Source organism: Excalfactoria chinensis, chromosome 1, assembly GCF_039878825.1.
Source record: "Excalfactoria chinensis isolate bCotChi1 chromosome 1, bCotChi1.hap2, whole genome shotgun sequence".
In the NCBI taxonomy this organism is placed as follows: domain Eukaryota; kingdom Metazoa; phylum Chordata; class Aves; order Galliformes; family Phasianidae; genus Excalfactoria; species Excalfactoria chinensis.
In genome coordinates this window covers 27764443-27901141 of record NC_092825.1, presented here as the reverse complement: position 1 = coordinate 27901141, position 136699 = coordinate 27764443, and the positions used below count along the sequence as shown (strand labels likewise).

At 40.6% G+C, this 136699-nt stretch overlaps 2 protein-coding genes across 4 annotated transcripts; both read left to right on the top strand.

Moving 5' to 3' along the window:
• Positions 1-24700: 24700 nt before the first annotated feature.
• YAF2 (YY1 associated factor 2) lies at positions 24701-58779 on the top strand. Its single transcript, XM_072338935.1, has 4 exons — positions 24701-24902; positions 25026-25151; positions 46781-46933; positions 49599-58779. Exons 1-4 carry the CDS (start codon positions 24877-24879, stop codon positions 49834-49836), a joined length of 543 nt encoding a protein of 180 aa, XP_072195036.1. The 5' UTR covers positions 24701-24876; the 3' UTR covers positions 49837-58779.
• Positions 58780-60462: 1683 nt separating this feature from the next.
• Positions 60463-88574, top strand: GXYLT1 (glucoside xylosyltransferase 1). 3 transcript variants are annotated; one of them, XM_072344947.1, is made up of 8 exons: positions 60463-60505; positions 69187-69279; positions 75417-75591; positions 76416-76541; positions 77338-77589; positions 84666-84789; positions 85086-85258; positions 86726-88574. In XM_072344947.1, exons 2-8 carry the CDS (start codon positions 69227-69229, stop codon positions 86885-86887), a joined length of 1065 nt encoding a protein of 354 aa, XP_072201048.1. In that variant the 5' UTR covers positions 60463-60505; positions 69187-69226; the 3' UTR covers positions 86888-88574. The 3 variants fall into 3 exon arrangements, with proteins under 3 accessions (XP_072201048.1, XP_072201029.1, XP_072201040.1); XM_072344928.1 differs by lacking the exon at positions 60463-60505 and adding an exon at positions 62937-63228; XM_072344939.1 differs by lacking the exons at positions 60463-60505; positions 69187-69279 and adding an exon at positions 62937-63228 and having other exon boundaries at positions 86726-88559.
• Positions 88575-136699: the final 48125 nt, after the last annotated feature.

Below are 136699 nucleotides of genomic sequence, written 5' to 3'. Positions count from 1 at the left end.
TCTAGGCTTACAACTAAAGATTTTATTCATTCAGGTTCTCTCCTCTTCGGTAAGCTGCTAAAAATGAGAGGCTCCATTATCTCAGTTATCTTCTGTTTAGCCCATCTGTTGTTTTGTGTTGTTTTTTTTAACTTTTAATTTAGCAGAACAAGAAGGAAAATGTTCAAAAAGCAGGCAGAGGCCTGGCAGTTGAAGTGAGCAACTAATAATGCAAGTTCATCCTATGTTTTGTTTATAATTACTTGTATTAATAATGAATAAGAAACAAGAAATCCATTCCAAAATTTGCTGCCTGCAAATTTGTCTCCGCCATCTCTGCTTCTCTCTCTCTCCTCTCGCAGTATAATTGTTGCAGTTCCTTTAAATAATATGAATGAGTTAAATTGAATTTGCTAAGATGATTAAAATATATATGGCCGTCATTAGTGCAATTATAGCAAAAAACAAGCAATGAATCACACAGGCTAATGTTTGCTGTCGTGTTTGATGACATACGTAGGCCTCTGCTGTTGAGAGAGGCCAACAAACTATATTTCAAATGTTTAGACATTTTTCTTGCAAGAATAGAATCATAGACTCATAGAATGGCTTGGGTTGGAAGGGACCCCAACGATCATAAAGTCCCAGCTCCCGTACTGCAGGCAGGGCAATACTCCAGTGTCAGTTTCATACTTGCCTCCAGTCTGAGCAATGTGATATTGTTCACTGATAGCTGTTATTAAAAGAGATATTTATACCATAGTGTTATGATAGGCAGTACTTTCTGATGTTGCTCTCTTGAAAGACTGAATAGCTGTTCCATTATTTACTTTGGTCTTTCTTTTCGTTCTCCTACTTATTGGTACAAAAGTTCACCATGGAAATCTGATGACTGACAGAAAATGCTTGTTCTAGAATCAAAGCTTTATTGATTCTATAAAGAAGCAGAAGTTCCCCAGCACACTGTTTCCTACATCATTTATTATATTTTATTTCATTTAGAAATGTACCTTAGCCAATTGTCCCTTTTAATTAGAATAAGCCAACGGGCAGATGGTTATTCCATGTTTTGATTCATATCTCTGGAGTTCCTTACTTGGGTTGTTCCCAAGTGTTCACGTTTCTTACTAGAACTGATATATCTGAACATTGATTTAGGGTAGCTGCTTTTTGACTCAAAGCAAAGAATCTCAGGAGGGAATGGGGAGACTCAGAGGAGCCTCGGTAGACTGCTATCATTTACATGACAGGAATGATTTGTCAGGAAACAGGCAGGTTGTATGAAGTAAACCAGCCACCTAGCTGAGGAGAAATCCCACATGACCGATCATTCACTCCTGCTGGTTTTCCAACCTGTTTTTCTCATCCCGAAACTGTAGGTCAGATTTCGCTTAGTAAAAGTACTATTGATTTTTGAATAGCATCACAACTAAACTGGAGCAGTAGGAGATGAGAACTCACAGCTCATGGCAAGTAGTCAAAAGCAAAAAAAGGCAGTTTCTTCAAGAAGTTGCGATGGAGGCACTGTAACAAACTACCCCAAAGTGGGGAGAAAATAAGAGCCCAAATTAATTGAACCATGAGCTTTTCAACAGTGTTAAAACAGAAAAAGAAAAATGGAATCTGGGTAAGCTTGCTGAGTGTAGTTAGCACACAGAGAGAGAGAGAGAATCATAGAGTCATAGAATGGCCTGGGTTGAAAAGGACCACAATGCTCATCCAGTTTCAACCCTCCTGCTATGTGCAGGGTCGCCAGCTACCAGACCAGGCTGCCCAGAGCCACATCCTTGAATGCCTCCAGGGATGGGGCATCCACAGCCTCCTTGGGCAACCTGTTCCAGGTTTCTCTGTGTGAAAAACTTCCTCCTAATATCTAACCTAAACCTCCCCTGTCTCAGTTTAAAACCATTCCCCCTTTTCCTATCACTGTCCACCCTTGTAAACAGCTGTTCCCCCTCCTGTTTATCTGCTCCCTTCAAATACCGGAAGAAAATCTAAAGATCAGACAATCAGATGAGAAACAGTAATGAGTGCTGTATTAACAACAAGGAAAGGGGAGTATGTTCACAGGAGGTTTAAACCTAGGCTGTGAGTTGAAGCACACAGCAGAGGTGTTCTGCTCCTAATGGAACCCTTCTTCACTATGCAAGCTGCAACTGGGAAAGGAAGTGTTAGGGAACATGGAGGTTGGATTTCTGGTGTTTTTAATGATGTGTATGAAATAGCTGGCCCTCCCAGGGTACAAACAGACTAGGCAATTTTAGGTGCTGTATTTGAGAATTTTCACTTGCAAATCATAGAATCATAGAATTACTCAGGTTGGAAAAGACCTTGAAGATCATCAAGTCCAACAAATGTCTGCTTGAGTTCTGTTCTAAAAAATAATGGGGCTAAGGAATTTTAGAGCTGAGGTTAGAAAAATCCTTGAATAAAATTATTGAGCAAAGGATTGAAAAGTAAAACTACAATATAGACCATAGTCATTGAGTCATAGAATGGCTTGGGTTGGAAGGGTCCTCAAAGATCATCTAGTTCCAATCCACTGCTGGTGAGAGGATTGCCAACCACTAGATCATAGAATCATAGAGCGGTTTGGGTTGGAAGGGACCTTTAGGATCACCTAGTTCCAACCCCCTCTCATGGCCAGGGACACCTCATTCTAGACCAGGTTGCTTAAGGCCCCATCCAACTTGGCCTTGAATACCTCCAGGCACGGGAATAACAACATGGCTGGGCAACCTGATCCAGGGAGATAATGAGTCTGATCTCTTTCTATACAATGGTATAGATTTTAGCATTGCAAGAGAGGTGGCAGATATTGTTTATCCATACTCCATTAAGATGTGTGATATGGTGACACCTTGACAGCATGGTCTAAATGCTATTAATATAACCTGAGTAAAATTTATGTTGGAAAACCATTCTCAGTAGATCAGACAGAAACTGATGAGATGTATGGAGCGGGGCTCTGTAGAGATCTGTCACTAATGCAATAATGTTCAGTATTCTCTTTATAACCAAGGATGGTGGAATGGAGAACCGGTTGTAAAACTTGTGAATAGCGAGCATCATGTAGGACACCAGCTGTCTTGTCTTTTCATCTGATACTGCTGAATATTGAATGGGCATAAGAATAGCTTTTCCTTTCCTGGCTGTGCCTGTGCTAATCAGTTACCTCTGATGACCTCTGCAAGTGCCTTCTGCTCAGCCCTCGCTTCTCCCCATGGCTCTTCCAGCCTGGCATGGGCTCTGCCCTCTGCTTGTCACCTGTGAGTGCAAGAGCTGCACTGACCTGTACTCAAGGCTCACATGTATTTGTCCTGCAGAGACACTGGCTGCATGAGCAGCAACTAAGCATCTCCAAAGCAAAATGCTTTAATAAAAGCTTTACAGGGGAAAAAAGAGAAAGACTAACCCCTCTAAACCTGCTTTCACATACCTGCACATACCTGAGCAATTTTTCCTGGCTGATCTACATTTTTAGTAGATTCTGTATCTTTCCCAGAGATTGGTAGATATGCTGTTTGGCCCAGTATGTTACTTGGATATATTAGGAAGAGATCCTTTAAAGCCGGGTGAGTTGTTTTTGGTTGTGGTTTGGTTTTCTGTTTGTTTGAGGGTGTTGTTTTTCTTGTTGCATGTTTGGGTTCTTCTGGATCTCTAGAGTCCCTGTCTGGCAAAACAAGACTCATTTCCTTGGAGGCAAGTTACAAGATCTTCAAAGCTAATAATCCTCTGTCTTTCAAGGTTATGTTTCAGCCTGGGGCCACAGACTTTTTCCTGCTGGTATTTCCCACAGCTCTCAACAAGCTCCATTACGCCTCAAACTGTTGTGCTCCTCACAGTACCGATAACCTCCCATCACTACCAAGGTCAAATACCACATTTATTAAATACTTCAGTGTTCTGAGAGATACTTCAGTGTTGAGAGAGCTGGCGGAGGTTATTGCTAAGCCGCTCTCTGTAATTTTTCAAAGGTCTTGGAGAACTGGGGAGGTGCCTGAAGACTGGAGGATGGCCAATGTCACCCCAGTCTTCAAAAAGGGCAAGAAGGATGACCCGGGTAATTATAGGCCAGTCAGCCTCACCTCTGTCCCAGGGAAGGTGATGGAACAGCTTGTGCTGGATGCCATCTCGAGACAACTGGGAGAAAAGGAGGTTATCAGGAGTACTCAGCATGGGTTCACCAAGGGGAGGTCGTGCTCGACCAACCTGGTGGCCTTTTATGAAGATGTCACTAGCTGGGTGGACGGGGGGAGAGTGGTAGATGTAGTCTACCTTGATTTCAGTAAGGCTTTTGATACGGTCCCCCATGACATCCTTATAACAAAGCTGAGGAAGTATGGGATAGATGAGTGGACGGTGAAGTGGATCGAGAATTGGCTGACTGGCAGAGTGCAGAGGGTTGTCGTTGGCGCGGTGTCTGGCTGGAGGCCTGTGACTAGCGGTGTCCCCCAGGGGTCTGTGCTGGGTCCAGTCTTGTTCAACATCTTCATCAACGACCTTGATGAGGGGATAGTGGCCACCCTCAGCAAGTTTGCTGATGACACGAAGCTGGGAGGATTGGCTGACACGCCTGAAGGCTGTGCGGCCATTCAGAGAGACCTGGACAGGCTGGAGAGCTGGGCAGTAAGAAACCGGATGAGGTTTAACATAAGCAAGTGTAGAGTCTTGCATCTAGGTAGAAATAATTGCATACACCAGTACAGGTTGGGGGAAGACCTGCTGGAGAGGAGCTCTGCTGAGAGGGACCTGGGCGTCCTGGTGGACAACAGGTTGGCCATGAGCCAGCAGTGTGCCCTTGTAGCCAAAAAGGCCAATGGCATACTGGGGTGCATTAAAAAGAGCGTGGCCAGCAGGTCAAGGGAGGTGATCCTCCCCCTCTACTCTGCCCTGGTGAGGCCTCATCTGGAATACTGTGTCCAGTTCTGGGCTCCCCAGTACAAAAAAGACAGGGATCTCTTGGAAAGAGTCCAGCGGAGGGCCACAAAGATGGTGAAGGTCCTGGAGCATCTCCCCTATGAGGAGAGACTTAGGGAACTGGGTCTGTTTAGCCTTGAGAAAAGAAGGCTGAGAGGGGACTTGATCCAGGTTTATAAATACCTGAGGTGTGGGAGCCATAGTGGCGAGGCTGGTCTCTTTTCAGTAGTGCGTGGGGACAGGACTAGGGGTAATGGGCTGAAACTTCAGCATAGGAAGTTCCGCACGAATGTGCGCAAGAACTTCTTTACAGTGAGGGTGACGGAGCACTGGAACAGGCTGCCCAGGAGGGTGGTGGAGTCTCCTTCTCTGGAGATATTCAAGACCCGCCTGGATGCCTACCTGTGCGACGTGGTGTAGGGAGCCTGCTTTGGCAGGGGGGTTGGACTCGATGATCTCTAGAGGTCCCTTCCAACCCCTATAATTCTGTGATTCTGTGATTCTGTGATTCTGTGATTCTCAGGTTGAGGGCAATCCTGTCTTTTAGCTGGGTTTATAGTCCTTTCCAAGAGCAGCCCACTGCTCTGGCCAAGTGGTGGGGGAATCATCCATTGCCCATGTAGTAAATGCTAAAGCTGAAATAAAAATTCTCAGGGCTTGGCTGAGTCCAGCCCCTCCAGCCTGGAAGCATGTGGAGAGAGGAATGAGAAACGGGCTCTTAAGCACAAGTAACAGAATGGTAAGAAAGGGCTCTTTATATGTATTCTTACACTTTAAGATTTCTCGTTCATTGGAAAAAGAGAGCCTTATAGGGGACCATCATTTCAAGAGGAGGATATGGCAAGCAGTTTCCATTAGACACCAAGAAACAGTAAACCTGGCTGAGGTGTTGAGTCATGTTCACTACATTCATTGTCTAATTTTGTGAGGCTATCAAGCCCTAGTCACTGGAAAACCAGCCACTCGCATTATGTTTAGAATTGCGGTGCTAAATAATAACATGGTTAGATTAGAAGAGTCAACATTTTAACAGTTTTGCAGCCTTCCCCTTATATTTGCAGGGCAGTAAGATGAAAATTTCCAGGTCCTGCTTTGATGGATCACAGCTTATAATTATAGTCACGTTGCATGAGAATGTGGACACGCTGCTGGCTGGATTAGAGAATGAGACAGACAAGATCGAAGCCTCCCTGTAATTTTTTTTCCACTCCTGAGTGAGCTAACATGCCTATTTTAGGAATTTTGATGAGAATGTTGTCATACCTTTTCTTCTTCCCTCACTTTTATAGCTCTGAAGGTTTCAGTTGTTCTGCTTTGTTTCACTTCTAATAAATTTCTCATTCGTTTGACCCTTATCTATTTTCCCTACGTTCATCTGACTGTTCTCTGCTCCTTCCCTCACCTACCAGAGCTCTGTGCCCACTCCTATGCCATCCTCACTTCCCTCCCTGGAGGCAGCCCCTGTCATTATCACCTCTCCCTCATTCCTCCCAACATAGGCAAGAAGCTTGATGACGCACAGTTTCCTGCTGATGAGGAGGTGGTTCAATGCCAACACTTATTTATTTAATACCCCGCATTTAATGTGGAGTTTTACAGTTTATCCTGGAAAATACAGGAATGAGAATCAATTTGTGCTTTCCAGAGGGATGAGGAAGAGCCGTGTGCCCACCTGCCACTCTGAGTCCTGCTCTGAACTACCAGAGTGGGCTAAAGGGCTGTGGCCTGAGTCCAACAAAGCACTGTAGCACACTTTTGAATGCCTTGCACCAGGTCAAAATATCGCAGCCATGTAATCATAGAATCATAGAATCACTCAGTTCGGATAAGACTTTAAAGATCAAGTAAGTCCAACCACAACCCAACCATACTACTCTAACTAACAACCCCCTGCTAAATCATGTCCCTGAGCACCACATCCAAATGGTTTTCAAACACATCCAGGGATGATGACTCAACCACCTCCCTGGGGAGCCTATTCCAGTGTTAGAATACTACCCTTTCTGTTAATAAGTTTTTCTAATATCCAACCTAAGCTTAACCCAACACAGCTTGAGGCCATTTCCCCTCGTCCTGTCACCAGTGAGAAGAGACCAACCCCGCTCTCACTGTAAGCACTTTTCAGATACTGGAAGAGAGCAATAAGTCTCTCCTCAGCCTGCTTTTCCACAGACTAAACAGCCCCAGTTCCTTCAGTCTTCCCTCACAGGGCATGTTCTCCAAGCCCTTCACAAGCCTTGTTTCCCTTCTCTGGACCTGCTCCAGCACCTCAATGTTCCTTCTGTACCGAGGTGCCCAAAACCGAACACAGTACTGGAGGTGAGGCCTCACCAGTGCCGAGTACAGGGGCAGAACGGCTTCCCTAGTCCTGCTCACCACACCATTCCTGATACAAGCCAGGATGTCATTGGCTCTCTTGGCCACCTGGGCACACTGCTGGCTCATATTCTGCCGACTGTCCATCAGCACACCAAGGTCCCTTTCCATCAGGCAGCCTTCCAGCCACTTCTCCCAAAGCCTGTAGGGTTGCCTGGGGTTGTTGTGATCAAACGCGAAGTTCTGATCCAGCATAAAGTCACCCCAAAAGGTTAAGTGTTCCAAACAGGAGTTAGGTTTTTGCTAACAGGACTTAGAAAAGATCACTTATATTCTTTCTACGTGAGTTTAACTGGACATCTTACAGCCATCTTTCTTTGGCCAGTTTTTGTTTGTTTGTTTTTTGCCCTCTTAGAACTGCTTTGCTTCAGAGCAAAGGGATTCCTTGATATGTAGACTTTATCCCTTCCCTTCCTTTCACCGCTAGCACTGCATTTGGGTCTCTGCTGCTTTCCCCTTGGACACTGCCTTACACCAGAGGTCTCCATTGCTGTGACAGCCAGTAGCACCAGCACCACTCACACAGAGCTCTTCCAAGGCCATAGAAATGTCACTTGTGTTCAGTTCTGTCAGCTGGGATCCAAAGCAGATCCAGAAGAGTTCTGCAAGAAAATGCTTTAATAGAGGCTGGACGTGGAGCCAACCCATCTGTCCTTCATTCGCCAGGTCTCAGTGATCACACATATTTGACGTAGGTGATACTGGAAATTAGGTGGCTGTTTTCTGATGCAAACTAGGCCTACTGAAGCACCTTTTGTGAGCAGGGTGCTTTCTTGTGATTCACTTCTAATTACATGTTTAGTGCCACCTGAAACGTGTTCTAGGTACCTAACGTCTGATTATTTACTCGAGATTAACAACTGCACAGCTGATTTTTCCAAAAGCTGCTCAGACATCCTCAGTTCCTTGTAACATCACTTTCTTTTCCTAATATTGACCTCAGCTTCGAATCAGCCAGGCCTTTTCAAGATACTAAGCAAATGTATTTAGGCAGCATAGACAGAGTAACTGCCCACAGCACGACGAACTGAAATGCCGTCTCCCAAATCACGTTGTCCTCATCCCCAACCTCCTAGGAGAGAGAGGTGAAGAGGGACACTACAGTTTCATCCAGGCATCCTGCTCCACACCCGGCATTACCCATGACAACAAAAACTGCAAGGGGAAAAGACGCTGAAGATGCACTTCTAAGAGAAGGATGCCCTGCAGCTAGAGAAACACAAAGCAGCTCCCACAAGAGAAGAGCAGGATTAACAACCTTGATTGTTTTATAATGACCTCTGGTATGTTTCTCCTGTTATGAGGCAAAAAAAAGAAAAGCTATTTGCTACACATAAAAAAATAAGTAGAGCCTACCTGCTGCTAACAGGCAAAGAATGGAGTATAAATAAGTCCGAATTAGGAAGATGAGTAGGGAAGGAGTCCTGCATAGGTTTACCCAGGCATATGTTAGCAATAGACTGAGAAAAAAAACCAAAAACAAAGCATCAACAAAAGCCTGAGTTCAAAGGAATTTTTAAATGTCTATCGTTTCTGAAGCACATAAATGTCTTTAAATATTTAAGAGAACTGAGATTCCAACTCCAAAGAGGGGCAAGCCAATGAAAGCTAACAAAAAAAAAAAAAAACCAAAAAACTTAAAAAGGCCAAAAAGAGTTGGAAAAATGTGTTGTGTAATATGGTGCTTTCCTCTGTGTATAGACTGTGGTCAACATATTCTTCTCCTTGAGCTGCTCATGCTGCACATAGTCTGATAGTGCTGTGGGCTGCCACTGAAGATGACAGCCTTCCTCTCTTCCCTTCCCACGTCTCTTCTTGTTCTCCTTTTCTCCTTGCATTCTGTGCAACTCCGGGGTGAATCAGCTCCACTGATCCTACAGAACATGAGCATGGTTTCGGTGCGACAGTTTTCTTTGGGCTGACTCAAGGGAAGGGAGCTGGAGGTAGATGGGGAGGAAGGGGAAGAAGCTGATGAGCATGAGGGGCAGTGACCTCTTTACTTCTATGAGTGACAGCCAGAGCAACACTTCTGTCCATAGCCTTAGTTTCAAAACTGGAAAAGCACACAAGGAAAGCCATTCTCCATCAATTCTCCATCAATATTCTACCAGACCAACAGCAAAGATCTGGGGGAGGAGGAGGAGGTGACAACAAAATGGAACAGGAGAGGCAGAATTCTGAGAGATTTGAATGCTAAAGCACATGAAAGATGTGGGGAACGGTAAACCACCATCTTAGCTCTTTGTGGAACGCAGGAGGACATGGACTCATGCATCTTCCGTAACCTAATGACCGAGGAGAGTTTTACCAAGGAAATTAAAATCTCACTTAGCCAAGAAACATTAATTGTTTTCTCCTCTGCTGCTGTTCATATATTTGCTGCTGATCACAATCTGGCAGATGATGTGCTATGAAAGGTGGAGGCAATACGAAATGCCTTGCTGAATAATTGATCGCCAGCGCTCCAGGCTATGTCCATGGATGAATGCATATGCCAGTTAGGATGACTGTGTCCCCAGTTAATGCTCTTAATTGACAAACACTTGATCTGAATTACAATTGTATGTTTAAAGACATCTTATTTATGTTAGAGAGGTTTCCGTATTTTACAGTTTATCTTTTTTTTTGTGTGTGTCTTTCTGATTACATGCAGGCAACCCTAAGCACTTTTGTTCTATGGACACCGAGAAATGGATGTATTTTTCATAAACAGTGGTGTAAATCTTGATCACACTAAATCAATGAGAAAGCTCCTGCTCACCTTCCTGCTACACTTTTTCATGCAGTGTGTCTTGCCACCAACATGTCAGAATTCCTCCATTTTCTAAACAGGAATGAGGGGACCAAACAAAAGCCAGCATGTCAGTGCCCTGCATCTTATCCAGAAAGGCAACACAAAAGCAGCAAAGGGAGAGAGGGATGCTGCAATCTGCAGGGAGAAAACAGCAGAGGTTTCCCACCTTTGAGCCCAGCCTGGAGATTTCCTGCCCCTCCATCAGGATCACACAAGTGTTAGAGGTTTTACCCAGAAATAGCTCTAAATCCTAAGCACCCTGAAATTTCAATGTGTGATGCTATGCACGTATTGTATTCTGGAATTTACTTCAGACTCTGAGAGGAAAAAAGAAAAGCTGGAGCAAATAAGACTGAAATAAGTCAGTGTTTGTTGTACCAAATGATGTCATTCTATGTGAGCTCTGCTCTCTACATTCTGCCTCATCCCAGCTGCCCCAGTGCTGCTCCTCCTGAAACGTGCTGGCTCCAGCTCTCAGAGGCCCGAGGCCATTCTCTTGGCTGCTGCCTTGGGGAGGATTAATAGTTATTTGGAGCCAGCTGCCTGGATTTTCTCGCCACGTGACTGTTCACACAGACATCCAAACTCCGTTGTATTTGGTTTACATTTGCTATGATAAGCTGATTTATTATTTCCTATAAGAACTGCTAAACCTGACCTCTCATGTCCAAAAATGAACATGAATCGTAAAAGGGGATAAAATCAAAACTCATCCTCGATAACTTCATTTTTCAGTCCTTTAAGAGGCATTTTAACTTTTCTTTCAGGTCAGAACCTGGTGCAGTGTGTATACAGGTGTGGTCTACACACATCATACCTCCTGCACATACCCTCTCCGTTTCTGGAATATTAATTGGGATATAGGATCCAAGGTGAAGCTTTTAACGTTAGAAAGTGGCAAGTTTAAGATCCCCTTATTGCTCCCTTTTCATCTGTATTCTGTGCTGAGCAAGAGAGAGATCCTGTGGAGGAGCAACGCGTGCTGGTACTGCATAATGCACCTGCATAGGGGACCAAGTCAAGGTCATGTAGGCAGCTGTAGCTCTGGCAATGCCTAACTTTTGAGCAGCTGACTTTGCTGCCTGTGTAATACTCTTCTAATGAAGCTTCCTTACTTCCTTATTTCCTTTAAAAAAAAAAAAAAAAAAGTTTATTTTGAGGAAGAAAACAAGCATTTATGGTGTATCTCTTGTCTGGCTTCAAAGCTGCCCCTGACTACAGACCTCCTCCCTTCCAGACTCAGCAATCCTATGATCCTGTGATTTTTTAAAGTCAAAAATGACCAGGTAGAGGTTTGCTGTCCCTACAGCTATAAGGGCAGTGCAAACCATTTGCACCTCAGGGTGCTGTTGGGAGGGTTCTGGTTCTGGCTGAGACACCCATGGGCCTGGCTGCAGTGAGAGACACCTTCTGCTCTGCCTTTCTGAACCACATCACTGCTCACAAATCACTACAGCCTGTCAGATCCATCAGGACACTGAGTCAGACCATTGGGCCCGCTGGGCTCAGCAGTGGGCACGGTGCTGGAGGCAGTGACATGGGACACTTGGCCAGGTAGTTAACCTTGGGAAAGCAGCCCCTTAGCTCCTCAGGTCAGCCAGCTGTGGGAGCAGCACAGCTTTATTCTTGTCAGTTAATGCAGGTGTGTCGTGTCACTGTGCCAGATCTCCCACTATTACATCTGATGATTTAATATAGGGTGTGATCCTTCCATATGGCAATCCCATGGCACAGACTGGTCTCTGTACCTCCATCTTGCCATGCACAGGGCAAGGACTCAGACTGCTTATGGCAGGGATGAAGTCCTGCAGTTGGAGGTACCTCTTACACCATTTAACACACGACAAATCTACAAAGAGCTGCTTTGCTGCCCAGTATGGTGGCTATCTGCAGGCTTCTCCATCTCCTGTTGCAGCTCAGATTCACGTCCTCTGTGATGATGTTAGGACAAATTTCTTCAGTGATTTTCAGTGCCTTCTCAGCCTGCCTTGTCACATTCCCTTTCCTCAAACAAAAGTGAGTGAAAAGAGTGATTATTTAAAATGCTTTATTTCTCCTGGCATAGAACAAGAACAAGCTGGAGAATATTTTATACTTCACCAGTTAAATATTTACAATAGTGAAGCGAAGCGGTGGTTTTCCCTTTTAGCTTCCAGCAGCACACGCAGGACTGCGTGGTGATTAGCTGTACATGAAATCAGTGTGAAAGAACAACAGTATTTTACGGAGCTGTCAGTGGCTTATCTCACAGCTGGCACCTATTAATACAGTGAGTAATTTCTGCAAACCCAGATAGGCTCCAAAATTAACACTATCCATTAAGGAAGACCATGGAGTGCTATAATTGTGTCAGAATACTTGGGCTGGCAATAAACAAATCATTTTAATGTTGTATTCGCATCCATTAACGAAGGTTTCTAACCAGAAAAAAACAAAAAAACCCAAAAACTGTAAACTTTTTTTATTTATAATACAAGTTAAGCCATAAATGGTTTAACATCACCAAGAAAAATAACATTTTCTCTATTATTTGCACATGGATTTTTTCCCCCTCTTTATTTCTGTGGGAGGAACTCACCCGTTTGACATTACGCTTTTATTTCTAGCAATACCCCCATGTCAGAATGTGCTTTCACCCATCTTTCTCAGGCTGTTCAGCGGTGACACAATTACTTCAGACTCAGCAGTGCAGCAATAAATGACAAATTGTCCTCTATCTTGTTATTGCACACCCACAGAAAACTTCTTCCCTGCAGTTGATCTCAGAAGACTTGAGATTCCATCTGCTTATTTTATTTCCCAGGCGGAAAAGAAAGGGGAAAAAAAACCAACACAACAACCCACAAATAAGATAAAACTGAAAATTCTGCATCCATTTAAACCTCTTCAAAACCCGGAGGGAATGCTTTGATTCAAACAGAGGCACTGAAGATTTACAGTGACAGACAGTCAAGAACTCAAACTCGTAGTCAAAGGCTGAGTTGGGATCACATGCAAACAGCCTGGAAGCAGGGCTCAGCAAGAAGGAGCTTGAGCGCAACACTTATTTCAGTGCAAACATACAATACTATCTTGAAATTAATTCTGTCAGTCAATTCAGGCAGTAAATCTGACCCCGTTAGCTACCGAGTTGGTTCTTCAGCTGGAACACTGGAGGAGTATTGACTCGTAAGCCCCAGCGCTCAGTTAGGTGGGAAGGCAGGCGGGAGAAAAAGGGAACATTGCCGCAGTTCTGGGGATTTGGGTCTTGTAAAAGAGGCCTCGAAAAAATGCCTGGAGAACCTCTCTGATGGCTGAGAGCACCAAGGGGAGATACCCGCAAGTTACTGGACATGTAACGCTTAGCAACAATGACCTCTTCTGAAAACACATTTAATCTTTCTACAGAGACTTTAATGCAAGTGGTGTTCTGGAGTGACATACCTGGGCATCTCAGCTGAAGAAAGCTTTTTTTCCTCAGCACAGCAATGAACAGTTACCCTATCGCTGTCGAAAAGCGCGATGTGTAACTGGCTTTTCTGAATGCTCCGACTCTGATTTCAAACACAGAAAACAAATGAGTGAATGAGCGCTCACACGCGCCTGTGCAATATGAAAAACAGCCAACAGCTGTTACGTGGTTGGCTGCCCCACCTGTAATGTTCGGTTGCTTTCAAAAAGATAAGAAAGAGAGGGAGAATAAAGGGAAAAAAAGGGAAAAAAAGATGTGCATCTAGTAAAGCAAATAAAGAAACTTAATATTGGAGAGTTGTTCAGATCCATATGTGTGACGTTTCTTGACTTCTGGAACGCTCCTGGAATCAGAATACGACCCCTCTTCCTCACCAATTAAAAATGAAATACACCAGCAGACCACAAAAGGAAGATTTCACACAGACCATCTACTGGGACTGACTGTTCTCTTTCTTTTAACTCCCCTGCCTTCCCTTCTGCCCGGTGCAGCTGCAGCACGCTCACATTGCTGCTGATGTTCCCTCTGTTCATCTTTACGTGGTAACATCGGCTCTGCAATACGTCCTGTCTTTGATAGCCCAGGAACCAGGCATTTCAAGGTTACTTCTGAACTCAGAGGTTTTGTGTAGCAGCACCATCCATCAGTGCATGCAGGACAGCCATTGGACCGACCAGAAATAATTCCTCCAGGCTCTTCGCTGCGGACTTCAAACCGCAGTGGTAACACACTGTGAGGGATCGTCCTGCCTATGCCTGCTACGCCAACCCTTCCTACACCTTCTGAACATCAGAGAAAGCTCACATAATCCGTACCATCATCACCATGGGGGACTTTTCTGTCACATTTGCAGACCTTGTCTGCGCTGTGAGGAACACAGAGCAGTGGTGTTTGTGGTGTGTGCCTTCTTACAGAGATCTGTGTGAATGGTTCTGTACTTACAGTTTCCTCGCTTCGTACACATCAAAGGCTCAGGATCCATTTCTATGGGTTGTATTGCATCACCTATGCTTAAGGTACAGCAATCTTTGTGACAACCCGCAGATGCAAGGATTAAATGCGTTTTTATAAGAAATGTAAAACATAGAAAAGAACAAGAAACAGTCACTTCTAGAAAAGTGACAAGAAACAGTCACTTCTGAAATCTGCCTTTTGCCATTCTCATACCCCACATCTCCATGCAATAATTCAGAAACAGAGGAATGTTCGAATTTTCCATGGAGTCAAAGCCCCCAAAATGTCACATTTAGCCTGAAGGACATACACTGACAGTATGTTATTAACGACTGATATAGACTTTTCCATAGGCGAAAGTGGGCGCAGATCTATACCTGGATGTACAGCATCAGAAATAGCAAAGCCAAGTGCTATCCTTCCTCACACCCTGATTTCTGTGATCCAGCTTAACTGGTAAAAGTCAGCTGAGCACACTGGCATTGTCTGGTAATTAATATCTCTACCTGTCAGTGCACACAATTGCCAGCCGGCCACAGTGTTACCCCTCTGATAGACCTCTGACCTCTGTGACTTTCATCCTCTGATGGTCAGTTAACAATCAGGCTTACCAGATCTCTTTGACCAGTGCTAGCTCTCCCAGTAATGCAAAGCAGCTCTAGGCCTGATCTAGCTTATGACTATGTAATATTTGCTTTGCACTGCCATGTAGCAGCATAAAGAAACCAGTGTATGTTGATACACCTGTCTTAAAAGGTCAAATTTTACTTGAATTGAGTCAAGATTCCTCATATGTATCTTTAGCCTGTGGTAGATAATTATGACAGACACACTGCCTTCTGTTTATCTTTATTGGGGTTCATCTCTGGTTTTATTGTTAGATGTTAGTATGTAAAGGCATTTTTATGAAGTTCTCAGACAAAGACCAATGTTAAATAGGGGTTGATACTGAGAACGTGCACCACTGATTTCACTGAAAGTACCCCCAGAGCAGATATTAACTGCACCTAAGCAATGGCTACCAGCACCCAAACCTAGGTTCTTGTCAGAGCTTTTGGTCTTATCTGCCACTGGTTAATTAATTGAATGTCAGGTCTGGAGTGGACACTACCAAAGAGACTAGATGTAAATTTGTATTCTCACATTGAAGTCTGCTAGCTGCTCTATTATTATAAGCTGATAACTCAAAGCCAGGTTGCTTTGCATTATAAATGGGATAGCCTGTTTCATTTCTATACTATCATATGCTCTGATCTATGGATTACAGCACTTCTTAAGAAGTACTGATCTGCTGCATACATAGGCACAGAGAGGAAAATTCTTAGAAGGCCTAACTCTTTTAATACTGTTGATGAAAGTGGGCAGTTTGGTGCCGTTTACAAAACCTCATATTCAGACTACCAATTAGTCACACATACCAAGGTAATCTGATAATTGAAGACTCCTGTATGTCCATCCCTTGTCCCAGACAAGCCAACTAAAAACTCCCAGTGGTTGGTCCATTACCAACCGTGCTGAATTTCAAACTACGCTCTGTTGCTCTTTGAAGGTGTATCTTCCTTTGACTGCTACAGTATCTAAAATGAAAACTGGCAGAATGATACTTACTGTGATACCCAACCAATCTTTAGCTTCAAAGATCGAAGATTAAGTCGATTTTCTTTGCAAAATTAGCCTATGAATGATGCCCATATCATTGAAAATAACATCCTTCTCGCTTTCTTCCAGGACTAGTCTTTTTCCTCCTATCTCAGAAAGAAGTTTCCAAACATCAAGAATTCTATATGTTCCATTGAAATACTTTACGGAACTAGTTTGAATGTTTTTTGAACATTCCTCATTTTCCCTGCCTTGTAAGAATGTTGCCATGTCCCTTATTCTTCCAGGGTAATCCAAAGAGCTCTTTATCCTCAGGCATTGTGGTCTGTCAGAATGATACGATATACAGGCAAACATCCATCTGATATTGCATTTAAATTTAAATGACAGAAACTTTCATGATTTTGAATGTTCTTCTCTCAGTTCTCATCTCACAAACCCAGGTTTGTAACCCAGCTCAAACCTGACCTTCCCTCAGCACTGTTTGATATCAAGGGATAGTTAGCTTTTGGACACGGCATCGAATTATAAACTGCAATCTATCTTAAAGCTACAACTTGAATAAACCTCAGACTGGGGAGATGATGATTCATGCTTTAATTTTATCTGCCAGGTGATATTGCAAAGCTATTCTGGCTAGCATCCCAGGCAAGTTCTTAAGAAGACAGAAGATGGCTCTTCAAATATGTACATTTCTTAGACTTCTAAGCTCTATGACCTCTCTTGTATTTGACCTCCGGAGGTTACTAACTGAACCCACAGTCAATCAATAACTTCCTGTCACTGTCTTGTTGAGGTGCTTTTTTCCTGAGTCTACCAAACCGTTTGTTATCTTCTTCTTCTAAGTCACACGGGGACGGAATCTCATCTGGAATTAATTGTAAGTTCAAACAGCTTGAATAAAGCTACGCTAACCCAAGCAGAGCATCTAGCTCATTTTGGTGCGCTTAATGGCACACATGGATAAGGAGTTTCTGCCACATTTCTTCCTTCCCTCTGTATGAAATAGCCTTTTTTTCAACAAATAAATCCGGTGATAAGATCTGTTTCTTCTTTCGAAGAACTGAGCTACAGATAGAACTCCTGAATTTATGTGAAATCTCCTTACACGTGCAGCTTACAAATATTCTGTTGTTACTACATAAACTAGGAACTCACGTTATTAATTACTTCATCTGCTTAAGTGCTTCCCCAAGGATAAGGGAAATTGTCAGAAGCCTTTACGTTCTACTAGTATCATAAAAAAGATGTCTAACACTTCATTCTTCGCAATATTTATCAATGTTTATACGAAAATTGTAGTAGTTAAACAGACTTACTGATGACAAATTTGGACATTAAAGTCGCCTAGAATACTATAGACGTAATTAATTAAAAACAGAAGCTTCTAGATAGTCTTTTCATAAATCCACTCTTCAGGAAAACGTAATTCTTTGCCAAAACATGTAATTTAAAAGAGAAAGTAGAAGGACTTTGTACTTCTGGGAGAGGTATATTAAGGGACTACGTGTGCTTATGTACTTTGCAAGTGGTAACTAACAAACTGTGGCAGAGATTTATCATTTTTAAAACTTCCTTTTGTGTTACTCCATTTCCTCTTCCTTTCTAGCAGTCAGAGAGCAGAAATTTAGCTGGAGAGCTCTTGCAACAGTGGTGAGCCTCTGCAGTGCCAGCCAGGCAGCTCTACAACATGTCGGAGACCGGGCAGTGCCGCTGCTTTCTATAGAAGCTTGACCTCAATGTTCCACTTCCAGCGGTGGTGATCTGTGATAACTGTCTTCATAATTGCAAATTCATTTTCCAGGATTTTATTTTATTTTTTTAAGGTTTGAATCAGCTTAAAAATAGCAGCACTGCAGGGCTGTATGGTCTTTTATTGAAGAATTACTCTTGAATCACAAAGCATTTGAAGTCTTCTGCTTGTGCATTTACCTAACAGCAGGAATCAGCATCGCTTCATGCTGACTGACAGGTTCCTCTGGGACACATCTCCTCTGTCAGCCCCAGACCACCTGTCAACGCAATGGGCTCACTGCAGTGCTCACACCTACAGGCAAAGCCTGAGGGTATGCTCCATGCTAATTGAAAAGCTTCATTACTCCTCCTGCTCAGTTATATACTTATTCGTTTTGAAAAAGAGCCACCATAAAGAGCTTCCACCAAACACTGAGTTCCTATACAACACGGCCCCACACTTGGCAGCAGCACAAGTCCAGCCAAAAATATGGAGAGATGAAGGAAGGGCTGGTAAGAGGCAGCGTGTGATCATTTAGGGATGCTGGCATTGCAATAACTTTAGCACAGCAACAAGGAATCTTGTCTTCTCCTCAGGGGAGAGATATCCTCACCTGACCTTGGTTATGAACCCATGTGGTGATGTGTTCCAGTAATTGCAACCAATCCCTCTGCTCTTTTTTGTTCCTTTTTCTTGTTTAGATGCTGCATTTTATACTCAATTAAAAGAGTGGAAAGGAAAAACAGAAAGTGTAACACTGGGGCTGGAGGTAGAGGATACTGACACGGATCATGTCAAGAAGGATAAAATCCTTTGCCAAAAGGAGACCAAGTCAGTGATTCCAAGCAATTAAAACAAAGAAAAAAAGCAAAACGAGCAAAGAAAGAAAGAAAACACAACCAAAACCAACCAACCAACTGGATCTCTTGCCATCACTCCTGTGAAGCACAACTTTATTGAACTCATTTATCTCTTCCTTGTCCAGAACAGCGTGGGGTTTGGGAAATGGGGGGAGATGACGGACATCTCCTTCTACAGAGTGTACTGTAAAGAAAAAGCAATGGCCTGAATTCTAATGTGTTCTAAGACAAATTTTCAGTTGGTTTGAATATTTGTTATGTACCCACGTATCCGTCTGTACACACAGCTATGAGCGCTGAAATGCACTTTTTATTACACAGAGAAGGCACTCGTTTTAAGAAGTCATCACCTTTCTGGTTTGGTTGTTTCTTTTTCTGACAGGTTGGTTTGCTCATTCACCACATTCAGCTACACATAAAAAAGCAGTTCCTAGCAGTACATTTGCTACATCCCTTTCTTTTCCCTCCTGGTGCCCCAGTGCTACGCATTCACCCTTTTCCCTTCATTTGTCAGACAAATGCCTGTAAGTCAAATTTTGATCTCAAAGTAAATTGGGAGCAATTTATAAGGGAGATTTACAGGGAGGAGAATTGAAGGGCACTTTTGATCCAAAGGTGCCTCAATGGCACGTCTGAGGGCAGCCAGGAAGGTGTCTGTGTGCTGAGCGATAGTGTGTTGAGTACTGAACTGAAGAAAGAACTTGCTTAGGGGCTTCAGGTCCAGCATTTCCTTTTTGCTCTGACAGCTTTTGAAAACTGTTGTGTAGGATCAGGAAGCTCTGTGACTTTCATCCAGATCCCCTAATCAGATTCAGAACGCTTTAAATATTGCTGTAAAGTGTGAAATCCCCTTTGGGCTGCTGTTCTTCCTTTGGCACTATTTCCACTGGAAGGCTGCCACCCGCACGACACACAAATAGGAAGCTCAACCTCTGGGCAGATTTTAATGCTTTAAAATATCTTGTAGAAGATATCAGTGAAGGTGAAAAGCCAGCAAAAGAAGAGTGGAGCAGATGACAGAAAGGGGAATTGGAGGATGGTGCAGGCAGAATAAGCAGCACAAGACCAGCAAGAAATAAAGAAGGAAGGAGGAAAGGAAAACAGGAAGAAAAACGAAGGAACACATAGAGAACAGGGGGAAAAAGGAGAAAAATAGGAAGACGGCAAGTAACACAGAAGGACAGAGGGAGTGAAGGAGGAGGAATTAAGGCAAATGGTGAGATCAGGGAGCAGACCTGAGCTGACAGCACTGAGTGTGGGCTATTTTCCTCTCTCCCATAGCCCCAAGGCAGGTTGGCTCCCGAACTGAGTATGCATTCACCTCATCACCAGCTAGATCTTATTCTGACATCAGCAAGAACTGGCAGCTAAAGATGGAGATTGCTTTAGCTTAAAGGAGTCTATGTAGTGCACACCCATTCCTCCTCCGCAGGCCCTGTCTTTCCCTGGATGTATCCCCCTTAGTGGAGGTCATGTTGGACACCGCCTCAGTTCATCCAGGTAGCAGCCACCATTGAAGGATTTAGCCTCAAATTTCAGTCATGGGCAATGGCAGCTTCACTCCGGTACCTTTAGCCCCAGTGGCCCAAATTCACAATTTCTCACAGGGTCCAGGGAGACTTGTTTCCCTCTGCTTACAGGTGGCTCAGAGCAAAAACCCACTTGAAGCCATTTGCCCCCAGAGAAGACAATTGCTCACCCTTTGTTACAAGGGAATCTTCTCTAGCTTCTCAAATCCAAATGTAGGCTGTGTGAAAATGTTTCCAATGCCTGCAACACCTTAAATCTAGCATTAACAGGAGTTGTTAGCGTACCTCTCCTGTTAGAGGTGTTGCAGAAGAATTAAATACTATTATTACTTATTAACAATCTTTATTGATCTATCTGAAATGTATTATGATCTTCAGTGCAGGAGACTGTCCCTTGCACCAACATGCCTGGAAACCTCAGCAGAAGGACCAGAAATATTTAATGAGCAGTGAGAATGCTGTTTTATTCCTAGAGGTGATCCCTTACATCACGGATTACCTCTGAGAAAGGCTGAATGGAACAAACCAGGATTACTTCTAATGTAAGCGGTGTCTGTGATGAAGCAGAGGGCTAATAGAGACTACGGAGCTGAAAATTTGTCATCCTTTAAATTCACTACAAAATCTGCGAAGATAAAAGCTGAGCCCAAACCAGTAGTGTAAATGAGGCAGCAATTTATATCGTTATTTAATAATTATCATGTATCTAAATTTAAGTGGTTTGATAGCTTCATTCCAGTCCTAGAGGACAGATATAAAAAATTACTGCTACAGTTGAACTTTTACTGATCTTCAAATCATCACCTACACAGACAACTACATGCCGACGCAGCATAGCCTGCAAGTGTCCAACACGCTTTGGTGTGTTTGCTTGGAGCCAAGTTCTCACAACCATATTATACAGCCCAGCTCTGGCAAAGCTTTCATGCAGATTTACAGAGCAAAAGCCCACTGGTAAATAATCTCACATGTGAACACTTCTCTCAGGAACGACTGTAATTCTCTCTGCAGCAAGGCTTTTCATGCAGAAAGATATTTAGACATAACTGCTCTCCCCTTTCATGCCCTCTTCGTATGAATTCATTTTTAACCAAGATGTCATGCACACCAGAACATTTATACCATAAGACACTGAAAATACTATTAGATCTTTAACATCCACAAAGCTATCAGTGTAATATCATATTCAATATCATAATCGTACCATAAGCGTTCCCCTAATGCAATGCTATAAATAACTCAGTTTTAAGAGCTCTAACTCTAGATGGAGAGAGAGAGAGAGACTGATGTACAAAGGAAACAAACACACTGCCCAAACCTTCTGTCTTACAGATGAATTCACGTCAAGTCAGCTGAACTAAAATAGAGTGCAAATGACTATTCTGTCTGGAGTAAGGTTACTTTTAGACAATATAAAACCTAAAATTAGGGGAACTTAACATGGAGATTCACTCTTATTCCTTCATTCCCTGGAACGTTTCTGGAGACCGCTAGCACTGCCTGTCATCCAAACAACTTACTTATGCAGCGATGTTCTGCACAAATATTTAGCAGAAGACAGATAAGTTTTCTGGTTCATGTGGGTATAATTAGATGACATAATGTCTGGTTAAGGAATTGTCAACTTTGTCAGTCCATAGCAAAGTCCTCCTAGCATTACAGCCTCTATGAAATATTCTCCCGGTTAAGTATTTACATATTACATACACCTTTGCTGTGTTCTCCTGCATTCTAGCTAGAAAATAGACTCGTTGGTTCAAATAAGTCTCTTGGAAATGAAATGTGATTCCACAAAGGGACAAAAAGTCCGTACAGAAAAGAAACATAGTTCTCCAAGGAACCCAGGTACTCCCACCCAGACCTGTCAGTAACATGGCACACTTTTGTCCATCCCAGGGTAATGTTACAGGACTAAGTTCAGGATTTGCTTGGCGCTGTTTAGCCCAGCTTTCTTGTGAACTGAACACTGCATGTAGCAGCTGCCATGCCTCCCCACCTACACCCCCCCCAGGTTGGTCCTATAGGGACCACCGCTGCTCTGGTTGTAGGTATGACTTGGGATACCCTGGTACATTCACAGGGGTTTTCTCGTGCTCCTACTTGTAGACAGAACAGGACGTGAGGAAAATGTCTCTTTCCTCTTTATCACTTTCCAAGAAGAGGACTCTCCCTCCCACAGAGAGGACACCGTGACCCATCCAGTGAACTCCTGAATGCCCCAACCTGAATCACTGTGAAGCTCCTGAAATGGAGATTAGTTGGGAGCTCGGTGAGAAACAGGCCCAGTGCTGCTGGGAAAACATCACAGTATTTAAGCACAGTGGTTTGGGTGATTTCCATGCAGCAGAAGGTCTGGAACGTGACAACTGGAAAGATTACTCGGCTGTTAGGAATAACATTTGTGGCTGCAGTTGTGACTCTCCCTGCTGAGACTGGGAATGCTTCTCTCCAAGAATAGCTCCTGTGGGATTACAACACATCCCAGTCTTTTGTAACCATCAATGGCAGCGTTGTTTTGTTTCTTATAATTGGTATGGAAATAGAGGACAGAGGAAAGGTCAAGAGAAAGAGCTTATTTCAAAATCACTGCCTTCTGAAAGTGGGGAAATAATGTTTACTTGTACAGTAAGAAGAATGCACTGTGTGAGAGGGCACAAGCAGACAGGTTTTCCCACTGCTTCCTGACTAGAAAAATTCTATTTTGAGGGAGATTCGAGCAAGAATAACAGTTATCTGCTTCTATAATGATATAGGGTAGATGTCCAGTTCTGAACTATTAATGCAAAGCGCTCTTCATAGCCAACAGAAAGAAATGGTCCTTATAGGGACAAAACTCTTGTCTTAGCATCAAATAGATCACCTGGAAAAGCTCACGTCTCCCCATGGTGTCTGGGTTCACAAAGAAATCTAACTACATGCAAACAAATCCAGGCCAGCTGCCTGTGTAGGACCTGACCTAACCCCAGATGTGCAATCCATATTTTTATTCATAATTTATGATAGCCTCTGTGAGTAGCATACAAATAGAAGAAAGAAATTGCAATAAAGGAAGAAAAGAGCAAGCAAGGCAGCTACAGGGACAAAAAACAGCTAAGGAGTGGAAAATGACAACACTGGTAACAGGATGCAAGTGCAGGAGGAAATTAGGATTAACAACCAAACACAAGTAGGAAATACTATGCAGCCTTCAAACTGCTTGCATCCAGGATGACAGGAGTGATGCAGAAAACTGTGCAGTCTGTACAAGTGTTAGTACTTAAGTATTAGTACTTTTACATACATGTAGATGTTCCACATAATGGATCTTTCATTGCTTCTGCAGGAAGATGTCAAGCCTTTTACCCACGTTTTCCATTCCTTCATCATTTCCCAATATTTCTAGCTGAAATTCTTTACAAACTTTGCCTTCGGAAATGAGAAGTTTCTCCATTATCCACTTGCTAAATTTCCAGACGCCCCAACAACTCCAGCTGTGCTTGTTCGCACACTTGGGTGAAGCACCCCTGGGGCACGTTTTGTTCTCAAAACCCCGCTGTTCCTACACAAAGGCAATGCAGCAAAACCAGCTGTGGTCACCGAGATGCTGACCACCTCATTGTCTGCTTGCACTCTGCCATCTACCTGTACCTAACCGCCGTCTTTGTTCCACACTCCGGACATGTGCTCTTTGTTCTGTTTGCGCAGCATCCTGCAAAATGGCACCCTGCCCTGTGCCCGGGGCTGCTGCGTGCGGAGATAGCGCAGGTACAACAACCGCTGTGCGCCACGCTGCCGCGCTGCACGCCAGCCGTGCTGGAGCTGCGTGTTTTAAGCGCAGTAGTGCACATGGATACCGGCAGCACCGCTGCCTCCCGGCTCTGCGTGGGGCGGACAGGCCGGGTCGCACCGGAGATTTCTAAGCGGAACCCCACGAAGCGCTCAGATGGTTCCGCACAGCTCGGCCTGCACAGTATCTCTGGGAGCAGAGCGAACCAGAGTTACCACAGGAAAAGCCGCTTCCAAGGGGATAGCTGCACACGGGGTTGCAAACACCTCACCTCTCTCTCGGAGGCCGTGCCCCAGGCTCAGCCGCTCTGCAGGCGGCCACGGCGCCGAGCCCGGGCTGCTCTCCACACCTACTGACGGCGGCCCGGCCCCGCGGCCCGCATAGCCGCGCTCTGCCCGGCAGCGGCCTCCGCCCCACGGCCGGCGCTGGGCCTCTGCGAGCCGAACGCCTCGGCCCCCGTTCCCATCAGCCCGGACAATGGCCGCAGGACACCCCGCCGCTGCCGCCCCCGGGCACGGCCGCGCCCCGCTCCTCCCGCCGCGCCTCCTCTCCTTTCCTCTCCTCTCCTTTCCCCTCCCCTCGGCCGCCCCCAGCAGCCCCCGCGGCGCCCCGGCCCCGCCGCCGCCCGGCCCGCAGCGCCCGAGCTCCGGCGCTCGCCAGCAGCGAACCTGCCGCCGTGCGCGGCCCGCCGGGCGCCGCGGCCTGCGGGCGGCCGCTGGTTGGCGGCGGGGGGACACGTGAGGGAGGAGGGGGCAGCGGCGGCGGCAGGAGTTTCCCCGACAGCTGGAGGTTGCGGCGGTGGCTCCTCCTCCGCGGGTCCCCGTTAGAGGCGAGAGACCCCCGCGCTCCTCCTTATTGACAAATACACAAAGGGCCGCGCCGGGGCCGGGCCGGGGACGCGTCTGGAGGCGGCATGGGAGACAAGAAGAGCCCGACCAGGTAGGGCAGCGCCGCCGCCTTCCCGGGGCCCGCTCGGGTGCGCGGGGCCGGCGGCGATGGCGCCCGGGGGGGCCGGTGGCGGGCGGCGCGCCCCGCGCTGCCCCGCGTGCTGTGTCTCCGCAGGCCGAAGCGGCAGCCGAAACCTTCCTCGGACGAGGGCTACTGGGACTGCAGCGTCTGCACCTTCCGCAACAGCGCCGAGGCCTTCAAGTGCATGATGTGCGACGTGAGAAAGGGCACCTCCACACGGTGAGTCCCCGCCGGCGGCCCCCGGTTCGCGAGGCGGCGGCCCTGACAGTAGCGGGGCCGCGTTCGACGAGGGGAGGCGACCGGGCCGGGCCGGGGGTGTCCCTGTCCCCAGCTATCCGTGCCCCAGGCGGGAGCTGCGGTGTCCCACGAGGAGCTGTTCTCTGCGAACCGTCAGAAGGTGCACGGTGACCTACCTGGTTCCTGCCCCTCCTGACGTGCCACACGGTGTGACACCGGGCCAGTGGGGGATTCATACGGCCGGCGGGAGTGCTGGCCGGGGAGAGCATTATTAAAGAATCCTTTGTTAGGGCATCGAGCTTATGGCTTAATACTGTCAGCCGGAGAAGTTTGAGTGGCAATAAAAGTTGCGATCCTATGATGAGCAGCAATTGCGTTTTAGATAGCATTCATAACAGCGCTGAATATGACTTGCAACAAACGTTACACATTTGTAAGTGCAGATGCGTGGTGAGAATGATGCGTCTCTATTTCTGAAGTTGATTTCCTGGAGTTCTGCAAACTGGAGTGCGTGTCGGAAGTGCTCATAACTTCAGCTTCGAATATGTATATGTATATATCATAAATAAGGCAATCAGTGAGGTAAATGTGCCGAGAGGAATTGCATCTGTCACATACAGCGTGCTTTCCAGCGATGAGTGTGGCGTTCTGTTGTATCGCAGGTAGATGTGCTCCAGCTGGTCACGTTCAGCAAAATAAGGGGATGAATGTAAGCTCGGGAAAGCAGCACGGCTGGAGGCTGCAGCCATCCTCAGCCTCCGGCCAGTTTGATAGACAAAGTGACTTCAAAATTATGTTCCACTGATCCGGAAACTCAGTTGGATGAAAGCACTAAGAGGAAACAAACAAACAAGCAGGTCCTGAGATACCTGTGTCACCATTGCTTTTTTTCCCTTCCTTCTTGAATACTTTATAGGTTTTGGACTATGACATATTTTGAACGTATTTTAGGAACAATGATTTTTTTCTTTCCGCTTTCTCCCTCACAGTGTTCTCATATGCAGAGTTTTAGCTGATACCGGCATTTTTATTTCTCTGCTTAAACACTGAAGCTGATGAGGTTTGTGGATGTCATTTTCCCATTCGGTTTAAATGGGCCATGTTTTCATGTAGGTGCAAAGTCTGGGGTTAGCCCATGGCATCAGATAAATGTGGGGGGGTTTGGGGCTGGGGTGGGCTCGAATAGGCAGTTTTAGGTCCAGCTCTGAGCTGAGATGTGAGCTGGTGAGTAGACCTTTGTATCTATGGAGAGAAGAATCCTTAGGGTGCCAAGGAGACACAAAAGGCTGTTTGGGTGGATTGATTGATTGATTTATTTAAAGGAAGTGAAGTCGAAGGCACCAAATTGGGGCCCTATTAAACCATTTAGTCGTACCACCCTTAGAATTAGACATTTTTGTCAGCGTTGTTCGCAGTCACAGTACCGTGCAGTTCTGATGGCACTGGGAATGTTGGGGGATTTTTTTGTCTTCCATTTTGAATCTTAATGTTTGTATGGATGAAGCCGATGCCTCAGCACAGTTCTTAAGTGTGCATTAGTTCTTACTTCCAAATTTATGCTTTTTTTGTATTTTTAAATGAATGAAATCTATGTCTAGCAGACATAGTAGTGCCTGTGTGATGTAAGCGGTGATGTAAAGCACCTTTTTTTAGTTCAGAGAAATCTGTTTCTTTGTGATGAACTGTTTGATGTCTGCTTGTGAGTGTTAAAATTCTCTAAATGTGAACAGATTTGCAGATGGAAAACCAGGCAATCACAGTTAAGTGAAATGCTTTTGAAGGCCACTGGAAATTAGGTTAAGTTGGTTGAAACTCGTGTGTTTTTATGCTAATTGTGTACAATTAATTTCACAGAATCTTACTCAGGTGCAGATTTATGTGTGTTTTCACTGTTGAACTGTTTTCCTCTCTCCAGAAGAATAACCTTTGATGCTAAGGGCAACGTATGGATTATGATCTTTAAACCTGGTGGCATTGTTAAGAGTAGTGGGAATAATTCTTACGACTCCTCAATCATATTTTATTATACTTCTGGAGGGAAGCTCTCAGTCATGGACTTGAATTAACTTCTTCCATGGTAATGTCACCGTGGATGATTAAACCAGGTTGTTCTTGGACAGGAGACATCCAAGAGAAATCCTGGATGCGGCAGAAGTAACAGACTCCCAAGGTGGCACTGTTTTCTTTGGGTCTGTAATGAACCAGTGCCCAGCATGGAGCCAGTTAGATGTGCTGTGAGTCAGGTGGGAAGTTGACATCCCATCTGCTGGTTGGAAATCCCTGTATGTTTTGCTGTTTGCTCGACTGAAGATCTAAATTTTCCTGTAGACATGGCTTTCTTATTTACTTTCTAGACTAAATTGTTCTGTATCGTTGCTTGGGTACTGATAAATTACTGTGTTCCTCTTGATAGGAGGCTGTGCTGAGTATAGTAATTTTCTATATATGACCTTTAAAAGATTTTGAAGTGTTTCTAGGTGAAAGATGTTGTACAAATGTAAGGAACCTGGAGATGTAATAATCCTTCATTTCTTGGACAAATCTCCCGCTGAAGTTCATTAAAGGTATGAGTAAGGAGAGCTGAATAGAACCCTAACACGCTGTGTTGCAGAGGGAACTGGTAACCGTCTCTATATTTAGGTTGCCTAATAGTTTCCATTAAAAAGAATTTGTATGATCTCTTTGTGAAGCCCTATTGTTTGCAGAAGCCATTGAAGTTTGGCAGGAGGAAGAGTCCTCAGGCTAAATAAGTGGTTTGATTTCTCTGCCCCATGAAATTAAGTTTTCCTGAGACATAAACACTTGAAAATCATCATTTCCCTTCTGTCACTTGCGTTGTACAGAAAAGTAAAGTAATTGCTGGAACACTGAGAAAGCCCAAACCCTCTGCAAAAGCACCAGCGGCAGTGATAGTGTGCTGAAAAGCCAGAAATGAATTATTTGGCTCCCGAGGAGGTTATAGTGGGGTTGCTGAGTTTGGTCCAGCCCTTAAAACTGCTGCTTTCTCAAAAGAAAGCTGCTTTAGTGGGCATGCTACCATCCCATTTCCTTCTGTGCTTCATGGCACCATCTGAAACTGGTGCGCTCCAGTACTGGTTAAGCTTCAAGAACTGGGCCGGGTCCTTGGACAAACCTTATTGCAGAAAGTGTTAGCTCCCGGTTTGTCTGTTCTCCAGTAAGTGGCCTTTGTGTTTGTTTTTCTTGTTAGTTACATGGTTAGTCCTTGTTATTTAGGCATGTTGCAAGCTACCAAAGGTACAGAATTCCCAGTCTTGCTGTGAAGGAGCACTTGAGAGGATTGGCATTCTCTGTAAGGAGATGTACATCTGGTGCCTTCTGGGAGGCTGAAATACCTCTCCATCACATCTCTGTTCCTTCTTTCTCGTATCCTCTGAATGCATTTGTTACCCTCAGTGGCAGCAACCAGATCTAAAATTACCTGTCATATTTCTTTCCTTAGTTTGATTCCTAGGCATGTGTACTGTGGTCTGGTCTCTACTTACATGATCCCATTCTTTCTTCTGTGCCATGATAAACTGCTTGTCCGTTCAGTGTAAAGGACAAGCATTCAGGGGAACGTGAGGAGAGCCACAGGAGGAGCTGCAAATCTGGCTTTTTAACCTTTGAAACGCTCAATGTGATACTCTGCTGCACATGTGAAGGAAAGCAGGGGAGTAGGGAACACCATCGGTTTTCCCTTTCTGAACTAGATAGAATTGTGTGATTTTTTTTTTTCTTTTTAATTAGAAAAAAGAGCAGACTACCAGGGGATATTGTTACTAATTGCATTCCCCATGCTACTAAAAGGAGAAGGATCGCTGTACAAAGATGCAGCTACTTAATCCTTGTTAGGCTTTTATTCCATTTTGTTTTTAAAGCTACTTTTTTTTTTTGCTTGCTTTGGGTTCAGTAAAACTTCACAGCCTTAGCTATGAATCTGTGAGTCTAGCACATGGTTCTTAAGTATTCTTCTTTTGATGAGGGGAAAGAGAGAGAATAAGGAGATAAAAGAGGCACAAGTGACTTCTGTGGAGTGATTTTTTTTCCTGGATATTCTTCTGTGATACACGTGTTGGTCCAGCTGCTACATACATCATTTACATGAAATAACCCCTGAAATTTGCAGCCAGAATGAAGTCATCTCAGGTCAAGGTGAATTTCTGTGGAATCAGGATGCCTGCATTTAACGCCTTGTGCTACTGAAGCGGGGACATATATAACAGCTGAATAGGGCACGGCTTCCATGTCCTGAGCTCTATTGATCTCCCTTACTGAATCGTTTTCTCAGCCTAACCTACAAAAAGCCAGCTTTAAATCATGGCAGACAAAAGAGTTAATCTGAGATAGAAAGAACTCGAATGCCATCTTTGTATGCTTTCTTGATATTTGTTCGTGCTCCTTCATTGTGCCTTAGAGTGTGACCATTCAGTACGTGCATTTTCCGTGTCTGACAGTCTCCTAACTATGAGATACAGGTCTTCACTTGAAGCTGTCATGAGTTTGTTTTACGCCTTGAGAAGCATAAATAAAGTGCTTAATTTTTCAACTTGGATATCAAGGTCGTTTTTCTTCGGAAAATATGTGCAATTTGTTTAGTCATGTACCATCTGGATGTTTATAAGCACAAATCAGTTACATTTAACCAAATCTGCTATTTGTATTTCTGTTGAAATGCCGCGCTGCTGAGGACAGGGAATTGGTACTTATCTGGTGTATCTGGTTTAACATGTCTGTTTTACAACAGCTTGTTAAGGACTCTCTCCTCTGCCTTCCAGCATGCAGCCTCTGTGTGTACGCGCATGCGCGTGTCAGGGGGAAGGTTGTGAAGGAGAAAAAGAGGAAGAAGCGCCTGTCGTGCTGATTTTACAGATACACAACTGAATCGGGCTTAAACTGGAGAGCATTTCATTACTCGTGGTGGTGTGAGAAGAAAACAGTTGCAGGAGTGAAGCGAGTGGACAAGTCCTGTATAATCCATGCTTTACTGAGATCTGTATAACAAGTCCTGTATTTTAGCTTGAATACGAGGAAAAGCATGAATAAATATTTCTCTTTTATTTTGTAGATAGCAATCAAATTATCTGGTCGTTCTGGGTTTCAGTTCTTATTTTTAAGAAGAGTCTTTGAAAGGAACCTTTGGAATTCTTTAGGAATTTATTTAGGAATGATTTTCCTTGAAAAATATGTTTTGTTTCTTCATATGAAGCAATGAAGTAATTTTTATTGATTGGAGTGGCTCTTTTAAATGCACTTTATGGGCATAGCTTGCATGAGGAATAGACAATGTAATGGACAGCCGAAAAAATAATATGTTTTTGACAGAGTACATAAGCTATCACTTCTGTTATACATCAGGCTTTTTTATTTCTTCCTTCCCATTTCTGAAGGAGTCTTCTCAGAACGAAACAAACAGTGTTTCATGTGGTGTGTAATCATGATGATCAGAGGGCTGGAGCCCCTCTCCTATGAAAACAAGCTGAGGGGGCTGGGCTTGTTCTGCCTGGTGAAGAGAAGGCTCTGGAGAGACCTGATAGTTGCCTTCCAGTACTTGAAAGGAGCTTATAAGCAGGAGGGAAGTGAGCTTTTGACATGGGTAGATAGTGACAGGACATGGGTAAACAATTTTAAACTAAAAGAAGGGAGAGTTAGATTAGATGTCAGGGGAAATTTTTTTGCTGAGCGGCGGTGAGGCACTGTCACAGACTGCCCCTGAGAGGCTGTGGATGCCCCATCCCTGGAGGTGTTCAAGGCCAGGTTGGATGGGGCCCTGGGCGACCTGATCTGGTAGGTGGCAACCAGCCCCTGGGAACTGGGTGATCTTTGAGGTCTCTTCAACCCAAGCCATTCTGTGATTCTGTATTAGGCTAAGGCCGAGTAGAGCCTGTTTCATGTAACTTTGACAGTTAATTTAAACCCAATTTAGTTGTTTCTTCTTGCATGATACTGAAAATGATAGTTATATGACAGGTCATCTTTGGTCAGAAATTTAGGTGACTGTTATTGTGTTTCTTTTATGCTTATATACTTTATATAATTAAATGTTTAACAGAAGAAAATCTGTGCCTTTATGTAAACTATCTCTCTCCTATGACAGTTAATTTCAGAGCTCTTGGACAGGAGGAGAAACTTACTAAATATTTTCCAGATCTCAGCTCTCAGAATGGAGTTAGCAGACATGACTTCCAGAAGGCCACCTTGGTTCATGGGCTCAGGATCATAGTTAAGAATGGCTTGTTCAGCTCAATTGCATGAAAGCCAAGAAAAATAGACTAGTGTTTGTCTTACACAGTTACTAAAGTAGTAAAAACTCTGAAAAAGTTTGGGTTCATTTTAAGGATAATTCTAAGAAGGCTTATGTGTCTCTTAGTAATCATTTGGCTTATCCACGTTTCTCTCAGAGTACAGGATGGAAATGATCTGTGAGCTAGACCCTTTCACTGAACTGGAAGAGGATCAGTAAACCTGGGCAACGTGGTTTTTGTTATATTTTTGTCCTAACAGGTCTCCAGTAAAGGAGACTAACCCAGCAGCTTATTTCTAGTGCTTTTTTACCTCTCATGTTTCTCTGGATTCCTGACCTTTCTGTTCAGTAAGATAAGTTGATTTGTACTTCTCCTGTTCCCAATGAATTTCCCAATGTATTTCTAGTTCTTTGCTTATTAAGTTATGGTTTCCCTGTCCACTCATTTGCTTTTGCCAAGTCTTTCTCAGACAAACAAGATTGTGGCAAACCTTTCAGATAAGTAACAGTTTTCTTCTGTTTATATCATGATTTTCTTTCTTCATTCTTCAGTTATCATGCCTATCTCTTACTGTGGCAGCACAGATCGATGACAGACCTTCTAGTTTAAGGCGTAGTTGGATTATTTCTTTCCAAATATCCACTAAGTTATGAAGCTTGGTATTGGTTCTTCCTTATTTTCTTGTATTCAGTATCATGATCTTGGCTTATCTGTGCTTTGTGATCTGTTTGATCTGCTATGTTTTCCTGTCCTGTCCTATTGCATTCTTTCTAGAGTAGTTTACTTCTTATGCAGTTGTGGGTCTTGTGGTGCTTTATGCTGTCTTGCTTGTGATTCCATCATTTTGATTTTTGATTTGTCTTAACTCAGAATGGGTTTGGCAAATGATTCTCAGCACCTTTCAGTGTGATGCTGTTTGCTTCCTCTGTCCCTTATTCCTTTGCCCAAATCGTGGTTAGGTATATTAAATAGTTTACCTATAGAACCTTAGTATAAATGCTGTCTTACGTCTGCAATTGGTGGTTGAGAACTATTAAAAACAAAACTAATTTTGAAGTTCCTTTTGGACAGTCATAGTCAAGCTGGAGTGACAGAATGTATTTTTGATGGCGCTGCAAATCAAGACTCAAGGTTGTATAGTGCTTCTCTTCTTGTCACTCAGACAATTACTCTGTTAAGGAAACTAGAGTGTTTCAAGCCATTTGGCTTTATCCTTTATATGCTCCTAGCTGTTAAATAATTTTCTTCTAGTACCGTTTTGAAATTTGAGTTAGGCTGAGTCATTTGTTATTTCCTGCATTTTTATTTACCGGTCTTGTGACTTCTCTTTCCCTTTTTTTGGCTCAATTTGATTTCAAGAGTTCATTTCATTAGATGTTGTTGACTGCCACATATAACGTTTAGTAGCCTGAGCTGTTTCTTATTCTAATTTGTACTCCTATCCCGTTATTTAATTTGGTTATATGAAATTAATCTTCCCTGTGGAGTCTGAAGTGAAGAAGCCTTTTTGCTTTCTGCTGTTTTCTTTCTTTCCATGTTTGATAATGGATATACTACTTCCTTTCCATTTTCATGAGGAAATACTTTCCTTTTGAGTGTGAGGGATGTGTGCTCTGGTATGTTTGTTTGCTTGGTTGTGGGTTGGTTTTTTTGTTTTTTAATTACTTGTTGAAATGTCGTTTTTGATTTTAGGGCCATCATTGGTATTCTTGCTTAGTGTGTCTTTTCTAGTAAAAATAATTATCCTGGTCTGAAAGATACAGGCATCTGAATAAACACCTTCAGTAAGACTAAATACATGAAAAAAGAAGTCTTGCTGGTAAAAAGGAAGCTCATGAATCACTTGCAAAATGGTCAGAAGTTGCATTTTCTGACCCATTGCTTCTTGTAACCATTTATCCTTTTCTGTTGAGACTGTCTCTATGCTTATTCCTGTTCAATAAAACTCAATTCACATCCCTGTACCTCTCATCTTGAAAGTCGTGTTAGGATAGTGTGCTTCACAGAAGAATTTCTTGTAGCATCAGATGTCTTCTCTTCTGGGCTGGTACAGCCAAGCAAAAAAAAAAAAGAAAATACTTTGAATTTAGGCTAGTGGGATAAAATATTAAGTGTTCATTGTACGTGTTTTCATACAGTAGCTTATAGTGATTTAAGTGGGACAGGAAGATCCTGAAAATGATCTGTTCTCTCTGATGTGCATTCCACTGATACGGGGTATGTTGATGTAGAGCAGGCTTGAACTCAGAGTTCAGCTGCAGAATGTTGTTGGAAGGCTTTTGTCTGGCAAACCTTCCATCAGAAGTCAGACTGAAGGCTACAAGACATAACCTTGAAGCCTGCTACAAGTTTTATCTGCATTTTTTATTTTTTTGGAAGTCAGGGGAAAAAAAAAAGAACATTGGAATCTTCTCCCATCCTTACATGCTGAAACTGGATTGGGACTCATCTTTAAACAATTCTATAATGCTTGAATACGTGATATCTGAATGGCGTAATTCAAATGACAACGCAGACCATAAGTACTGGAATAGGCTCCCCAGGGAGGTGGTTGAGTCGCCATCCCTGGATGTGTTTAAGAGCCGTTTGGATGTGGTGCTCAGGGATATGATTTAGCAGAGGGATGTTAGAGTTAGGGTACGATGGTTAGGCTGCGGTTGGACTTGATGATCTTCAAGGTCTTTTCCAACTTGGGTAATTCTATGATTCTATGCTCTGTAGAAATAAAGTTTCCACTGAAATGAGTGAATGAGCAATGGTTTTGAAATTCATTTCATAAATAAAGTTCCCGAGTCCAAAAGCAGGAAACAGTTAGTTTAACACATTCACTGAAAGTTGTTTTGCACAAATGTCATTGAATTCTGTGGTTAGTATCATGAGCTAGAATTTCTGTAATTAGGTAAGAAAAGAAAAAGGCAAGGACTGATGATTATGGCCTTATTTTCTGTTAATATGCATCTTTCCTGAAGAACATGGCTTGGTTTTAGGGGAAGTGCATAGCATAGTTGCTTCCCCTCCATAAGATGGCTGTCTCTGTGGGGCTGGCTCTGAGTGGAGGAAGTACGTAGAATGCTACAGCCCATTGGAAAGATCAGACACACCCATGGTGTAGAACAAATAAGGTGGGTCAGAAACAAGCTCCTTCCTCCTTGGTCACAGAGTTAGTTGTGCCAAGTACTGACCCTGTTTTGTGCAACATCAGCACGTCCCATGTTTTGAGTGTGGTTTTTTTTGCATGGGTACAGAAGCATCACAGGTTCTGAGGAAAGGGAATGAAAGAGCAGCCTGGCAGATCCAATCCTTTGTGGGATTGGAAAATGTGAGTGAGAGGTCCGTTCCCCACACGTCCCAAGGATCTAGGTGTCTAAAAGACCTTACCTGCCACTTTCTTTGCAGACTCATAGATGCTGCCTCCCCAGGGGATGTTGTTAAGGAAATTGAGCTTCTACATCACACATTGTCATCTAGGAAACACAAATTGGTTGATACCCATATGTTTCTCAAATGGGATATTTTCAGTGTAGCTATCACATGTGCTGAACGTCAGTAAACCACGGTTTGTAACATATGGGAAAGAATTTCTAATGCATGTGAGAGGTTGAAGCCTAAAAACTGCTTTTTTGGAAAAAAAAACCAACAAAACAACACAAACGTTTGATGGCTGACTTAGAAAGTATCCATGAAGACAAATTTGGGCTTTCTAAAGGTCTTGATATGAATATTTCTTCCAAGGGCAGTCGGTTGTACTGTGTACTGGTTGACTTCAGGAGACTTGCTGGCCTCATCTGTTAAATGTCAGCTGGAAAATAGGGCATTCCCTTTAAGGGAATGATTAAATAGGGACACTGCCTCAAGGGGTAGTTTTCTGCACATTTATACAGTGACTGATAAAACCATATGGGTCTTGTAAGTCTATTCTAATTGAATCAGCTTTTATTGAAAGATAGAATTGCTAGAAATGCACTGAATGGATGAATTCCAAGTAAATGATTCACATGGTAAAACAGCTAGGAATTTGAAAGTGCTGGAAATCTGAGCTGCCTGAAAGTTAGAATTCAAATATATATAGTGTGTGTAGAAATTGCACTGTACTCTGCAATACGCAGATGGATCTGCATTATGTTTTCCCATGCAGACCACTAGTTCCATTGTTTACACGGTCATAATTATTCATTTGTCTTATTTGCAGAGGCAGTGTTCTGTACTGCTAACACTGTAGGACATGTCAGAAGCGATGGTAATGAGAAAAAATAATTTTGGGTGACAAAGTGAGTTATCGACATTGAAGATGCATTTAATCACGAACTACTTCAGTGTTGAAATAAACACTGGCTTCTCGCAAGATGACTTGGTGTAGTGATTAGCATGAGCATATTCCTGTGGCACAGCGAGCTAAACATCTTTTAATCTCATGGTTTTTATTCTGCGAATAGCTTCATAGAGTGCTGATGACTGGAGGGTGAGCTGATCTGTATCAATCCAAGGGCTGCTTCTCCTGCTAGTAATGTAGTTTAATTGCTAGCGACTATTGTATCTGCAGTACAGGAAACAGTTATAGGAAATACTTTTTGCTTTTCGTAATGTGATTTTAACTGCTGAAAATGTGAAGTGGCGTCATTACATGCACTGCTAGCTTCTGCATAGACCACAGGTAGTGTTATCTAATTGGCTGTAGTGTTTGCAGTGCTGCTCAGCATACACAGCATTTCTGAATCTTTGCCTTTTGTTTTGAGTAATACCACCAATTCATTTATGCAGCAACGAACCCTCTCCCATCCCCTTCTTGGTAGTAGGTGGTAAGTTGTCATCTGCACATGCTTGATTATGGAAAACTGCCATGGCAGTGGGACACAAATTTGTTCTGGGTATTTAGTGAAGTTGGAAAAGTAGTTTCGTTACTTCTGGAATATTGTGTAGTCAGTATTCTGGGGGGACTTGGAAGCCATTGTGGCCCAAGGTTCTACTCAGAGAGCTTGCAGAGTAGACATGGCGGTCAGTTAAAAGATAAATGTGGTGTATAAAGTAATTTATTTTTGTGTGTGTATTCAACCTAGAAAAAATAAAATATTACTTGGAAAATTGCCTTGTGGAAAAAAATGAAGTCTCAAACCTTTGTAGCTACTAATTTATGAGGATGTGGAAGAATGTATTAAAAGCTGGCCTGTGTTTTGTATATGGAAACGTGCAGCAGTTCTGTTTAGTTGGTTGGGAATGAGTGTTTTGCATTTGACAAAAACAAGTCAGTTCTCCCCTTCTGAAAAACATTTCTGGATATGCTGCTTTAAGTGTTTATTGTCAAACTAGTACCTGAAAAATTAATCATCTTATAGAGGCAGGAGAGATCAATAAAGAACATAAAGTTAATGACCTTTTTTCATCTCATCTGCACTGCCAGACTGTGTGTCCTTACACCTCACTGATTTGGTTTGAGCATAAGCTGGAGTAAATGGCTTAAAATATAAGGCTGAGAACTTCCACCTTCTCACGTGAAGTTTTTGAAGATTCTCCCATTTGGTATGCGTTAAATGCAGTTCAGTTGTTGTTCATTGTCTGCATTATTACGTAAGGACAATTACTGCAATGATGTAATGCATGCTTGTATGTTTTGGTTCAACTGATTTCTCTGTATATTACAGGGAACATAAGTAACAGCAAGTTATGACTCTAAATTTAATTTAGATCCATTTATTCTATGGAAAACTGTCAAAGCTGTTGGAAACTCAAGAGGTGTAGATGCAAGAATCTCTAGCCATATTGTAACATGTTCTGCAGAAACTGTTGTGAAGGAGAGTAAAAACAAACCTGAGGAAGTGCCAAAGTTCATTACCTGATATTTGCAGTGTAGCTGATTATCACTGTACGAGGGTGGATGGAGGAGTGTAACTGAATTACAGAGAATTCAGCAGCTGGTGGGAGGAAAGGTAGTTTATTTCTTAGCACCTTCTGCTTCAGAAAGGTGCTGTATTACTTGCTACAGAAGACCAGATTCTGAAACATGTATATATCTCCTTTTGGAGACATTTAGACTTTCTGGTGCCTGAACCTGCATTGTTGGTCTGTGGTGGAAAAGTCACGTTCTAAAGCTGCCGGTTGTAACCTGTCCTCTGATCTTCAGAGTTAAGGAAAGCTTTCTGAGCCGTATTACAAAGTTACAGTTAGAATGTTGCATAATTAATGTCACTTTGAAAAGGGGCAGTAAATTTGTCATGCTGTAATACTGCTGCAGTATTTAACTAAGGATCTGCACTCTAGACGTTGCTTAAACTGATGCCATAAGAATTGCTCAAGACACTCATACCTAAGTGAAGATATTCTCCTAATAATACACATTACGTGAGCACTTTTTCACCTAGAAAATTTACTTGAAACCACTTTCTCGTATCCTCACTTTTGTCTGCTTGTTTGAGAAGTTGTTTACTGTAAAATCACTCTTCAGGCATCTTGCAGCTGACTCCGGCTATGCATCTGCTTACCCCAGAGGTTAGGAATAACTTCTGATTTTTAAATTAATTACTCTAATTACTATGTTAAGATATATTTGAGAATTTGGACAAGAGTAGTGAGAGAAATGAGGACACGCAGGGAAGGAGATTTGACTAGGGACTAGCAAGAATATGGTGATTAAGTAGGGAGTATGCAAAGATAAGCTTTTCTTGAGATTTCAGTAATGACTGTGAACTAGAAAAATGGAGATTAGAGTATTACAGTGGATATCAGATTTCTATTAGCTTCTTGAGATATTAATATTCAGGATAGATGTGAGTGGAAAATGATCTTCAAATAAATTATAAGATATTTAAAGCCGGTACGTTTGTATTGAGGAATTATTCATTCTAGTAATGAAAGAACGGGGTAGGATTTGAATTGTTTGACTTAGCTCTCAACAAGATTTTAACACACTTGAATGTACTCTGCTTAGACTTTTGAAAGACACGCATGATACAAACATCAGCAGAACAAGATTCTTACTAGGCTGTGGCTAAACACAACCTTGTTGCCAACAGCAGTTTTGTTTAGTTTACAACAGCATCTTATGGACTGTTTCTTAAAACTGAATAGACGCCATAATGGTTTTTTTTCTTGTTCAAGAAGATGAGTTATTTAAGAAAAAAAAACAACCAACAAACAAGCTCTCTAATATTAGCTCTTCTGGAACTTGTCTTTTATGTTTGATGACAGTTCTGGGAAGTGCTGAGAGGGCAATCTGAAGCCTTCTGAAGTGTGCGGCTCTGTGGAATGAAATTACGTGCGGTTCTTGGTGAGCTGAGCCAACGGATCTGGTATTGTCTTGCAGATGCAGTCTAGAAACTCTTGTGGAAATGCTTGGAATTATCTGGCTTTTGTTGTTGTTGTTTTAAGGTATTTTTTGCAGAATCGTAGTTTTGAACTAGCTGGGATGTGAGTCTTGCAACATCTTTGTGAAATCATTTGTACGAGTGGCATTTGGGAAGGGATGTTTGTGAAATGTTTGGTTAGGTGTCTTAACAGCAAGATTTGATACCCCAAATTGAAAAGAGACAGAAGAGACTGAAATAGTCATCACTTGGCTGGCTTTCTCTGTGTTGCCCAGAGATGAGGAAAATATGATACAGGATATAAACCTAAAGATGCTGAGTGATAAAGAATATTGACTACAACAGCTATATGCAGTTCTCTGTACAAATATGTGAAATGTATTTAGGATGCTGTACCAGAAGCAGTATATCATGTGCTTTTAGTATATGAAACTGTACCTTTTCCAAGAATGTACTGAATTATTTGATGTAAAATATGTTTGCTGTTAGCAAATGGATGCTGAAAAAAATGGTTGTTGGAAATGGCCTCACATACCATGCGTGTAAAGCACGCAACCTGGCTATTTCTTCACCCCCTGTCAATGTCTTCATAAAGGGTGAAGCACTGAGGAAGAGATGGCTGAACTTAGTCTATTCTAAGACCTGTTCTCCTTTATCAGGGATTATTCTTTTTTTTTCCAGAGGCAATGTGCTACAAAATGCAGACAAGTAAAGATTTTCAGTCTACATCCTGTCAGAAGAATTAAACTCGTTATTAAATTCTAAGAGATTTGAAGACTGGAAAACCCCAGACATGTTAACAAGGCGCTTCTGAAATCCTCACTAGATGAGGGCAAAGCAAAGCCTAGTGGAGGAGGAGTACCCATAGAATGACTGAAATTAGAATTCCACTTGGGAAAAAAAAAAGTTGAGTATCTTAACTCAGCTTAGTCAGAATCACACAGAAGTCCCACAGTAGCAGATGGAAAGGAGATTATCAGGTCTGCAGGGCACTAGGGAGAGTGGGAGAGAGGAATGGAGTTGTTTTCATAGTGATGTCAATCTAGAGAAACTTCTAGGTGAACAAATAGACAAAAGTCCTGTACTTTGGATAGGAAGTGAGGATGTGGTGCAGAGTGAACCTAGTACAGTTTGAGAGCAAACTCTAAAAGCTTGTGCTTCCAAAAGGGAGGCAGACCCATGGAAGGGGGTAAGTTTTGGGAGGGAGGACAGTGAGATACAATTAAAGTAGGAGTAGTTTCTCTGTGCTTCTGCTAATGAATAGCTGTAGGGTTTAGCAATACCACTCTCCCATGATGGAATATTGTGAGAGCTAATCTATTAAAGACTGAGACCCTCTGATTGCACAGAATGTCAGCTGAGATGGATGGCTGTGATGGTCGGAAGTTCATGCTAAAGGATGATCCATAGGATGCATTTTATATGGAATTCACAGGACAGCAGATCTGTCAAAGGAAGAAACAAGCGGTGTAATTATAGGCAAATGAAAGAAAAGCTTATGTGACAAAAGCAAAGATGAGTGCTTGAACAAACATTACTGGCTATCCGTGTCATCTGAATTAAGGTACGACAAAGGAGAATTTGAATAAGCTTCTAAATGCAGCATAAGATGGAAGGAAAAGTAAAAGGATTATTAATCAAATAGAAAGTGGAGGTATTGTCATGATGATGCTGTTATAGCCATATTTCTTTGTAATTGCCAGAAATGTGTAGCTTGAGGAAGGCTGTTTTTCAAATGGGCTTCCTTCACAAGTAGTAAGCAAATAAGAATGTAGGATACAGGAAAACTGGTGCTGATAAGAGGAACTGTTGGACTTCTATTTCTAGCTAGAAATAGGTCTATTTAGGTTAGGTATTTTTTTCCTAGAAGCTGGCAGAGCTTTTTCCATTATGCTTTGCCTGAAGATATTTCATTGGGAACCCCTGAATTGACTTCTAGAGTTCCTGCTGCCTTTGTCAGAATTATGACAAGCTTTTTGGGCTTAATCCATAGCGCATCAGCATATCTGTGTTTATACTGCATCTTTTAGAACAAACTCCAAGACTTTTCCAAGAAGACGCCATAAAGAGAATGTGTGTGTAGTGTGTGTATTGGCCAAAGCATTTATTTCCTGTGCTGGTCCCATTCTGTTACCAATCAGCATTGCAAGAGTTTGACTGAAGATAACCTGTCTAAGTGGATTAGTTACTGCTTGTAAGGCCTTTTGGCAATAATTTAGTCTTGAAAAACTCTGGAGAATGAAATTCAGGGCATTAATTGACTAAGGTCACTGGTTTCCAAGCCAGTTCTGCTGTGCCTTGCTGGTGAGGCAGAGCAGATTGCAGAACTGTGTGTGAAGGTGATGTCCAGAAACATGCTGGATTCCTGGCTTGAGCCTGTGTGCTAAGAGCCTTCAGGCAGGCTGTGACCAAGAGGCAGATGATCTGGAAATTCTCTTCAGCTTGGAAGCCCTTTCCAGTCCTCCCAAATCACTTGAAAGTGAAGAATATTTTGTACTTAAAGAATAATGTGGGTTTTTCATTTTTTTAGGACAGGATTCTGTAATCAGGGGCTATACAAAATCAGTGAGGGTTCTTGCTCCAGATATTTCTAAGCTCTCTTTCTTAAGGGATGAATCTGCTGTCTTGAACAAAAGGTCAGAGCCTCCCTGCAGGGAAGAGAAGTTCATATAAATGGTACTGCTTAGGGATTAGAGGTATCTTCAAATGCAACCTCTTTAAGTCTCTGAAATGTGTCTTTTTAAAGACTTGTTTATTTATTTTAAGAAGATCTTTTCTAGGGGAGGAACAAAGAGCGAAAGTTATGGAAAGTGTGGAATGCCATGTAGAAATTCTACATAAGAGAACAGGTGAGAGCTTTGAAGAAAAACCACAGGCTTTGTTTTGCTCAGGAGTGAGACATATCCCGGGAATAAAAATATGGTAGTAGATATTACTGATAAATCTGAACACTCAAAGTCTTCTGTTTAATAAATGATTCTTGGTGTATACCAGTTACCTGCTATGTGTGGTGGCATGAACATCTCATCTGTCCATGAACCAAACACCGACCACTACTAAACCGGGCAGCTACAACATAACAACGTGCTGTAGCAATAGCACTTCACAGGCAATTCTTTCCTGATATAGAGGATGGGGTAAGATATGAATGGCTTTATAGGAAAGCAGGGAGTAAGATGAATTTGAAAGCTGAACTGTATTGTCAGGCAAATAAACTGGGCTAGAATATTGCTGTAGTTATTAGAGGAAAAATACAGAGAGTAAACTGACCAAGGCTCAACAGCAGACAAATGTCTGGTTTAATGTGTGGTATTCTAAAAACCTGTAGGTACATTGTGCACATAGCACTTTTGCTTTACACAATAGATAATTTGCCTCTTGGGACGGAATTAAGCTTCCAGCAAGGGCTTTTTGTCTGATTTGGAACCAGGAGGTGGATGGATCTGAGAAGAGGAAAGAGAATGAAAGGACCATATTAGTATGGATCCAGGTCATCTGTTGAAGGCCATCTTTCAGCTTGATTGAAAGCTGAGGTTGGCAGCATTTCCAAAATTCCATTCTGTTAATGGTGAAAATTAAAACTTCTAATACGTTTGTAGTCGTAAAATATGCAAAGCGTAGGAGATACAGCTTCAAGAAAGAGTATGTATTTGCGTATGTCCTAGATGATATATTCTTCAGAATATCCAGACTCTCTAAACTGTACGTTATAGATGTTAGCGCACTTTTTCCACAACAGGATGGAAAGGTATATGAGTTCAACAATGAGATATAATTATACCATCTAACTTTCCACTTGGAATTTTCTGTGCTCTGAGCACTGGGAGAACAGACGTACTAGTTCTGTGTGAACTAGTTCAAGTCCAGCGTGACTCACACTGAATTAAAGCTGCTCCGTAGGACTGTTGATGTCTGCGCTGTTCTGCTTAGCAGTTTAATTTGATGGGCTCTGTTTGTTCAGGTTGTGCAGCACCAAATGGAGGAGTCTTCACCTAGCCCTGTACTGAGGGCTGCGTGGGAACTACTGGAGATGCAGGTAGATATGGGGTTGGTTCATGGAAAAACAGTCACAGTTTGCCCACTCTAGAGCTACTTTGACTGAGAAGTACCTCAGGTCTGTTGGAATTAGTGCCAGAGACTGCTTTATGGATTCATGATGGCTGTAGAAGCAACACTGTGCAAGCATGCTTGTGCTCTGACTGAAATGTTTGTAGAATCAGAGAATAACCTGAGTTGGAAGGACCTACAAGGATCAAGTCCAGCTGCTGGCTCTACTCAGGACCATCCAAAAATCAAACCCTATATCTGAGAGCATTGTCCAAATGCTCAAATTCCAGCAGCTAAGTTCCATCCCCACTGCGCTGGGGAGCCTGTCCAGGGCCTGACAGCTTTCTGGGCAGACCATTTCCCTCACCCCCCTCTGCCCCTCCCCTGGCACAGCTCCATGCCGTTCCCTTGGGCCCTGTCACTGTCACACAGAGCAGAGCTCAGTGCTGCCCCTCCACTCCCTGTGAGGAGCTGCAGCTGCCATCAGGCCTTTGCTCAGCTCCTCTGCTTTGGGTTGAGCAAACCGAGGGACCTCAGCCACATACATTTTGCCCTTTGGAACCTTCAGCATCTCTGTAGCCCTCCTTTGGATGCTCTCTAATAATTTTATATAATTCTTATAGTGTGGTGCCCCAAACTGCACAGAGTGCTTGAGGTGAGATTGCACAGACCCCAAGATACTTAAACCAGCATTGTCCTGTAGCATGTTTGATGTACAACCCAGGTGTCTAGGAATTTACTATACTCTGCTGCAAAAGTTATTATATTGTACAGAGCTATTTTTCAATTAGTTTTCAAAGCTGACCTGCTTTGCTGTACTTAGACCAAGTTGCTTGTCGTTTCCAAAGGGTCAGCATTCTTTTTACACAGATTACTTATGGCTGTCAGGTGAGGGGGATTAAGGAAGATGTCCCAAATGACTTACAAGCAGCGAGGCACTGTGCTGCACCCTGGGAAGGGAAATGACTTGGGGCAAGAGTTTCAGATATGATGTGGGTCTGATGTGCTGCGTATGGTTTTGGATGAACATTTTTCATTTCTAGGCACGTGATCCCTATGGTACAACGTGCTGTGTGGTTTTTTTTCTCCTTGTTTTTTGGTGGTTTTTTTTTGAGTATGCCAGCAGCAGAAACTAACCCATCCTTCATACTGTTAAATGTTTCCTGCCTTTGGGAGAATCTGTGTTGAATAAATTTCTGCACAGAAATCCTAAAGACACTATTCTCTGCAGTGTCTGTAGTATCACCTAAAACAGCAGCAAAATCAAATCCTGTAATATGAAATGTAGCCACCATGAAGTTCACCCCGGTTGGAAAGGACTGTTAGCTCTCAGTGTATGCCTCTGTTGATGAGTGCTCCGCATATAACAGCCGAAGTGAATTATTAAATAAAAATGCACCGTTTTGAGGGGCTGACTGTATATCTAAACAAACAAGGTGGATTGTAGTTATGAAGGCTTTTGCCTGCGGTTTTGGATTGTTCACTTGCGAAGTTGTTCCCAGTGGGAGAGGCAGAAACGTGATAATCTTAATACAGAAGTTTATAGAGCTTCTCTATGAAAGCCAGTTTGCTCAGGTGCTCTTGAACATGCTCAAAAAGCAAATTATCATAAATATATTGATAGTTTAAAAGGCAGACTTAGCACTTAGCTGCAGCAGCCTATTACAAGGAGTCTTAACTGGTTTTGAAATCCAGTAATTGAAATCGTTGTATTTTGGCAAATCATCAAAATCAATTTCCTGTTACAGGAACAGATTTTCATATATTTGACTTCTCTGTTAGAAACCCTTTCTCAGTGTAAGTTCTTTCATGTTTGAATGACATGGTTGAGCTACAGCTAAATCACAAACAGTTCTGTTGGTTAGCAGTTCCATGAGAGGTGAGGTTACTTTCTGGAGCCTGCGTGCCTTGTGGTGCTCAGCTGCAGTTCAGTGGCCCCTCTTTGAGTACCTAAGGAGGGGGAAGGGAGGGCAGGAGCCTTAAAAGACTAAATCATTGTTGGGAGATGTGAATTTGTTTACGTTTTTTTGTCTTAGTTGACTTCTTTGTGGCAAAGATCTTCTTTTTAATTTTTTTTCTCTGTGTCGTTTTATGGTATTAGGCACCAGATAAATGAACTTCTAGACTGAATTTCCCAACTGTACTCTAACAGAAATATTGTATGTGGGTTGCTCTCAAAGTAATGCCTTCTATTTATTTCCATGGAAAGTGCAACAGACTCAAAGTACACAATAGCACTATGTGGTAGAGCAAATTCTCAGCTACAAAACGCTGTTTTTCAACATAGTCCCCATTGTTAGCCATGTGTTTTTGCCATGATGAACAAGTGTCAATGACATACTGTGCTCATAAATATCTACATGGCTATCCAGAACATGGCTTGTCTTTCAGATCACTGTTGCCACTGCTGAAATGTATCACCCACCACCTCACTGAGCTCACATCCACTGGTTGGTCTCCATAAACATTCAGGAACTCAGTGAATTTCATTGTGCCATTTTTTCCACATGAAGGAATTCAGTGACATACCTCTGCTTCATCCACACTTCCACGTCAGTCTCCATTCTGTCAGACTGCCCATCTGCTGCCATCTGTCTCATGGCAACAACATGTAATGGAATAACGGTGGGAAGATTCTACCTCTACTGCCATACCACCAACATCCGCCTCCAATGTTGTAAGTCAACATAATAAAAAGGAGGGATTACTTTTGGAGCAGCCCCCTGGAATTCAAATTACTCCAAATCTCCGTCAAGAAATTCACTACTGTCTTACTTTGGTAACGTGTCAGATTGTTCCTTCAGGTAACTGCAGTAACCTGGCCATCGGGAGAAGTAGGGGTTCACTTAACCATCTCTTGGAGCAGTCTTTCAATCAAGAGAGATGATAATTTTGTATCCATATCACAAGTGCTTGCCACTTGAAATGATGTTTGTGCATCAACTTCACCTCTGTTCTTCCTATTTTCTTATGAATTACTGTGACAGAAGTTATAACAATTCTGAGGCAAATTTTATTGAAAACGTCCTGTATACTCACTTGTTACAGCCCACTGAGTCATTTCTCTGATTTTGACCTCATTACAGTGGGTGTTTTTCAAGGTACTCCTTACAGTACTCACCTGTACTCACCCAAAAAGCATACACTCTTATGTTTGCCAGCTGATGTAAGCTGGGTTTTTGTTAGTAAGTAATCCATTGCTCATCGTTTACTCTCTGTGAGTTAGTGTGGACTTAGTTCATGAGTGGGTATTTACTTGAAAGAAGTAGAAGAACTAGAAGAGTGTTTCACTTTGGGTTAGAATTTCCATGTTCAAGAAACATGTTGTGTGTCCTGTTGGAATGTGGTCAGATGCTTCTGATGCCAGCTTTTAGAGTATGTGTTCTGACAGCTATATTCTGTTAGTACTGCGGTACATTTTTCTTTGATTTCTGTGAAGAACTTGATAAAAAAATACTCAGCAAGATTTGTCATTGCCTTCAGGGAGTTTGTTTGAGTTAAAACACCGGAGTTCTACTCTGCAAGGCCAACAGTGGGTTCAGCTGTGATACCTGAAAGGTCATCTTTTTCCTTTTTGAGATACGGATTGTGTGCTTCAGTACTGCAGTGTGCTTAAAACGTACTCCCTCTTCATTTGAGGAGACTTGCAGTGGGTGATGAAATATTCTTCCAGAGAGCTTTGTGGTTTGGAGCTCATTCCGTGCAAGTCTGGATGTAGCACTTAGGAGAAAAGAACACATTGTAAATTCTTGTCTCCAAAGTCTTAAAAAACAAAACCAAAACAAAGCAAACCTCAACTGCCGTATTTATTGGTAATGCAAACAAATCAAAAGGCCGCAATGGGTTTAATTTTGATATGCTATTTTAATGAAGTACTCCCAGCTATATATGTATTATTTTGTTGGTGGTGGTGTTTTGTTTTTTAATTGAGTGTTAATGTTACTGTCATATAGAACGCTTTAGACTACTGTTGTAAAGCTTAAGCTTTATGTGTATGTACATACGTTGTATATATGTGTGCACACAGGAAACCTCGACCCGTCTCTCAGCTGGTTGCACAGCAGGTTCCTCAGCAATTCGTGCCCCCTACACAGTCAAAGAAAGAGAAAAAAGACAAAGTAGAAAAGGAAAAAAGTGAAAAGGAGACAACGAGCAAAAAGAACAGTCATAAGAAAACCAGGTAAAAACTTTGACAACTTTTGCTGTATTGGGAAAACGTAATTGGGAAAGAAAATAAGAATAAAATAATGTTGTGTGGTTATACTGCATTCTGAGTCCTGTGGCATACTCTTCCAACAATAATGCTAAATATTTGAAGTTCTGTTGTTGTAGGATGCCTATTCTGCACAAGGAAAAGTTGCAGTTTGTTTTTTTAACCAGGAGATGGAGACTGGCTTAATAACTTAGGAAGTGCTGGATATTTTCATTAAGGGATTCAACTGTCTTTGTCACACCACATAAAACTGTAGATATGCAAAACATGATTGCTAGGCTCAGGAAAAGAGAGGGATCTGGAGGGACTAATTATCATGCAGAATATTGCTGGGAGAGGCAGGAAGAGTGGAGAAGAAATGGGGTTAAAAGCAGATGGGGAAGAGAGATGGAGGGACCACATTGCAAGAGAGTGGGAAGGTGACATAGTTACAAAGAGATTTTGAAAGCTTTAAGTGGGGTAGAAATTAATGTGACAGTTTAAAATGGGTATATTACCTAGTGATAAAAATCCCACTGCTACATTTGGGGTGCTGAATGAAAGTCTTGGACTCTTGGAATAGAAATTATTACACATTACAGTACAAGGAAGCCATTGTAAAAGCCCCGTTCTTGACCAGAAGAAAACTACAAACTGGGAAACAAAGGCAGCAAATCCAGCCCCTAAACTGTCACAGCCTAAGCATAACATTATGGCAGCAGAAATGTGGTGCCAGAAAGCTCAGCAGTATACAAGACGTGTAGTCTAATCAAAAGTAGGAGGAACTATTGATTGCTTTTGGAAGCATTCCAGAATAGTCCAGCCAAGGAAGATCCTTTGGGATTAGTTGTGCAGAGAAGTAGCAGATGCTTCTCTTGTGCCTGAAATAGGATCATCAGGATCAGAAGCAGGGAGAGATTTTGAGTCAGTCTTTAAAATAGTTACTGTTAGGATTAAGGAGACTGAGATGTTCTAGCAGGAAGAATGCATTTACATTTTTCTCTAATACTCAGATGAACTGTCTGTCTTACCACATGCAATTGAAGCACTTTAGTTAAGAAATACCAAAAGTTAAAATAGTAAGTATTTATGAAGCTAATTAAATATTATAAATGGAAATAATCATTATTGGATTGCAGTAGTACATTAAAAATGCAAAAGGGAGGCAAGGAAAAAGAGAAAACACTTAAAGAAATAAATAAGTAAAAAATCTTGGATGAAATACTAGTATTGAGAATTGCATTAAGAATGGCTATTGGAAAAAATACTTAAGCACTTCAAACAATTTTTCACAGATTTGATTCACTGGATACAAATGCTTAGTTAGTTTAAATAGATTCCTTCAGTATCCTTTTGGGAAGAAAATATCCTTTTCTCGTTGCCTGAAAACTTGTATATTATTGCTGGAAACAATCATAAAATCTGAATGCACACTGAATATGATTAATAAGCTTCAGGCATACCACTTACGCAGGCTGATAATGGTGAACTTTTCTCTCTGTTCCCATGCTACAGAGCAGCAGCTTTTCAGTTCTTTTAGATTCTTCAAGCACACTACTTTGGCCCCAGGGGAACAAGATGTCAAATCCTTGCTCTGTTCTAGAGGAGGAAAAGCAGGGGTTGTTTCATCTGAAGTTGCTGGGAACCAATTCTACTTCAAACAAAATCATGTGATAGGGTAAAGGTTAGGACTTTGCTGTTAGCACACCTGCTAACGTATGATGTCATATGAATTTATTTTATTGCAGCTTGAGCTGGTGAAAGCTGTGGAGTCAGTTAAGTGCATAAAGCCATGCCATTCAGAATTGCTTGTATAAATTCACCTGTCTCACGACAGTTTGCCATGGTAGTCAATGGAATATTGTGAATTTAAAGTCCTTTATGCTCACCGCTAGCAAAAATGCGATGGCAGAATATCAGTCAGAGTTCTTTTATGATTCTTCATGTTGCGAAAATCAAACAAACGAAAGAATAGATGAAGAGACTTAATTTATCTGTGCCATATGATTACTGAGCTCTTTGCATATCTTAAATCACAGCATGTGTTAGGGATGTCAGAATTATTCTGTGAAGGGCAGTATAAATACTGCACTAGCAATCTCAGTGAGATTTTTAAATGAAATACAACTGCTGCCCTTTTGGAGTGTGGAATTTGTAGCTACAACTGTATTGTTGAATTCAGGAGGCACAAGTGAGCTTTTCAGACACCAACATCCTCATTATTGAACACCATTTCCTACCTAGAATTGTTGCTTAAAGCTGCTGCAGGGACACATCCTTCCCTGGGTCAGATTTTTAACAACTTCTAGCCACAGTAATGAAAACCATAATTAAAGAATAGTTTAAATAAAAATAAATGAATTGCATATGTGAAGGTTTGTTTTGTAACACCATTAAAATATTCACATGCTAAATTTTCATATGATCTTAGTGGAAGGTGGAAAATGTGTTATTGTCACCTATTTTAAACATATGGGAAATATTCCACCAAAAACACTTGTGCTACATTGTCATCTTATGTATTACATGTTCCACAAAGCAGTATTACGCAGATATTGCTTGTATGTTCTCCAGAGCTCCTAGTAAGAGGGAGAAAGACAAGATAATGAGATGGTGTGTGTGTTTCTAATATGATTCATTATGCTTTATTTAGGCCACGATTGAAAAATGTGGATCGAAGTAGTGCTCAGCATTTGGAAGTTACCGTTGGAGATCTGACAGTCATAATTACAGACTTTAAGGAGAAAACTAAGTCACCACCTGCTTCCAGTGCTGCTTCTGCAGATCAACACAGTCAGAGCGGCTCTAGCTCTGATAACACAGAGAGGGGAATGTCCAGGTCATCTTCACCCAGAGGAGAAGCGTCGTCACTGAATGGGGAATCTCATTAAAGTTTATTTCCTCCGGTTTCTTTAGTCTCTTCTCTTTAAAACATGCGAATACATAACTTCTGCCACCCGTTACCACATTTTCATGACAGATTATCCATGCACAATTGGTATGTTTACTGAAACATAATTTATGCAGTTTAGAAAGAAGAAAAAAAGTGCAGTGATAGAAATATTTTAAATGCAATCTAAAAATGCTTACGAAGCATTTTCAGACCAACTGTTTAATCTTTGTGTGTAAAGGTGCCATGAAAATGTGGTTTGAATGTTCATACACAGTGTTACTGGTAAGTCCATTTTCACTTTTAGTTTAGTGAATTCTAACAACTCTTGGAGTCTCTACTATTGGCATGTACTGAATTTAAATTTTTATAACATAGTTCAAGCTGCCTAAATATGTATTATCTGAGAATTGTGAAACATAGTTATATGTATGCAAGTCAAAGATCAACTTAATCAACTATTGCTGCAACAGAATTTTCATAATAATTATCTTAAAAACACCTGCTGGTACTTGGTGTGGTTAAATAGGAAAATGTTATTAAATAAAACATTTGTATGAATTTTTGCCAATGTTTGACACATTTTACTAGATTACTGTTAATGAATTATGTTAATGGTTTTACCAATATTTTTTCACACTTAAAACACTTATTGAAATGTTTACAAGCAAATACAAAAAAAAAACCCATAGTAAATACATTCTGAACATCGATTGGTTGACGCTACGATTCAGGAGAAGTCACTGTCATTATACACTGGTATTCTACGTTGAACCTCAGATGACAGCATTTGGCAAAACTAACATTTGGAAATACAAAAGTTTGGTAAAGCTTTAAAAGTAACCGAAGTACAGTTTTTGTTTCTGCTTAGTGCTCTTCCCTTGCCCCAGATTGACCTAGCGTTATATAATCAGGTACCATCTCATTACAGAAATACCAGATGTTGCACAAGAATAACGAAATAACAATACTATTGCTATTTTTTATTTTTATTTTTTAATTTTGGATCAACTTCTTTTTGTTTTGATTTGGCCTACTTGAAAATATTATGTCGTAAACGATGTATAAAAACCCCACAGTATCCTACTTTATGGCATAAAGTGTCAATATTTTATGCACTTAGCAATATACTGATACAGAGCAGAACTATTTACAGTCCCATCTGGTATTATGTAAAATTACCAATAAAATATTTTTGTGAATACAGATTTTTGCATTTTTGTTTACAGCCAATAAGTGTTTTGATATACACACATCCAATCCATGTATAGATTTAAGTTACAGATTCAGGTTGAGTACAAAAGTCCATTTAGCTCCTTTCAGTGAGACAGTCCACTCACACTCCTGTGATTCTTCTTCTTTTTTAACATTCAAAATATATAAGTTAAATCCCATGTAAAAGTTGAATGGACCTTCTTGGTAGTGAATCCTAAATTATTCCCAACATGTCGTACATCTTCATAACAGCTAAAAGAATGGATTTTTGTAGCCCCTGACAGTTGTGATGTTTGGTGGTTTCTTGTAGTAATGTATTTTTCTGTTTTTAATGCAGTACTTCTACAGGCACAATAGTACTGTTCTATTTTGTAAGATGCTAGTTGTGAAATACAGTTAGTTGCATAAAATGAAAGTCTGATGTGATATCTGAGAACATACATACCTCATTCCTTGGTGTTGCTGTTTAAACTTTTTAGACATCAAATGTTAATTATAGGCTATTTCAGGTAGATAACTACTGACCTGTTTATTATGTATTCTGCTTTATCTTACTAAATAGGATGTCTGTTCATTGCAATTACTTGGCCAAATCTTAGTATCTGTTTAAAAAAATAAGAAAAAAAAAAGAAAAAAAGGGAAAAAAATGAAAAAAAACAAAACATTTCAAGGTTCTTAAATGTTTTTGGGGCTGGGCTGTTGTTCTGAATAACATATACTAGTTTTTAGAAAAAAAAATACATGCTTCTCAAATTTATTTTTTTATGTTTTATTTTTAGGTGGGACTATTTGCAGAATATACTGGTGTAATGGATTACAAGAGAGCTGAAACTGTTTAAAGTAAGCAGTTTAATGGCAGAATCGCATAGCAGGATGTCTCGTGAAATGTGTTTCCAGTTTAAGGTGTAATGAATGCTAACACATTTCAGTATTCCTTGCAAACAAATAATAATCTATTGCCAGTAGTTCACTAAATGGGATATTTATTTTCATTTAACATTATGTGAATAAACCACCCAGCACTACCAACAAGAGGTCTCTTTGTATCTTCAGAAATAAGTAGCCGTTTGGTTTGGAAGGAAGGGAGGATGAAGGGGACTTCACTACGTTTCAACTGTCTCTAGAGAATAACCTCATGAATATGGTGCAAGTGTAGCTATAGTCAAAAAGAATGCAGAAAAGTCTTATGGAAATCACTGTTCCTTGTGGAATAAGAGGTAGAAATACAATTTCTGACTACAGATATAACAGATGAAAGGCAGGACAGCTAGGAGCAAAAAGTTGAGCTGTGGTGGCTCTAACTGAAATACTGCATAGACAGTGTTTACGTTGCAATGATGCCTGTTTTGGCATTGAACGAAGTTAAGATAATTTTTGTCTGTTTGTGATTAAAGGGATGTGACAATACTGACAGCAGAGTAGACAAAATTCTAAGTACAATATGTTCTAATTTAAATGAACTTTGCTTTCATAATTTCGAAGTAATTTTGACTTGTAGTAATCCTAAGATGTTTTTCGAAGTGTAAATATATTTAAAAGCATCTTTACTCCATTTATAAGAAGTGAAAATTTAATGTTGTAATGTATTTTGATTAGCTGTTTTACTCTGTGACTGTTCTCTCCATAAGAATCGTTGTTTGTAAAATTCTGTATATGCACCAGTCTTCAACAGCCATACATTCTGGGTTGCTTGTGAGGTGGTGATGCAACAAAGGCAAGCCTGATAATGTTCCATGTAAGTGAGTTCCTTTATGTGCTGATTATCTGGCTTCGGAAAGGGAAAGGGGAAGGAGAATGGGGGAAAATGGCCTATAATTAACTCACTGATAAAGTGTATAATTGTTTGGTCCTTTATCTTCCTAGCTTTACCCCTAACTGTAGGTAGTGTAAGGAAAAGATACACTGTTAATAGATCTTTTAATTTCTTCTGTAATTATGTTTGCATCTAGGAAAGAAACAAAACTTGTTCTGCACAGTAGCAGGTTCAGGTACGCTGTATAAAGTCTTGATTCTAACAGCAGTTAAAACCAAACAAAGAGAACCCTTCACCTCTCAAAGATTCTCAGTGTTAGTATATAAGTCTCTAAATTAAGGCTGAAGTTTCGGAGCTTCTCTAGATATTTCCTGTTTTGTGGCAGATTGTAAAATCTCAACGTTTGGGCTTTATGATCTGTGCACTGTTATGGACAGGATGTTTTTTGGTAGCCATATAAGACAATACTTTTTATAATTTGTTTCCATGAGGTCTTCACAATGGTCAAGCAAGTCTTCTAGACTAGATGTGTGCATGGCTCTGCATCTTAGGTTCTTCAGGTTTTCTCTCTCCTGTCTCAGAAGCACAGTGGTTTTCCACATGCTGATTGACTATTGCTTTGTTATACAGAAGGAATTTGGCATGGAACTGTCTATTGTGTATTTCAGTGTTCTTTTAGTCTTGCTGTTTCATGCCTTTAGTTGACTCTGCTGCCATTGGGGAGTCTGGGTACGCTTCCCTTCAAATAACAGAAACCATGTGGAAAAGGAAGTGTGACTTAGAGTTTCTCCTCCAGCCAGCAGCAAGCACTATACTTGTAAGTTTGTCCTGTGCTAACTCAGGAGTAAGATAAGACAGAAGGTGAATGCTGTTTTTGGTGGTGGACCACTCAAGCATATTTTGCAAACAGGTTCTTCTATTTTAATGTTAAGGTTTGCATGTGCTGGAAATACCATTTGAGCTTAACTGAATTATACCCCCAACTTATGACAGAGCAGTGTTAGCTTGAAGGAGTATAACCTCATAAATGGGCAAAAGCTGTACCATAACATCCGTCAAACTGATGAGAACTTGGTTGGTTTTCTTTTCTACTGCCAAAATTCTAACCATGAGATGGAGATTTAACAGGTTTTTCTGAGACTGATACTGAGTTTAGTTTGGTGTCAGAGGAAAAAAAATCATGTTTTAATAAGAATTTACAGGATTTAACTATTAAAATAAAAATGTACTTCACAAGTTAATCACATATCAGTACTTCACAGAAATTATTCTAACTTCCTGTCTAGATTGATATGAATGGAGTAAATGGTGCAACAGCAAAGAATGGCTGTACCCCTGCTAGTAAATGGTACTATCCAGCAGAAAGTGATGACTTGTCTTAGACTTTGTGCAGGAAGATTGTGTTGTGTGTGCGTACAAAGCCTAGGTGTCCATGTATACCCCTCTTTGCCATTGGTTTCAAACAGTGAAAGAAAATGCATCCAACAAAATAAATTAGCTGCACATCCTAGAGTCTTACTTATGCAGGAGCTGTGTACAGTTGCTGTTTGACCGTATAGGTGAAAAATACCTCCCTTGTCTAATACTTAATCTCTCAAAAGTTGATTTCCATCCTAATCTTGCCCCTTTTATTATGGGAAATAAATGAATGTCATCCAAAATAACTTGTTCTGTCCACTGACACAAGGAATTGTTAAGAGCAGACAGTTTAATATGCGTAAGAAGTTTTAGCTTTACTTTTAAGGAATTAAATATGAAAGTTGAATATCAAAAACTCCATAGCTCAAATTAGTATTAGTAAGTGTAGTCACGATTGATTGCTGTGTCAATGATAATCTAACCTAATCACTCCTTTTTGCCCTATGTTTGGAAAGAAAATGACCACTGGAAGTGATACTTTTCTGATAACAAAAATTGAAAGAATGTTTCCAAGATCCTTTTTGTTTGTTCTGAGGAGAGTATGGTATATCCTGATGGAGATGGGAATTTCCAAGCAAGAAGTCATTCAGGAATATGTTTTCAGGATCTGACCCAGGTGGGGAAGTTACATCTTTAATTACACCATTGTCTGTGTATAAATATTGATGGTAGTCAAAGTGCTTGCAAAGTGAACAAGCTGCCTTGAAATCTTCATTGTTTCTTGAGACCAGCTGAGCTCTAATTTGCAGTGGACATACTGAGAAGATGACTGAGGAAAACTGCACACTGACCTATTTTTGCATAACCTGCTAACTGTGTGCTCTTAATGTTCTTCGTGTGGAGAAGCAGAAGTGTACTCGAGCAGAATGTATGTAAGCAGCAGTGATAGAATCTGTCTCTCTGCTCCCTGCTCTAGTGTCTACGGGCTGCAAATTCTGGTTGTTCAAAGGTAGTCACGGGCCCTTGGTTGGTCACTTAAGCATCAGTTAGTTAAGCCAAATCAGTGGTCACACCAAGATTCTTCTACTTTCTGAACTTTGGGACTACAGGGGTCTAATTTGTAATTGTTATGCATTCAATACACAACTACACAATACACGATACTGAGCATGAAATAATCTATGTCATGCTGATGCTTCTTTGCAGAGAATAAATCAGAATGTTTCAGTGTGAAGCTCAGTTCTCGATGGCACAGATCTCTTAAGAAAAAATAATAATAAAATTGCCATCTGACCGATGATTTCTTACTGTAACAGCCTTCAGCTGTGAATTAATCTAACCAAGGAAAATCTCTTTAAGATTACACGTGTTTGTTGAGTCTCATTAGTCTCACCTCTGAAGGGAATGCAGAATTCTGATTCCTTCCGTCCTTATTTTCATTGAGGTACATCTACAGGGTCACTGGGTGCAGTGATTTTGAAATAATTTCATGTGCTGACTTTTCTAAATAGGAAATTTGACTGCTATTCACAGTTCTTCAGCTGTATCTTGGTTTCTGTAAGACTGGCAGTGCTACGCGGAGCTTGGAGATCATTAGTCGGTATTGTCAGTCATCCATGTTTCCACATAGTTGACTTAATGGAGATATTCTTGCTGAACAACCTTAGACTAATCCTGTACCATTCAAGCATTCTGGTGGAGGTAGCTGGCTTTCTGGGATGCCAATTACTGGTCTTCACACTTATACTTCTGCAAAGGGTCTGATTCTATTGCAGGGCTTCCAAATGCAGAAGAATAAGCTCAATGCTTTCCCACTGGTGGAGCTGTAATGCTCCTAGGTAACTAGATCTGAAGGTTTTTTTGCAAGGCTCAAGAAGATACTCTCTGTGCTGGCTGGAGATAGAGATCCCTGGAGGAGCACGCGCAGACACCAAGGACTACATTTCCTACAGAAATGGAGCAGGCAGCATCAGTTTCTAAAATGTAAACAACTTCTAAGAAAAAGACTGAGAGTAATAGGAAAAATGAAAAGAGTTCAGAACAATACCTAGAAAAGCTACTACATAATGACTTCTTGAGTACACTGTTTTCTTCTGTGTACAGTATTGGAGGTAGGGGGTATCTTACACTTTGTGTGTTTTCTGTATAGCTCTTAATACATGTTGGTTCAGTGACTTTCAGCCAAAAGACAGATACAGGTCTTTGTGAATTTCATGATCATTTCTCTCTTGGGTGCAGATCACGTATTGAAAGGGCAGCTGTTGTGGTTAAAGAGTATAAAATAGCTTCCGCTTCTACATTTAGATACTGCACAGTTTTAGAGGGTTTGATTCCTGGGCTACTAAAAAAAGGATACCTGTGTTGGAAGGGTAGTAAGGATCCAGGCTAGAATGGATGTGGCTCCTGAAAATAGTTTTGTGGCTGGTGGTTCATATGGCTGTTTTCAGTGATTAATCTACACTTTAGCCAGTTAATCTTGACGTGTTAATAGGGCACCCTCACAGACAGATCAGAACTACCAACAACACTGTCAGATGCTCTTAAAGTTTATTAAGTGCCTTATGCAGAGCATCAAAGAGGCTATGATTCAATTGGAACAAAGTTTGTTAAGAGATTTACTTACTCCTCTGGAGTGGAGTCACAAGTTGTTGGTTGTAACAACGGTGATGTTCCTGGTTATAAACCTAGAATCTTACGTTTTATTGCTCATACAAATACCTAATAAGAAACAGTCCAGAAATTTCAGAGGCTTTTGATTTGTAAAACATATGTTCTTTGGAGGAGATCTTGTTTTTTCCTTGTAGTCAGCTGTGATAGCCTGCTTGGAATATCACAGAAGTGAATAAAACTGGAGTATTTCTGGATGCTTTCACACTTCTCAATTTCCCAGTCAAGAGTAGTACTGCCTTTCTTGGGAAGGGGTACATAAGTTGGTTTTATTCGTAGGATTTATGTTTATCTAATATAATTTTTAAGGGTTTTATTGTCAGAAAAAGGGCTTGTTATTTTGAAAATACAAATCTTACCTGCCAGGTGTCTTCCCCAAAATGAGTAAGTGCCTTTTCTGTTCTGACTCTTAGAAGTATTTACGTTGTCAGATTGAATCTGAATGTCCTGGATAAACCAAGAACTAAGTACCAAGTGTTACCAATGGTTTGAAATCTTTTCACTGAAAGAACAAGAGACAGAATGTAAGCCACTTGAATTATTTTGAGACCTGATGTGATCAGAAGTTTTATAACCGCACATGAATAGTATACTTCTAAGAACAGTGTTACATTTCAGGAACTTGATATTGATTAGGAAATAAATATTTATTAAAGTAAGTATATTAAATAAATATTTATTTACCAATTTAAGTAAGAGAAAATTTTACACCATGGGGGCGACAGTCTTGCTGTGAGAAGTCCTGACTACTTAATGGAAAGTAAAATGAGGCCCTGAACTCCGACTGTGAAAGAATGCATTTGGTGAGATATTGGGACTGTGAATCTTAGGTCTACATTCTAACAAAGCAATTCTTCCCACCTAAGTTTTAGCCAATTCTCAAGCAGGAAAGAAGGCGTGAGCAGATGTCAGTAAGAGGCCCTCCGGTTATTATTGGTGCTGCTTCCTATCTCTAGAGGATCTTTCTTTCTTTTTTTTTTTAATCTTTGCTCAGGACTGGTACAGCTGAAAGTATATTTTCCCTTCATTCTTAAGCCTAGATTTTGAATGGAGTTTCTCTGAGACACTTTTGTAGTGAAATCGTATTCCCTACGAACATTGAAGACAAAAATAAACATCTCTGTGAACAAAAAGATTGTGCGTGGTTGTAGTTTTTTTAAATACAGAATTTTACCATAAAAATTCTAAGGGTACTCTATGCCAAATGTAACCATTGCAAGTGATCTGCACTTGGAAGGTAGCAGTCAGAAAATACAGCGTACATCCTGAGATGCCACTGAATTTCTAACACACATGTTTTGGCAGCCATGGGAGATCACATCATTCTGTTTGTGCCTGGAGATAGCTCAGATCAGCCTCCCAGTTTTACTTCACCCTTTCTTGACCTGAAAGAATGTAAAAGTAGAAGAAATACGTCTTTCTAAAGTTGCAGATAAAAGATGTGCGAAGGCTGAGCAATTTCCTAGTGTCATCATGAGTGAGCAGTGCTTGACAGGCCCTTGGCTGTTTGTGAGTGGGCCATGTGGTACTGCTGCTGCTCACAGGTTCAGCTGGCCCATGTTCTGTGGGGCAGTGTAATTTCAGTTACACTGGAGATACAGCAGGGTAATGTCCATGAACTTTGGTGGAGTGACATATGGCCGTAATGGGCAAGCTGTCTGCTCACCACAACCGCTGCTTTGGGCTTCAGACACAACTATCTACTGACAAAGCATGAGGATACTTGGTACCTAAGCCTGCTATGTAGCTTAGGCATTGGTCTGCCATATAGCTGTACTATGCAGTTTTAGAAGGGGCAGCCAGTACTTTAACTTCTTCCTAGTAGTTCAAGCACTCAGTATTTTAAACAGATAGTACCTCTAGCTGATCTCATCTGGCTTTGAATTACTAATTTTAGCAATAAAGCAACCCCTGGTGAACAAGATGTGAAGAGAGAGGAACATTAGGAATTTATTGGCGTGTCCCTCCATTAGTATCAGTGTTAAACTCTGCTTGCAGAGGAATGGGATGCAGAGCAAAATAAAAAGATAAAATAAGAAGTTGGCTTGGACAGAAATTGACTTGATTTTTGAACAGGGGCAAATGGCTTCCCTACCTGCCTCACTGCTGCACGTTTATCTGGCTTGCAGAGCTGACTGACTTTCAGAGCCCCTAGCAACAATCCTAAGCCTCTTTCCTCTTCCTAGAGCAGCTGGTGGTTGCCACCTAACCCTTCTTTTCATGTTAGCTGTTGCTAGATGCAGTTTTATTCTCCTAGCAATGGCCGTGCAGGCTTTTGTACTTGGGAATTACTATGTCATTAAAATGTATAAACTATACCAAATAAGAAAAAATAAGCTAAATAAAAAAGTGATGTTTTCCTGTCAGTGGTCCAAGGATCTCACAAGTTAATGTGTTCCTTCAATGAAGGAGCCTTCAAAAAAAAAAGAGTAGGATGAGCATGCTCATTATAAGTAGCATTGAATTCACTGTGTAGAGTCTGCACTGTTACTGTAAGGTGGAAGATGTGGAAAATACCTTTCAAGACTAATTTCATGTTAGTTGATGTACTTCATCTTCAAAATTGAGCCATAAAGCCATAATACAAAGTTGCTGTTGCGTGTGATTAGTTAGGAAATATTTATTTCATTGCAAGAAAAATAAAAGATGATGGATTTTAGAAGATGCTGATGGAGGGAAGTGACTCAGAGCGCTTGATGTGGTATCAAACCATAGCAAGACAAGGTAAGGACTTTTAAAATGGAATATTTTGATATGAACAAACAAACACAGCCATAAAGCCAGGCCAACCTGCCTTATTTCTGTATTTTTTGAGAAATTTTATTAACTATATATATGTATATACATCTATATATTTAATTAGGGCTGCTGTCGGGAAATATGAGCAGTAGGAACAGTAGGAGCGGAAAGCAGCTGCACCAAACTAAATCCTTGCCTTAGAAATGAATTTGAAGGAAAGAAAAATGAAGTCTGGCAGCAAAAGACAAGGAATGCTGCACCAAGAAGTCTGCTGATGCCATATGCACAACACGTGGCACAAAGCAGTTCCTCCTTGCTCGCCAGCCTTACAATCCATCATAGCAAAGTGTTGACACTGCAGGTTGTACGAAAGGGCATGTGAACATCAAAGGAAATGTCTTTGCCTTTGAAAAACCCTCAACTGGTCTGCACTCCTGGCAGCACTGACACGGATCTGTCAGCACAAAATCTTATTGCTTTGCCAACTTAACTAACGTTTTAACTTCCTGAAAGTACAAAACCAGAAGGGATGCTACGAGTGCATCTGATTAGGACCGGGCTTTTGAATTAGCAGAAAGTTTATGTGGAAATTGATGTCTTTGTTCTCTCGGTTGCATCAGATAATCCCCTTCCGTAATTCTGAGTTATATCTATGTTTTAGTTGATCTAATTTATCTCTTGACCTGATGCGTAGCTAGGATGGATTCTGGTTTAATTTTATGTCCCTTTTGGCTTCTGAACAAACTAAAGAGAAGCATAAGGTATTAATTCTTTTAAAAATGGATTATCCTACGTACTTAACATCTGTAGTTTGCTAAGCTTTCTGTTTTCTGGATTTCAGTTCTTTTCTGGACATAAATGGAAACCCGAAGAAACACAAGTTCCCGTGGCTGAGTTTGAATTCCATTCAGAAAAAGGATTTAAAGATTTAGAACTGGTAATAAATGGAGAGAACCCTGTATTTAATTGTGCTTTACTTTGTTTTAACTATTAAAGACTAGTAAATGTTACAGCAAAGTGCTTTATATTGTTCGTTAATTATGATGAGTGATAAAGGTATATAAATGTTTATACTTAAAGAATTTTGGAGGCTACATTAGCTAATTGGATAACTATCAGCACTGCTTTTTCTTAGTGACAGAGCCCAGGTATGACATTTCATTCTCTCTGGCTTATCTTTGGTATTCACAAGGCTGAGTGTGTAGCAAGAAGCATTTTGCCTTTTACCAGACCAGCTGATAGTTAGATTAAATGGAGAGATTCTGCAGCGTGAAAAGGGCTTTTGTGTGTGGAAGTTTATCTGTCTTCTTGGGTTTTTTCTTCTACCCAGTTGCATCAGATACCTTAACAAAAGATCCCAACTTTCTCCCTGACCTTGTCTCAACTATATTTTTAGACCACGGAGATACATTCTCACTCACTTATTATTTAGGTATTCCTGAACAGCATGAAATGAAGAGAGTCCTATAAATTCTTATTTGTGAAATGATACGATTGATAATCCAAAAGCACTTTTTTTTTCTCCCTATCTCATCTCTCTCCTCAGCACTCCTTATTTTCTCCTTTCTTGTCTGAAATAACACTTTCTTCTTCCGACACATGAAAGCAGTGCTGCTGCCCAGCTGCTGTGTTCATTCTCAGTCCCTTTGTAACACCCCACAGACCTCATTTTTCCTGACTTGAACACTTCTCAATTCAGAAGGCGAGTGTCACACTGCAGTGGGGACTGACCCGTCTTCTCTTTTGTGCTCACTGCCAGCAAAGGCTCCTTTGTATCTCCCTCTCTGACTCACACATTGCTATGAATTTGCCTTTAAAATTGCCAACCGCCTACCATGTATCTGGGATTTCTGATTATTTTCTTCAACTATCTGTGAAATATAGCATCTTCCCCCCCCCCTTTTTCTTCTTTCTTATGTATACTTTGATCTCTTGTTTTAAACAGCAAAGCTCTCCTCAGCATTAAGGGCAAGAAGTCAGGGCTTTGTTTATCCATGAAAAATGTTCTTTATGACCTGCCATAGGGACTTGTTCGTATGTGCAGGGGGTTGTGAAGTGGGACAGTGGGTGAATTCATGACACCAGTCAGCATGCGGACATGCAGTGAGAACAGTGAGCTAGGTTAAGATCACAAGCACACACAGAGAGAAACGAGCAGAATGGCAGAGTTCATCCCCCATGATGTTAACCCTGGAGGGACAGAAAATGGGAAAGCTCAGCTGTAACTTCAGGTGGCACATTCAGAACTGGATATTTTTCTGTCATGGACATGAACCTCAGTAGTATAAATTTCCCTTAGTTTGTTTAGCAAGCTCTTTTTAGAGAGCCCTTTTTACAGCTTCTTCCTCATTTTTGCCAATGACTTTCTCAACGAGTCCATCCTTCTTGAGGTCCCCACCACCATTCTGCCATTTTGGCCCTGGATTTTGCCTTTGTGCCCTTGCTGCACAGAAAGCCAATGGCATCCTGGGTGTATGATCGCCAGCATCTGGGGAGTTGGATCCAGTTCTGATCCACACACTAATGCAAGGGAGACCAAGCCATACTGGAGAGAGCCCAGTGAAGGGCCATGAGGATGAGGATGGGCCTGGAGCACCTCTTCTGTGAGGAAAGGCTGAGAGAGCTTGTTGCTTAGCCTGGAGGAGGCTCAGGGGAGTCTCAACAATGCCCATAAATACCTGAAGGGAGGTATAAAGGGAGGGAGTAAAGACAGAGCCAGGCTCTTGTCAGTGGTGCTCAGTGCCAGGACAGGATGCAGTGGGCACAAATAGGAATGGAGGAGGTTCCCTCTGGACACCAGGCAGCACTGCTGTGCTGTGCAGAGATGGAGCACTGGCACAGGCTAACCAGGGGCTGCGGGGTGTCCTCCTTGGAGACCTTCAGCAGCCACCTGGATATGGGCCTGGGTATCCTGCTCTGGGTGTCCCTGCTGGGCTGGGCAGACCCGGCAGTGCCTTCAGCCTCAACCACTCTGTGTCCTCGTTAGTTCCCATCATTCCCACCGTTGATTTGCCCTCCCTGGATATTTATTTATCTTAGGTTCTACTTCTGTTTCTCAGTGCCCATTTCTCTCCTCGCATTCCCTAGTAACCTGACTTGCGTACTCAAAACACAGCACAGTATCTACTATTTCACGAGGGCCACCATTTTTCCTCACACCACCTCGGTTTCTGGGGCCGGAGACGGGTAGGACCATTTTGGCACGACAGCTCCCATCGCTGCCATTTGACTTTCTTCTTTCAAACGGATCCATCCCCCCGCCGAGCTCCAGGCTCTATCACAGACAGCGCCTGGGACGCCCGCCACAAGCGCTTCCTCCTCCCGCCTCGTGTCTCGCCCCGCCCCTCGAGCCCCGCCCCCCGCATGCCGGGGCTCGCTCCGCCGCCGCGTCGATCGTGGCTCGCGCTGCCGGTTGGGCCCCGGCTGCCGCCCGGTGCTGCCGCCGGGGCCGAGGCGTCGGAGGATGCGGCGGTTCGCTCGAGTGGCGCTGCTGTTCCTGGGCTGCGGCGTCTGCTCGCTGCTCTACGGCGTCAGCCAGCTCGCGCTCTCCCTGGAGCAGGAGGCCGGCGGCGCCCGGCAGCGGCAGGCCCGAGACTCGGCCGCACCCGACGGCGGGCGGCAGGCGGGGAGCGCGGGCCGAGGCGAGGAGGGGGCCGGCAGGTACGGGCCGGGGCCGCGGGTTACCCGCGCGTTCCTTCCAAGCGGGCGCTGGGCGCGCTGTTCGCCGGCCGCGGGCGGCCCCGACTGGTGGGAGCCCGGGCCGGGAGCGGCCTGCCGAGGGTTGCGAGGAGGGGCGGGCCGTTCCGCGCTACGAGCTCGGGTGCTGCGAGGGGTTATCGAGACTCTGGAGCGGCAGCGGGTAACTCTGTGAATAGTTGTGGCCGGCTTCAAGCTTCAGTACGAGCACTCGTGTCGCAGCGCTGTGCTCGGTGTTAGCGTGAGCGGGATCGCCAAAGTGTACGAAAACTCCTGCTTGCCCTTCCCGTGCTCTCCCAGCCCGCCTGGCCACACGGAGGTCCCTGCGGAGAAAAGCAAGCTATAGCGGTTCTAGGTAACATTCAGTAACTTCATTAAATCAGTTCTAAGTAGAAATAGGAGGGAAGAAGTGTTTGCTGTAACTTGGATTAGTAAACTTAGATGTTGCTTTCAGGTGTGTCATGATCTTGCTTAGCAGAAGAGCCAAATCTATTTTAAAGCAGTACTTATTTCTTTGTTGATATTTGTACTAATTCTGAGATACCGATGGAGGAGAACTTCAGTAAGGTGAAACTTCTGACTTGCTGCATTAGGGTGGAATGAGATAGAAATCTGCTCTGTGTTGCAATGCAGAAAAGCCTCCCAGACTGAAGTAGTTATCTTCCAAAGGTTTAAGTGCCACAGGTAATTCACAGGCATATACTTTCATGAAGATGTACCGTCTTGCAAAATGGGGTGCCTTCTGTGGGTATTCTTTGCCCAGAAACTGATATCAAAGTAAAGGCTGTGGGGGAGCGGCTTCCCATTGCGAACTGTTGGAAGTTTCTGTGCTGTGTGTGCAGAACTCGGGGGCGGGTCGGTGCCATAGCACTTAAACTTATTACAGGCCTTTAGTGGACTAAGAGACTCTCCAAGGAAGAATTCCATCCTGTGGCAGTGAAGGAATGCCCCGCTGAATCTTCCTTTAGATGCCTGTCTTGGTTATTCTCACATATTGGGTCATGTCGTGTTCTTGTGTGTAATCGATGAATGTCTTAGTGGTGGTCAGCTTTCATACCTCAGCTGTTTCTGTAGCAGAGATGGAGCTTGGTAGCCACAGAACAGCTTGATGCCTCTTACTGCTGTCTTGCGGTACTAAGGACTGAAATAGCCTTGTGGAACAGATTACGTTCAGAGAACCTTCTAATCCTTCCTGAAGTTTAACGTTTCTTACTCATTTGTGGGGACTCTCAGCAGTGAGGTGCTTCAGCTGTTTTTACTGGTAGCTGTAAAATGCAGTTTAGCGAAGCAGATATTTCTGTCATCCGAAGGCGGTCATGGACTCAGCGGTGCTTTCTTCTTATGCTGAATAGAGTTTTCTTTTCCCGAGTAATCTGATTTAGCGTATGACATAAAAGCAGAAGGAATTTGGTCATATTTTGTGGTGGAAGGAAGAAATTAAAGATTTCTGGTGGTTTTCAGAAGCATGCGAACGTGAGAAGTGCAAGCTTTGAATTAAGGCTTCAGAGCACCGCACCTGCCAGAATTTCGCAATAGTGCTGATGCTTCTCGGTAGAGCATCTTTAATTAGAAAGGAAGTACTGTGTTGAAACTTGAATGACAAGCTGAGGCAAGATCCTTCAATAAGCATAATAATTCAAGGGAGATCGCTGGGTAATCGCTTCGGTAATGAGGTGTTTGTTTCAAAGGCTGCATTAGCCCTAGGAACCAAATGAGTACAGACTAAAAGCAGTGTCTTGGAACTGGGTATAAAGAGCTGCAAAGCTTTCTATGAGGGAAAAAAAAATACCCAGTGAGATCGTGGATGCCCCTTCCTGGAAGCTCTGAAGGTCAGGATGGATGGGGCTTTGAGCAACCTGGTCTAGTGGGACGGGTCTCTGCCTACAGCAGAGGGGTTGGAACTAAGTGATCTTAAAGGTCCCTTCCAACCCAAACCATTCTGTGATTCTAAAGTGTTTTGAGAGTTTTAGGTGAAGCCTGAAACTCGGTCTTAGCTGTGAAGACAGATAATACTGATGGTAAATTGCCCTCCTGATTCTCTAATACTGTCATATGTAACAGCTACGTGAACAACGGTTCTGAACCTGAAGAAAAAGAGTAATGAAGTGACCTCATTCACAAGATACAAAGTTGGTCAGAAGCCAGTCCATGTAGTCAGCCTTTTTTAATTTGTTGCTACGATTTATGGGTGAGGCTGTGGAAAAAAAAATGGTAAAAACAAAATGAAAACAGCAGTGGCTAAGTGCGCATTTACAACATGGGTCATTTTTAATGTTGGCTGTCTGTGGAATGTTCTTTCAAGTCAGTGTTCTTGATGTTCTTTCACTTCAGTGAAGCACGTAATCTTCATCTTTCCATGTAGGTCCAAAAGGAGTGCTGTTCTGAAGGCAAGTTAGTATAGTTATAGCAAGTTACCCAGAAGAATCATGATGTCTCAGTGTGTTTCAATGTTGAATTGGGAAACCCATTTCCTAACTTTTGCTCCTGTATGTATGAGCAGGAAGGAAATAAGAACGTGGCCTTCCTGTTTTGCTGCAGCAGTCTCTCTGGGTTACTCGATGCTTGCTGTTGATTAGATTTAGCTTGTTAGTGCAGTGCTGACAGCAGTGCGGCAGTCATGACCCACGGTAGGTCTGATGGACGGGTGGCTGCTGCACCTCCCAGCCCTGGTGGCAGCCAGTAGCAGAACTCAGCACTTACTCCTAGTAGGGACACTAGCCCACACTACATGTGTATACATGTGGCTGGCCACAGGCATCAACGTGGAGAAAAGAGCACTTGTGGAAGCACAAACAGCACAGGTGTCCTGATCCTATTCCCTTCTCTGGTTGATGAGCATGAAAGCCTCTTAGTAAAAAGTATATAAGTGATCTCAGTGTAGGTCCTTCCAGTAACTGGCCTTAGATGCTCAGTCTGTGCAGGAGCTGGTCCCGACCCTCTGGTCTCCTCCCTGCTACTGGCCTGGATGTGGGTATCCATAAGGCTTGCATCACTGCTTTGGCTGCTGGTACTCATAGAGCCCTACAATATACATATGCACGCACACGTGGGGCTATGGATCCTTAGGTTGTCTGGCCGCTGGGTTGCCTGATCTCCCAGTTGCTTCATGAAGATGGGTGTATCACTTGGCTGATTCCAGGTGTATGACCATATCATTTGTCAACCTCTAAACCTCCAGACATGAAGACATTTGGAGCTGGCTGGGACCTCCTGGTTCTTTCAGCAGCTGTCTCACACTTTGAGATTTCAGCCTTACAGCCTCTCTATTACCTGGCTGACACGCCTATGACCCTCTTTGTTGGTGAATCCAGCTTGGAACTTGCTAGTGACAATGCCCCAGTGTGCACACCCACAAACTGTGGGCACTCAGGTCAGGGCTCTTCAGTTTCTGGCACTGCAGATAAGTGGGCCCCTTTGATTTCAGGCTGCCTCTTGGACTTCTGTGCATGCAAAATAGAGCACTTGTTCACCCAGGAATGCAGGAGCAGTGTTCATTAAGGAGACTCACAACACAGCCAGTTCTACTAACTGACAGCCTGTTCATGTGTCAATGAACCCTCTTCTTTCTGTGTGTGCATTCTCACTTCTCTCTGTTTCACCTTGATGCTTTGCTTTGTCTTTGGTCATTTCCCTGAAGCTCCCCAGCTCCTTACTGCAGTCTATTTGGCACAGCCCCAGAGTACGCTTCCTCATGGAGCCTGGAGCACTGCCTTTGTGCTGCCTAAGTGGCAGGGTTCCTTGAGCTGTCTGTCTTTTCTCCTTTCATTAGCCTTTAGCCATATAACCTGTAATAGATGGGAGCAAGCTATTCCCTAGTGCTGCAGGTAAGTATTCCTGCCTGACCTGCACTCTGTTGGATAACTTGTTTGATTAACAGGCAGAATGCACCTCCTTAGCTTTGAAAATCACCTGGAGCACCTTATTTGTCATCCGAGCTTTTCTCGTTTATTTACTCTAGCTCTTAATTAAAAAAGAAATAAATCAGGAACAGAACTTGAATATAATTTTTGACTGATCTTCTTGTGAGTAACAGAAAATGTACTCTGTCAATTTCAGCCTCTTAATGCACTGTGTGTGGAAGCTGTAGGAACACGGCAGTATGTGATCAGTTGAGAGAGAGGCTTCTGTTTGTAGGAAACAAGTCTTAATGTTTGGTAAATCATGCATCTCAGTAACGCTTCTGTTTCGAACAAACACAATTTGTGAATGAAATCTGAGCTTGACAACCTTGTCATAATACAAAATGGGATATTGGAAGGGCCTAATGTGGCAGAGAAAGCACTTTGGCATTAATTCTAGTTGTTGGTATGGTAGTCTGTGTAAGAAAGGAGCTCAGGGCAGATAAGAAAAACACAGCGCTTGTGACAGCTGGAAGAAGAATCCTTGTAGTAACAATAATACAGCAATCTTCCAAACCAGAATAGTGTTTTTGAGTCTATTAAGTTGTCCTCAGAATAATGAGAGGCAGTTACTACAAAAAGGTGTGCACTGAAGATCATAAAGATTGTTCTAGAGATATGTGCCGTGAAATTGTTGCCTTCTTTTTCGTTTAAAACTTCAAAAGCCCCAAGGATGAATCTGGGCGGGGAGAATTTATGGCTTTCTACCACTGACTTTCCCCAGTAATATTCAAGAAGAAGCAAGTCGCAGTCTGCGTTACCCTTTTTTGTATTTATATTTGTTTGTGGAAATCATTTCTGTTGTTGTGAGATGGAATGATTCCAATAGTCTTGCCACCACGTTCCCGCAGGATATGAGGATTTCCGCTACCGAAGAACTCAGCTCGCAGTTAGTGAGGCTTTGTGTAATGCTTCTGTGTGTTCATCAGGTCATTTTTCTGTAGCATCAATAACAAAGATGATACAGTTTGCGGTTTTTTGTTATTGCGGTCATCTTTTAAATGCAGTTTTTACAAAGCATGTGTGGCCTGTGTAGATCTCAGATAACCCAGCCAAGGTGGTGCTGATTCATTTCAAACTCATAAAGCAAACTTCCAGTACAGCTTTGAGCTGTAGTGTTTCAGCTTTCCATCATCAGCTTTCTCTATGGTTTTCCTTCTTGCACGTCTTTCCTTCATGAATGCCAGCTCTTAACAGAGATCAGCGCCATTGGCATTATGTTAACAGTGCATAATGGTGAAGCATAGGAAGTCACTCAAGAACGTGCACCTCTTGCTTTGCAGTATTTCATATGCTCCGTAAAGGTTTTAAATCTCATTGATTCCCTCACCAGAACCTTAGAACATGCACTTCTATTGCACTTTAAAAATATTTCCTATAATATTCTTGCATAAACTTCCATAGCAGACTAACACACCTTTTTAGCTGTTAGTGTGACACATGGGAACGAATGACTGCTCTTGGTACTAGTATAGAGAAGGAAATCTTGTCAGATGGGGTGATTGTTTCTGTATTGCAGTAACCTTTTGTAATGAAACAATTTAATTGGTGCTGATGGACTATTTTTGCTCTTTTAAATCAGGTTTGCACTGAATAGTCATGGGTTAATAGGGCTTGTGTTTAAATGAATAATATACGCTTGAAAATGAAGTGTTCCAACTTCTCTGCTTGTGGTAGATAGAGATGCTGCAATGGTGAGGAATCTTTTCAGCTTTAAGTGTTGCTTTTCACTCTGTCACCTATAGATTTGCATACAGTGACCTTCAGAAATCCTACCCCCTTTGTTTCTCTCACTCTGAAAATAAATAGGGAGGAAAGGCTGGTGGGATTGGGGCCATACATCCTGAAAAGAATCCTTCCTGATTGGTACCTGCTCTTTTATATTATCCAAGCTCCATCATGTAGTGAGTCTCCTGCCAGGTAATTAATCGATCAGATTATGTTTCAGCTACAAAATAATCCTATTAACTTTGCCATATAATCAGTAACATTTATATAGGTTATTTTTGTCTTATCCTGTTAGGTGTAAGAATTTGTCTGTATCTTTCTGGAATTCCTATTGGATGCTGCCCTCTGATGTTTGTGGAGTGAACTGCTTTTGGGAAGCTGCTTTTAGGTAGGATCTATTGTTAAATAGTTCTTTATTTTTTGATTGCAGACAAGTGCAGCTAATATAATAGTATTTGTGACTATGTAGCAAGGTGACAAAGCAAAATATGTTGATTGCCTCACATTTCACATGTTTACATTACAGTTGTCTTTGGACTTTGTCCTCCTGTTCTGTTAGATTTTCATGCTATACACTGAGGAAATGTTAGTACAAAGAATTTTCTTTTTTTTTTTTCCAATTATGTTGTTTTCTTAAGTAAAGACTTGTTAACAGTGGTAAAAAGTCTATCTGAAAATAATCTTCAAAAATGATTGGGGATTTATTTTTGACAAAACTTGGTGCACAGCACGACTTGTGATATAACTTGCTGTAAAAACTGGCAGGTATGTTTAGTAAAGTCTGGTCTTTTTTATTAAAATTACATATTAACAAGAATATGAAGAAGGCATTTCATCCAAAACTACTGAAACAGCTACTTTAGAATGTGATTTAAAATACGCTACATGAAAGCATACAGTATATCCTTAAAGTTTTATCTTTACCAAGACATTTAAATGTTTTGATTTTTTGTGGTTGTTCACATGCTTTAAAGCTGTCAGATTTCAATAGTATCTTGCGAAGAAACTGAGGAAGCCTTAAGCTACTTGACATGTATCTTCTCTAACCCACATAGTTTTTTCCTTCATGGAGGAATTCATTGACACACCTTTGCTTTGTATGAACGTCCATGTCAGACTGCCCTTCTGCTGCCATCTGTTGCCTGGCAACAAAATTTAGAGGAGTATTGGTGGGAAGGTTCAGCATCTACTGCTGCACTGCCACCATCTGCCTGTGATGTTGTAGGTCAGTGAAATAAATCAGGAGGCATTACTTTCAGAGCAGCCCTCCTTGATCTGTTCCCATTCTCCATTGCTTGTGTGCTTTTGGTGCTTTTTAAGCTCATCAGTTGCCAAGAATTTAGTTGAAGATATGGCTTAGATTGATTTTTAGGCTGCTGGTGAGGTGCCCACATAATCTGGGATTGCTGAATCTTTCCCTCTGCCCCAGACTGCCAGTGTATCATCTTCCTTTGGCACAAGGATTTGTCTGAGTTTCCTTTGGTTGTCTGGATGAACTCGGTTCATGTATTTTCCTCCTCAGGTTAGCTTTTGGGGAGTTTAGCATTGTGAAGATTAGCACTAGGTGATGTCAGTGCTATTGTGGTGGGATGTAGGGGCTAGGGTTAGGGTTAGCTTGTGCTTTCTGGAGATATAATTGTAAACCTCACTGGTCCAGTCTGTTGTGTACTGCTGAAATAGGAGAGTGCCCCACTGCCTTCTGACCCCTTTGCCCATTGTGATACCTACAAACACTCTACAAGACATAACACATCAAGACAGCAAAAAACCTTCCAGGTTCAAGTTAAGTAGTGGGAACTTGGAACCAGAAATGGAGAAACAGTATGCAGTTCCTTTATGTGTACATTAAGCTATAATGTATATTATTTGATTGATGATGCCGTATGTGGCTGAGAAGGCACATCTGTTGAGGTATGCATTGATTATGGCCTCATGGGGATAGTGCAGTTTCTTTCACAGTGAATCCTAATACATGCAAAGTCTCATGTTGATAGATTTTTTTTATTGAAGCTGAAAGAAAATGAATTGTATAAATGTGGAAAGATTGTGATGTTCAAATTAATCATTTCATATTAATGAAATACGATTATTTAATCAATACATCAAGTGATTCCCCATAGAATCATAGAATTACCCAGGTTGGAAAAGACCTCGAAGATCATCAAGTCCAACCGCAGCCTAACCAGTACCCCATCTCTAAAAAACCTCTGCTAAATCATATCCCTGAGTACCACATCCAAACGGCTCTTAAACACATCCAGGGATGGCGATTCAACCACCTCCCTGGGGAGCCTATTCCAGTACCTAACCACCCTTTCTGTAAAGAAGTTCTTCCTAATATCCAACCTAAACTTGCCCTGGCGCAACTTAAGGCCATTTCCCCTTGTCCTGTCACTATATGACCACTATATAACCCATATGTTGTGCTGATGCTGGTGCTTGTTGAATTCTTTAGTGAATCAGTCCTAACTTCAGAGGAGCCCCTCACTTCCCCAGACTGTTACCACTACTGTGTTTTAGTGAGTTCAGGTTGTTTCAGGGAGCTGCAGTGGGTGCCACAATTTTGGCTTACCTGTGGCATAGGTGGGGAAAATAGCAGAGAGGAGAGGAAAGCGCTCCCTCTTTGGATGGCAGCAAGCTATTACAGTTTTGTACAACAGAAGCATTGGGTACTCATAGGCTTGGAAATAAGGAGAGGTATTCACAGAGAGCTCAGTCTGACACATGAGCTTCAACCTTGCTACCAGAGAGCTCTAAGGAGTTCCTAGGATCACCAAGGTTGGAAAAGACTTCCAAGATCATCCAGTCCAACTGTCCACTTACACCAATATTCCCCCACTAAACCATGTCCCTCAGTACAATATCTAAATGTTTCTTATATACCTGGTGATGGTGACTCCACCACCTCACTGGGCAGCCCATTCCAGCACCTGACCACTCATCATCAGTTGACAATTCTAGTAATGTTTTCATATGGATGTTGTCTCTTTCAGTTAATCTGTTTTAAGATTTGTAACCTCTGCTGCATATTAGAAGGATTGTAGAGCTATTCTGTACCAATGTTTTATATCAGTGTAACTTACAATGCTTATGTAACTTACATTGCTGTTTTCTGGGTGCATTGAGGTCCTGGTGGTGTGGATAAATTAAGCTGAATTGGAACAGTCCTGAAAAACAGGATTTTTTTAACTACTTGGCTCATTGCAGGATGAGGCTTCCAACTCCCGCAGTAGATTTTTGAATGACTAATATAATGTAGCTTCAAACTTAATCTACCAATTGAGTTTGTAATTGAACAGATGACATTTAGACATTACATGCAGTGGTATCATTAGCATACTTAGGCTGTAATCAGAGCTTATTTTGTGTGTTTTTAATTCAGTGCTGTAGTAGAAAATTAAGTTGAGTAAAAACTAGAATTTTCATCACTTCCAAACGCAGGTAATTTTAGTAGTTACCTTGATCCTACTTTTTGTAATTGTGGGAATGATTTCCCAGTTGCATTTTAATCAGTGCAGGCTTCGCTGCCTTCTCACTTTGTGCTTTTTCTTTTTCCCTAGTGAGTAAAGGCTGCTGGATCTGCCTCCTTAATGTTCCATTGATTCAGATCAAGCACAGAGATTTAAAAGAAGAAAAAGTGTGATAAATAAGCCACCCGTATTCTCCTTACATATCTACCATTTCATCTTCTGAGACATGTTAAGATGGCAGATTTGAAATGATACGGGTCACTTATATGAAAATATTTGTCCGGCAGGTCCTAAACAACACAACTTGCTTTCTCATAGAATGATAGTCTCCTTAGGGTTGGAAGGGACCTCTGGAGGCCATCTAGTCCAACTTCTCTGCACTCAACAGGGACACCACAGCTAGATCAGGAGGTTGCCCAGGGCCTGATCCAGCCTCACCTTGAAAGTCTTCAGGAATGGGGCATTAACCACATCACTGGGCAAGCTAGGGAAAATTTTTGCACTGATACTGTTGCTTGCTGACTTTTTATATTGGAAATGAAAACACATTTTCAATAGGCTCTTCTTTGTTCTTTTTCTAAGTGCAGGTGGCTTTTACTTTTTCACACAATTTTTTCAGGGTTGAAAAAGATCATTTTTAAGCAGAGATTTAAGGAAATTGAACTCATGAGCTCATAAAACAGATTAGATGTGGGTGAAGTGACTGTGAAAACATTACAGCAAACCTTTTTTGTTGTGTGGCTTGAAGTGTTCTTTTATTTGCAATGTGACTAGATGCAGAAAACTAGTCTTTGAATCTCAGTGTTGTGTATTAGGGCTGCTTTGGTGTAGTATTCATCATACTTTATTCATGGAAAGCTGTGTTCCATGTGGTTCAGGAACCTGGCTTTCAGCTATGCGGTTTGTATAGGTAGTGCTGTTATTTGTCACATGACCTTGCGATATCAATGTAGGCTCTCATGACTTCAGGGCTTAATTATTGTAATTCCCTTTTCAGTGGATTAGTGATGAGGCTAATCTGGTGCTTGCAGCTTGTTCAGACTGCGGTGGTGTATTTATTTGTGGATTTCAGCTCCCCTCATTGCATTCAGCTTGCTTTGCATCAGCTGCTACTACATGGTGTCATGTTTAGTTTAGCTTTAGGTATAAAGGTCTGAATGTTCGTGCTTCGGTTATATGTAAAGGTTATGCTTTCTTTTTTTCTCTTTTAAACTGAACTAATATTTCAGTTTTTGCTGCAGGACATCTGTAAGGATTTAGTCTGTGGATTGAATCTTCCAAGTGTTTTTGTGCCAAGTGGGTTTGAACTGTCATTAAAATTGAAAGAGAACAGTGTGACCCAGTTGACTAGCCAGTAAGTTGCTAAGAAGTAAATGCCTGATGTTAATAGAGAAGCACTAGGATATCCTTGACATCTACATAGGGCTGACAGATACAACACGATCTTTGAGATACCTCATCCTTTAGGACTGGCATCTGGAGGTCAGAGTGAGCTATTCTGGAACATATTAAGTGACAATGTGTTAAACAATTGAATCAAGCCCTAGGTATTTACTTTGAAGAAAGATGATTTGTTGTCTGGGCTCTGCTGCCCTCCCATCAGGTCTCTCTTAGTTTGAATGGGAGCTTAGACCCAATCTCATATGCTAGCATCTTCATTTAGTTGCCCAGTTTTGGATCTAAATACTACCCATCTTTCATCCATGTGATTTTCTTTGCAGTTCCAAACTTTTAACTTAATATTGGCTGTATGTTCTAATTGAATTTTTAACCCTCTTACATCCCTGGGTTGTTGGATTTTAGTAGTTTCAGGACTTTTAAACCATTTCAAAGCTTGGAATGTTTTGTTTTGTTATAAATGTTCTTTATGGCACCAAACTTGAGCACTTTTACAGCAGTGTTGCTGCTTGTATCTTGCTTCATAGAACTCAAAATAATGTGTATTGATCTTAAACTTAAAAAATACCATTTACGTGTTATATTTTGGTGATTTATAGGAAAAGATGTATCCATTTAAATATGTTTAAGTTGCGTAAATTAGGTAGAGATTGTGCTAAGAATCAGATCTGCTCATTTGTATCTTGGAGTGTCTATCTTTGCCAGGTGTCTGAGAATGGGTGAGCATTTCCATGCTGTTGCTAGTTTGGCAAAGTCTTTTCTGACTTTTGAGAATTCTTTGTTTTCATAACTTGGAAAGCTGTGAGAGCTTTGGGTGCTCTTAGTTTTATTAGTTCTTCTCTTAGTCTGATGTGAATAGCTCAAGCGTAGAATATTGTTACAAAGGTTGGCTTTGAGCTGACACTTTAGCCCCAGAGATCTGAGCATTGCATAGGATTGGGATGTCTGAGGGATTGCTGGCACCACTGGGAGCACCAGGACATCCCAGACAGTTGCTTGAGCTCTCAGCTTCCCCTCCTTCCAAATCATGTTGCATACCTACAGGATGGGAGAAATCTTTCTATGTTTTGCCAGTGCTTGGGAGAAGCTCTGAGGAATGGATTTGACATAAGTATCTGCTGGAGCAGAGAGTGGACAAAATACAAGTGGATCGCTCAAAAACATTTGTTAGTGAAACATTTAAAAATAGTGGTGGTTCAGTTTTGTTATTTACCATATATATTGTATGTACTTTTCTGTACTGAGAGTGCAGGGAAAAGAGAGAAAAATAGTAATATGTGTACAGACCTAAAGTGATGACAGCCTGTTGCATTTTGATGTAACTTAATGCCATCTTTCTTTTAATCTTCCTATTTTGATGGAATTCTTTGCTACTAAAGAACAGTAAAATTATTAAGGAAATTTTTTTGTTTCATTTTGGTTTCTGTGAGTTTCCGTGTAGCTTTTCCATCCTCATTGGTTGGCATGGTGGGAATGGGTAAGAGAGTAATTCAGGTTTAACTTAAGTATGTTTGAAGTATAATGCAGCTGTTTTGTTCTGTTTTATCTGTACTTTATTGGTTAAGTTAATTTGTTAAGTTACACTGTACAGAAAACAGAGCTTTTGTTTAAGCTTGTGAAAGGAATCATGTCAAATGAAAAACCTTCTTTGTGTTAGATACAGTTATATGGAAACTCGGCCTTCTGAGACAATGCATCTTGCAGTGGTTGCCTGCGGTGAAAGACTGGAGGAGACCATCACTATGTTGAGATCAGCCATTATTTTCAGCATCAAACCTCTCCAGTTTCATATTTTTGCTGAGGATCAATTACATGAGAGCTTCAAAGACATAGTAAGTACCCAAAACGTTTATTTAATAAATTTGTAGTACAATTGGAGTAATACTTACCCATGTAGCTGACAGATGTTTGGTAGTTGAATATAGTGGCAGAAATAAAGAAGCCTGAGGTAACATACAAACCTTTCCTAGTGTTGGACGGGGATTTTTAATTTTTTTTCCTTTTAAAAAATGCCAGTTGCTGATATTGAGGCTGTTCATAGGGTGTGTGAGCTTGAATACAGTTGATTATACAAGAAAAAATCCGTCCTTTTTTTTTATCCCTGTGGTTACTTTGAGTCAGCTTTATTTTGTCTGAGTAAAAAGAAACCTCATTCTGTGAAAATGTTGGATGTGGTTATGTCTAATTTTAGCAGCTTCCAGTATATGGATATAACACTGGCTGGAGTGGCAGTATTAGAAGCTGACTGGTAAAAAACCTTTAGAGAGTTTTACTATTTTTGTGCTCAAAATGTCATACTTTAGGTAATTGTGGCAGAGTTAGGCAAGCTTATTTTAGTTTGGAAAAGTCTTTACAGATGGTTTTCCTGTGGAAATTAGCTAAGGGGAAAAATGTCTGATGGCTTTTCTTTCTGTAAATACTGTTGGATTTTACTTGCTCTTATGTATGTGATCGGATATGATGTGTTTTCTTCATTGTGTCCTGCAGGTGCCACTTTTTGCTTAAGTATTTTGAGTAGCTGACAGATCTTTGTAGTTGAGGAAACATTTCCACTTTGGAAAAGAGGTGTTGCAGCTGTGTTCAGTTTTTAATTTAAATGGGATATGATTTCCTTTAACGTTGAACTCACATAATTTTTTGTGATCTTTTCATCCAGCTTGATGACTTCCCATATGAAGGAAAAGTTAATTACACGTTGTATCCAATAACATTTCCATCGGAGGGTGCGAAGGAATGGAAGAAGTTGTTTAAACCATGTGCTTCACAAAGGCTATTCTTGCCAGTAAGTTTATTGTGTTACAAAACAAGGCAGAAGCTAATCTTATTTCTGCTTAGTTTTAAATGAAGAACTGCTACTCCTAGAAGTCACATATGACATCCTAAAAAACCTCTAAGTTACTGGTAATACACCCTGGAATACAATTCCCTTTCTCAGTTGCTGCATAATGTAATGATATCCCTGGTGCTTACTGTAGGTTGCTTATGTCACCCTCTCAGAGATAAGATGGATTTATCATGTGTCTCATTTATTTGGAAAGTTTCCTGCTTGAATGGGTGTAAGAGGAATGAAACAAGAAATAGCCTGTTGTTACCAGAGTGTTTTGTGCAGCCTTTTATTTGCTCATCTAAGACTTCATTAGTCATACTTCATGCCGGATGAATTGTAGCAGTGGCAGCCATCTCCCAGATACTGTTGCTTGTTGGTTTCCTTATACTTGCCTCATAGTTGGATTAGTTGCATATCCAAACAAGGTAAAGGCCATAAGTTATGATGTTCTGTTATTGCAGTGTTTCACCTTGCCCGCAACCTTCTTCCAAGAAGACCTAGGGTATAGCGTACAAATGTTGGCGTTCTGCCGTTGTGTTATTGTTGTACATCAAATCTCTTTTTCAGTCTGCAGAAATTCTCAAAAAGAGAAGAGGAAATAATTTGTTTTATTTTGCTTACGAACTGGCAATCTAAGGTGAATTTATTTGTGTGTGTCAAAAATCTATTAAAAGTACAAATCTACATGGTTTGTTTTATTAAGAGAAGCTCACTTAGTTCAGTTTGGTTTTATACTTCTTTTCCCTCACAGTTAATCCTCAAAGACGTGGATTCGCTGTTGTATGTTGATACTGACATACTGTTTTTGAGACCCGTTGATGATATTTGGTCTTTTCTGAGAAAGTTCAACTCCACACAAATTGCTGCAATGGCACCGGAACATGAAGAGCCTCGTATTGGGTGGTATAATCGCTTTGCTCGGCATCCCTACTATGGAGCGACTGGAATAAACTCTGGAGTCATGTTGATGAATATGACACGTATCAGAAGAAAGTATTTCAAGGTATGCATATGGTGTTTATTGCAGTTTGTTTTCACACATCTTTTAATTCCAGTCCCATTTCAAATTCATCTGGGACAGCATTTTTCATCCCAAATTCATCTGGGACAAATATTTTTCTTGTAACTGGAACAGTGATCTATAAACAAGCTGTGCTTAAAGCTGTATCTAAAGATTTGAAATTCCTGATTTGTAAGTTGGCTTTGATTGTTTGAATTTTTTTTTCTCGAATATCCTGTGACTGGATACAATCTGCTGCTTTAAATTATGTTTGTCAGTAGATAGTTTACTATCTTTCTTCGGTTCAAAGCATTCAGAAAACGGTTTATGTGTACTATAAACTAACTTTAAGAATGTGTGTATGTAGTATTATGACCAGGAGGTGGTGCTAAAACATTTAGTAACTTTAACTGTACTGTTTCTAAATTTTGATCTTTGAAAGTTTAACCGATGATGATAATCAACTTAAGTACCTTTGATTTACTTTGCATTCTCAGTTTCTCTACAGAGATAACTATGTCATGTAAATACTTAATACATGACTTAATACATGACTGGGAAAACAGTCGCGGAGTCAAAAACTAGGGGAAGGTACACCTTAAAAGTAGCTACTAATTTAGAATCATAGAATTGTTAAAGTTGGAGAAGACTTCTAAGATCATCTAGTCAGTGGTTGCCCAACTGTTTGGCTTGTCTGAGCCACGCTGAGTGAAGAGAAACAGTCTTGGGCTGCATCACTCCAAAAGTAATACCTCCCATTTATTTCAATGGGAACTGCGACAGATACAATGACTCTGCTTGATAGAGCAAATTCTCAGCAACAGAACAGTATTTTTCAAGATAGTCACCACCATTAGCTATGCATTTTCACCAGCAATGAGCAAGAGGCTGCATGCTGTGCTCATCAGAACCTATGCCAGTGGAAGAGACTTGCTGGCACTGTCTCTGCTTCTAAAATGCAACACTGTGCTCACATCCGCTATCTGGTCTCCATAAACGTTCAGCAAGTGTTGATGAATGTCAGTGGACACCATTTTTTTTTTCTTTTTTTTTTTTTTTTCATGGAAGAATTAAATGCCACCTTTGTTTCATATGCTTTTCCATGTCAACTCCATTTGGTCAGACTGCCCCTCTGTTGCCATCTGTCTCACAGTAACAAAACACAGTGGGATATTGGCAGGAAGGTTCCACCTTTACTGCTGCACCACCACCATCTGCCTGTGATGTTGTGGGCCGACAGAATAGAATAGGAGGCATTACTTCTGGAGCAACTGTTGTAAAATATATAGGGAGAGCTCCAGAAACATAAAACCACTGTGATAGTTGACCTTGTTTTTGTGAAACCAATGCATCAGCTTCTGATTTGATGGCAGTGGTTGCAGTTCTGAGTTCTTGAAGTGCTCATCATAGATCTTATATGAAGTTTTACTTTTCCTGTACTTCATCCTCGAGAACATTTGTTCATAAGTGTACATACTGACCAAAAATGATGACATGGATAAGGCATGTCTGTGAACAGACAGATATTTTTGTTAAGAGAGGTCTTGTAAAAGTCTAGTAAAGAGCCATGATCAAATTTTTGTCTTGAATATTGATTGTAGCTCTGTACGTTCAGTCTGAACGTTTGCAGATTTATGTTGACTGAAAATGGTGTTGCAAGCTTAAATTGATGGCTTTTTTGTTTTGTAACCTTGAAGCCTATTCTCAAGTTCCTTTGTCAAAACTGAAAGCACAGCTGCGTGGTTTTTTTGCTGTTCACAGGACTGTGTTTAGCCAGTGTATCAAAATGTAGACAATTATTTGCCATAACCTGAGTTAGCACTGCACTGCGCCTCCCCTTTGCTCTGATTTCAGCCCAGACAGTGCTTATATCGCACCAGTGTTTGGGTGTTATGGGGGAATGATGTGATGGGGAAGAGCCACCACAGGGGTCAGGCCACACTACGAGTTGTACCAGGCTGAGGGTGATCCACAGGCTGCAGGTTGGCCTGCTCTACTCCAGCCATTCACCTATCACCAGGGTTGCCTGCTGAATCATTTTCTTTAGTACCACATATAGAAGTTTCTTGAGCATCTCCGGGTATAATGACTCAACGCCCTCCCTGGGCTGCCCACTCCAGTGCCTGTCAACGTTTAGCTTTTCCTCATATCCATTTTGTACCTCCACTGGCACAACTTGAGGCCATTCCCTCTCATTCTATTGCTAGTTAAAAGTGGGGTGAGAAGCAGCTGCTACAGGAAGGCATGGAACGCCTTCAATCTGGCACCTGAGGTCACTCAGACATGCTGATGCTGCACATTTGCTGTGGTTGTTAATTTGTTCCCCATGTTTAGCTTCCATTGTAAAGTGCCTTTAATGCCTTTTTGTTTTGAAAATACAGAGAATATAAGAGAAATAAAGAATAGAACAGTTCAAATATAAGGTTAATATGTAGCTGCAACATAGCTCTAACTTTCCTGTTCTGTAACTGTAGCTGCTATACCTCTTGCTTGATACAGAAGTAAAAGGAAAAAGAAGCATTTTGTATACCTTTCCAGTATTCAGCTTTTAACATGATTGCTGAGAACTTGTTTCTTGCGTTAAATCTTTTTCCTTCCATTTCTTTGTCTTTTTTTTCCCCCTGCTTTTCTCACTTTGAGTCTGATTGTTTTGAGCAAGAAACAGATCTAACGCTTGGATGCATGGTGTAACATACACAGGTTTTATGGCTCAGCAGGAATATTTCGATATGCCTTCCTTGATTTAGAATGTTATCTCTGTATCATTCGGATTCTTGTATAAAAAATGGACATCTGTTGATATTCATTCCAGGTGTTTTACCTCTACTGTACATGCCTGACAAGTGTGCTATTTCCTACTTGTTCAGGCTGTGAATCTGTAGGGATAGATACTCTCTCCAAAGTGGCTGACTTGCTAAGACTTCACTTTAGACCTAATTGCTGATGGCCAGCTTACATATGACTGGATATTGTTTGGTATTGGAAGGCTCAGAATTGTTTCAGGAGGAACACTGCCTCATGTTTTCTAACCTATGCTGCTGACTTACCACCTGTTGAGCACACTGGAGAAGTGTCCTGTGGTGTCAGACTTGGTGTAGTCATGCTCAGCCCAGTAGGAATGGTTTGAAGATATCTAGGGAGAGAGCTACATCTGAAACTTAAGTATGACAGTGCTCAATCATTTTCCTTTCCTGTCAATGGCAATGAAGCCTGGGGAACATCTGAGCAGGAAATGAGCAGATCTGGGACCATTAAGCTTATGCTCCTCTACTGCCTACAGTGTGATCCAGTAAGCTTGTGGAGTATCACAGAGCCTTGAGATGCAGAGGCTTTGTTATGGACACTGCTGTTCTCATTGTCTTATGGAAGATCTGTTTTCATCTTCAGGTACTTTGAACGTCTTACAAGGAGAATTGCTTGGTCTGAAATATTGTAGGTTGTGCAGCAAAACTTTGAGAAGGATTTAGTGGAGTTGAAACTATACACAATAGGCCTGAGTGTATGGCTTCACTTGAAACTTAAGAACTTAAAAGGAGCTTGTGAGTGGAAGGCAGACCAACTTCTTTACATGGTCAGATAACAATAGAATAAGGGGAACAGTTTTAAAGAAGAGATATTTAGGTTAAATGCTAGGGTGAAATTGTTTTTTTCCACAGAGGGTGCTGAGGCACCAGAGCAGATTTCCAGGAGAAGCTGTGAATCTCCCATCCCTGGAGGTATTCAAGGCCTGATTGGATGGGGGCCCTGGTAAGCCTGAGCTGGTGGTTGACAACCCTTCCCAGGACAGGAGGTTAGGAGCAGGTGATTGCAAAGGTCCCTTCCAATCCATGCTGTTCTATGATTCTTTGCTTTTGAACCTTACAAGTACCATGCCATGTTGTGTCTCATTTCTTACCTTCTCTAGTTAGGTAACATCAGAACTAGAAAACGCTTCATTTTCTGATAGGATGGTCATAATTTGTTTATGTTCATCCAGGAGAATCAACAAAGACCTTAAGTATACATAAGAATCTTTTTTCACATTTGAACAGTGGAAGTTCTGGGTCAGAATATTCCTCCAATGTGATAGATTTGAATATGTGGCTTCCTTCTCTATTGTAGTTTCTTCGGACTAAAATTGAAGACTTTGTTGCTTTAAGCATCTTGCTTGATTTGTAAAAGTTATGAAGAACCAGAAAATGAATAATAAAGAAAAGATCTGGACACATTAGCCAGTGGTGCTAGATTTTCTGCTATTCAGTGCTCACCTACATAGCAGACATAGCAGAGAAGATGTAGCTTAATGTCTCAGTCCAGGATTAAGTTGTCTTTTATTCACTTAGTTATCTTAGTTGCTCTAAACTATGTACGATTTGGGTGTGCTTCCTCAACTCTGTGTTCTCCTAGAAGTATTTAGAGGAAGTTTAATACTGGATTGCTGCAGGCCGAGTATGACAGCTTTACTGATGTCAACCTTAGCTAGACAGAAGTATACTGGGAGCCTTTCTAAATCAGCCATGAGCAAGCTGATGAAAGCAAAGCATCTAATTCCAGAATACTCAAAAGAACATCTTAGTGTTCTTAGGTATATTGTGTTCGTAAGTAGCACAGAATCACAGGATGTTCTGAGTTGGAAGGGAATTAGAAGGATCGTGGAGTCCCAGTTTGTGGCTCTGTGCAGGACCACTCAAGATTCATAATTGTTTTATTCCACTCAAAAAAGCTGAGATCTGGAGGGTTTATAGAACCCGTCTTTAACAGCTTGATGGCATTTTAAAATACCACAGAATGTCTTGTTTGCTGCTTCTTAAATCTCTATAATCCCCTTGGCAATTTTTTGGATATTGGAAATACGATCTAGATTTTAGAATCTGTTAATGATAACGATAGTTACTGTTTCATATTCACCTGGGTAACTTTTGAAAAGTAATTCTTCTATCAGTATGGATTGAACTTGAGCATTTTGTTTCTCAGCCTGACCTCACTACAAGTAGAGTTTTGCAGAATGACGTTATAAAATTCAATTCAAGAAATTCAAGCAATTTTTCTTACACAGTGATTCGTACGCTGGCTTCACTGTACATCTGAGCTAATAAATTAATATATAACCTCTTTATTTATGCAAAGGTTATTGAAACATTAGAATTTCCAATTCCTAAATCTAATAGCACTATTTGTCAAGTAGTATTGCTTCTGGACATCTGGCAGTGTGATGTATGCTATTACCTGCTTTTTATCTCCTTGGGATATAGTCTGTGTTTCAGTGTTATTAAATAACTATGCAAACTAAATGAAAATTATATGAATTAATGGTTTTGACAATTTAAAGTAATATATTATGGGTCTCTCTGTATCTTTTAAAAAATATTTTTATTTTTTAGTTCTTCATACTTTTTTGCTATGATTAACATAATAACAGAATGAAATTAACTCACCGTTCCTGATTCTTAGCATCGAGTGCAAGTTTAAACCTTTGATCAATATTTTGTGGATGGCAAAATCCAAGTGAGGCAGTAATCTTTATACATGGTGCTTCGGTCTAATTGATTTGCTTTTTGGAAGGTTTTTAGCCTGCATCTTCTTCTGTTTAATCACATTGCACTGAGCCTAATTATAATTCTTGCTAGAGAAGAATTCTCTTGTGCATTTCTTATGCCTGATCTTGTCAAATACTTGGAAGCAGCCATAGTCATAAATTTTTAAGGCCAGAAGGGACCGTGATACCATTCAGTTTGGCTTCTTACATAATATAAACTATAGATCTTCCTTTTTTATTAATTTCTGTCTGAAAATTGATTGTATTTCGTCTTCTTTTTAATCTTCCATTCCAAAAGCTTTCCATATTTGATGGCTGACTTGATTTGAGGAAAGTCTGAAAACAGAACTGTTGCTATATGTGCTTTCTAGTTTGTTAGAAGAAAGCTTGTAGGGGAAAGCCTTTGATGCTGTAGTTCTAAAACTGAATATTGTACTCCAGGTTCTTTTCTGCTTTGTAACGTGGTGTTTTTGTATACAAATCCCAAACAACACCAAACTTCAATTTTTAAAACTGTTTTTAACATTAATAAGAATGAAGAGGCTAGTCCCATGCTTGCTCTGGAATGTTCTCTTTGGGTTGCCTCGTTACTGCATTCTCTCTCTTTCTCTGAACTAAAATGGAAGGCACAGAGTGAGCAACCTTGTTCCTTTTCTGTTCTAGTTGAGCTTAAATGTGATATAAAGTTAAGAAAATAGCTTTAGAATATGTAAGACTTGTTATGCTGCATGTAATAACCTGTTAATAGCATTGTGGAGTTCAGCACCGGTCAGCTTACTCCAAGTAGCACTTCCTCAGCCAAGCCTTAAAAGAGCTTTTCTTCATTCTCTGAACAGTAATTAATCAACAATTTGGGGAATAAGTCTCTGTTGGTTTAGTCGTGTTGCATTTTGGTAGTGAAAAGCTGTGCCTTTGCTGTGGAAATAAAAAATAGATTCAACTCAAGGAAAATAGATTCAAACTCAATCTCAAATTCTTAGAAAAACATTTGAAGACTGTATGCGTTTTAATGCCTGACTAATCCTTCTGTCTGTCTGTGTGTGTTTGGGAATGTTAAATAATTAATTTTATATCGATCCATTTGGAAATGTTGAAAGTTAACTATAAAACCTATGCACGCTCTCAGTTTTTTGATGTAGAACAAAAAATTGCTTCAAGTGTGGAAGTTTAAGCAGTGCCAATGTACTTGGCGCTCATCAACTGAAATCTGGTTTTGTACTGAATTCTCCTGCTGTACAAAACCCGGTAAGACAAAAAACAACTTGATATTTCTTAGGAGACGTCTGAAAAGGAAATCTTGAACAACACAACATGGCAGGAGCAGGAGATGGATGTAATTTTGCTTATCATAGATAATAAGAAATAAAGCATATTGGATGCACCCATAGCTGTATTTTCCCTCAATGCAGTCACTTTTTCAATAGGAATAAATATATAAATGTGTGCAAACCATTTGAGGTTTGTGGCTTTGAGAAGCAAATGATGCGATTCTGTAGGGCATTTCCTTCTTCATAAGCATAGCTAACCTGAATGGGTGAATCTTCTGCTTTGTTTTGACTAATAGAATGATATGACAACAGTCCGGCTACGGTGGGGAGAACTTCTTATGCCTCTGCTGAAGAAGTACAAGTTGAACATAACGTGGGGTGATCAGGATCTGTTGAACATAATGTTTTTTCACAATCCAGGTAAATCCGCATTGATTTTTAAGTCTAATGTGACAAGGCTGATGTTGAGTATGATGTCCATGATTTAGAAAACTTTTCAGTGGAAGAATTCAGTAGACTTGGTTTTCTTTTCCAAGAAACAGTTTTTGCATTGATAGGCAAAATGGAAGTGTCCTAGAGTTCAATTTATTGTCAGGTTTTAGAAGAACTGTAGAGAATTTCACGAAGCAGTATTAATGTAAAGTGAGAAATACGAATGCATCTCCAGAAACAATTTTGATACTTAATAGAATTGTTTTATTTTTCTTTATGAACAGAAAGTCTGTATATCTTTCCTTGCCAATGGAATTATCGGCCTGACCACTGCATTTATGGAAGCAATTGTAAGGAAGCTGAAGAAGAAGGTATTTTTATTCTTCATGGAAACAGGGGTGTTTACCACGATGATAAACAACCAACTTTTAGGGCCGTGTATGAAGCAATAAAAAATGTAAGTGCATTCAGCGTTTAATTGTGCAAAATTGGTCTTTATTGCAACAAAGTGATTTGTTTCCATTTGAAGTAAATTTTAGGCATTTCACCAATTTTTGGTTTAGTTTGTATAGATTCCCAATTTGTTGATTTTGTGATTAATAGTCTGAAACGTCTGTGTATAGACTGTATGTAGGTTATGATTCTAAAATGTTGCCTGTACCTGCATTGTGTCTATTTGAAAGGCTGCTCCCATCCTCTTAATAAGTACATCTTGTAAACTTTATTTGTATGGACATATGAAGACCACTGGAGCTGAACTTTACTGGAGATCCTAAAATGAAGGAGGAAAAAAATGTTTTTCCTCCCAAACTTAGCATGTGCTTACTGCAACATTTTAATGTTAAGTTCAATGGTAGCTAGATTTGAAGGGTAGAAAATACTTTTTTATGCAGTGTTTTGAACTTTGTTCAAGATTCAGGGTATAGATACGTTGCTGTTCACTTAAATGCAAAGTACTGTGACTTCATTCTGCAAATAAGTCATCTAATAAACTATTTATCACTGCATTGGTACACTCACTGAAGTGCTGTAAAATTTAGCATTGATGCACACTTTAATGTAGCAGGGTATTGTATGCATATAACCTTCAAAAATCAATAGTATATTTTAATGGCGCTTTATTACATGTTGTCATATGGATATAAAAATGAGAAAAAGTACTTTTGGGGGTGTGAGAATACATTGCAGGGAAAGCAAATGTGTTTCCATAGAGGTACAATTTCTTTGTTTCCTTTGAGTATTGTCAAAAGCAGAAGAAAAAATTACTTCTTTTTATTTATGATCCCATTTGCTTTATGTATATGCCAGAGAAAATGTACGAAACACTGCCGATCCACTGGTAATATGGTGAACAAAATTAGGTTACTTTGAAATACTGTTTAGCTTTTCATTTGTTTATAACAATATTGCAGTGCAGTATTAACGACGACTTCATTTCATGTCCACGTTAAACACAGTATGTACTTGACCATCATTCAGTTTGATGAAAGCTTTCTGCTTTCGGTAGTACCGCTTACTCTTCTTACTGTTGTTTTATTGTATAGATTAAAAAGAGTTGTGTTGCTTAAAAGTTGTATGTCATTCGGGAAAGTTACTGGTCAAGAAAGAAATAACCAGAAATCATTTAAAATTGGTATTTTTTTATTTTAATTTAATAATGTTATCTTAAATTTCCCACATGCTGCTTTGGGCATATTCATTTGCTTATGTAAAAACAAGCAAAAATTCATGCTTGGCATACTATTGGAAGTGTCTGAGAATATAATGTAGTTTAGTGATTTATTTTCTTGGAAACATTCACTAGTGTATAAAAACCAAATATGGCGTTCAAAGCCATTTATATAGCATTCTTTAGTAACTCTGTGTAATAATATATGTCAATCCTGTATTATTGACATTAAACCTTTTCCTATGCTCTTTACAGTATTCGTTTGGAGACGATCTGGTTCGTTCACTGTTGCAGCCCCTAGAACTGGAACTACAGAAAACAGTGCATACGTACTGTGGGAGAGTATACGAAGTGTTCGTGAAGCAGCTAAAGAAAAGCATAAGAGACTTGTCTGTCAGAAGATCAAAGGGAAGTTGATTAAAACTGCAAGCTCTTGAATCAAGAGACTGACTTAATGTACTGGTCAAAAAGTGCAACAGCATGGATTGAATTGGCTCTTAATGTGCCCAGATAAAAGTTTACTAGCGTACATAAAAATGAAGAAAATATTCATGTAATGAAGAACAGGAATTTTTTTTTCCTGCAAGGGTGACTTTTTTCCTCTTTTGAAGGTTAATCACAGCTACTGTTGGATCTGATGATTTAGATGCTACTGATTTGTATGGTCAGTGGCTTTAGTCTACATAATTCAGTTATCTCTAATGATGAAGCACACAAGGGAGAAATGAAGATGGCTCTATTTGGAAGTGTACCTCGTCTAAAATTCATTTAAACTGTGAATGTAGCAATAACTGAGTCAGCAGCACTAACCTCACTTTAAAGGTGTGATCACAAAGTTGTTTACAAGTGCAGAAAATACTCTGTTTTCAAAGAAATACAATATAATCATTGACAATCTGTATGTGCCTTTATACATTCATCTCTTATACATATTGGGTTACTGTTTTGACAATCTTGTTGTGCTTGTCTTGACGTAAACTGCACACTATAAATACAGTTTTCTTATAAATGAATAGCTAGTATGATATACTAGTCTTCTGCCTGTAGATGGTGAGAATTTGTTTCAGTGTTGTTGAGCCCACTTGCCCAAATGATACAGCTGAATTGAGAGGTTCTGTACTTTTGCAACATATGAAGATATTTTTTCATAGCATACATAAAAAAAGAAAATGTTTTGCAGCTTTATATGTAGTAGGAAAAAAAATGGTGGATGGTGGAAAGCAGGCTCTGTATTTTCTTACTAAGAATCATTACATGATGATTATTATGGAGTATTTAGTACCTAAAATTGAAGAGCTGTGCTAAAAGTTCTGGTGTTTATCAGACTGTTTATTAGATGTTTTCTTTAGAGAAGATTTCCTGTTACCATGGTTGGTTTTTTGTTTGTTTGTTTTTTACAAATAACATGTGTTTAAAATAGTTTTGGGCCAGACCCTTGACTGCATGATTATGTTAATATTGAATAGGGTGTTAATGAATTACGACAGTTAAGGATTAAGCTTTCTGTAGGTATCTTGATGAGGAAAAAAGATGTTTATGTAAGGCAGATTTTAAAAGAGAAAAGCATAGGAAAAGAAGATTGACTTCTAGTGTTACGGTAAAATACTATTTAAACATGCATGGTATTAAATGTATTTGTAAGCGTACTTGAATTGAACTCATAACCTGAGATGAAGCCTTTATAAAGTGAGTTTTCGGATTCCAGAAAAGCTCGTGTGTGATGAGCTTTGGAGGATCTACTTGCTGGCTTGCGCCTTCATTCTAACTCTATTTTAGAAGCTTAATGTTTGTGGCATTGACAAAGGCAGACTGGTTTGGAATCTCAGACCCACATAAGATTTAGCAGTAACGAAGCGCACTCCATTGTAAGCAGAGTTTGTCTTCTGCACCTAATCGCCCTGCTGGCTCAGGGTGTGAATCTGTGGAATGCTAAATAGAAAGTCTGCCTCACATGTGATTTGTTTGTCTTCCTTGTTACATGTAACCTTTTGAAGTCTGAGAATCTAGACATCTCTGTGAAGGCGGATACTGTTATTGACCGATTTAACAGTATGCAATGCATTATTTTTTTACATAAATACAAATTTTATATCAATTTGTCTTCAGGGTGGTTTTTCTTTTTACTTATACTGTCTGTGTTTATGAATTCTTTCACTTGGCTTATTTCTTTTCTGCTTGCCTTGAGAAACGTGCTGTTTGGAATTGGCTTTAGGATGGTGTGTGCACGTGTGGGCACTACTTGAAACCCAATGAATCGTTCTGGAAAATAAACGTGAACATTAGCAGCAACCCTTCCAATTACATTTCAGTTTGTGGGATTAGAGCAAAAAGGTTAATAATGAAACTAATTGTAGAATAACAATTCTTATTTGCTTATTTCAAGAGAAGTTTATCTAGCATATTCCGAACACCGGAATATACTGCGTTATGCCATAGTCTAATTTAAATGTTTAGAACATAAATTTTCAAGCCTCTCACCATCAACTCTGTTTCCAAATAACACTTGAACACTCTAGAATAAACATAAAAAAAAAACAGAAGTGCTGAGTAGCTTATGTTCAGTAACTCTCCAGATTATTTGCTGGTTTTGAATTTTATTTCAATTCTATCACAACTATTTCTTAAGTTCCAGTGGATGGCCTGCATTGGAAAACCTTTAGAGACAGTTAAGGGGACTGGAAAATGGATTACCGTGGCAGAAACCAGTTATACTCTGAAGCATTTCAGTACTTGCTTTGTAAGGTGTTAGATACACGTAAGTGTAGAAACCTGTAAGTCTTTATTGCTCTCTAGTTTCAGAAACATTGTATTTTTCTGGAGACATAGTAAGTAAACAGTAAAACAGGGCCAGAGAAATTATAGAACTTTAGTAATGCCTTTCTTATTGTTTTACTAGAGGAAGTATTTAAAATTGATACGTTCTGTGGAAAAAATGTAAGCGTGTGTGTTTGGGTTAAATTGGGATAATTTTATCATGCATCATGCATGATTTCTCTTTTTATTCTGGTACCATTATTTCTTTTTAAAGAGATCACAGACTTTTATTTGATGGTATGTTCTCATTTGTATGACACCCTCTCTCTTTTTGTAGGTATTATGAAAGTTGCGTGGTAGGATGGATGGCACTAAGACATCCTTATAGATGGAGCCTTGTACCTGTGCCTGTTAATGAGGCTGTATGAGCCTTACAGAAATCTTTCCAGTTGCTTGTAGCTTTGCCAAAACTCAGACAGAAGGAGACTTCAGTACCCAGCCTGTGTAAGTTGTTGTTAAGGTTTTGCTTTAGATTTAGAAAGGTTAAGAAAAGAGGCGTACAGGAAACTTTGTGTTTTTCCATTTTTTTGATTTTAAATAGATTTTAAGCGATATGAAATTACCTTTTGGTGGTTTTGGCCCAAATTTGTTCAGTATGTAAACTTCTGCCAAACTGCTATTTGGAAAACAGGAGCGTCAGCATTTTAAAACTCGTAACACATTTCTGTCTGTACTAAATATGCTCCAACCACGTGAACTTTCCACACTTCTGTCTGCAATATTTCCATAACAGATGACTGAGAGGTCAGTCTTCTTTCTTTTCCCCAACCCAAGTTAAACTTCCTACCTAGATAGCATGGAAGGAGAAATAACTGCAAGGAGAAAGGAAGGATCTACTTGTATAGAAACAGGGTATGTGAGGCAAAGATAGTGTAACGAAATACCTGTGTGTGATTGGGCTCCTCTGCAATGAAAACAGGACAGAGCTAAAGCTGGTTATACACTGCCATTTACAGATGTGATGGTATTTGTCATGGAATTTGTCATGGCGTGAAACCAAGGGATAAAAATCAATCTTCCATTTTCTATCTTACTTGTAGGAAAACATTAGGCTTATAAAGGGATCTCCAAACACACAGACATATCTAAAACCTCCAGTCTTAAATTATTTCTCATTGTTTAGTTTCTGCTTCAAATTATAAGATTTCAACTATCAAGGAGTTTTAATAATATTTGTCTAACTACGTAAAATATATTTTGACACAGGTGGTGTATTGTATATTACTTAGAGGCCAACTGTCTCCAGTTATTTATTCCAAATGGGTATTTTATGTAAAAAAAAAAAATAGTATGTTCACTTTCTCTGCTGTGGTATCTGAAGTGATGCTCATAGTGGTCTTTCCTGCCCACTTCGCTGCTTTCTAAAAGGATGGAAATTGGAACAAGTCTAGTTATTTTCTGTATTAAAATAAGTTGCTGAGAACTAAAATGTGAGGGTACAGCTTTTTCTTTAGCAGTGTGAAGTACATTCTTTTGTAGCATAGTATAAAGGAAGATATATTTCAACCATGCATCTTGGAACAGAGCTAAGATGTTTGGCCTTCCTGTCCCTATCAACTTTAGCACTTCTTCCTGTGCACAGAAAAACTTAGGTGTTATGTCATAACTCCTTTTCGAAAGGAAACTTATGTGTGTTTCTGATCCCTTTGGATATCACTTTGTTTTTCTGGGTGCTGCTTTAGGGGTGCCACGTTTGTAAGATACAGGCATGTTTTGTCCCAAAGTGTTGGCAGTCCCTGTGACTCGTGACTGCCTGTTGCACCAATAATCTCAAATTCCCCCTTCTTCCCTCTGCGCTGTCTTCCACGGATTATTGATTGACTTGTTTGTCATGTATTTGTGACTGCTTTGTGCTGTAGGCTTTTGTAAGGTCATGGAATACAAACACAGAACGTGCCTGCGTCTCCCTCACCTCTTCTGTCATCAAGCACTAATTTCTAAAAACCTACTTTGTATTAATAAAAACGTTAAACCATCTGAGATGGGCAATTTATTAGAATGGTCTAATGCATTTTCTATTCCTTTCCTCTGATGGAAGGTCACTTTCTCTCCCCATTTTTATTTCAGGTCTTTTAATATCATAGAATTATAATCTGGGTACAACAGGTTCAATTCTTTTTAATGTCCATATCTTATGAATCTTAATGTTCTGCCAGTCATGTGTGGACATATTTTACTAGAGCAGTTCACATTAAATCAATTTCTAATGTTCACTCAAATTGCTTTAAATGCAAAAATAGATGTAGGAGTTATGCTGAAGTGCAAACCTTTGTGGTTGAGTTAATGAGTATTTAGGGTATGTATTTTTTGGGGGCTGCTGAGTAAATGGAAGCAATATAATCAGTTTTACCTCCTGATTTGAAATTAGAAACTTTAAAGCTGATGTCCTAACCTATTAATACTAACCTACTGTATCTCCCTGAGCAGCTGGTGTGTAGAGGATGCTCTGCGTTAATGTTAGGTACCATGAAACTTAAGCATGAGGCAGTGCAGCTTCTGAGTAGTCTCTACTAGTCATATTTGGTCATTTGTAAGTGTTCCCTTATGGGTTTTTATTTCTATTTCTATTTTTACACCATAGTTAATGTTGCCCAAGGTGAGCCAGGATCACAAATGTAAACTGAAGAAATAAAACCTAGTGTCAGGCTTATGTGCTCTGTATTTGTCCTCTAGTTTACTACTCTAGTAAGGGAATCAGATGTTTTGCAGGGTTTGTTGCCTGTCATGAGCAGTCGGCTTTCTTGTTTGCTGCTCTTGGCCTGCCTCCTGCCTCTGTTGCCTGCCTGTTTGGTGGCTCGGTGTCACCCTGTGTGTTCTCATAACTATCTTTCTGGATCTTGGGAACTGGGCATGAGGTTGTGTTAATGACTTGGTCCAGGTGTGTAAATAGTGATGTATATCCCCCAGCTGTATCTGTGAGAATGAGCTTAGTTTTCCCTTTAACGTTACATCAGCTACTACCATATTTGTTTTGTCTTCGTTTTTCTTCATGGATAGAGACTCTTCACTAGAGACATGTTTCAGGAGGAAAGCATGGCCAGTGCTGCTGGTACAATTAAAGTGAATTGATCTGAGCTGTTCTGCTTGCCTGAGGTGGATGGGCTCTGTGTGGCTTTGGAGCACTGCCTGAACAAAAGAGAAGTGCTGGGGAACCAGCCTGCAGTGGAGCGATGGATTCTGTCTTGTTCTTGTGGGTGCTGGACAGCCTCTGAGAGCATGGGGCAAAAGAAGGCCATAGCAGGGCCTTCTACTGGGATACAAGTGCTATGGAGCAATAGGAGATGGCAAAGAAGAAAAATTAGCTTCACCTCTTCCAATGAGGGTTCAAGGCAGAGAGAGAGGCACAGCTCCCTGGGCTACTAACCCTTAAATGAGGGTGAGGAGGGGTGGACAATTTCTGACTGCAATACTGAGAATGCTGCTTTAAACAATTATATAAACACAAAGGAAATGCAGCGGCTTGCAGCCTGTAATGAGAAGGGGAAGTACAGAACTTCTGACCCCCTCCAGAAAACCTCAGAAATACTTGTTTTTCTCCTTAATGTTCCAGAAGCATCCTGAAGTCCACCAGGGATTTTGCTATCGCTATTGATTTAATATGGAAGTGCTCAGATACCGTAGTGGTGGATGGCAGCATAAACCGCTGATACATCGATTAATAGAGCTTAGCTTGGGGGTGTATATTAATTCGTTGAGTCTGATCTCTCGTATCATGAGCCATTAAATTTCACCATTACCTCTGTGCTGAACCCAGTAATTTGTTTGACTGAAACATAACTTGTGTTCAGCTAAATCACACCTTTCAGAAAAACACCCAGTCTTAGTTTCAAGGCATGAAGAGTCAAACTGCTTTTCTTTGCCAGTTTGTTTCAGGGTTTCATCCCTCTCAGGGTCACGAATGTGGCTCGCTTCTCATTTGAATTTCTCTGACAGTGGCTTCCAGCCATTGATTCTTTTTATGTTTCTCTCTCCTGGGTTAAAGAGCTCCTTAATATCCTGCAGTTCCCCCTCATGGAGATACTTAGACATTGTAATCAAATCACTTCCCTGTTTCCTTTTGGATGAGTCAAACAAATTGAGAGCATGAACTCTCACTAAAGCGTGTGTCATTCCAATTCTGTGCTTCTTTTTTCTACCTTTGTCAATTTTCCAGACTTCTCCTTAAAATACGGGCAACAGGATGGGACATGGGATGTCAATATAGTGAAGGTAAACAGAGGTAAAGTCTTCCTGACTTTGAGTGCTCGTGGTAGCTAACTTCTTATTCCTGGGCTGTGATCTCCATCTCTGTATGTGATGGCATTTGTCTTTGTTGAATTGTGCTATGGTGCCGTTTCACCGCGGTAATGCAGATTTGTCTGCGTGACTGATGATGTTATCACAGTTTATCATCTTGCAAGATGTTGTCTTCTGCAGACTTGGTCAGCCGTGAGTTAATATTTAATTCCAAACCAACAGCAAAAGCTTTTAATGGCGTTACGCCCTTTGTAACATCACTGACCACAACTCTCTGATAATGCTTTCCTGTCAGAGCTTATTTGTGAGGAGTGGTCAGATCATCTTGAAAGATCTTGATGGCTTCTGTCTTTTCTCTTCCTGCAGAACTTCAGCTCTGGGGAGTAAAAGAATATCCAGGAATAAAAGTCAGATTTATTTTCCTGAGGACCACGTTGATTGCTTCTCATTTTCGGTTTCCATTCAATTTACTGTTAATTATTTTGCAACTTTTATGATGTTTTTTATGTTGAAACAGTTTCATGATCTGAGTACAAGTAATGCAATCACTACCCATTTTATATAGAAATAAAATTATTTAGTTTATATTCCAGAGTTTTCTGAGAATGTAAAGATTTAATGAAACTATTAACAACAGCATTACTCAGGGTTTTCTATTATATTTTCTTACTATAAAAGGCCCAGATCTGCTGATTTCAAAGTATTTTAGCTGGTCAGTGTTTGTTTAACGTTATTTTGACTTGTGAAGGGACTAGAAAGTAATTTCAACATTCCCATGTGATACAAGTGTATTTTATCTCCGAATACAGAAGATATAATTGAGTGCTTTTGCATTATCAGCAACATTGTCACCGACAATAAAACCATTTTTATTTCTTCTCTTCTTATGCATTCCAAAAGACCCCAACATCGTCTCCTTAATTTGTCCTTAATGTGGTCATTTATAGGTTGAGGTAACTCCTACGTCATTTAGTGAGTTCTTCTTTTTCCTTTTGTTGCTTTTTAGCCGAGTCTTCACTTGGAAGCATCTTCTTTGTGCCAGTCTGTAAGAGGCTTGCCTGTTAAATGGAGTACTGGGCAAAGCTGAATTATATGCAGTCTTTTCACCTCCAGGTCTGGTGGAACTCTCATTAGCCCTTCTTTAGCTTCTGATCTTTGTGTGTTCACACAGAGGATAAGAAGCAGACTAATCCGATTGGTATAGGAGATTTCCTGCAAGAGAATCAATGGATTTTGCATCTGCTACAGTCAGAGCACAGAAAAGAGGGAGATGTGAAAAGAGGGTGCAAGTGTGGCCTTGAAAAGTGGTCAGTTTATGTTGGTAGGTTTTTATTGGTCAGATTATGTTGGTAAGCACAAATGGCATAGTATCATCATAGAGCTAACCACTTGCAAATGTACAGGAATGATGTCTTGTTGAAAACAACAGGATGTACCCCTCCTTTGTTCCCTTTGGGATCATGCTATGAGGTGCAGAAAGGCTGTGATATGGTATTAAATGAGACAAAAAATGAATGCTCCTTCCCCCATCCTCTTAAATTTTGTGGAAAAGAAACAGTTGCACGTACACAAGTGGGATGGTCAATACAAAGATGCATTAGAAGCAGAACGCTGCATCTCAGCGTACCTTTCGACATCCTGATGGAGTACAGGTGTAACAGAAGAAAAAGAAACTTCTGAAGCTCAAATACCCAATGTTACCAAATGCTGCAAGGTGTGAGATAGCCGGTCAGCCGAATAAGAAGAAATATATCCTAAAGCCTAAGCAGCAGAGACTAAATGCAAAGTATTAATACAGCAGCTTTTAGAACTTGTAAAGCATCCCATCCTGATAATAGTACAGTCCGAATTTTGGCATGCTCCTGTTTTTGTCTGCATTGCCATCATGGTCTGGTAGAAGACTATTTCTCACTGAGCAAATCTAAGTTGCCACCTCACATTAATACAGAGGTATGTGATTACTGCTGATGGTGCAGGTATAGTTACATTGCATGATGTGTTCTACAGTTACATATAGCTATCTCTGTCCTTACCATGTAAAACTGAGCTACCACTCAATTCTTGTTTGGCTGTTTTTTTTTCTCCTTTCAGTTACATTAATCTTGCACTCAACATTTTGTACTGGAATGGGACCTTTTTTTTGGCTAATCTTTCTACAATATGTCAGGTACTGCTGTTCAAATATTCCTTGGTGCCACGTAATGGAGTCCATGCACGTATAAATGTTATTGGTCCTTTACTGAAGATGTAGATTGGATTCATATTGCTATGCTTCTCTGAAATGGGATAGATCTGCCATCTAAATGTGGAAAATAGGGATTTCCAGATTTCTGCAACATAATTAATCTTATCCTAAGGTGGGCATTTGAGCTAAATCAAATAAATTGTACTCTAAAAACGCTCCTGTTTTCCTATTAATACCAAGAGGCTGGGAAGCTCACTCGGAAACAAGTGCCATGCTGCAGACTTGTAATGTGAGCAGAGGTGAATCCCAGCCAAAGTTGGATCCATTTAAGGTTTATAACTTGTTATTCCAACTGTTTTGAATATGTCCAGAAATGAAACACATTTCTTTGAAATTATTGCTGGAGTAATTTAATAAGTAATATTGGTCTGTTGTTAGTCTAAGAAAAATCCCCAGATAGTATATGTTTCTGTTTCCTTAGCAGACCAGGAGTAAATGTAGCAGGGTGTCTGATATAAGTGCAAATGTAATTTCATTCTTTTCACCCCCCAGCTAATGTGTCTTACAAGTCTACTCTTTATTGATGACCTCAATGAGGGCATTGAGTGCACCCTCAGTAAGTTCACAGATGACACTAAATTGGCTGGGAGTGTGGATCTGCCTGGGGGTAGCGAGGCCCTACAGAGGGATCTAAGCAGGCTGGAGAGCTGGGCTGAAGCCAATGGGATGAGGTTCAACAAGACCAAATGCCGAGTCCTGCACTTCGGCCACAACAACCCCAGGCAGCGCTATAGGCTTGGGACGGAGTGGCTGGAGGACTGTGTGGAGGAAATGGACCTGGGGGTACTGATTGATGCATGACTGAACATGAGCCGACAGTGTGCCCGGGTGGCCAAGAAGGCCAACGGCATCTTGGCTTGTATCAAGAATGGTGTGGTGAGCAGGACTAAGGAAGTCATCCTGCCCCTGTACTCGGCATTGGTGAGGCCTCACCTTGAGTACTGTGTCCAGTTTTGGGCACCTCAGCACAAGAAGGACACGGAGGTACTGGAGCAGGTCCAGAGAAGGGCAACGAGGCTCATGAAGGGCTTGGAGAATCAGCCCTATGAGGAGAGGCTAAGGAAGCTGGGGCTGTTTAGTCTGAGGAAGAGGAGGCTGAGGGGAGACCTTATTGCTGTCTTCCAGTACCTGAAAGGTTCTTACAGTGAGAGTGGGGCAGGTCTCTTCTCACTAGTGACAAGTGACAGGACAAGGGGAAATGGCCTTAAGTTGCGCCAGGGCAAGTTCAGGTTGGATATTAGGAAGAATTTCTTTACCGAAAGGGTGGTTAGGTACTGGAATAGGTTCCCCAGGGAGGTGGTTGAATCGCCATCCCTGGATGTGTTTAAGAGCCGTTTGGATGTGGTACTCAGGGATATGATTTAGCAGAGGTTTTTTAAAGATGTGGTACTGGTTAGGCTGCGGTTGGACTTGATGATCTTCAAGGTCTTTTCCAACCTGGGTAATTCTATGATTCTATTCTTTTGAATATTCTTGTTAACAAGCTCTAAACTGACCTGAGAACAATCAAATTTACCTCAGCTGAGTGCCTGTTGCAGTATCTACACACTGCACTTAGGAGGATGTTATCAGTTTGAAGTTTTCTGTTGATGTGTGAGTGATGATTACCTCAACTACTGCTGCTCATTGCCATTTCTAATTCTGGCTGTCAGTTTCTATTTGCAAATGTAATTTTTATGAGAAAAGAAGGCCTTTAAGTAGCCCTTGTGTGATTAAATGTAGAAGTTCGAACTTCAAATCTTAGTATATAAACCTTCCGTCTTTCAAATTGGTTAGTAATTTTGTACTACACTGTTTAAGTTGCTTTCCTTTTGCTTGTGCTCTGTGTGTGCTCATAAATACTGGCAGAGAGCAGCTTGAAAAAAAAACAACAAACTGCCAAGTTGTCATATTCAAGATCTGCACTCATTTTCAGCATTGTTGGAAGTAACAACATTCACTGTTTCCCACCTACTTACCATCTTGCTATTGGGGGCTGAAGAGAAGCTTGTATCAGATAAGCTGTAGAAATAAATATCGTATCTCCTTTTCAGCTCATTGAAAGAGAGTAAATGTCAATGCCATTGCAGGGATTTATTGAGTAAGCGGCTCAAAGAACTTTAAATGAAAAACAAAAAGATAACAGTGAGATGAAAAACTTCAAGTCATCCTTATCCCGAAAAATTCTTGTTGATACAAAAAGCAGTCAAGATGGTTCCTACTTGATTTAATAATCACACGCTGCTGGTCAACAGAGCTCCTTAAATTTAGAGCTGGATCTACTGATAAGAGCATTCAAGGGCTTGTCAAAATCAGGACAAAATTCCACAATAAATTTCTGCCGTCTCACAGAAAACCTGTACAGGTTCATCATGGAGCACGTTCACCAGGGATATGGTAGCACTACTGCCTGTTCTCAGTGCTCTTTTCTTTCTGCATTTGATGGCCAGTCAGGAAAAGCAATCTTTCTGTTGTTGTTGAGGTAGCTTTTGATGTCTTTTGCAATCTTTTTCTTGTCCTATCTCAGTCTTCAGAACTGCAAGTCTGGATGTGGTATTGGCCAGAATCAGTCTCCCCAAAGGCTGTTTCAGCCCTCACAAAAATAAGCTTCACATTTCATGGAATCATACAATGGCTTGGGTCCTCAAGGATCATCAAGCTTCAACACCCCTTCTGCAGGCAGGGCCACCAGGCTCCAAACTTAATGCTAAACCAGGCTGCTCAGGACCCTATCCAACCTAGCTTTGAACATCTCCAGGGACAGGGCATACCACAGCCTCTCTGGGCAGCCTGTTCCAGCACCTCACCACTCTCTCTGTAAAGAACTTCCCCCTGATATCCAACCTCAATCTTCCCTCCTTCAACTTAAAACCATTTCCCCTTGTCCTGCTATTATCTACCCTTTCAAAGAGTTGGCTCCCCACTTGTTTATAGGCTCCTTTCAGGTACTTGAAGGCTGCAGTGAGCTCACCCCACAGCCAGGGCCTGACCACACAATCAGAGAAGTATTTTCTAATGTCCAACCTGATGGGTGGTTCTTGCCACCAATTTGTACCATGGGAGAATTACACCTTGTGCAAGGAGGGTGAGGTGCTGAAAAGCCTTTGTGATTAAGCGTGGCCATACTTCTGCCACAATATGAATTCAAACAGAAGCTAAAACAAGTCTGATTTGGAGAATAGCATAAAATGCCTTGTGTTAGTTAGTTTGTTTTCCTGGGAATATGCAACACTTACGTTTTATTCATCAGGATTGCCCATTTGGGTCTCTTTCTATGGGTCTGTCACGTGTCAGACTGGCTCTTTGTCACAGCTTCTGGCTTGGTGTCTTGCTGCTTTTAATAACAGGGTTAGCTTGCTTTGTGTTTGACGGTGACGAAGTAGTCAAAAGTCACCTTTGGTACTTTCCTTAAAAGTAACTAATGTTTGGATGCTCTGGGCCTTTGAATCAATGGTTTCAAATCAATATTCTCCATATAAAGTTATTGTTTCTCCTCACCCTACACATTGTGGACTGGAAATCAATGGATTTATTTGTGTATTTTACACAGCATTGCATAGGCAGAGATTAGGTGTTATGCCCTTTTGGGAAATGCACAAAGGAAATGAAGTGGCACTCTTCTTAATAAAACCTCAAGTAACTATTACCATTTTCATACAGTTTTGTTCTTAAATATCTCTTGGGCGCTAATTGAAAAGGAAACTGCATTTTATTTTTCAGGATGCGGTGAAATCTTGAACACCAATTAAAATACGTAACGTTTTGGTCGTCTTTAATAATGTAATTAATTCTGAGGACAGAAAGAGTTCACAAACTGCTTTGCATTTCTTTCACATTCAGCCTTAATTTTAAGAGACCATTACTGCTTACAGTAATCTAGGAGTCCTAGATTCAACAGAATCTCTGGGGAGAGAGAGCGCAACAGTGCGACTTTAATGGCTTCAGATGTATTTTTCTCCCAGGGATTTTATTTTGCTTCTTAAATTTGTTATATTAAGAGTACTACTACGAGCTGTGTTCTTTGAACTCCATTTCATCTGTACTTTTTAAGAGATGTTTCCTGGCCTGAAACCGAGTTTTCTAAGAAAATACATATTAATTTTACATACCATTAGTTTCTTTTATTTCACGAAATTAGCACATTCCTGTGGCTTGAAGTAAAATAGAAGGAGCCTGAGCAAATCTTTTGTTGCCTAAAGCCTTCATTTCATTAAAAAAAGGTTTTCACAGCGGTGATTTTTGTTTTGTTTCACTGAAAACGTTTAGTAAAATGGTGTACAATATCAGCTCATCAGCCACTCCAGTAAAGTGATGCAGACCAAGAAAAATGGAAACGACAACAATTCAGTGTCTGTGAGAAATAGCGGGTCTGCAGCCCTCTGAATGCAGTTTGCTTTGAGAGAAAGTAGTGAACAAAAACCAATGCAGACATTCATGTTTTTTCAGTGTCTTTTGAAATATAGAATCATAAAACTCAGGTTGGAAAAGTTCTTAAAGATCATCAAGTCCAACTACAATCTAACCAAGTAGACGGTAGATGGTAACTTTACCCATATCTTCTTTTGGAAAGGATATTATTGGGTAAGTGTAATGAGTGGCAAGTAGTTTCTATGCAAAACCTAACAGCAAGAAAACAGCTCCTCTGTTTACATGTCAGTAAATAAAACAATAATGTGTCTTTCACTTTGTGTCAGTAAAATTTAGGCTGAATACCAGGAAAAGAAGTTACATTCCTCTGAATTAAGCAACCCAGGGAAATCTCCCTGTGAAGATGGAGAGACAGAGGAGTGCTGCAATGTTCTGTTTCTGTGTGCTGCTCTTCCCTTTGGTCTCTTCTCAGATGCAGCTGCTCATTCTCCTGTCTCTGCTGATAGCCTTGGGGTGCTGCTGACACCCACACTCAGGGGGGGCTCCTGGTGGATTCCTCCTGGACTTTCAAAGGTCTGCACCCAGTGCTGTCCAACAGCCCTTCTCCACCATATTCCCCCTGATTATCACTCTTCTGTTGTTCCAGCCTCTCCTTGTGCCTTCTGCTGCTGCCCGTCCTTTGTGGCAACAACCAGCATGTAAATAGCATCTTGAGACAGCAGCAGCCGACACAGTCCAAAAGAAATGGTAGTGATGCAAAAGAAGCTGCATCCAAAATAGGCTGGTGCTAGCAAGTACCTCTTGTGCAGGCTTCTCTCCAAACCAGGCTGGGGCTGCTTTTGATTCTGGGGTTTACCCAAACAATTTGTAAACTGGACTGAGCTGTGAGTTGTGGGTCTCCTCGGGCTTGTATTAGTGCTACCTGTTTTGCTGATGGTTGATGTAAAATGAGTTATGCGAGGAACTCTGATTTCTTGTCAGAGACCTGTAGAGGGACACAGGCAGTGATAAAGTACAGCTTTTTCCTCAGAGAGCTGGAGTCAGAAACGCCACGTACTCCCTTTGGCTGGCCAGTGCCATAAACTATCCATACCCATCAAAGACCCAATTTAGTGCTCAGTGAAAACAATCCAGCATATCCACTGCTCTTAAGAGTAGAGAGCTTGAAGCAGCCTCTCTGGGGGGACTGCTGAAACCAGTCTGAATGGGCTGCAGTACAGTGAGCAGAGGGCTGCCAGGGATGTGACAGAGGCAGAGCAGCGATGATATGAACTCGTATATGATATGCACATCAAACCTCCCATGTTCTCTGGCTCAGCAGAATGCTTGCAGTGGGTTTCCCCAGCTTTTCACAGGCAATTCAATTCTTGTTAATAGCAACAGTAAAATGGTAATAATTAAGCAACTTGCCTTGGTGCAGGTTGTTCTTGAGGGGTTTTCTCAATCAGCCAGCAGTGCTGACCCCCAATCCTTGTTTGCACTTTGGGTTGAGGCTTTGAACTCTACAGCCCTCAGAAGTAGCTTTTCCCTGTCTGCTGGGGTGGCGGTCTTCATTTTGACAGCTGCTAATCTGAAAACTGAGTTTTACTTTTTTACTTCTAGGACAGAGACCAATCACTTTCCATCACTCTCATCCTCACCAGCAGCTCATGCTGGACTTGTAAGATGGCAGGTTACCCTCAGGCTTACTGGGCTCCTGTGGAGTCCCTGGCACCACTTTCCCAATTCTCTCTGCCTCTGCAGAATGTGATAGGCAGGCCCAAGCCTTTGAGACCCTCAACAAAGAAGAATTTTCCCAAACAAAATCCTCCCCAGCAGAGTCATATTCGAATGACTACCTGTCCCTTATAAAACACAAGGAATTAATTATGCAAAGATATCTACAGTGGCCTCTCAGCAGAATCGTTTGCCTTTTCCCTGTGGTCTAGGCATCCAAACACAATTTCTAGGGACTTTTTTCTTGACACTGCTTCAGCCTGGACCAGTAAGTCTGCGAGATGGGATATCAGTTCTGTGGCATAATGTACTATTACTGACAGATAGTGTACTCCCTGTCCTATAGTTTCTGGTACAATTGCCCATGTGGAGAAAGACTTACAGGCTCTCTTAGTAGAAATAAAATAGATAGAGGCAACATTCCCTTAGTGGCTTGATTTTGCCTGTAAGGTTGAGGCAGTCAGATTCCATAGTTCTGAGAATCACAGCCATGCTTACCACTCCAAAGAACGTGCTTTGCTCTATTTCCTCCCTTTTGATGACTACCTGAAGTTTGGCCCTTCACACCTCTCTCTAATTTTAGCCCGTGTCCATCTCCAGCTCACGGCACTGTATGACAGCAGCCTTCCATATGTCCTGTTTGGGAACCTTGGGATTTGCTCTGCAGTTTCCATTCCTGCTGTGTTCTGAAACGCCTGCACGGCTGTACAGCAGATGGTGCTCTGCTTCCCTTCCTTCTCACACAAACTCCCATCATTAGCTAAACTTTTCAAAAGCAGACAGGGGATTATTAATAATCTTCTCTGCACTGGCTGAGCAATTGGAGTTGCATATTTTCAGAGATGCTTTACTTTGCAGTAAACTGATTTTGTTTTAGGGAGCATGAAAGCAGAAACTCTGTTTGTGGGCTAATATACAGCACTAATTTATTTTCCCCGTGCAGTTAGAGCAGAACACTGACTTATTAAGGGCTACTATCCACGTATGCAAAAACAGTATCTGTTTCAAATGGGTGATTCTTTACTAAAATGAATGAATGAATGATAAAAGAAAACGTAGGATGAATTAAAGTAATGCACTCAGTGAAACCAGCAGAACCAGCGAGGAGTTTCACAGCTTAATTAACCAAAATGTTTACCCAGCTACCTCAAGGTGGATGAAGTAAAAAACACGTTTGCCAGCTTAATGCTGAATTGTTGGACTCCTGCGTTAGCTCTTTTGGCAAACGGAACGCTATTTTCTGACACTTCCACAGTTAGGCCAGGCTTTCAGCAGGTTGTTTCACAAGTGATAGCTCTCAGACAAGCAGAAGGGGTGTTGCAGAAGTCAAATCCATTTCAAGGATTTGGTGAGAAACACTGCCGTAAGCTTTGAAATATTGCAGACTGTAGTAATACCATAGTAATCTTCAACAGTATTAACAGCTTAAACAGACAAGCCTATATAAATTGGCTTAAAACCAATCAGGGAGCAGAACTTCACTAATTCAAACTAAGAACTCTGTGAGCTGCATTGTGGATTATTGGATGTTGCAAATTAGGAAGTAAAAGCATGATGCAAAGCTTATAGAAATCAAAGTAAAATTTCCATTGACATTACTGTGCTGGCATTATCCCCTTATGTGAATTTCCATAACAAAGATCCCAAGGATACAGAAGCACAATAGGTAACTTATTTATTTTGACAATTTAGCTTCATTTTCTGTTATTTATAATACTACCTATTTCACTGTGGGGTATTGAGCTTGATAAAAATGTGTTGCTCTTTATGTGATAGTAGATCTAAGAACACCAGGCACTGATCTGAGCCCATGGCTGATGCTGTACAAAGGCATACCAAAAGGACAGTCCCTGACCTTAGTGCTCGGCATCTTGCCAGTGGGAGGCTGTCATATGAGCAGTCCGCTGCTATCAATTCTTTTCTGATGTGATGTGAGGTTTGCTCTTCAGTATGATGTTTCTGATAGGAGTCTCCATATTTCTAATTCAAAATGAAAAATAAAAATATATGTATCTGTGCCCTTATTAAGATAATTAATTGTTTTATTCATTCAGACTCATGGAGTGGGTTAGCAGTGAAAAGGTGAAGGAAAACTCTAGTTCTGTGACAATTCTTGATTTGTACCCTTCAGCGTGCCACTGTTTTAAATATATCCACAATAAATATCTCCCAAAGGAGATTTCATTTTTAAACACAAATGTATCCTTTTATCTTTCATTTGAGGTGGGGGTAAAATCAGTATGGAGACCATCAGTAGGAGAGTGAATGAAGTTCAATTTTGTCTCTTCAAGACTCTGAAACAAATTAGAATTTCTGGCTTGGAAAGTGTTTTTTTCCCAGGTTGTTATCTATGAAGTGAATCTTCTGATTGTTGAAAGTGAGAAAGATACACCTATTGGGCCATGCATTTTACTCCTGTGTTAGAGCCAGAACTGTAAGAAGTAAGAAAAAAAGGGAGAGAGACTTTTCTTCCCCATTTTCACGTGTTTTTCATCTGTGGACTGCTAATAATATTACATCTGTGTATAATATCCACAGCTGACTTGGGCAGCTCTACTTAAGGTGGGGTCAATCTGGATCAGTAGCAGAGGGAACATGGGGAAATAAATGAGGCATTTCAGAAGGAGGGAGGTGGCAGGAACGAACTGGTCATCAGGTTCACTGAAAGGTGTTCTGAACTGGAAGTGAAAGAGCCCTACCCCCTGCCTTGTCTTCACTGAAACTGACTGAAATACAGAACAATGTTACTATACGCATATCACATCTACGAGCTGTACCATTGCAGCGCTCAAAGAATGAAGAGAGCGGCTTCTCTGCCTCCCACTAAAGACATTTCTGTGGATATAGAGAACAAAAATCTGACTTCCTTTGAGACCCCACCAAATCCAATGTGAATTGGTTTCAATCCAACGCAAAGTGCTGATCACTCTATCCCTCCCTCCTTCATTGATCTGATGGAAATTAACTTTCAGCATTCACATCTTATCAAATCATGAGCTGGAGTTATATGCAAGCATGAAACCAGTGACACCTTATTGTATAAATACACACTTGGTAGTAACTTCCAGATTATGCTAGCTGAGTTCACACAGTGTTAGTCAAATCCCTGTCATTAAGGAACAGTATCACATGAGAAAGCTGATAATAGAATACAAAGATCCTAATACGATTAGGTGATGACTTGTTAATGGGAATTTTTTTTTTTGTCACAACCAGTGCCTTTCAGTTTACTCTAATAGAGATGATCTCACTGCTGGGGGATGATAATGTAATGAAAATTTAGGAATGGCATAAATAAATTAACAGAAGATACAGCAGCACAATCAATGACTTTGTAGATCCAGGTTGATTCCATTTTGAATATGTCATTTGGAAGGAAAAAAGAAGGCAATTGTGAGGCAGAGCCCACAGACCTGCCATGACAACAAAATCACCATGCACTGCCTCCCTATCAAAGTCCCACTTGGCACCTGTGGGCTTACAATGGCTTTCTTCCAAAGCACTGCTAAAATCAAAGCAGGGCTTTACACTGGAAGCTTTGTGCCCTTCGGAACAAGAGCAGGGCTGGCAGCCTGACCGCACTCCTGGCAGTGCCAAAGTGTCAGAGACTGAACTGGAGAGTTTTGTAGATGATGAGAAAAACATGGAAGTGTTAAGAATTTTTATTTATTTATTTTTTTTCTGGTGGGTCAGAAGGCATTTTCCTACCACGTCTGTTTATCTGAGCTGACCAATATGTCAGCATACCTCTTATCGCTGTTTTCATGTTACCTACATGAGAATAGCTCAACGTTTCTCCAGCTTGCCTGCCTTTGTTTCAAGAAAACCAAATAAACACCAAAAAGACAGATTTTATTGGCTGGCAATTTTCATGCATGTTTGAGAAGTGGAAACATAATGTTTGTGAGAGTGTGAAAGATGTACCTTTAAATTGCCTTAGGAATGTTTGCTGTTCTCTCTTATCTCCCACTCCAGCATGGACCAGGGCTCAAGCTACGGGTTGATTAAGAAGGGACTTTTCCTTTATAGACCACACACACAAGTTGTGTTGGTACATCAGCCTTCATCTATGGAATGTAGTTGCGCTTAGGATATTGTGTTCACGAACTGGCTTTAATGTTGGAAAAGGAGTGTCACCTAAATGATTTGGGATCCAGAGTGAAGACCTTTATGGTTTTTAAAAGAAAAACACTGCAGCCACTGAATGTCAAGGCTGTGATTAAAGAGGAAAAATCTGACATGGATACCACTGTAATAAGGCAGATCTCAGTGGGAGCCCACTGCCACCATCAGCTTGTTACGATTTTTGTATTGCTAATATGACACGAAATGCACCACTAGGAATACTGTCACACGTCAGACTATTATGTCATAAATTATCACTATATTACCCTCTAAACATCCCAGTGAGCACAACAGCACAAAAATATGATGTTAAAAAAGTAAGACCACGCAAACAGCAATTATTGAACCGTTAGATGCATGCAACACCTTTTTTTTTTTTCTTCACATTTTTTTTCCTTATTTCTGTCCTGAATAAATAAACAGTTTGTAACTGATAGGGTCAATCAACCACCTCTGAGATGCCATTACTTCTAAATTGGAACAGCGTAGCTAATTAGTGCTGGGAATGCAATATGACAGGTTTTAAGCGTGGGTAAACTGGAGAATGACTTTTTTGATATTCAAATTTGCTCTCATCTTGCATCCATATTCTGCTGCTGGCACTAATGAAGGAAGATGTGAAGTGTGTCTCATCGTGCCTATGGAAGGGCTGGGAACTCGCACATTGCCTTCTCAGTGCTCCCTCCAAGAAACATTTGGAGCAAAGAGAACTTTGCACAGGAAAATGAAAGAACTAGCAAGGATCAGGAAGATGTTTTAATATTCTTTCATGTTCTGGGGAAGTCACAGAGGATGGTACTGCAGAAGCCATCAACACTGAGGGAAGAAGTGTCATTGGTCAGTGCTGGTGTCTCTAGCCTGATTGAACCCATAAAAACTACCTACTCTGTTTCATGTGAAACACTGCAGTTCCAAACCAATTCCCATTTTGAACCAACACATCAAAAAGCATCTTTAGATTTCATTAGTGTAAAATGAAAACATAATCAAAATTCTGAAAAATGTGTTTTGGAATCCCTTCTCCCATCATCTTCCTTCACATTGTGCTCACGACTCACTCAGAATGTTTTGAAGGTTTTGAAAAGAAAGATGAAATATCCCCTTCCAAAAAAGTATCTGAAACGCTCCATTGTTGCTATCGGAAAATATTTTTCAATGGAAATTAGAGTGAGCAATTTCATCACTGCAAAACAGCATTTTCCAGTGGAGAAATCCTATATCACAAGATTTATGACCGCATCACTCATTCAGAATAATTTTAATAACAATAGGAAGGTTAAGATTTATATGATTTGTCTGAAGGTGAGAAGTTCTACTTAAAACTGTGTCAAAGTTCATTTGGGAGATACTGACTCATCTTTAGAGATAACCCAGCACACAAATAATGTCCTGGCAAGCAGTATTAATAATGTGTTTTAGAGAGATATCATTAATAATTATGGTTTATGTAGCTAAGACTCCAAGAAAGGGTTCTTACACTGCAGTAAACCAAAGAAAGCTCAGCTAGTTTATGACTTCATTAAAACTATGAACTATAATTGTAACCTTGCAATCAGCAAATGCAAATGCTATATTTGTAGCACTGCTGGTTTTATTTTATGGGCAACTTTCTCTTCATAGAAAGAGAGCTTATCCAATTTCTTTTATTTTTTTGACTTTCAGTGCACTGAAAGTTGGTTCTTCAGAAATAAACTAATACCACAGAAAAGGAACTAGGATTATGGAAAGTATCTGATGCCCCTTTCCTACATTTATGATGTGCCTCGAGCAGTACACTGGTTGTAAAATACAAAAGGGTTAAATGAATGTAGTTGTCATGAGAGTATATATGTCCGGACTGCAAGCCAGAAAACTGTCACTGACAGTTGGGGTATAATTGACCAGTGTGTATGATAAGAACCATACTGATTGATTAATGTGACCTAGTTGTATTTGAAATGTCAAAGTGGAAAATTGAGTTGTCATTTTATATCATGTTCTTTTTCAAGTAACAGATAAATATTATAATTAATGACTTTCTTCCAAGGTTATCTAAAAAATTTAGTGAATATTAAACATTGCATTATTCACAGTCATCATAGGTGAACTTAAGAGGGCTGCTCTCACAGTAATGCCCCCTATTTTACTGTGTTGGCCCATGACATCAGAGGTGGATGTTGGTGGAATGGCAGTAGAGGCTGAGCAATCCTATCTATATCCCATTACTTTTTGTTACTGTGTGATTGAAGGCAGCAGAGGGGCAGTCAGATAAAAAGGCATCTGACATCGAAGTGTAGATGAAGCAAAGGTGTGGAATTAAATTTCTCCATACAGAAAAAAATGGCACCCACTGATGTTCTTTGATACTTACTGAATGCTTATGGAGACCAAACAGTAGATGTGAGCATAGTGAGATGATGGGTGGTGAGTATCAGCAGTGGTGACAGTAGCATGAAACACGCATCAGGTTCTGGATGGCCGCACACTGCTGACATGCCATGAAATGAAGAGTATCACAATAAGCTCATGTGTATCAATCAGTGGATTATGATTACTGGTTTCAGTGTTAGAACCTACTGAAAAATATGAGACTGAAGGTGACACTGATGATAAGATGTGGTGTCACCACTACAAGCCAGATTCAAAACAGACATCCATGAAGTGATGAGGGAAAATTTCAAGGCACAGCCCTCAGTGGGTAAAGTGATGTGCACTGTATTTTGGGATAGGAAAGGAATGATCCTTCTGGATTTCCTGAAATCCGGACAAACCATTAATTCTGTCCGCTTCACCACAATGCTGACTAAGATAAAGGCTCAGATTGCGGAGTTGTAGTTTCTATGGAAATAAACAGGAGGCATTACTTTTTATTATTGACAAATATTGATAAATCTTTGCTTACATGAAACATGGCTGGCTATAGGCAGAAATCAATGGCATTTTAATTGTTGTTCTTAACCCTTCTCACCCACTGGACCAGCTGATAAGGAAGGGAGGAGTTCCTATGGCCCAGAAATTATGGTGTTCAGTAGAATAACACCTTTTCTCTGTCCATGTAATGCCCAAAACACAGCCTACCATCCAGGGTGTGATGACTGTAGTTTTTCTGGTTTTCTGCTGGCAGCACTACTACTTCAGTGCAGCAATACCTGTGATCTCTAGATCTGTTACTCTTACTTAACTCTGAACCATCTTGTCATCATGCCTGAACCATCTGCAGCAGTCAGGGGAACTGCCTCAGGATATTCTCTGAAACATCTGCAGTTTTACTTCTTCCTTTTCCCTGTAAGCAGGATGTTTGCATGCAAGCCTGGATACACAGAGACGCGCGATGAAGAGCATGTAGGATCCATCTGTTGGGAGGGGACATTGAGAAGACACCTCTAGTAGTCTCTTCCTGCTTGGGTGGGTGAAACAAGTAGTGGGAACAAGCAGGTGCTGACTCTGCCCCTGAGTGCAGTCATCAGAAGCCCACTCACCCTAAAGCTTCTTGATCTTCTCGAGAGCTGGAAAACAAAATCATATCTTTCTAAATAAGGGGCAACCAGTTGTCTGACACAGTTGAGCACTCTGGGTAATGTTTTGAGCAAATGTTTAATTACAAAAGGATGGTGCCTAAATTGTCATAATTAATCTGAACCTGTGCTAGAGTTCACAGCAGCCAAGACTTTTTACACTGGCAAATCACTCTCATTGAAATACTCTGTGCTTAAATAGCAGGAAAAGCTGCTATTAGAAATCTCCATAATAGCTTTTATGAAAGCTCTGGCTAATTTAGAGCCCAATTAAACCCAGAAATCTAATTATTTCTGAATAACGTAATTGCAAGAAAGTAACTAGCATTGTAAGTATGCACTAGCTATTATGGAAGATGTTTTAATAAAAGAAAATAAGTTCTGAGCCACTGATAAGAAGTGTTCGTTATCATAAGGATGGCTGGCAATTTCAGAATTCTTCTATATTCACTGCGCTACATCAAGAGAAAGTAAACCCTTTTCTTGGTGCTCTGTAACTGGTACAACCTGCATTTCATGGGTACAACTGACAGCAGATAACAAACTGGAGCAGAGTCATTTATATAGGATTGTATTTCTTGAATGAGACCCCTTCCAGTCAGGAAAATCAAACTCCTTCCAAACCTCTCTCTTCCTCACCACAACAAGCAAAGTAAGATTGCTGTGACCTCGACATTAAAATAGACAATATGTCAGAAAATAGATCTTATATAAATATATGCTTTTTTATATAAAGTAACAAGAAGGGTGATGATGGGAATGGAAAACCCCAATGTAGAGAAGCAGTTTGGTAACATGTGCCTGGACATATCAAATGAAAAGGGGAACCACATTCAGCCATTAGCTATAGATAGATATTAACTAATAAATTGGAATTTCACTTAAGTGATTTGCTGTGTTGAAAGTTAGCTTACTGATTTCATAACAGTGTGGGTCCTGAAAGGTGACAAGAATAAAGCACTGACCCTGAGGGAAGGTGGAAAGAAGAGAAAGAATGGCCTATTGAAAGAGTAAAGACCTTTCAATATTTATATGTGCTAATGATGTTGTCTTCTCACCCACACCCAACAGAAATATTCAGTGAGATATTTGGATTCCATTATAAAAATATGTGCTAAACAAACAAATACCTTAAACTGATAGTGCTAGTGCAACAAGGTTATCAACCCAGCACATTTCTGCTGTATACAGAGCACAGTTTCTCCTGGACTTGATGGTCTTTGAGGTCTTTTCCAACCTGAGTGATTCTATGATTCTATGATCTCCCAGTTTGACAAAGACCAAGGTCATTCAAGATAAAGAAATTGGTCTGTTTTATTTGTTTATTTTTTTTTAAGGGATGTTTGAATTATGAGCACTTAAAAAACTATTTGTACAGAGTTGGCAGAAGGGATTTATGATTTCAATTCTGGAAACATGGTTGAAGAAATGAAATAAAATCTAAGTCCGGGTAGTAAATTAAGAGAAGAAAGTGCTCATCTTCTAGTGACATACAAACTCCATTCAGTTTGGCATGCTCTGGCTTTGTACTTTTGTTTAATAGGTGTTTGGAAATACTTGCCCTGAAGGGAATCCAACACACAAAATGTAAGGTACTGGTTTTATATTTTGTTTTTAGAAGATTTTTAGGATTTTCAAGAATAGTGTATTGTGTACTGTTTAGGAACAATGCTTGCGATCCCAACTGAGACCAGTTTGGTGCTAGAAAAATATTTATTAATAATGCTTTTAGCATGAGGAATAGTTTGAAAACTGCCTCTGAAGATCTGAAGGCTAGATGAAGGATTTGTCCAAGGATGATCCAATCAGTGATCAAGAGAAAGTTACACAGTGGAATGCATTAACACTGTCTCCGTGGTAAAGCAAACTCAAGAAATTGTCTCAGAGAAGTTTAATGGTTTTACTAGTGTAAAGTGTAATGCTTTGTGTGGTTGGAGGAACTCAGCCAGAATCTAGTTTCAGTGAATTATGGGTCTTTATAACCAAGTACTTAGTTGATTTTTATTTTTTAACGTGGTGTTGGCATCATGTGAAATTTACATGTTTGAGGTATAATTAGCCAGTCTAATTACAAAAAAAGAAACAACAAAAAAAGAAAACCACAAAACAAAGCAAAAAATCAACTGTAATTTAGAAATATAAATTAACATAAAATGACAAGCATTAAAAGTTAATATCAGCTCAATGTTTATTCTTTTGCATTCAAATGAGTTTTATTAAGTCCATCTAAATATCGGTATAATTTTCAACTAATATGCTACCAGCTCCATAATCTTCCCCTCTCCCTTCTCTCCATTAGCTCTACTGTTTCTCTTCAGTTTGTTATATCAATAAAACATTTTAGAAATGCTTAATTTCATTTATCATGTGAAGCACATAACTTGAGTTTAGAGAAACAATTCTCTTGCAAGCTAGACCTTGGGTGACCAAATACGGCATTGATTCTAAACACATTGTTCCAGCCCATCGCCTCTTTTTGAAATGCACAGAAAGAAGCAATATCTGAATTTAAACAACCAAATCAAGCCAATTGGCTTAGAATTATGATGGTTGGCTTTCTAATGCATATTCAGAGTGGTAGAAAAGAAAGTATGAAATTTAATTGTACCATAAAACTGTCAGGAGAAAATATATACTGAATATCAAGCAGTGTTGCATTTCTTCCGTAGTGATTATCTATGGAAAACTTTTTATTTAAGGAACTGCTACATTTTTTTAATGTTATATTTCTGGATAAGGAAAAGTTCTGAGTGTCATCCCTGAAAAAAAGTAACAAAATAAAATACAACGCTTTTTTTTACATTCTGTAGAGCAAGACACAGGATGTTTCCACGTACACTCTGGGTTGCCACCATCTATTGGTTACAAAAGACAACACAGCCAAAGGGGAAAGCATCTCATGTTGTATTTTCTGTTTTTATAGTACTACCACAGAACCTTCAGCAGACTGTTAGCTACAAAAACACAGAACTATCAACTGATATCTGCAGAGCCCTTCAGAGAATCTGTATTACGTTCCAGAGAGCATAATCATAAAGTTTACGCTGTACTCCATTACGTAACTTATCACAATTTCTATTACACTGCCACCAGTTTGTTTTGTGTACATGCATGAGCTCATCCTTTGAAACTGCTTTTTACCTCCATACCACCTTTAGAAAGGAAAAATAATGGCAACATGATTCCTGTATAAACACCAAGACACGTGTAAAGAAACATTTCCACCATGACCTTTCTGAGAAATGAGTTTTCATATTTCAGTAAAACGTTTTTACATTCGTGTTGAGAAATCCTGCATGGATCTGTCTGAAGATTTCTGCAGACCAAGGAAATGGTCCTGAGTGGATTCGGATGGGCTTTTAGAGGAGTCCCGCCTGCTGCTACTGATCTTACAAAGCTAAAGGCGTAAGTGAACCCATTAGAGAATCAGTAAGCTAAATTTACTGATCGTGCTTCTAGTCACATACATTTAAGTGCATAGCTAGTTACTATAATCAACTATGATGACAACTAATGATCCAAAACCATTAAAGGGAAATAATGATGATATTGTGTCTTGTCACTGCACAAGCACTAAGTCTAAAGGAAAGAAAATATTGTACTCCTCACCATTCTCAATGGCAGCTTTTTCAAAAGAGGCTCTACTGTCAGCATTTTGAGGATACTTGCATTTTATTTTCTGAAGAGACAATACCATTTATGTAGCATTTATGTAGACAGGAATATTGAAAGATGTTCTTTCCAACCAGTGCTTTAATCTCAACAGCATGGGATTTGGTTCGAAAATCTGTCCATATTCATTCTGGCTGTCATTATGTGAAGCCATTCCTCTCTTTCCTGTATGGAGGAGCAGCAGTGGAAGAGATGTGTCCATTCATTCTGTTTGCATCTCCTTCCAGTGCTGATTGAAAGTGGGAGGTGCAGAACTACATGGAAGCAGCAGCCTGTTGTGGTCACAAAGAAGAGCTCTGAATGGAAGTCTTTGGAACAGGTAGTGCTGACTTGGATCAGTTTTCCTAAGGTATAAAGAAAAATCCCATATGGAATGCCCAAATTTGGAGGAAGAGACTTAAAAGGCGCTCTGGGGTCTGTTCCCAGCCACTTATCTCCTAGCTTAGAAGTCTTCCTCATTGCCTGCCGATAATGCTGTGAATGGCCCCTGTGAGCTGTGTGAGGTGTAGTGGGTGTACCTAAAGAAGTAAAACCTGTTGTCAAAATCAGAATTATGTAGTCAGTGATGATGATCTGGAACTCTGACAGAGATCAGTATTTTCTGAATCAGGGACTTACTAGTCTGCATAACTTTCTCCTTGTAAACATTCGTATTATTTGGATTACTTGCAAGCCATTCCCAAGTCTTGGCTGCTTAGGCTACTGTGGAATGTATTCAAAACCAACTTATAGTGTGGGCTTTTGCTTTTTTTGTGTGCCAGAACAGTCTCCCTGTCAGATCAGTGAGAAATCATACTGAAAGCTGGAATGCTCAGGTGCTTTCACCCTCAGGCCCCTGGTCCAAATCTGGCACAGCATCCAGTTCTGCTCAGCTCCAAAGGCTGTTACTAAGTGACAGGTGTCTGCTGCCCTGGGCTTATGAGTAAGTTGTATCAGTCCTTTTGTACTGGAAAGGGGCTCACGTGGCTACCAACTCATGTAACCTTCCTCACAGCAGAACTATGGAGTACTTAAACACACCCGGAAATTGAAATCCTGTTTTATACGCAAAGCAAGTCCTTTGATAGCATTTATTGGTCTAACACCTTTAATGAAGAATAACAGGATTATCTACCAGGCTTTTCATGAGAACACTGAACATATCTGAAATAAAGTACTTACATTTTTCCAACAAACACTAAGAAAATTATATATTATTACCTTTATGCATTCCATCTTTTATCTCTTTATATGTATATATGTGTGTATGTATCTCATAAACAGTCTCTGTTTTGCAAACTGTCATGTTTGTTCACAAACTCCTCTTGGTCTTCCAAGGAGGTGGAAATCTGAGAGATGCACAAGGCACCATGGGAGAGATGGAGATACACAAGAACTGTGTGAAATAATCAGGACACAGCGGTCCATGTTCTGATATTATATCCTGTTTCCTATTGTGCACAAGACTTTGAGTTTCATATTTTTTCTTTTTTTTAAAAAACAAAGACTATTAAAAAAACAAACAAACAAAACAAAGCCTGTCCCTCAACTGAGAGCTGGAGGCCGCAGCTGAGAAAAGAGGGGAAGAGATATATGTGTAAAAGGCTTTAATTATATTACGTGAGATAAGAGCATACTGAGCATTCATGGTGACAGAACAGTCTGAGAACATGCTTAGCACCTCCACAAAGAAGTTCACTATTGCAGACCATCTACAGACTATCCTCCATTTCACATCCCAGTGAGAGAGGACACGCAAATTCTGTTTTTTCTTCCTATGTTTGGAACTGTAGGTAATCTGCCCTCAGAGTTTCAGCCAACTCAGTGCAGAGTGGTACCCACATGAACTAACAAACTGGTGAGCTGTTAAAGGACTCCTCATAACTTCTTTAAAAGAAAAACACAGATCTTACCCAGCACAATAGAGATATGGAAACTGCCTTATTTATTAAAAACTGTGGTAGCGTGCTTGATTACATTTACATTTATAGTTAACTCCCGGCGCTGCTGAACATATGAGAAGATAATTATGACAATGGTACCAGTTATTTTTAAATGGCTATATGAATATACATTTTTAAAATGACAACGTTAAGTGCATGTCTTTATCAAATGAAAAATGCGTGTCTGATATTCATTCGTTAACACAAATTTGCATACAGAGTAAAATATTTGGCTTTAGCTGAAAGAAATTTTGTCACACCTCTAAAGCAGAATGAAGGGGAGATATTCTGTGAGTTTTTGTTGGCACTGTGCTAAAACTGTGAGCAACACAGCCGAGAGTGCTGAGGACTCTGAAGGTTCCCATTGCCCACAACCCAGATGTTATTCGTGCCTCTGCTACTCCCGTTAGCAGAAGGTAAACAAGTTCGTGTAAGAAAAGGGCAAGCAGACCACTCCAAGTGTATTGAATTTTTAAAAAACATATAATTGGAAATGTACACTGAGATCCAGTTCAAAGCATAATTCTTTTCAAAGCAAAGTTATGTTCTGAGACCGTCAAGTTAAGCTTCTGATCTCTTAATCTGCTGTCAGAAAGATTACTGATTTTTCTGTCAGTGCGATGCAAAGTTAGAGGGCTGAGTGATACAATTTCTGACCTCTTTGTCACAGATGAGGCCACTTATTCGGAGGAAAAGGGCTTGTGGGTGTACTTAGCTTATGGGAACTTCACTGTCCAACAAAACCCCCTGAAGAAATCCTAGTATGCAAATACGCCAAAAGTGTAATTGAAATGTTTGTGATGCTCATGATGGCAGATAAATTGTCAAAAGAGGAAAGGTGAGCTCTGTGTGTAGTATAGGGGAACACCTTACCAGCATGTGTGATGGAAGGATCTCCAGCAGTGCGGTTGCTATTGGCAATGCAAATTTCTTATTCCGGACTCTCTGAGAAGCAGCAGCTTCAAAATTGTTTTTCAAAAATCTCTTCTGCCATTTACACTGAGCTGCTGTGGGGCACAGAATGTTATAACATAGCTGTCCTAAAACACCAAGTGCCAGTGTGCTGGCACCATGGGCCATACCATGAGCACACCTGCCTTTCAGACCTTCAATAATGAGTTGATTTTAAGCAATTTCATGAAAAATCTTTATTTTTTGGGGGTGGGGAGATGGGAAATGCCAATCAAATCTTTTGTTTGGTGATTTCCTCCCCTGGACATTCCTATGAATTACCAGATGTTGCAGCAAGACACTAACCTTGGAAATGTGGGTTTGACTAGAGAGCTTCAGGGATGAACCTTTCCTACAGGCCATCTTTGTGGCATTTTACTGATGCAGGATCGCATCAATCCCTGGTAGTTCTATTCCAATCCTTTTGAAATCAGAGAGCATTAATAGGCACACTGGTGGCAGAAGATGATGTCTCTTAAAATAGCAGCTGGTAAAACACTTCTGAAGCCATTTCTCTGTGTTTGAAAGTTGAAACTATTTTTGGTTGGGTAAGAGTACAGCGAGAACACCTCATTTTTTTTTTTTTTTTTTTTTTTTCTTTTCATCCCAGAAGTTCTTCCAAGAATTCACTTATTTATGGTATAATGTCTTAGTTTCAGCTGGGAAGGAATTGTTTTCTTTGTCTGCTATAATGCTTTGCTTTGGTTCTAGGAGAAAAACAATGCTGATATTATACCAGCGCTTAAAGTTGCCTGCTACACAGTGCTATACAGAGCCAAGGCCATTCGCAGGAAAGGACCCAAGGAACTGGGGGGGAACTGAATTGGGACGGATGACTTTAAACTGGCCAAAGGGATACTCCATAACATGTGACATAAAGAGGAAGGAATTTTGAAGGGGAATGGAAGTTCATCTCTCTCACTACAGCTTCTTGGGGGGCTAATGGGGCATTGGCTGGGGGGTGGTAAGCAATTGCTTATACTTCACTTGTTAAATACATTTATATGCACAGAAATAGTCATATCTATTTTTCTTTTCCTTTTCACTGTCTTAGTAAACAGTTTTATCTCAACCCACCAGTTCTGCTTTGTTTTTTTTTCAATTCTCTCCCCCATTCCACTGGGAAGCAGAGAAGTACATGAACAACTGCGTAGTTCTGAGCCACCTGCTGGGTTAAATCACAACATATAATTAGAAAAATAATAATCTTCCAGTGTATTTCAACTTGCAGGTCACTGGCAGTTCTGCTAGCAACATTCAATGGCAATTGGATCAGCTTCACCTTGAGGGAAACATTTATAAGAGTAGCAAAAGAAAATGAGAGGTAAAAACCATTTTGCTCCATAAAGACTTTAAGTCCTCCAAACATTTGCTTTATCCCTGTTCTCTTTTGGGGACTGAGAGGAATCCATCCTTGTTCCTGGACTCGAAGTAGAGCTCAACTTCTTGGGTGATTGCACAAGGGATTTGGAGATCAAACAGGATCCAAACTCAATGCTCCGCTCCTCAGTTCCTCTCCAGAGTAAGTAATTCTTTTGTATGGAAAGGCAGAAAGCTGTATCATTGAAATCAATGACAAAACTCCTGCAGCTCTCAGAGAGGCTGAATTTCATTCCAAAATGAGCAGGTATGTTTAATGTTGCTGAACTAAGGGTTTCAGTAAGAATCTCCTAGTAAAATGCATTTGGACTGATCCTGGACGGCACCTCAAATAAAAATCAATTTAATTACCCTTATCACAGAAAAAACCAAACCACCACCACCACCACCACCAACAACAACAAAACAACAAACAACAACAACCAAAAAACCCAAACATGTGAGCTTAAAAATTCTGGGACCTATAAAACAAAAGAAATATCTACTTTAGAGAAAGTCACCTTCTGGCACAAGAACTATTCAGATTCAGGTTACCTGCTCAGAATTCCCCCCTCATCCTAGATTGCTATTAATGGGCTTACCCTACTGCAGACATGAGAAATTCACTTTTGATCAGAAGTAAGATTTTAAAACTACTGACAAAATCATGATGGCTTGCAGGTCATGGGCCTACTGGTAAGTCACTTAAAAATTGCTTTCAGTCATGTTCCCAGGCACAGGAAGGGGGCTGCAGCATTTCCTTCTGTGCTCAGTGCTGACATTTGGGGTGGAGCGCTATGTGGTAGAATGGGGGAACCTGAGGGATGACTGGAAGGGAGGGCATGGAAAATAGTGACTAGGTATGATCAAGGACAAGTAGACAATAGCAGCACAGTGACACGCTTGTGAGGGTCTGGGGAAGCATGGGCTGAAAGCAGCCAGGGGTCCAGGACCCTTGTCTGAATGTTACAGGAGAACAAACACCGATGACAAACCCTGTGGTTAAACTCAGTACAGGTGGTGGATGAAGAGGAAGATAAGCAGCAAGTACAAGTCTGGGCTGGAGGCTGCCCATGTGAACCCACCTGAAAGGCCTGAAATAAGATTACTGACACTAGCTGTATTGCTCCAGTCAACATGCTGCATTCACACACTGTTATGTGGTGTCACTTCTCCTTGCACAGCATCCAAGCACAGACAAAACTGCTCGCTCATACCCCTCTCCCAGAAAGGCAGGAGAAAGAATAGGAAAAGCAAAAGAAGAAAACTCACAGGTCAAGATAAGGACAGATTAACAAGTGAAGGGAAGAGAAAAAGCAAGTAATGTAGATGTAGTCACTTAACATCTCCCAGCCTGTGCTTCTGAGCAACAGCCATCTTGGAAACCAAACCCCTTAGCATCCTACTTCATCTTTCTCAGGTTTTATTGCTGAGCATGAAGTTATATGGGATCTCTCTTTGGGCAGTTGGGATCAGCTATCCTAGCTCCACCCCCAGTCTGCTAGCTGTAGAGGAGGTGGGAGGCAGAGTGGGAAAGAGAGCCAGCTTTGGCACTGTGTGAGCACTGCTCAGCAACGGGCACAAAAGTGGTACATTATCAGCACCGTTGTAAGCACAAATCCAAATCATCACAAAAAGAAAGTTAACTTCATTCTGTCCAAACCCACAACAGTATAACGTGGTGTTTAATAGCATGCCATTGGGAGTGAAGCCTTATTAATTCAGAATAACTAGCAAATGGGTCTTGATCCTTTACAGAATGAAAAAAGAGGCAATATCACATCTGAGTGCCCAATTCTACCTTCAAACCTGGCACTGATTCTGAGCTAGGTGATCTCAGGTGATGTTTCTGTGGGATTTCATGGACTATCTTTGTGCACAGCTATTCTGACACTTCCAGTTCACATCACACTTACTGTGTGTGCACAAGCCATCTGTGTATCACACATGTAGCCTGGGTCTGCCAGGATACTGGATAGTCAGATGAAGCTACTGAGTAGGTGTTCCCACAGATTGCCACATGTCTGGAAGACCAGTCAATGCAATATTCTCTCTCTTTCCATAAATCCTTCTCTATTGAAATGTCCAGAAAATAGCCAAACTTACTGCAGACTGTCTGATCTGTAGTAGCTGTGCTTTCAAGGGCATTTTCAGTTTTATGGCTTAATGTCTTAGGGATGTGGGTGTATGAGAGAAGAGGAAGCTACTTGTTTGCATTATACATAGAAACAGTGATTATTCTAGCACTTTTTGGTTGATGAAGCCAATTTTCTCAACAGAAAATTTTGTAGTAGACTTTTTTGAATGGGTGTGTGCCTTTAGTGAATGATTGTGAGGACAATATAATGCAACATGAGAATGGTATAGATTATTCATTGCAAAGACAATACTAAGAAGATGAGACCACCAGAGCAAATAGCAAATTGGATCAGCCTTCCAGTTTTCTCCTGTGCTGCTTTGTGGGTACCCTGTGCCCATTCCTGTGGGTTCAGGTAGCAGGTAAAATACCTCTGGGGTCTTCTGCATGGAAATGCAAATACACATCTGCACTATAACACATTTACTTAACTTTCTGATCACTGTGAAAGAACTACGTCTTTCAGAGTCAGTGTGAAGGAGAGTGGAAGCACACAATTGCACCATAAATTCCCACCACTCACTTTGCCAACAAAAGGACAGGACAGCCAAAGTCCAGGGAATTACTTTCTCCCATGCACTGCTTTTCCTATTTGTTTTTTCTCATGCCTTCCTAAGTAACTCTGGTGGCAGGAGGAAGAGAAGCCAAAGATGGCTGTGAATATGCCATGTCCTTTCTGCTACCATGTGCTGTGATGGTGACTCTCCCTGCTCAGCAAAAAGGGGCACTGAGTTTGTCTCACTTCAACTCTTTCTCTGCACAGAAAGTTTGTCAGTGGATGTAAGGCTGCTGCAGGGACACCACACCCAATGTAAGAAATGCTGTGTATTAAAAAAAAGACAATCTTTAGCCAGCAAGTAGAACACTATGTGACCCTGGTATGGAATTTAGGTGATATTTTAGGGACTTTTTATATAGCAAAGAAGACTGGAGTAGGTAATTGAACCTGTATGTGTTTGTAGAAATAGAAAAATCTGGGATTTTTTTTTTTTTTTTTTTTTTTTTCTCCAAAAGAAACCAGCTCACACAAACAGCTGGTTCTCTTTTCAGCTTCTTCTACTTCTTCTAACAGAAATAATCCACCAGGCCCTTGAAACATGGCTGCCTGTTTGGGGTAACAATGACACAGTCATTGAATCAAGGCAAGGATAGAGAGATTCCCTAAAAATAATGTAGTTCATTCATTAGTCTGGGCATGTAAGGCATCCTGTGATGCGGACATGGTCCTCACCACTGGCTTCAGCACCTCATCTGCACTCACTGGGGGTTGGTTCATAAATTCCCTAACTTGCAGAAGTTAGAGGGTTTTTGTAAAACTCTATGTGCAGCCTTGCAGCTGAATCTTGTGACATGAGGCAAAGGCAGGAGGGAGGAGAAACTGAGGTTGCCTAGAAGAATCTTTTATCACAGTATCACAGTATCACAGTATTGTGCAAGTTGGAAGGGACCTTAGAGATCATCGAGTCCAACTCCCGGGATTCGAGCCTTCTGTGTAGCAGAGCGGCACTTCTACCACTTGCGCCACAGGGGGATTCGAAACCGGGCCTGTAGTGTTATAACAATGTTTTAATTGAGGGGATTGCTGAGAGAGGGAGCAATGATAGTCTAAGAGGATCCAAATGTTTGGAAGGCCAGTTAGAAAAAACTCTTTTCCAAATAGTGTTTATTAAACACTGTTGGGAGTGGGCTGAGGGGCAGCAGGGGACAATGTTTTTCCTTGTGGGTAGAAGCCAATAAACAATTCTCTTGCAGAAACCAGCGCTTTACCAGCTGTGCTGTACAGTCATTTGTGTTCTTTATACCACTCATGAAAGTCCCATCAGAAATTACTTCTCAAAAGGATTAAAGCCCATGGCCATGGATTACTGCTGTTTCATACCCAAAGAGAAGAGGTTATTGATTCCAAAAAACAGAGCGTTTGATTTCATTGAATGTGAATATGTGTTTATTAATATTTATACGCTCTTCTGGAGGTGTGTGGTGCTGTGCAGACTACTGAGATGACGAAGACTCTGCCCTAAGATGCTTACAAGACAGATAACACAATGAATTATGACACAGGCTAAGAAGGGTCAGAGAGGAGGTGAAAGAGGAAAGAAAATGACAGAAAGCAAAAGAAAGCAAATTTGTTTCATGAAAGAAACATTGTTTACAAAGCACAGAGATCGGGTAATTTGATTCCCTTTGGCTGTTATTTTGGATTTGTTTTTCACTTTGTTTTATTATGTTTAATAATTGGGCATGGGTGAGATAGTGCATAACACTAGAGCTGAGATTAACGATGAAAGGCTGAGAGAAAGCTGTGGCTCTCGAGGAGGGATTTGAGGAAGAAAAGCATTTGTTTTTTCACTCATTAGAAGGAGGGAAGCTCAGGCACAGAAGAGTTTCACACTTGTGCTAAACTTTAAATTAACCACATGTGTAAGTCTTTGTGGGAATAGGGGACTAATTGGGTAGATTAGAATACAATTAACTGTGAAGATGGGCTAGCACTAGCTGACAGTGTTTAAAGAGTGAAAAAGATGATAAAATCCCATGTAGCTAAAAAAAACCCCCACAGAATTATAAAGATATTCTACGTGAGAAGGGAAAGGACCTTAACTGTTATCAGGAGGACATTAACTACAGAAACATGGGTGAGTTTGGTGCTTTTTACTGTTGTGACATACCTTACTAATTTTTTACCCCCAGATCCATTTTGATTAATTCCTCTGAAATAAGCTCATTGCTGACCCCAGAGGTCTTTATCCTGGGACATCACAAACAGAAAGACTCATGCTGCTCTGTAACTGGAAAGCTGGATCAGCTACCAAATGCATTCTCCAAGTGGCAGCACATCTCCTGATAAGTCCTTGTTGCTTTTATCTAGTTTGGGAAATAACCATAGTTATCCACACATTAGAGCTTTTGTAAACATTTTATGAGTATTCAGCCATCTATGAAACATAACTTAAAAAATCATGCTAGAACTTTCTAAAAGATACTAGATAGTTTCGCGTATTCACACATGAAATTGAGTAATACTTTGGAAAGCAACTGCTTTCCGATCTACATCACTTTCATCTTACAGAGACACAAAAAACTCTCTTCATATATTTGGAATCATCTCAAATAGAGTTCTTCAAAGAGCACTTGTCTTAAGATTATCCATCAGAGAATCTAATTTGTAAGTAGTTTTTCATGCCTGGTGAAAGCTGATCTGGCTGTTATTAAATGTTATGCCCTTTGCAAAACAGATAATGATGAAAAGTCTCTAAACGTTTATACCTTTCACTTGACATTATAGTGTGTAAAGCACGGTGTGTCAAAAGAAGACCTCTGACTGAAGGAGAAATGTTATGTGCTGAAATGTTTCCAAAGGTGGAACTGCTTGGTGGAAAAAAAAAAAAAAAAAGAATCTTGTTAATTTAATAGTATTAAAATTTGGTGTTATGGTAAAGTATAGTTTATGTTTAAACTACTTTTAAAGTAATGAATGTTAATGACAATCTTATATTTATTGTCTTGTAAATAAAAGCAAAGTAATATGTTTAAATGGCCAGACTAGTAAAACTCTTGCTCTTCTTACAGGCAAATATTTATGCCTAGTATCTGTTTTTCCTTTCTTCCTGAACACACATCCAGCAAAATGCAGGACCATTCAAATGTGTATTCACAGGTCATATGGGCATATAAATAAACTAAGGCGTAATTGAAGACTATCATATTCTACTCTTATTTTTCAACCAGAAGAGGACAATGTTAATTTAAATAGAATATAAGTGGTGTAAAAACATTATAACATTCTTTAATAAAGCATAAAAATCACATTAACTTAGTAAAAGTGTCAATAATAATTAGGTAACTGAAAATAATGCCTCCTATTTGTTTCCATGAAAACTACAACAGATACAATGAGCAGAAGAACACTATTTGGTAGTGCAAATTCTCAGCTATTAAGTGCTATTTTTCAGTGTTGTTGCCACCATTAGCTATACTTTTTTTTTTTTTTTTTTCCCCAAACAAGAATGCAAACCTGTATACTATACTTGTAAAATTCTGCACCTGAGGAGGTGACCCACTGTTTCACAGCTGCTATAATGGTGTTGTTGATAGGATAGAATTGCCCATACAGTCCATCTTTCATTGTCCTGAACAGATGGAAATCTGAAGGCACTAAATTTGATGATACAGTGAGTGTGGTAGGACAGTCCAGCCAAGACTGGACACATGCTCCATGATCTTCAAACTGGCATGGGACCTGGTCTTACGGTATTGCAAAAGAAAGGTTGTCTTCCTTTGTGTCCTGACTTTGGACTTTAGAGCCATCAACTTAGTTAGCTTTGTGATGTAGTGTTAAGAGTTGATGGTTTGTCCAGGTTATCCAGAAAGATCATACCCCTTTCCTGTCCCAAAAGACAGGATATATCACTTTACCCACTGAAGACTGCATCTTGAACTTTTACTTTGGTTGGGAATTCACTTCTCCACTCCATGGATTGCTGTTTTGACTCCTGCTCATAGTAGTGATGCCACATCTTGTCATCAGTAATAATGTGAACCAGGAAACTGTCACCTTCAGCCTCACTTTTGTTCAGTAGATATTGAAAATGTAATGGAATAATAGTGGGAAGGTTCAACCTCTGCTGTCTTACCAATATCCAGCTCTGATGTTGCGGCCGACATAATAATATAGGAGGTGCTAGTTTCAAGCAATCCTCATGCTTATCCTTTTCCTCCCAGATCTGCGTTATCACTGAAAAACTGAGCCATCCCATTAAGAACTTTTGAAAAAGCAAGTCTGAGAATTTGTTGCATACATTTCTCAATGAGGTGTTTTCATAGTTTGTTCAGAATATTCACAGATAGTAAAAAACTTAACTTTGTTAAATACCCTGTTTAAGGTTGTTTTCCTTGGTAAAAAGTCCCTGAGTGGAGTCCTGAGCGTTTTTTACTAATCATACTCTATACATGTCATATTATGTGTTATCAGATGAAGGGACAATTTCAAGAACCTGCTTGTCCTGTCAAATAACTAGGAGGTATCTATAACTATGAGATAAGGATGTCTCCTGCTTCAGTACAGACTTAGGAATATAGGTGAGGGCTCCAGTGCCTCTTCCCAAAGTCTAGTTAATAAAGTCTCCAGTAATGGGTGTTCTTATTTTTAACGTATAATCTGGATAATTAAAACTGACTTCAAAAGAGTCACCTTGAGTTTTTTATTCACAAGATACAAAGAAACTCAGAAGCATGATGATGCTTGTATAACATAATCTTAACACATTCACGAGTGCTATGTCAATAAATGTAAGTTGCTATTGCCATGAATGCTTTTTTCTTTGTACTTGGTTCGGTGTGCATTATATTCTCTTACTCACATTTGTGCTTGCCAATCTCAGTCTTATGTACTTTCCAATTTAAAGTAAAATCTCCCTTTACTAGAATTTGAGTTAACTGCTTTACATTAATCTCTTTCATATTGTATTGCTTTAAATAATCGAATGTGAAAGATAAATCTGATATTACTTTGAATTATACTAATGGCAATGAAAAGCTTGAATGCAACCAATGTGTATGCTCTGGAATACAAATTCACATGGGCAGAATACTTCACAATTGGATTTGGCTATAGTAGATGAAATCTTGATATATACAGCCTGGGTGTGCTTTCATTTTAAGCACAGCTCTTTCATTGCTGTGAACAAAGACTTGCACAACTAAAATAAGAGTAAAATTTCTGTCCCCTGATTTTCCAGAGGTTTAAAAATTTATACCAAAACACCTTTTTAAAAGATGCCTTTTCACAATAAACGTGAAAGAAAACCCCAGCCTCTGATAGTTGTAAATAGGACTTTTTTTTGCTGACATTAACGTCAGTTTGTAATGCGAATTTCAGCATTTGCCTAATTTAAAATTACTTTTAAACTGCTGAGAGGTTTATATTTGGAAACAGCTGCTGATCGTGGCCCTGTAGCTACCTTTAGCAATGTTTTATTATCTTGACTAAGCTCATAATGGTGATTCTCTGCTCTACCACTGACATCTTAATGGCTGCTTCACCAATACTGATGTTGTAGGAAGTATATGGGACTGACTTTTACATCCATAATGATATGGTAATGGGAGCCATTACAGTGTCAGTGGTGGTTTATTGGTATTATGGTTTAAGATTATGAGGGCATTACAATGCCATTGCAAACAAATACCGCTGTTTTTAAAATAAGAGGATGAAACAGAGAAAGGTGACAAAATAGTTGTAATATTAAACTCACAGTAGCAAGATATCGTTTGCTTAAGGCAACCACTTCCCTGAAATTCATCTGTTATCTGCATAATTCAGCAATACATACTGTGCAGTCATCTGCTGGAGATTCCACAGCATCAGGCAGAAACAGCGAATGACCCAGGGTAAATACATTTGCCCATTTTGTGCTTTATAGAATTCAGCTTCATTTTATACTGTATTAGTTGGAGGATCAGAGTCTGCAGATAGAAACCGTCTGACCCAAGAGAGAGAATCTGAATTTCCAAAACCAATGGAGTATAAAGCAAAATGATCTCTCTTGTTGTTATTGTTTTTTTATTTTTCCTCTTCCAAGAGGAGAATAGTTAGAGGCAGAAATAGGAAACAACAGAATGCAGATGATGTTGCCTGATAAGGGCCTTATAGATCAAAACAGTAGATCTGTGAACATGAACACAGGCTGGACTATAAACTGACCTGAAATTCACATGTGATATTGAGGTTTCCAGAAGGGGGATTTTGAAAAGCATTTGAGAAAAGGCTGTTCCCATGGAGTTCCTGTTTACATAATGCATCAGACTTCCTTATCTGAATTCCTCCTAGGAAAGAAAAAGATCAATCTTCAGTTGGCTTTGTAGTAAGCACTTTGATTAGTACTTTGCTGAAAAGTCAGAGCAGTCATTGCAAAGAAATGCTGAGAAAAACTTTTACATTGATTTCATGTTTTCTGAAGAACATGGTCAATTTTATCTCCTAAGAATTTAGTAGCTTCATCTACATAAGCAAGTGTTGAGGCACAATTGAATAGATCTAGAAAACAGATTAGTTGGTGCTGCAGACTCCGCATCCACACTATACACATTTTGTAGTTTTCCTGTAGAATATTTTGGGTTAGGCTTTTCTGGTCTCGAGGTCTGAACACTGATTAATAGCTATAGGACACTAGGTGCATTTCTGAACTGCATCCTCTGGTTTTGTTGCATCTGAATTAAGCCCTGTCCGTGCTTGCGTGTGAGAAGTCTGCACAAAGTTAAGCATGCTTAATTAGGGACAACTAGGAAACTAACTTCAAAAATATGTTCCTAATATGAGCTAAGTACTGATGGATGTCTACCTAGTGACTCTATGCTCCTGATCCAGTCCCACAAAAGTTTTTTGTTGTTTGTTGTTGTTGTTATTGTTTTTAACAATTCTCTCAACAGCTTCATAATTTGAGTGGCGTGGAGCTTGTATGAGAAACCAGAGCTGATGGAAGCTGATAGGAAGTTCCACACAAACACGCAGAAGAACTTCTTTATGGTAAGGGTGACGGAGCACTGGAACAGGCTGCCTGGAGAGGTTGTTGAGTCTCCTTCTATGGAGATTTTCAAGACCTGTATGAATGCCTACCTGTGTGACATATTGTAGAGTACCTGCTTTAGCAGGAGAGTTGGACTCAATGATCTCTTGAGGTTCCTTCCAGCTCCTGCAATTCTGTGATTTTATCTCAACCCTGAATTTGAGGAAAGGATTTGTTCTACATAGTGCTTCAAATACAACAGGAGTGAAAGCAGCAGGAGGCAGCAATCATAAACATGTACTATGATGTATAGAGCAAGGGGCAGAGGATTCAGATGAGCATCTGGTGTTGAGCATAATACCCTGTCATCATTGACCTTCCAAAGCTCTGACTAATCCTAAATCCTTAAAATAATCCTTAAAAATAGCTGAGATGTTTATTACTGCGGTTATTTTCTTCAGAACTCATACTAGCAATTCACTTTTCTAATAATTAGAAGCCTTTTAATTTCTGTACTAAGGTTATTGTGGCCAGTAAATACCCATTTTTTTATTTTTATTTATTTTTTTTTCCTGAGTCAATCTTGTGTCTATGTAAATAATCCCTGTTTCTTTCAGAAGGATTTACAGAGAAATCATATAATCGTCTCTCAGCCTTTCAGTAGTGGAGTGGATTGCCATGGCCAGGTTTCTTCACAACCTATCTGAAGTTGGGCTTTCTGTTCCTGAATCAAATTTCCAGCTCTTTCCACACTGGTGAGCTCACCAGGATGACTTTTCCTTCCTAGAGTTTGACACTGATGGAAATATTACTATATCCTCAGGCCTCAGGTTCCTTTTTCTTTCTTTCTTTTTTTCTTTCTTTCTTTCTTTCTTTCTTTCTTTCTTTCTCTCTTTCTCTCTTTCTCTCTTTCTCTTTCTCTCTTTCTCTCTTTCTTTCTTTCTCTCTCTCTTTCTCTCTCTCTTTCTCTCTCTCTTTCTCTCTCTCTTTCTCTCTCTCTTTCTTTCTCTCTTTCTCTCTTTCTTTCTTTCTCTCTTTCTTTCTCTCTTTCTTTCTCTCTTTCTTTCTCTCTTTCTCTCTTTCTTTCTCTCTTTCTCTCTTTCTCTCTTTCTCTCTTTCTCTCTTTCTTCTTTCTTTCTTTCTCTCCTTCTTTCTCTCTTTCTTTCTCTCTTTCTTTCTCTCTTTCTCTCTCTCTTTCTCTCTCTCTTTCTCTCTCTCTCTCTCTCTTTCTCTCTCTCTTTCTCTCTCTCTTTCTCTCTCTCTTTCTCTCTTTCTCTCTTTCTCTCTTTCTCTCTTTCTCTGTCTTTTTTTTTTTTTTTTTTTTTTTTTTTCTTTTTTTTTTCTCTCTCTTTGGTCTTTTTTATAGCTATATCAGTACCTCACAGTAACCATGCCCTTGCCTAGGGTATCCAAGTCATACTTTTTCTCTCTTACTTCTAATAGGGGTGCTCCCAGCTTTTAACAAAAAATTCTGTAACAGAGTATCTTTACAGCAGGACCTCTCTTGTTTATCATTAAATTCCCTTTAATACATAAGTCTTCAAGGTTACACAATCCCTGCAGTGTGGCACTGCACTCTGACTATCTTCTACAAAGGATGCTTCAGCAAATCTTAGCAGTGTCCTTGTTTTTTTTGTGTGCCTTGTTCATGAATGAGATTCCCTCCAACCCAGAAGTTCATCTTTCATTAAAAACTGCATCACCCCTCCTTTAGCTGGCTTGTTACCTATGCAGTACAGAATTCTGATATTAATGTCCTTCTTTGCCACTTTAATAAATAATTCTCCATTTGACATTTAGCTTTTTCTTTTCTGAAGAAAAAGATTATTGATGTAGTAGAGATGTATTATCTCTACTGTCTTTAATCTCTCATACAATATCTAAGAGTTTACATAACCTGCTAAGCAGGTGATATTAGCAAGTTTGACTATTTTCAGTATAAGTGTTTTATTTCTAAACTGAAGTGCTGTATGGAAGCATGAGGCCAATGCACAGGCCACTAGTTCTACTCAGACGTCTGTTAGAAAAACATATAATCTTCCAGTTAATCACAGTCAGCAGTGGACGCTGTATCATTGAAATGAGTATCCAGATTCTGGGTATCTAGACAGCTTGAAGAATCTGAAAGCCCCCCAAATTGGATGTATTTTGTGGTTAACCTTGCCTGAGGATGAAGGAGATGGTGAAGAAACTTTTCACATCATTCTGCTTTCCTGCCAATGTCATTTTAGATCTTATTTGCAATATTATACATTCTTTCCTCAGTTTTTGATTCTAAGATGTTTCTAAACAACTTGTTATCTTCAAGGTAAAAACAACAACAAAAGGTGGAAATACATAACTTTTTATTAATCTCACCTTGGTTATTTTAAAGGTGTTCTTCCAAGGTCTAAAGTTGCTCTATGGCAATTACTGCAGAATCCAGAGAGTTCTCAAAAACAGAATAGGTCAGCAGCTCTTTTCTGATTGCTAAAGCACTGAACTGTTGACTGTTTGATGATAATGGCCTTCACATATAGTTTACCACTGGTAGAAAAGTTTTGTTAGTAACTAAGAAAGTAGTACCTAGTGCAGGCTTTGCCCAAATAAAGAGCTAACTGTGTCTTAGCGAGTCGTGGCAGAGATGACTGACTCGTGTTAAAGGATGTATACCTGTAATGACCCTTAACAGTTATTGGATCCCAGAAGATGTCAGTGATCCCTCAAGTATTTTCTTTCACATTGCAAGTAGGATGAATGGTAAATGAAAGACTTGTCCTGCAGGAGGAACATGGTTGTAAATGCAGGTGTTTGTCCGCCTAAAATATGAAATCTTTTCTTCATGGATTACGAAAGGTCTGAGGATAGTGGCTGCAGGATGGCTCGGGAGATTTTCTTCTCATCTCTTTGTACTCTTATTTAAAAAGGTATTAAACCCTAGATGGGAGTTTGTGAGATGGCACTGAGTGATTTTCATTACTAAATCCTGGATGGGCTATGATATGATTGAAAATTAATCCTCAACACTAGAAGAATTGAAAATCACTCTTCCCTTGCCTGTTGTGTTTTCCCCTTTGTATCTTGCAGTGGTTTTTAGCTCTTCAGAGGTGCAGACTCAATAGAGGTGTGGATCCCTGTAGACATTTCACATATGCAGCTCTTATTACAGCATATAAAAATCAGCTTTTCTTTGTCACCTCTTTAAAAGTCCTCAGAAGCTGTCCACAGACTCCTAGGGATCTTCAAGCCACTTACTGAGCTAACCATGATTATTCAAGTGGGTCATTTATGCTCAGGGATCTCGTGTGAATGGACACCAGTTGCATCATGGGCTGAATATTTCTGTAATACAAATGAAGAGAGTTGTGGTAGGAAAGAGAGTTCATTTGTACCTCTCTAGAGAAAAGAAAAAGTTGGACCTGTGAGACCAATGGAACTGAACTGATACGTGGTGTCACAAAGCACAAGCTTTTTTCAGACTACTAATGGCAGATTTGCCACAACATTTACTACAAATCCAAGGAAGAAAAGTTCAGAACAATAACAAATTCTGAAAAGTGGCAATGGAAGTTACTGGGAGAGATTTACAAAAGGAGCCCTGTGGAGATGAGCCAAAGGAGAATGTGAGTTGTTGAGCAGTGTGGGAATCCAGGGATCTGCCTTCTGGACAAGAGGAGGAAAATATTCCAGCAAAGTGCCTGTTGAACCTTTGCAGTGTTGGACTAGCACTCATTGCACTTCTAACAACCCATTTGTAGAAACAGCTGCTCTGAAAAGAGGCATTTATGCAGTAAGCCTCTGGGAGAGCAAAAGGCAAGATGTATGGAAAAGACAAAGAGGTATGCCAGTAAAACTGAAAAGAGAGGCTCAGAGGCAGGAGCAGGAAACCTACTGAGTGGCATAATGTGGTTGGTGTGGAGATGCATATGTATAGCTCCCATCAGACCTGTCCCTTTTCCTCTGTCTCAGTGAGGGGCAGCTAGTTATCTCACCCACTGACCTGTGTCTGCCAGCAGGCTGCTCGGCACAGGCGGCTGGGAAGCTAATTCTCTGCTGCAATGGAAGAGCTGGAAATGCTATGAGGGCCTACGTGACACAATCAAATAAAATGCACGAGCAGAGGTAAGAGCCTGCCTGCAATGCCTGGAAAAAGCTTCACTGGTTTCCTAAGTGCTTGCATCCAGCTGAGAGCAAACAGCCCAAGCTCTGTCAGCTCAGCTGGAAGGTAGTGATAACAGAAACTGCCAAATGAAGGGCAAGGGATACGCAGGGGTGCACCAGTGTCTCTGATGTGGCGTGTGCTTCTGGGATGCCAGTGGGATCCCTGCCAGCCTACTTCTGTCTCAGTGAAGCAACTTGGGAGCTTACAACCACCTTTTAAAGCTCCAGGCCCCTTTGTTTGGTCACTAGCAAGCAGCCAGGTTTTTACAAGCATCACTTACATTTGGAAGTGTTGCTACTGCAAATTGCAAACCCACCTACAAGATGCAGAAGCTTGATTTTTCAAGATGGTTAAATTTTCCAGTAAGAGACAGCCGGTTGTTCTCTTCTTACAGACTGAGCTGGAAAGGGAGAAAATCAGTCATTTCAAACATCTTGCTTTTAAGCAGGTCTGCTCAGATTGCCAGCGGCAAAGATGTTCTCAGGGCTCTGTGGGCCTCACCAGCAGGATCTAGCCCAGGAAGCCATCAGCTAATTTCATGTACCAGAAGGCCATAGTAAAGCCATTATACACTAACAGTTTTCAGTAGCTACCAGATTGGATTAAATTCCAGTTTGTGACCTACAGGTGAAAGGCCTTAGCACTCCTCAAGAGGACCTGTGGTTTTGATACTGCGGCAGAGACTGCATATGTTAGCATATCCTCACACAGGTAAGCATGCACAAATAAATCAGGATACAAAAACAAAAGTTCAGCATTCTGCTTCCTCCACAGGAGGCAGTATGACCCAAGTTAGCCCACCAGTCTGGCAAAGAAAGCCAGGGCTAGGGTTCCAGTACCTGCAGAGCTCAAATAGAGTCTGCTATTGCTGCAGGAAGAAAAAGTGTAACTTCAAATGAAGGATTATTCCAGAAACACAAAAATATTTAGAATTAGTTTAGAAATATTCTATTGTTTAGAAATATTCTATCAACGGAAACAGAAAGTCCAACAACTTCAGCAAGTTATGAAGTGTAGTTCTCACGTTTTTGTTTTTACTGTTGAGAAACCTGCGGTTTTGGCAAAGCAAAAATAAGGATGTCACTTTCTACCATGCCTGAATGATTATGGTGGGGTGTTCCGGAAAAAATCTCAATCAGAAGGCATAACATAGGACAGGAAAGAAACAAATTTCTTGCAGTAATTCTATCTGCTTGTTCTGAGAGATGGGCTCAGACAGAAATGCAGATAAACCACAGCATTTCTGAAGAGAAATAGGAGCTAGAAACAAAACTGTACTCACACATCTGACTGTGGCACACGAGGATGACCTTGGCAGTTAGGATGGAGCCTCAGGAAGAACAGGCTCTGCTGGCCAGGGCTGCCAGGCCCTCCTTGACCAGAGGAGGAACACAGGTCAAGCTGTGATGGTAAGGCATTCTGCTTGGGTGTAGCCACTACCTTTCTCCACTGATTAAAATTAGAGCTGTAGATTTTTAATGGGAGACTTTAAAACCTTCCAGAGGTTAGGATGCCTAATTCCACATAATTTTAATATGAATTGACTTTCCAAATCCCCCAAGATTAGTAGTGTTACTAATCTTCAAAGGAAAATCCCCTCATATTTGACTCCTGAAAGTCTTTAAGTATTGTGAGGTGGAGTTGTCATTAAATTAATGGTGCTCAAAAAAAAAAAAGATCAATTAGGCTTAGATAGCCAGCATTTTATCTTGCTTGAATTTTGCATGCTCTTCTACTAATTAACCACAGTGAAATTCATAGGATGGTTAGGGTTTTTTGTTTGGGACTTTGGGTATGCCTATATCTGTGATCTGTCCTTTCATTTACCTGTAGCACATTTCACGTACCTTTGGTCTTTTAGTCTTTAGTTTGCTGCAGAGTATTGAGAAGTACTTTGTTGTCACTGGTGAGCAGGGCTGGGTGAGCCAGATGTTCAAGGTCAGCAGACCTGGAAGGACCCAAACCTTTTGTAGTCCTGGAATGTTTTTGGCAGTCTAAAGAGTTATTCCATATTGCTTGTGATTACTGGGGACTTGGTAATGCAGAACTGCATTCCCAGAAATACATAATGCTTTTAAACATCTGCTACATGCTTAACATGGCAACTGCTTCCTGTCTCTCTCATCTTAACTTATTAATTATGAGTTTATCAAATATACCGCTTCCATAAGTCAAATGACTGAAAATCCAAGTTCTATATTTCCGTAATAATATTAACTGTGAAGCTGGCAGTTGGTCAGAATAAATGGCCGGCTAGTGAGATTATTAAATAGCTGTAACAAATCTTGTTGGCTATAAACACCTGAGAAAAGATATAAAACTGCTGATAATGACTACTCTGTCAAGAATTATTGAGAAAAGGATTTTTAAGGAATAAGAAAATCACTCAAGTGAAGGAAGAGGGTTTTTTTTCCCCCCTTGTCAGAGCTTTCAGGATCATTGGAGACGTGTAAGGGAAACTGTTGATCACAGCCAGAACCTCTGATTAACCATGTGAGGCAAGTGATGAGTCAGCTGTGGGAGCACAGGTGAAGGTAATTCAGCTGTGCTCCCGGAAGGGGTGGAGCTTGACTCCACCTCTCCTAGATCTCATTTAAGGGCTGACCACTAAGGCAGCATCTCTTTCTGGAGATTGCTCCTTTGTGGGGTTTTTGTGGTGAGCCTCAACATTGGTGAACATCCGTCTCAACTAAAAGCCTCAGCACTGGTGAGTCTTTTCTTAGATATTCTCTGGCTATTTGCTCTCTAACTACAACTATACATTTGTGTTATTCCAACTCTACAGAGATGATACTGAAAACTTGTATGAAGTGAGAAGCTGATTCCAGGAATTATTCAGTATTGGGATTCTGGTTAGAGCAGCTGGTGCATGATTTGGCTGGGAGAAGGTCTGTGCTGTGTCAGAACAGGAGTGACACAGTCTGCATCCCCTCTTCCTGCTGTACTTTAGGAAAAGAGGTACAACAAATGCTTGGGACTGGAAGTGTAGAGATAAACTGTATCAAATTTCTAGGAGGGTTATGCTTTTCTCCATTGTGGCCCGATACAAGGAGAGGCCATGTTACTGGAGAACACCCATACTGACACTTAGTTAAGCATGGTTGCTGATATACAGCAGTGGTTTTACCCCCTGGCAGTTTATGGAAGAACAATTAACACAGGCTCAGAGTACAAGGGCTGTGTCTTGACTACAGCTACAGGGAGCGGAACAGGCAGCAGACACATAGGTAGTCCTTTCAGAAGTTTTCCAGAAATTTTTATGTATTTTGCTCTTACAGACAGGAGGGATTAGGCAACTTCTACACAGAAACAGGTAAGAGGCTGTCATGAAGTCCCCTGTACCCTGCTATGCAGATGAATGCTTTGTCTCTCAAGCTGGAAATAGTGGGAGTTTTTGACTGATACCTACAGAAGAGAGGAGAGAAGCAAAGCTACTGTTTAGAAGATACTTGCATAACTTTGTGGGCAGTTCTGTGGCCCAACACATCAAATAGGAAATGGAAGGTTGTGGTAGCATGTGCTTTCCAAGAAGTCAAAGAAGAATGCTTTTTTTGTTTGAGCTCTGCGGTTCTCCTCCTCTGTTAACTTTTTGCAGTGGTTCAGATTGTACTATAGGGGAAACAGAATACATTACAAAAAAAACGGGGCTGACTAAATCTGTAGTTGGGATTTGTACTCAGGTGAAATCATTAAAGCTTGTTTAAATCTATTGAAGGCCTGAGAAATGAAGCTTTCCAGCTTCTAGTCACCGTAGCAAGTTCTAGCCATTTGAGAAATGAAGTTTGCATTCCTAATTTTATTTCTGCTTTGATAAGACACTCTAACTGATTGGAGAGCTATGCCAGTGGAGACGCTTCTGTCAAGTCATTTGTTCCAGGCCTGGCAGCTGTAACAAACAAGTCCAGTGATTGAATGGGGCAGGGGAGCTGTGTTAAATGGTTAAATCTCTCCCAAGGCTGACTGACATTTGGCAAACACAGCCACATTCTCTTATTGATGTGCTTACTAACTTCCTTGAATGTTATTGGAAAAGATACATGCTCATTGAGGAATAAAAAAAGACATAGCTCATTTAAAGCAGATCTCTCATTCCAGCTGCACGTGTTCTAGCACATTTCTTCTCACAGCTGAGTGCCACAGGCTTGCTCTTCTGTACTCATCATCTGTGACTGAGTTTCTTGAGTAATGTGTTGCTTAAAATTGTATCTTAATGTTTTCCTTTGGTTTTTCTGCACCGTGGTTTTAGCATTATAACTTTTATTTCCAGGAAAAATGGTTTCAATGCAATTTTCATAAGGGAGGGCAGAGATTTCTGTGTAATATTCTCTTGCAATATGTATGAGCTGGTGCTGGCTATGTATTAGAGGGAATGGAAGGCAACTGCAGAGGCTTTTTTTTTATTTTCAAAAATTTTAATTGTCACTGTACACTTCTACATTTACTTTGATTTTACAGTTAATGGTTTGCACTGCTGAAGCAGCAGGCAACATTCTAAAATGACAATTGTTTAAATGCCACCAGTTTAATTGGGTATTCTTTTTCATATATCAAAAGAATTCAGTGGTTCTTTGTGATATATTCTGGTAAGGAGCAGTATTCTTGGAGACTAAAAAAAACCCACAAACAATTGCATGTTGCCAATGCTAGCTTTTCTGTTTCAGCTATTTTCTATTTCCTCAGCAAGAGAGAATGTTGGGGCTCAAGGGTTGGAGAGTAGATATTTTGGCATTTATGGCAGAGTAAATTTAATCTTGGAGAAGTAAAACAGAAGAGAGAAGACTCTTCTATAACAACACAGATACTGCTGTCCAGCAGAACACCTCAGAAGGGTAAGATTACCATAGGGCTTAGGAGGGAAGACGTCACCTGGAAACATGCTGCTGTTGTGGCACTAGTGTGATAGGCATGCTAGGAAAGCCTATCAATGGAGCTCTTGAAATGTAAGAATGTTCTTTCCTCTATAAAATGAAACCTAGACTATCTACAGAAATGGCTGACCTACCACTCATTTACATGAGGCCCACACTTGCCCATCATCACACCTCTTGGGTTGGCGTCTCACTCTCAGATATGATGAAGCATCTATGGCCAAAGATACCTTGGTTTGTGGTTACTGAATCTGTGAGTCCAGTAGGCTCAGTGCAATCTCAGTAGAATGTGAAATGAGTCTCTCTCTGGCAACTTTGGTGCCTGAGGTCTACTACAGCTGGCAGGCAGGAAGAGGCACCTTCCACTCCAGTCCTCTGTCCTCTTCTCCTGAGACAATGGTGGATGTGAGGGCTGTCATCCTTTGCTGCTGGTGCCACACAGACAGGAGAGAGGCTGGGGGGTAGAGGTGTTGGAGTCAAGCTGGTGCCAAACTGGATGTTACCATGTCCCCAGCAGCCTCAGGCAGGGCAGCTCTGCTAACACAGACTTGATCCAAGCTGTACAGAGATCTTGATCCATTGCTGGGAGGTCATGGGAAAGGTCCAAACTCCATTCTTGAACTGCAGATTTTCAAGCTAGCAACAGGCTCAGATGACATTGGTAGAAATAGTCACAACATATGCACAGGTAAGTCAT

What these genes read in the sequence shown, in the direction of transcription:
- GXYLT1 (XM_072344928.1), top strand. Translation starts at nt 63,032, where the DNA reads ATGCGGCGGTTCGCTCGAGTGGCGCTGCTGTTCCTGGGCTGCGGCGTC. An exon ending in GGCGAGGAGGGGGCCGGCAG is followed by an intron (nt 63,229 to 69,186) that starts GTACGGGCCGGG and finishes TTATCCTGTTAG; the next exon opens with GTGTAAGAATTTGTCTGTAT. An exon ending in ATGAGAGCTTCAAAGACATA is followed by an intron (nt 75,592 to 76,415) that starts GTAAGTACCCAA and finishes CTTTTCATCCAG; the next exon opens with CTTGATGACTTCCCATATGA.
- YAF2 (XM_072338935.1), top strand. Translation starts at nt 24,877, where the DNA reads ATGGGAGACAAGAAGAGCCCGACCAG. An exon ending in GACAAGAAGAGCCCGACCAG is followed by an intron (nt 24,903 to 25,025) that starts GTAGGGCAGCGC and finishes GTGTCTCCGCAG; the next exon opens with GCCGAAGCGGCAGCCGAAAC. An exon ending in AACAGTCATAAGAAAACCAG is followed by an intron (nt 46,934 to 49,598) that starts GTAAAAACTTTG and finishes TGCTTTATTTAG; the next exon opens with GCCACGATTGAAAAATGTGG.